A 141,911-nucleotide genomic window follows, 5' to 3' on the forward strand; every position below is an offset into this window, starting at 1 on the left:
AAGTCAACTGAAGTCAGAAAGAACCATCTCTAACTCCCTGCAGCCTTGACCAGGATCTGCAATTTAGTAAAAAATGATACATGATTAGCTTATTGTAGTCAACATACACTGCTACATACTGAGCTCGATGAAAAGGTCAATACAGTCACAAAAATAAACATGGCATTAGAATCTTATTGAAGGCAGACTTTCAGATGCACTGTTGGATCTCATTAGATTTGTGTCTGGTGACTGTATATCATGTAGGCCATGTTGTAGTCCATAAAACCTTCGCATCTAATAAATTACACACTCTGTCAGAAATGTGATGAATTGTGCTGTCCTATATGACCTTTAAACTGGTACTGTATGTTTGTGTTTCACCCAAAATAGAGATTGTTTTGCTGTTGTGGAATATCTTACACCTAATAGTTGGAGAAAATAGTAAAGTATGTACTCTCATCTTGAATAGCAGGCTTGCATAAGAACAAATCCATTAGAAGAGGCATGCTATACACTGTGGAAAGGTTATGTGATCAATATCCCATGATTGCCTTGTCATGCTCTTATTGGTCTCACAGAGCTGAATGAGCCCGGCATGTGAGAAGTAAAAACATTCAGATGATTCCCATTGGTTGTTGGTGGCTTTAATAGCCAGCAGGTTGGGTTCGAGTACAAGTGGGCCTGCAACGACTATAAAACCCAATTATTCATCAGGTAAGCACAGGTGCCTTTTTATCATATGAACAATAGATTTCGTAGGACTGCCATTATTCTTAGGAGGTGGATATAAGGACAAGCACTGAAGCAAACGGATTTATGGATGGATGGATGGCTGGATGGATGGCTGGATGGATGGCTGGATGGATGGATGGATGGATGGATGGATGGATGGATGGATGGATGGATGGATGGATGGATGGATGGATGGATGGATGGATGGATGGATGGATGGATGGATGGATGGATGGATGGATGGATGGATGGATGGATGGATGGATGGATGGATGGATGGATGGATGGATGGATGGATGGATGGATGGATGGACGAACAGACGAATGGATGAAGGCGGAGGAGGAGCCTGGAGGGTGAGGTGCCACAGCCAAGATGGATGGAGAATAGAAAAAAGGCGACAGACGTGGGCCAAGCAGAGGCGGCTCAAGCTGTCGGGGAGCAAATGACAGCGGCAGATGCATTACCTGCCGGCCTTAACATTACGTCTCCATCCCCGCTGAGGACACCCCCCCCCCCCCCCCCTCTCTCTCTCTCACTTGCTGTCCCATGCACATTTATACTTTTACTCCATCTCAGTTGATTGAAGCCAGCAGTGGGCACGGCCCATAATAACTCACCATCAGCTCTCATGCCTTAATCGATGCACACTTATGTTTACACACTGATGCACATAAATGGTGGTGGGAAGTAGCGAAGCTCAAATACTTCATCACTCAGTATTTCATTATGTAATGACTTCTGACATTTACTCCCTACATCTCCAAATTACCTTTACTTTAAAGTCTTTGATTTGACAAAAGAAGATCATTTCTTTTTTTCAACCTACTTGGATGCCAAACCAAAACAAAAAGTCAGATAGAGAGAGGTGAAGTCGTGGTTGAGATCTTGATTAATTGGAAAAGGAATAGCAATAGCAGCAACACGGAGGAACATGAACCAGGGAGCATTAATGAACGTGACGCAAAAAAAATTCAGAGTAGCAAGATAATCCCCATCCATGGTCTTATTTAGGAGGTTTTTTTGATGTGGTGCTGGATCCAAAAAGGATTTATGGTAAATACTTTGAGGCCTGTGTCAGCTTAAAAATCATCTACCTCTGGTGTTAAAAATTCAGTCAAATCTGAAAACTCACACGCAAGTGTTGTGTTTTCCTGTTGCTGCTATTAGATGATTCTGCTTTTAGTTTGTTTTCATAACAGAATACTCAAGTCAACTGTAGATCTTGAAAAATGTGCAACGTACCAAGATTTGGTATATCAATTCTGTATAAGGTGAATGTTTGTATCTCCTTTCCTTTCGGTTTGTCTCTCCCCCTCTGAAAATGTCAGACTGGCAAAGCGCTGTATGAGTTCCTCAGGAGAGCAATAAAAGCTGATTGGAGTTAAAACAGTTGGTCAGGCCTGCCCGCCCCGGCATCTGTTGGACTAAACAGTGAGCCAACCTGTCATCTGAAAGCGAGAATGGGAGAAGAGGGGAAAGGCCGCATGGGGGGTACAAACAGCCAAGAGCTGGACAGACATAGTGAGGAGGATGAGGAATCAGAAATCAATCAAATTCCAAAGAAAAAAAACATGTAAACAAACATACAAAACAGTGCTGATGGATGAAGGGATGGACACACCTGACCTTTAGATGAATCATTCTCCCTGCCATCCTCATGTGTCACTGCCTCCCAGCAGTAGGGGGAAAGGGGCAGTTCTCTTACCTCCTCTTCCTCCCCTTTCGGTTTTCCGCACTACCTCATCCCTCTCTTCTGGTCACCCACTGCTGAACCCACCCACCGCCTCCACCTTCTATCCTCCCAGAGGGAATCATTTTCACTCTAACAACTTCAATTAACCTTACCCCTTCATGCGCGCACACGCACGCACACGCACACACACACACACACACACACACGCACACACACACACACACACACACACACACACACACACACACACACAGACACACACACACACACACTCATACCACTCGCCTTTATATCAATCACAGGTGTTAAGCTCTCTGGACACACAGTTTCTTCTGCATTATGTAAAGGAATGTAAGGCCAACCACTTTTTATGCACTGGAAACCCAAACGTTTTTTGCAATCATAAGCAAAAATACAAAAGATAACCGTTTTGCAAACATTATGACCTCCAACTATTTATGACTTAGTGATATTGTACGTATTAGGCCTGTATCTCTGGCTATCGAGGGTCTGTTGATTTTTTGTCAGGGTTCGTTCAAGGTCACAAAAATTCGTAAAGACGTTCATCCTGTCATCCTTTGTTACGTATTGTCATAATACAAACATACTATGCTGTCTATATTATTTGTATCAGTGATAAAAACAAGAATTAATATATCATAATAAAGGAGAATTCAAAAATCTCCATTGTGAAGAAAAGTGTGCATAAAAAGCAACTCAATGGAAACTGCTCCAACACAAAGGCTGATTTAGATAATTGTGTTCTAAACCCGAGATCTTGGTGGCACAATGAGATTATACTGAATTCTCTGATCCTATTGCGTGTTTTCTGCTTGTGTAAGCACGTGTATGCAGGCTAGCTAATACAGGTATTTTCAATTGGTGTTCATATGTGTGGCTAAAAACAGGATGGGATGGAGGCTGCGTGGGGGTCGGCTGTAGGGCTTGTTGCACAACAAAACCACACAGATGTTCCTGAAATCCAACATGGCTGTTGAGCGTGAATGCCTGCAGGCTGGAAGTTCATATCAATGCTTCCACCTGTTTTCATCATCATGTACTCTGAAACAATACCAGCCAGCTGTTAAGTCTGACACTAACAAACGTGGTCACCAACGTGTTTTAGCAACATAGAACCATGAAAGAAAGTCAGCCTTTTTGTTGCAAGAATTGAGGAGGATTTAGCAGCAAGGTGAGACACTAAAATGAAAATTTATGTTTTACTTGTTGTTATACATTAGTTTTCTATACGCTGTGCCCTCATTAGAATCATTGCTGACCTGGACTCTACAGCTCACTTGACTTGGGGCAAGAGTTGGACTGCACCGTGCACTGCTTGTTAGTCAATCATCGGGCACATTGTAGAGACAAATAACTATTTATTAGCCTAACATCCATGTGTTTGGAATGTGAGAGGAAGCTTGTGTACCTGCAAAAAAAAATCTTAACCATACAAGTACCATGCAAACACCACAAAGGAAAGCCAGAGCCCAGTTTTAAACACTCAACCTCAGAACTGTGACTCAGACGTGTTACAAGACGATCAATTATTTATCACAGTAAAGGTAGTTAAAGTGGGTTCTTAATCAACTTGTTAACACTCTATTAAAACCACTGGCTATTAACCACTGTGCTATTTTTCCTTTGGTGGCCAATTTTACAACACCCCCAAGAATTCTTGAGTAAAAGCTGATAAAGATTGTTTATTGGGTAGAAATGTTGAAAAAAAAAAGGAAAATACCCAAAGGTCAATTATTTGGTGCCAAACTTGTGTGTGTGTATGTGGGGGGTGGGGGAGGGGGGATTTCTTCTAGCTCCACCGGTGGTTGAGATTTAAAAGAACTGCTCCAAGTTACTGCACAGAACATAATAGTGATGGTAGAATTTTTCTGTAACCAGGATCAGGACCTAGCACAAGATTGTATTGTAGTGTATATGTTTGTTAAACACTCACATAATGCATACTTTTTGTCATTACTAAAGTTTTTTTCAAAGTATTTAAAGAAAATAGTATCAACTAATAAAGTGTCACACAGGAGAATCACTGAATGAATACATTTTGTTTGAATCGGAATATTGCATTTTCAGCACGTTTGTGAAAAGTCGTGATGACGCAATGTATAGTTCAAAACATCAACTTTGACATCTTGCACCAGCGGCGTCTGTCCAATAGAGGTTGAGGCACTGCCCCACTGTATTCTCCGAGGTGATTATTAAACACTACACATGTAACTCCACCAGTGACAATTAAGATCACAGGACTGGATATGTTTCATCATTCAGCTGCTCTGATGTACGTCATTGCTGTTCATATTTTTCAATAATAATTTCACAGATGTGCATACAACCTGCCCAATCGGGGCTTTAATTAGCACTTGATTATGAACTGCAGGGAGCCTGGGCTTTATCTAAGTAGTGATAATAAGGGATTGGCACTGCAGGCAAAACAAGGTACAATGAATTTGCCCTACTTGCCTAACACATGCAAATATATGTACAGTCACACACCCTTTCATCCTGCATTAAAACACTTCCAATTTGTGTAAAAGTGTCACTTTTGCTGCTGTACACAGCAGAGTTCTCCCTGGGCTTAACGGTGTGTAATTGCTGTTGATTACTATATTATTACCCCGCTTAATCTGGCTGTGGGTGGCTAATAAAAGAAACTCCAGCAGGGATGTTATCAATTGCAAGCAGAGTGTTAGGACCCAGAAAGGAAGTCAGAGGGAGTGAGGAAGGTGGAGGAGATGGGAAAGAAGGTGAGATAAGGAGACGTGCAAGAGGAGTGAGACAAATTCATCAAGAAACCGCAAACAGTATGCATCGTGAGTTGAGCGTCATATGATTGATGGCTCTGTGTTCATTGGCCCCATTTCTAAACAGAAGAGGCAGGTGCGCGGAGGCGATTAGATTGCTCTGCGGCATACAGCAACCTGCGAGGGGTGTATACTATCACCTTCAAGCAGACACACCGTGTTCCCAATGCTCTGTGCAATAGCAAACTGTTGACCCTGTGGAGCGAACGGAGGCGCTAATGTGACAAACTAGCATTTGTTTCTCCACAAGGCTGATAGGAATACAACTGCCTGATCACATTCCAAATGGAGGCAGATGCAAATTAGGGCATGTAGCAAGGGGAAGGTTCACACACACTGCAGGTAAATGCAACCCAGATTGGATTTCTAACTGTCCTTGGAAAATTGTAATTTGCCATCACTCGTGAGATATTACTACAACAGGCTTGAGTGCTACTCATAGGGTCCATAGAGGTCACCATGTTAGCGACCCCTGTTCTATATTTTCCATATGTGTCCACGGAAGTGTGAATGGTTGTTTTTCCATATCACTGATGTCAGCTCACTATAATATTTTTTCATTAATCTATACTATTGATCAGTCCTCACGTGGGACTTTTTTTTTTATACATACGTTATTGAGCAATCTAGGTGGCGGCACGGTGGAGCACTGCTCAGCATTTTGGCCTCGCAGTTCAGAAGTGCAGTGATCGATTCTGGCTCTGACCTTCCTGTGTGTTCCAAATTACCCGTGGGTGTGGTTTGGCTGGTGATTAGTTCAGGCAGGGTGAACCACACCTTCCGCCCAAATAGTGCTGTGACACGTGCCCTCGATCCTTCCATCCATTTTCTATATCGCTTGTACCCACGGGGGTCGCGGGCGTGCTGGAGCCTATCCCAGCAGTCATCGGGGTGTAGGCGAGGGACACCCTGGACCGATTGCCAGCCAATCGTAGGGCACAAAGAGATGAACAACCATTCGCACTCGCACTCGCACTCGCACTCACACCTAAGGGCAATTTGTAGTGCTCAATCGGCCTACCAAGCATGCTTTTGGGATGTGGGAGGACACTGGACAAAACCCACGCGGGCATGGGGAGAACATGCAAACTCCACACAGGGAGGAATCGAACCCGAACCCTCCTAACTGTGAGGCAGACGTGCTCGCTTTGAATTATATATTAATCATAGTGGAGGAGAAGAAAACTTGGAAAACAAATGAGTAATCATAACTTTGACAAAGTTTTAGACAGATTCTTCTCTTTTCTGTTTATCATTTCATTCTCTCGGATGAATTAAAAAACCATAGTCTTAATTAATCGTGCTGTACATTTCAAGATTCACATTCTCTTTATGATAGCACCATCTGCTGGCGAACTGCGTTTAATGGACCACCGGTTCATATGCTCACATCTCGCTCCAGTATTTATCTCGAGAGTTCCTCCGGATAAAAAAGAAAAGATTAATTTCTGAGGGGAAAAAAATACGGACTAATTAAAAACAAAAAGGATAGAAGAACTCCAACATACCACGAGTACTCTGACTTGTATTCTCACAGCTCGCTGTCTCAGAGGCTTAATGAGTGATAAAACAGTACCATATGCTCATCAGTTTGGCTCCAACTTTCTGATTGCGTTTAAGAGATCCGATTTACAGGTTGGAGCCTTGTCATATACCATTTTTTTCAACGTCCACCAAAGATTTTCAATTGGACTCTGATCTGGAATCTTTGAAGGCCATAATATCCATGTATATCAAATGTCTTTCTTTGAATGTTTACAAGATTTCGCCTTATGGCTAGATGAATTATCAACTTGAAAAATGATTTAATGATCTCAAATGTCCTGATGGAAAAAGAAGAGTACTCAAAATGTCAAAGTAAACTCGTGCATTCATTGAAGATGTACTTTTAGACACAACTGACTGAATTTTGCAACATTGACGATTTATCTTTGATAAGAAGTTTGATAATGCTTTGGCATCACTCGTGTTCGAGCCCGCATCCATGTTAGTTAACTTGGCTCTTCATCGCGGAAGTTTAATAATCATGATTATTAAACCTGCAGGTTTTATTGCATACCAGTAGTTTTATAAGTGACTCATCGTGGGTTGGGTCACCCATTGTGAACTAATAAACAAAAAGAATGAATGACGGTGTTGTTGCTACTTGTAACAACGCATCAAATTCTCGTTGCATCAGCTTTGTGTATAGACCAGACAACAGTGTTGCGCAAGATATTCTTTTGTAATCATTACTAAAAGCTGACAGTTGAGGGCGCAAAAGCTGCACTGATCAATTATATGATGCAATTGAACCACAGAAAAATGTAAGTTGCGTTGCTGAATAATTTGCTAAATGTATACATTATGAAATTATAGCCATCCCTATGATAACGGTAGGTTTTATTTATTTTGTAATAACCAGAAAAGGTAATGGATGGATGGAAATGATCGGATATGTTAACATGAAGACCAATTTAACTTGTAACACATGAGGCAATGAAGCCTCGTCTTTGCGTAAAATGACAAAAGAAAGGTTGCTAAATGGCGGAGAGAAATCGGACGGGTGATGTACACAACTTGTGAATACCCCTAATGCAAAGTTAAACTGGTTAGTATCCAAAATTCTAGTTCTGGTACCGATGCTTGATCACTGCGGCGGGACAGGCTGCGATTCCGCTTTCTTCCGCATCCTGCCTGGGACGTGACATCCAGCACGCCGTCTGCCCAGTGGCCACGCCCTCATCTGATAGTTTTCATTCGTGTTTCGGAATACGTATTACGACGAAGGGGAGGAGGGAGCGAAGAGGAGGCGTTAGTACTGTTTAAATAACAAGCGAAGCCTTCCACCCAGCGGCACCTCTTCTGCGGGAAAACTGCAACAGCAATCAACGACAAGCATTCCAGCCTTTACATCGAATCTTAAACGGTAAGCTGAATTAAAATCTCTCGAAGGTAAAAGTGAAGATGATTTCCGGTTATATAAAATTTATTTGACCGGAAAGGGGCGTGATAAACTTGCCTGCATCATTTCGAGAATAAGCTTCAAATCAGTGGCCAAATAGGCGAGACATCCCATGCGTATTTATTTACAAAAAAACAACAACCTGTTTGAGACGATCGATACATACACATGATGTGGTAACACAAATTGGAGACGGTAGCTAGACACTTTTCGCAGGATTATAGCGATTTCAGCCAATCACATTCGCGCAGCTAGATTTCCTACTTGTTGCTGTCAGTGTAAAAATCTCAACCACTGTCGACGTTTACATTAAATGCGCTGACAGTCGAGAGGGTTTTAATAACTTCCATCGCCAACAGATCGAGGGTATTTGCATACGTGTCGCAGTGTAACGCAAGTGTGAAATGGTGGCGCCCTTCCTCCTCTCCACTGGTAGTGGTCTCCATCCTGCTTGACCAACAACGCCTGACGCAGAATAGAAATCTGTATAATCGATTCTAACGCTAAAACATGATATGATGAATTTATAGTTTGTTCCAAGAATGTAGCATCAAACTGAGTTTTGTGCGCTTTAGTAATCCACACGACGATTTTTATAGTCTGACGCAGGGCATTTCAACTCACAAGACAACTGTCATAATATTGTTAAATATCTTGTGAGGGGAAAAAAACAAAATGTTCTCTCCTAAACGTATGTGTAGTATAAGCATAGCCCCAGTGTATAAAAAAATAGCCTTAAAAATCGCACGTAATGAATGCAGAGTGGAAATTGTGTCTGTCCTGTTAGTGACGTTCCACTGCTGTGTGTCTATTTGTGCTTCTAATGTTGACTCTCTTCCTGCCTGTTGACCAGTGATAGGAAAGAATGCCAAAAACCCAGGGTTTTTCGATAACAGGCCGCCCTGGTTTATGTAACAATATCGTTCTGTTGTATGGATGTGTGTTTTCATAAAATGACTTGTATTGTCATCCACATTCAAACATATCTTAAAAATCTGCCATGGGATAGATTGCCTTATACATTTCAACTACGAAGTACTACAATAAAAGCTATCTATCAGTGGCAGTGTGAACCTGTGCAGAAAGTGACAGAAGGTCTTTTTTGTGTTAACAAAGCTCACTTTTCCAACACAAAAGGTCTTGCATCACACCTGCTCACTTTTCCAACACAAAAGGTCTTGCATCACACCTACCACAGTACATCCTGCTGATAAGTGTGACCTCTCCACATTAGTGTGTGACCTCCACATCACATTGACATGCAAAGGCTTGTAAGTAGTGAACTCTGAAGGAACCATAAATAGTATTGTGTGTGTGTTGGGGGATGGGCTGTGCTGCACGTACACTTGATCCCCCGCCCCTCAGTCCTGAGAAACTACGGGCGTCTCGCTAGGGACGTTTTGAAGCAGAGCGCACTTGTCCAGGCAGTGGTTGCTATGGTGATCTGGGGAAGTGAGACTCTGGGAATCAATGAGTTCAAATCAAGGCAGAATTCATCAGAGCAAGTGACAGGTGTTCCAGAGATATTCATAACAATGTCTTAGCAGTCATCCAGAGTGCGTTTCTAGTATTTTCCTTTTTGCTTCTCCTCTTGCAAAATGAGCCTTTCATTACAATACAAATAATTTAAACTCCCTTACTCATGTTTCAGCACCAAGTTGCACATCCATTGTGTCTATTTGGCTGATCCAGTCTCATTTTTCTTTCCACAGATGGCCACCAAAGACAAACTGATCACCCATGTGCTGAAGGAGGAGCCAGGGAGCAGCAGGAACAAGGTGACGGTGGTGGGCGTTGGCATGGTGGGCATGGCCACTGCCATGAGTGTTCTGCTCAAGGTAAGAGACAAGAAAAAAAAGCATAAAGTAATGTCTGGTGACTCTAACATTGGCCATACAATGCAGCTGTCATAATTCATATTGTATGATAATAATGGTATCAAATAAAGTGTATGTTTGCACTCGTGTATAGAAAGTATAAGGAAGAGAGGTTCGTGTTGCATGCATGTACTTTATGAATGATTGCTAGAATTGAATGGAAAATGCTACCTTTGCTTTATTAAAGCACATGCCTACCTTTTATTCTATGCACTTGACAATTGGCCTTTCGGAATAATGGAGGCACTGTAAAAGAGGGCCCCCCAAGACAAAAGCTGGGCAGCATGAAAACGCATGATGTGGCTCTCGGGCTTTACAATCCCTCTTGCGGAATTTAAGTGGGCCTCTCTGTAATTTTGGTAATAGCTAGAATGCCCTCTACGCCAGTCAAGCCTTTCTCGAGCCACAGTGCATAATATTGCCATGGCACGCTGCCATACGAAAATGCTACAAAAGTATATACACTCAAAAATGTATTAGGATAGCTAATTGTTCCGCTCGGCACTTTCCATTGCTGGCATGTAGTCAATAACTAATATATTTTTTTTTAGACTAGATCAGTAGAATTGGATTGATTTCCTGCAGCACAATTGATGGCCTCACACATGAATGTGTTCATTTTCTATTTGCTTGATCAGGATCTGTGTGATGAGCTGGCACTGGTGGACGTGATGGAGGACAAACTGAAGGGTGAAGCAATGGACCTGCAACATGGCTCCTTCTTCCTGAAGACGCACAAGATTGTGGCAGACAAAGGTGAGAAACAAATTGACGACCATCACAACTAGAATCTGGTAATCTACAATCAGGCTCGCATGTTTGAATTCTCCAGACTACAGCGTGACAGCTGGCTCCAGGGTGGTGGTGGTGACCGCTGGTGCACGCCAGCAGGAGGGAGAGAGTCGCCTCAATCTGGTGCAGCGCAATGTCAACATCTTCAAGTTTATCATCCCCAACATTGTCAAGTACAGCCCCAACTGCATCCTGATGGTTGTCTCTAACCCAGGTAAGCAAGGAGTCCGACTATTTTTCAATTTTCTTTCTTTCACTTTTTTGTGTTACTATACTGTTTAGTTTAGTGTAGAATTGTCCTTCTCTCCCCACATAGTGGACATCTTGACTTACGTTGCTTGGAAGCTTAGCGGTTTTCCACATCATCGCGTCATCGGCTCCGGAACCAACCTGGACACTGCCCGTTTCCGCCACCTCATGGGAGAGAAACTGAACCTCCACCCTTCGAGCTGCCATGGCTGGATCATCGGAGAGCACGGGGACTCCAGTGGTATGTGTCATCCCTATAAATAAAATGGGAGCTGATATGCAGGCGCAGTGCAAATATAGCATCATATTGGTTGCCAGTCATTGAATTTGCCTTATCTGAGCTATTTGACTTCTCATAGTGCCCGTGTGGAGTGGCGTGAACGTGGCTGGCGTCAGTCTTCAGGGCCTCAACCCTAAGATGGGCGCTGAAGGAGATAGCGAAGACTGGAAGGCGGTGCACAAAATGGTGGTTGATGGGTGAGTACATTTGCCACAAATCTGCAAAGCAAACCCATCATGTACTTGCATGCCCGCTGTTCCTCTGTGAGATAGCAGTAAAGTTTAATTGGCACAAAGTCTACAATTGAATTCAGGCGAGGTGACCATCCTGAGTGAGGAATTTCATCCTGGCGTTAGATGGTTCGGGTTAGGGCATAGCACTACAGTATGCGCTTAGACCAGGCTTGGGCAAACATTTCTACTTCATGGCCATATATTTTTTTTAAAACAGGGAGAAGGGCCAGGTCATTCAAATATAAGGTAAAATAAATGTTGAATATTTGTGACTTGCTTCGTAAATGATTGATGGACTGGATTAAAGAACAGAGCGGTGTGCATTTGCCTCACCCCCTTACATATCATGTTACTACTGTTAATTCACATGTGCACATCAAAAATCGGCTCCTCAATTGCATTTGAAGAGAAATTTCAACTGCAGTTGAAACAACATGCTGTGGATACATTAAAATGAAACATGACAAATAACATACTAAGCATAAAATAAAACTTTATAAACCATAAAATGAATAGGGAGTCTAATGATAGCATCAGGCTTTTTCATCTTTTTATTTGGAGTCTGGGGGCGTTGCCTAACGTGCAGCGAGAGTTTATTAGAATAGTAGAGACGGACAACATAAAAAGTTTTATCCCCTCTGAACTTCTGCTTCGACTTTAGTATCTCTAGGAGCAGCTGCCAACGGGCAGATTGCGGCAATAGGACACAATCGTAATAAATAAACATGACTTTTCTGCCGAGCAGTGTTCTTATTGCAAGACAATAGGCTTCCTGTTTGACATTAGGCGCAATAATACCTTATCATGTTAGCAATACGGCTCTTACGAAAAAAGGCATTTCGAAATGTATGTAATTGTGCCATATCCTGTGTTGGTGTGTGTGTTCTCTGCAGAGCTTATGAGGTGATCCGACTGAAGGGTTACACTTCATGGGCCATCGGGATGTCTGTGGCTGACCTGGTGGCGAGCATCACCAAGAACATGCACAAAGTTCATCCCGTGTCCACACTCGTCAAGGTAAGGGCACTTTATTGTCCAACGCAATCTAACAAACCAAACTCAAACAAACAAGAGCTGTTCATTAACGACTTTACTGTGCCATTAATTAAAAAAAGAATGTGGCTAAAGCCCCTATGTGGTTTCTTATAAGATTGTGCTAAGTGAGTGATGATATATTACAGCTAATGCATGTAACGTTCGGCAGGGGATGTACGGCGTGAAAGAGGAGGTTTTCCTTAGCGTCCCCTGCGTTCTGGGCAACAAGGGCCTGTCGGACATCATCAACATGAGCCTGAAGCCCGACGAGCAGCAGCATCTGGTGAAGAGCGCCGAGACACTGTGGGCTGTCCAAAAGGAGCTCACTCTGTGAAGAGTGTAGCGCCCCACGGTACAGTTCTTCAACCCCCAACTAAACAAACTAGCCCTAGCGCATCCATTCTGTGTTGTGTCCCTCTGTGGTAAAAGGCCTCCATTAAGACCTATGAAGTTGCAAAAAGTGGTAGCTACTTTCACATATTAACAAGCATTAAGTGTATTGTTCTTTTTGCTGTCCGCTCCTTTCACAATACATATAACAAGAATCACAACTATTTAGCTTTAGAGGTCACACTGTGTTTAGAGCTGGGAATTTGTGTCTAAAATGCTATGTATTGTTACTGTGCACTGTTCGGGCTTATTCTATACACTCCTTGTATGCTTTGTGTATAGTCTGTCAACACTGTAAAAGCTGTATGTCTGTTTTTTGTCCATTTGGTCCCCTTGTCTTTCTTTTTCTTGAGTCTGATGGAGACATTCCATTCTCAGTGGGGGCAGATTTCCTGTCCAACTGATGTAATCGTAATCTAAGGCCTTCTTCACACACAACGTGCACTGACAAGTCAGATAAGAGACATTGGAAATTCACACCACTCCTGTTTAGGGATGCTACTGAATAGAAATCATCAATATAGACAAAAAATATGTTGTTTGCACACCATAATGCCCTTAAAGACATTATTTTTTCTCCATCTAATTTCTAAAGGACATTAACGAAGTGTAATGATGTTATTTTCTGAATAGCAGATGATACATATTTATTGTTTCCAGTGTTATTTATCATGAAAATGATCAACTGTATCTGGAGATATTTTTACATCCTGTAGCATCAAATAAAGCCAGGATACAGAAACAAGAACTTACCTGTCTGCCTTTTCATTTCATCTATAACAGGACTACAGAGTAATTTATAAAAATCAGCGTTAAGATTTACTGCTTGTTTTCGCAGTATGACTTTCATAGGTCACGCTTATCTATGTAGTATGGGCAATAAATCATATTCAAGTCCTAAAGTTACAAGGCTCATCTTAATGTTTTTGATAAAGGAGGTAAAAAACAGTTCTAGTCTTGTCTATATGTGCCCCGCAAGACTAATGAGGCCAAGCGAATAGAAGAGTGATTCCAAACTAAGTTTGTTGTGACAAAACTGATGCCATATGCTTTTTTTTCCCCTTGGATTGTTCCAAACTGTCCGGAAATATCTCTGATGTGAATGTGTCCACGACCCTTATCTCAGCCTCTTTCATGCCCTCAATGGTCTCAAAACAACCGTCTATGAGGTTGGGGAACAATCAAATGATTTGATGCCCATCCTGGTCAAATAATTGGAAACACGAATAGAGTTGTTGATTGGTGCATTGTCCTGGTGGAAAAGTGACCCGACTCAATTTGAAGAGCACTGGTCTTTCCCACAAAATCTTATTGATTTGCCATCAAATCGGGTCTTTAATTTGAATGGATTTACATAAATTTACAGATACAAAAGATGATCTATGGTTTAACTGGAAACAAAAAATAACAGCAGATACGCTATGGTACATTTCAAAGTGCATTTAGTAGTGGGCTAAGTTAAACAAGAGGTGTCTTAACTTAACATTTGATTAGTAATAATCTTTTGTACCCTACAAAAAAGGTTTATACAGTGAACTAATTTCTTACCAGAAACAACAGAGGACACCAAAACATGTGGATATTCTTTGTAAAAATGTCCTCGAGAGAGACTGTACAGAGTAGAAGAGCTACTGTACATCATTAGTTGCTAATGCAGCCAAACAGTCAAATTTGAGGGCTAACCTGAGCAGCTGACACGTACAATGAAAATGGAAAGAGGAGAGGCAAAACAAGACAATACAAAAAATACAGGTTCATGGAGTAAAGCATATCCATAATAGGGGAGGGGGGGGGGGGGGGGTGCTTCTGAATGTGGCTTAGGCTGCATGCAGCACTATATCAAGGGTCTTCTTAATCACTTTGGGTGTTCATATCAGAGCTTAACCTTTTCGTGACAAGGGGTGTCTCAACAGCTAGCACCCGATATTTTGTGCTTACTCAACAAACAAGGCTGCCTGGCTAAAAATAGACATGGGTGTGAGTGTTGGGAAAATCTCTCAAGCATTTGGTTTAATCCAAGTCACAGACAAATCTTAGGAGTGTTTAAATAACCCAGTGGTCCATTAAAGATGGGACACAACACAGAGGGACAAGAAAGAGAACCAGAGGGCCCAAAGACTGTCTGTTTTCTGCTCGTGTCCCTCAGTAGAGGTCGCTGAGGCCGGCGGTCTTGCGGGCTTTCTGCATGAGGGCGCGGAGTTGGAACTGCTTTCTGGACAGAAGGCGTACGTGCTGGAAGAAAAGAAGGGATGAATCAATACTGATACACATAGATTATGTAGTATGTGTTTGTATCTAAAAGTTGTGTTGAAATGGCCACCTTGAGAAAAACCTCCAGGTCTATGACGCCCCTACGGAGGGCCTCTCCCAGGTAGAAGATGGTGTCCTCGATGGCATTTTCCTCAGCGTACAGGTTCAGGATCTGTTTGTACAGGGGGGCCGTCGGCACAATGATGTCATCGATGTCGTTGTTCTCCGACTGGTTCTCCATCTTCTCCAGGGCCTCGGTCAGCTCCTCATCCTTGCGGTTCAGCAACTCAATGTTCCTGTCGACGTCAGCCTGACCCAAAAGATGACAGTCCAGTGAACCCCGAGATGTAAACCTTTTCACAATGTCACATGCACTTCTTTGTGGTAAAACTGACTTTTCCAAAGGCACCTCTAGCTAACAAAACCTTCCATGACCAAGGCATGACTGCGTAAACAGGATAAACTGTTTAAACGCTAATTTGGGCATTCTTCTGCATAAAGCAATGTGTCCAGTGTCAGTCAAAAAGAGGGTGTAACACGAGATACATTGCTCCCAACACACTCCGTAATTTGAATTTTAAAAATAGATGAGGTAGAAATTCAGGTTGTTCCACTGAAACAAATAAAGCCATTACCACTTCCTGGTCCAATCTGGAGATCATGTCCTCCAGTTTCTGATGGCCCTTTTTGAGATCTTCTTCTGTTCGCTTGAGGGCATCCAACTCGGCCTGAGCCCTGTCCATTTCCTCCTTCATCCTCCAGCGAAGCTTGTCGCTAACAGCTGAGATCAGCGACGCACGGATCGTGTCTTCGCCTATGGTGCCGTCTCTGTTGGAGCCTAAACAAAGTGACACTCGTTTTAAGACTGTCATTGTTAATACAGATGCGTTCTTTAGCCTCCTTTTTCAATATGAGGTTCCACTTTCAGTAAACATTGGCCTTAAATGTCAACATACTGCTTGATATCAGTGCACCTCACTCGAGCTCATTTGAAACGATTAAAGGGGAAGTCAACACAAACTTCCTTTACAATAATGTGTTATATGTTCCCCCAATAGTCTGAATGTGGCATTCTGATTCATATCGCGTTGGTTGAATTTGATTTAAGCTGCAAAATTGAGCCGTTTTTATCCATTTCAGCGGGCAGCCATTTTGCCTCTTGCTGTCAACTGAAAATTAAATCACAGTTGCGAGGCCACTTTTTTTTAAAGTGACAAAACCTGATTTATGAAAGCATCTAAAAACGTGCATTCGGTACGTCTTCTTCAAGTCACCGCTACAGCATGTACAGGTCAGTTTTGACTCAGCACTACAAATGTCAGAGATGATCCCCCACCCCACTACTAAATATAGGAGACCACCAAAAGTCCTCCAAGTGGCAGACAGTCTACTGGTGTTTCAATACTGCTTCCAACCAGCTGATCACAGGTTCGTCTTTGTGTGCCGTTACTTTTACCTCCCCAAATATAGCACTAATAACCAGAGAGGACTCTCTTTCTTCCATACTGTAGGTCTTGTTGGCCTTTACTGCTCCCAACTCTAGTTACATCAGATGACCTTTCGCTTGTCGGTTCAGCATGCCACCAAAGTCAGGCCCAGGGTGAATAGGGTTTCAGTAAGAAGGTCACATGGCTGAATTTGCAGTTAACTCTACAGAAAGATGGGGAGGCTTCATTTGATCTGATCAGCTTCACTATAAATCATTTAAGCGGTACTCCAACATATAACACTGTAACCGAGCTTCTTTTTCCTTTACTGTACAGTGAACCATCAACTACTCAGTTTGCTACTCACAAAATCACAGTTTTCCTCCCCCTCCTTTTCACGTGAAACCTATTCCTAAATTATTTTACGCCATCATTGCACAAACTATTGTGCAATGTCAGCAACCTTGTAACATATGTGGCAAAGTAAAAAATAAAGTACCTGCTCCACGTTCAGGTAGAGCAAAAGTATTGTCACAATCAGAAACTATTGCTATGTTGTTGTATTTTACAAAACTATAGAATTTGAATCGAGTGTCATTGCACAGAGTGTGTCATGATGAGAGCTGTTAGACGTAATACACACCCACTGTGGACACGGGAGTCTGGGCGGGGTAGTGAGTGGGACCGGAAGTAGCCGGGTAAGAGCCTGGGTACTGGTAACCTGGGTAACCGCTGCAAAATAAGATTTGATAATCATGCTCAGACTCAACCTACAAGACTGAAGGAGTGAAGCAATTTAACAGCTCTTGCTACTGAGCATGCTTGTCACGCAAAACTAGCGTTTGCGCACGATTGTGAAACACCTTACCCTGCGTTAGGACTTGGGCCATAAGGTGAAACTGCGGGCATGCCGGGTACGTAGGAAGCTGATATAAGAGGAAGAGGACACACAATCACATCAGTGGCATTCAGACTGAAAAGCCCAAGAACTTTGTGTTCCTGGCAGAAGGAGTACCTGGTCGTAAGAACTTGTAGAACAGTAGGAGAGGTAACACAAACAACTAATTCATGTAGATATTAAGCGTCAATTAGTTGAATTAATTATGTTTTGTTTTAGATACGCCAATACTACCAATCAGGGCACATTCCCCGCAGGGTCTGTCTGGAGTCACATAAGAATGTCCGAATGGTGGGAAACAGTGTTTCACCCTACTTTGTAAGTTTTAAAAATCAATGGATAATCCTTCAAATAATCACAATCTTAATCAAAATAATTGTGTTTTTTTTTTAATTTTTCTATAATCGTCTAGCCTTAGTGGTCTCAAAGCCCATACTATCTGGGTTTTTAAAAATATTTCCTCATGGGGATTAGGCGCCACCTGGTGTTAGACTGGGTAATAGAGTCATTTAACCACACGCGGAAAGAAAGATAATAGTAACCTGTACCACTTACAATTAGGAGGTCCAGCAGCTTGGAAAGCCTGGTAAGGCGCTTGTGTAGTGGGGCGAGAAAACACTGGTGGCTCTTCTCCAAACACCAAAATCATCACCTGAACGAGACCAAAAAGGTCTGACTGGGGCTGGAAAACAAAGAGGAAAAGGTGAAAGATTCTCACAGAAAAAAATAATTGGTGTTTGGCAGAATTTAATAACAAGCACCCATGAAATAATATCAAGATACAATAACTTTGCTTACATGCTTCCACTCGTGTAGATAAGGTAGGTAGATTTTTCCATTGGCATCAATATGTTTACCAACTTTGATCATCATGGTGCTGGTTGGTTTAACAAAACAAATTGGTGGGTTGAAGGGATATGTGTCCAGCATCCAAAGACACACTGGGATGTTGTAGATGGTGCCTACAAGGAAACACACAGATTACAGAAAGCGGGAATATATCATCTCTAGCCCCATCTCCCTACAATGACAAGCATAAAGCCATTTATTTCATTTGTTAATGTGCAGTGCACCAGCATGAAACTGTATGTTTAAGTGACCTGGAGCATGTGAATCAAAATACTTAACAGAATAATTCATCAATATTTTTACAGTGACATCCAAAACAAAAATAAGAACACTGTATGTACCTCTAAAGGTTACAGGGACTGTTCCTGTTAAACTCATCAGGTCCCTAGTAGATCCATCGTTGAACACTGAAAAGCAAGTTGAGCCAGTGAGGAAATGCTAACTAGTTTCACATATCACTGTATATTCAGTCACGCAAGAATGAGGTAGCGTGGAATCTCTAATACAATTTGCACTTTGGACTCAGAGCAGATTGTGTTTGACCTATGACTATAGGAATGAATAAGAATTTTGGCTTACCATAGCCATCCATTACAGGCTTCAAGTCTTTGTAACGAGAGATGACGTTGGTGATTTCACGAACAGTCAGGTCCCTGTATTTATATTGCTGGAATATGATAAACAGGAAATGAGTGATGACATTTTTTTCCTATAGTTTAAAAACAACCTAAAGCAAAATGAAAGGTTTGACGTGATAGTCATTTTTTTATTGCAACAGGAAATCTGTAGTATTGGTGGGGAGCACGAAAATGTAACATATTTGAGTGCCTTTAGTAAACAATGTAGGGCTGTGACAACGCACTGGTTTCAGCCATTCTTTGTGCAATGATTATTGTATGATCACGCCACACAGTTATGTTTTGAACTCTTCTCTGAAAAAACAATTCTGCCAAGTTAAAAATGTGTTTGTCGCATATATGTTTAGAGATGCTGTACAGTGGAATCTCTTCTGTTGCCTTGCTTTAGGAATCTGTTGCCTCACTTTGGAAGTGTTCCGCCAAAATGCCCTACCTGTGAGAAACGTCCTACCGATGGCTAATTTGACAGCAGAAGTACAATATCCTGAGCTTTCAGTTGGCTTTATTAAGATGAATACAGGTTGAACCTTCTAAAGATCCCTTGAGAAAATACTACAAGCAGGTAGGACAATCCTGACAATTGAAATAACCTCCTAAGATTATACTCCTGAATACATATGAGCAGGTAGGGCGTTCTGACAGTTGAATTTACTCATTTATAATATAGTATGTAGAAAGATACGTATAAGCGGGTAGGACGTTCTGAGCGGAGGTTGTGAGCAAGAGCACGCAAGCGCACACGGCATTGGTAGGACGTCTCGACGGTTAAGAGGGAATTCCAGAGCACCGGTAACCAAGTAAACAACAGGCAGAAGGGGGTCGCACAACAAATATGGCTTTTAAGGCACACGTAGTCGTTTGCTACGCTTTTCTCAACTCTAAATGATTCTCTTACACGTCCCTAAACAGCGCCCACAGCTTCGCACAAAAACTCAGTCACAGGACATTCCATTGTTTTGACAGCACGACATTTTTGCCCGCTATTCGAAGCTTTTAAAATGACACAATTTCCTTTATTCTTAACATACTTCACAAAATGGTTTATTCCTTTGCTCAAGATCTTTCTGGTGGGGTAAAGTTGTTGTCACGTCCCTACACCATCGTGTAAACCCCACATATGTAGTTCCTTACTACTTGGTTTGGACGGAGCAAGCCGAATTGCGGGTTAATATGTTAAACTTTCCTTCAAGGTGTGAAATTGTTATCCTAATAAAAAAAGTTAGTGCATCAGAAAATACAGGTTTCGGTTAATCAATAACAAATATTGACGACACTGATCGGGTGAGGGAGTACAATAAACAGCTTAAACAATACAATGTTTAAACTAACACGTCATTTAACAAATCAGGAAATGGCCACTTTACTGTACTGTTATGTTACGTTGATGTTAACTAACATGCTAACAAGTTACGATACTCAGCAAGAGAAAGGTTTACCTTCAGCATTTTCTTCAAGGCTCCTTCGTTGACAACCGCCATTGTTTCCCTGTTAAGGTGTTTTTTTTATGATAACCGAATAAATAAGTCAGTAGCTAGCAGAACCTGAATCTCGCTAGCGAGAGTCCAGTAAATGCTATGCTAATATTAGCAAAGCCCCGGGACGGACTAAACGGAAAAAATCCGGCTATTTGAAATAAAACGTCCAATTGAACAGAGTGGATGTTTATCTTGTTAACTCAGATCGAAGCAGTACACGCAAGACTAATGGTACACTAACTGCTCGGTACAAACAACATTATATGTTCGTTTGAGACTAACAACACAACGTATTTCCGGTACTATGCCCGACATTTTCCGGGGAAATGATGACGTCTTATTTGTAAAAACTTTATTAGCAACGCCATTTGATACAGCATTAACCAGCAGATAGAGCACAGAAATAATTGAAACGGGAATTTAGTTTGTTCTCTTGTCTTAATAATTTAGTGACATTTCACCGAAAGAAAGCGCTTATACCATATTTCAAAACCTAACCATTTCAAATTGTCTGTGCGTGTGAATGGCTGTTTGTCTCTGTGTGCCCTGCGATTGGCTGGCGACCAGTTCAGGGTGTCCCCCGCCTACTGCTCAATGGATGGATGGATGGATGGATGGATGGATGGATGGATGGATGGATGGATGGATGGATGGATGGATGGATGGATGGATGGATGGATGGATGGATGGATGGACAGAAGGACGGACAGCTGGGTAATAATAAGTATGTGTAGTATATGTTAAATAAATACGTATATACACATACATGCATGATTTACAAAATTTATATACATATACACACACATAGGCTTAATGTACAATATGATAGTAAACAGTATATATGAGGCAATGCATCTTAAATCTTACAGACAATTACATTGCAAGTCATTTATATACATGTAATGATAAAATGCTAGTTCTTGACTGTCAAAAGAATGAAATGAATCAAACAACAACCAATTATCTTCATGTTATACTGTGCCCGAGATATTTTTCACAAGCAACAAGTTAATGTTGAAATCTTTTAACAGCTGGTTTCATTTCCTTGAACGACAGGTTGCCCATCTTCAGTTGATAAAGACAAATACAAACTGCCGTCTGTCCGGGAAAGCACCTGTGATTGTTTGTGGAACTGCAGCGAACCTATATTGAGGACAGGTAATGAATGACAAAGTATATCAATACAATATCTCAGACTTGATTAGATATGACCCAGTTATAACTTAGCTGATATCTTGGACACAGAATTTTTTTTTCTTTTCCTGATTTTTCTTATTCATTGCAAACTTAAATCAAAACACATTACTGCACATGGAATTATTCCTTGTTTTTGTCACTGGACACAGCACTTGAATTTGACTTTGGCATGTGCATGGGAACACATTGTATTTATATGGTTGGTTAGTGCACAAATTCTGTGCGAAAAGTTGCCTATCTGTTTTTTTCTTTCTGCATGTTACGCATTTTTTGCCAAAACACATGATTATATTTACTCACAGGATGTTTGTGCAGGGCGACGATGAGGCTGCATACAGATAGGAGGGAGGTCTCCAAACATGGCAACCATCACCTGCAGGAGGCTCACCAGGTCACACTTCCCCTGAGAGAGTGCCACGAAAAAGTCAGCTTATCCTATGCACATACTGCAAACCTCTCACGTGTGCTGCTCACCCGCTTCCACTCCTGCAAGTACGGAAACAAGACGTCACCATTGCTGGAGACGTAGTTTCCCCGCAGGATCATCATCTCCCTCGTGGGCCTGACGTAGCAGATGGGGGCTGACTTAGGGTAGGACTCCTCGAGCCACACACATATGGGGATGTTATAACTTCTCTCTAACAGAATGCCAGGAACAGTTAGAATATTTATCACCGATCGTACAATGCTTTATTGCACCTGATATAAAATGTGAAATTATTACCTTTATAAAGGATGGGGATAGTTCCTGTTAGACTCATCAAGACCTTGGTGGTTCCATCACTGTAAACTATAAAGAAGGAACACGAGTGTTTTAAAGCCCACGATTATCAAAGAAAAATGAATCTTTTTTTGTGTGTAAGCTCCTTACTGTATTCATCCACCACTGGAACAAGGCCTTTGAAATGGAGCAATGCAACATGTATTTCATCAGCCACATGTTTACAAAGATAAGTCTGTGCAACGGAAACAAGCATACACTCAAAAGAGAATAATAGGAATGATAGGAATAGGAATATTTTTCTCACCCTACACATACAATATTATGTTCCCTTACCTTTGGCAGCATTTTCTTTATGGTGTTTTTGCAGGTTGTCATGATTGTGTGTGTATCTAAAAACAAAAAATATGTCTTGCCTTGTCTGTAGCTCACCAACACTCACTAAGCTTTGATTTTTCTTTCCGTGTGCTTAAGGGCAAGAACACAACTTTATGGACCGCCTCAGAGCCAATAAGAGAACAGCATAATGATAGTACAAACACGTGACTTATCTTAACCATAATATAATAATTAGGTTTTATGGTTCAAAATAACACTGTTCTCTGTTCCGTGACCCATTAAATGAACATGTTTGTTACATAGAAGGTAATTTCTTTCAATAAATAAAGAGTATGTTTTACTACTGTTGTCTGCTATCGTACGTGAGTTTTAAGTCTTGATCAAAGTAATTCTTGTGTTTTTAACCAACTTACTAACAACTGTAGGTCAACTCCCAATTTTACACAAACTTACAATGACAAAGTTGAATTGTGGATATTAAATATAAGTTGTTGAAGAAAAAACAATAATCCATCTGTAATTTGGTAATGTGTTTAATTGTTTGTTGTTTTTTAATTTGCTGTTTTTAGTTATTTACAGTTGTGTTTAGTTAAATGTTGTGTTTTTTAAATGGCTGTTGTGTTGATCTATTTTTTGTCATGTTTTTTTAATTTGCTGTTGTAGTTTTTGATTTGCTTTTAGTTATTTTCTCTTGTGTTCTGCATATCAGGGACTCTGTACGACAACGTTATTTAGTACAACAATAATGTAACTGCAAACTTATCCTTTTGATGTGAGTTGATATTCCATCTCTCGCCTGTAGAAGGTAGCAAATTGAAGACAACAGAAAGGCATACACAAAAATGACAAGACTATCATAACATAACATGTTTATCATAACATCTTTATTCCTGCCCTGCAACACATTTGACATTTTTTAAAGAGTACATACATCTTAAATAGCTAAACAGCCAACATTTTTTATAAATTCCAAACACACTTTCATTCAATAGTGTTCAAGGGAGAGAGAAGCCCTTGATACAATTGTAAGTAGAGAAGTCCAAACCTCTACAGGTCTGTACAAGTCATTTTGTGACATGTATTCTCGGGGTTACTGGCTAAGTATCCATGCGGCAACGATATGAGACATTCTAAGACGATGAGAATTTATGCATAGATTTGTGGAGTTGTGGCATTATTATGGATTTGCTATACAGTATAAAGTTTGACAGGGCAACAACAAGCATTTAGGACGAGACAAAGGTTCCATCAAAATGTTTCAGAACAACAGTTTGAACCAAATTAATTTTAAACAGACTTTTAGCTGAAAACTTTCAGATGACACATTCACAGTTCATACCCTTCATTCGAGCAAAAATGAATGGTTAATAATTACTTAGCTTTCGCACTGCAGCATGGTTGTTCCTGCTATTTATGACTTGTCCTTTGTAGCGGGGAAAAAAACGTGACCTCACCTCCAATGTAAATTGAAAGCAGTTTTATGTTTACTCTGGGTATGAGTGGGATTCATAAACCAATAGAGCCACTAAATAAACTAACTAAATGTAATCAAGCAAGAGTGAGGCAATTTGGCTTTAATTGGCAATACACTACCAAAAAATTCATTCTTTTAGACACACTTCAAAATGTTGCAGTTTTACCTTCAGGATCTGTACAGCGCATGCCATGTCTTAACCCAATGCTTTTTCTGTAGTTGCACACAAAGTCCAAACTTCTCCTGTGCATATGGAATAAGCTACAAAGTAGAAACAGGTAAGCGCAGTCTTCTGAATAAAGAGGCAAATGAATGCAGCAGTCGAAAACACAAGCGAGTTAACACTTGAGAAACAGCGACGCACCTCATGATCCAGCATTCATTACACATATTAGTCACTCACATTCATGTACAGCACACATTTTGAGGTTTTTGAGGGTAGTGGAGTGTGTGGGAAGTTTAAGCATTCTAATGTGGGTGTTACACTCTGCAAAGGGTGACACTTTAAAAAAAACAACAACTCTGCATTGGGGTTAAGAAGCAGATTAAAAAGCATGTTAAAAGCGCATGAAACGATAATAGAAAGTTGTTTTCAAAAGAAAATTGTATCTCCACCTAAAACCTGTAACCGTGCAAGCATAGCATGTTGCTCTTATGATATAGGCAAATGTCTCCAGCTGTAGCACTGTGCAAAAGCACTGTACCCTCCCTTGCTTCCAGTGCAATGTGAATTTGACAGATATAAAATCCTACTATACCCACACCAATATACTGTACAGTAACCACTGCTGTTAATAAGCTATGATTATTATTATCATCATCGTCACCGTCACTATTATTCCACAAAAACAATTTTACCAAAGAATGTAAGGCAGTTGCATTCAGAACGAAAATGTAGTATTTCTCTCTCCAAAAAAAGGCAATTCAGTACGTATCTTGACACTTGGGGGGGTGATACAGTTCAAGATTTATATTGGAGTGGAATGTTTTTGATTTGTTTCAATTCAGTGTGATTACAATTCATTGTGGTACGGCTGAGTTTGAGAGGGTATGATGCAATGAGTTTCTTGTTGTCATATTACAATAGGAATTAACTTGTCAGTAGGTAAGTGTAAAAGCCGTCTTTCCTTCAAAGACAAATCTCTCCAATCAAAGATGATCCGATACGTATATCTATATACAGTATTTTGAAGTGGAACAATTCAATTCGGTTTGATTTAATGCACTCATCTTTTAAATCAAAACCAATTCTTTTTTTTTTTAATAACCCCTCAAAACCAATTTTTTTTAATAACCCCCTAGAATATATACAGGAGGGGTAGTATCACATCAATGAAATTAGTGTCAACATGATTGCATTTTTCTTTTTTTTATTACTGTAAATGTATGGGGAAGTCATGAAAAATGTTGAGCTCTTTTAACTCACTCAGTTGAGCTCAATATTTTTTGTTTAATTATCCACCCACTAAATATATTCCAGTTCAAAACCAAAATGCACATCTTTTACAACAAGGCTAACTGTTAAAACAACAGCAACACATTCTACAAATTCCCAAGTCAGCCTTCACCTTTAAAGGGAGGTAGTTGGATTTTTTTTTTTTTTTTTTTTTGAAGTGAGTTACACGAGTGGTTATAGAGCAAACAAATGTCCAATGCCTACCCAAGACCAGTGCAGTGGATTGAGTATTTCAGGGTGAGCTGAAAGGGGGTTGGGGATTCAAGGCTCTCCCTATAGGACCAGTGTAGAGACTGAAAACAATAAGTTACTAGTTACCCAGCAAGACCACGTTGGAGTTGATTATAGTGATTCGTGGTTTTGCTCACCTGTCGACATGAAGCGCAAAAAAAAAAACAAAAAAAAGGGAGAGGGCTGGCCAAGCTTGCTCAGGTAGCCACGCAGGCAATAGTCAGTCCAAATCCTTCTTTCCATAAAAACGGCTCTGGTTCAGGTTCTTCTCAAGAGACAAAAAAATTGCAACCATTTATTTAACTTTCATCATTCAGTTTGTTCATTCTATTTTCAAGTCCATGCTGCGACGTCTTGTGCTGTAGCATTTCTTTCCAAGCTGTGAAGGAGACCTGAGGGAAAAACATGGCACGATGCAAAAGTATGAATGTATTACACTCTAAATGGAAATACTAGCACAGTTGCGTCAACACTCTACAGGAGGTCCTAGTTTGTAGCCTGATGTATTTGTATTATAGACTTTAGGAGCACAAGCAGGTACACAACTTAAGTCAAATTAAAGAGACATCAAACTGCGGCTGTGGCTCAGGAGGTAGTCCCGCTCTGTCCGAGTTATTGTGTCCTTGTGGATAATACGTAGTTTACCCACACCAGAATGTGAATGCGCAAGTACTTGAATAACTATTGCAGGCGCTTTGCTCGTGTGACAGAAAAGCGTCTTATAAATTGGATGCAATCACATTATTATTTTTATAAAAAAACTGGTGTGAACTGCAAAAATACAATAACACAGTTGTCCTACTGTCAGGTAATTTAATCCAAAAAACAGTTATATTCTGTTAAAGTACTACATAACAATGTAAAATTACCACCCCACCCACTGTTATCCTAAGGTAGTATACTGTAATTTACAATTCAGTACTATACTGTTAAACTGCAGTGGGTGAATTGTAAAATAACAGTAAACTACTAGTGTCGTGCTGCCAGACAGTTGGTGTTTTTTCCAGAGAAATCCTTTACAGAGAAGAAAAGCACTTTGCCACTCTTTGCAATCTTTTGGAATATTTCTGACAAAAAACAGATATTGGCTACTTTCACAAGCATTTGCAAGCATTTATCGCTCAGTGAGGTGTGGGCTTCAAAATTAAAATCAAAAGTAGTCTCACCTTCATCACGATACCACACAGCGACAGCTCATACAGTCCTGACCACTTTCATCTGGCGGATTCAGCTTCCTCAGCTTGTGTTGCCTAATTTCCCTGACCAGTGTGTAGAAAGCATCCTCTACTCCCTGTAATTACAAATATTGAGACAGAAATGAGCTGTTTTTGTTGTATGTTTATGTCAACCTGTTCAAGTTTCCATGATTAATCAACGGGTCAAAATATAGAGCTGCTGAATTCTTTAACTATGATCAATCAGAAGAGAGTTGCACAACAAACACTCCCCCAGGGAGAGCAAAGCCTTCAGGAGAGCACATCGTGGAGACGTGTGACAACGTTACCATGGCAATCATCTCAACTGTTCTTCATCAAGATAGCAATGAAAAAATGTCCCATTTAATTCTTTGTACTGCCTCCATTTGAATGGCAGACTTGCTGCCAGTCCATTGATGAATAGCTTAATTTGTATGAAGATGCATATAATGTTTTATCGCGACCTTTGAGTCCTTTCAAATGGGTTTCTGCTCTCCAGTCAAGGTAACTTGGTTATGAGTCACTGACCCCAGCACAACACAGCAATAAAATCTCAACAGTTTTAACAGTAGTCAATGCATGACATGAACATATTTTTTGCACAATTAATTTCAAAGCTGAGAGAACGTTTTAAAATCTTCCAAAACAATGAAACAGATAAACGTGGGTTTTTTTTGACGGCATGTCTATTATTTGAGCTCAAGCATCACATGATGTACCTGTCGTGTCTTAGCAGAGGTTTCAATGTAAGGGATGCCATAGGAACGTGCGAGTTCCTGGGCTTGCCTTGTGTCCACCGTACGTGCAGGGAGGTCACATTTGTTGCCCACAAGCACCATGGGAACATCATCCGAGTCCTTTACGCGTTTAATCTGTTCTCTGTAGGTCGCAAACAAAACAAAATGGAGACATCATTAAACATGAGCAGTCTTAAGTTGTTTCTCGACTTGCCCCAACAATGCAATGTTAAATCAAAGTGCCACACCCCTCATCAGAGAATTCCCTGGCTTATACTGTAAACAGCAGCTGTTTCACCACTGTAAAATCAAACATCCAGAGAGCACTAGGACCTTGAGGAAGATCCAGTTCCCTGGTGGTGCAGGGGACTGCTGAACTACTGAAGGAGGGAGCATGCTGGGGGGTGGGGGGTGGAGATGGACGACAGGCAGGCGGCAAAGAGCATTACCTCATTGCTACAGCAGCCAGCAGTGAAAGGAAACTGACAGAGAGGAGGGTGTCTGATCAATCTATGTACTCCTTCCCCCCCAGTTACAGTGCAGCAGGACACATCCACATGAATCAAAGCTAGACCATCTGCCATCAACACCACTAATGCTGTTTACCTTGTTATAAGTCAAATGACGTAGGTGTTTGACACACACACAACATAAACCTATTTCATATACAATATTCAAATAGTACAGTCCTGACCAGTGTTGTGTTGGAACAATGGGAGCATTACTAAAATCATCTGTCAAAAACGATTCACTTTGAATTTTCTTTTTTTTTTTTTTTTGCACTTTGACTAATTGAATGAAGGGAGAGCTATCAAAGATATATATCGCCTTGTTTACTTGGCATGTCGCAAATTCAAAGAAGATACAGGAAACTCCTCTCATCCTTCCTCTCGCTTCCTCTTTTTCATTCTCCATCCTTGGGAGTCCCATGGCCAGCTTCCCTATGAGTCAGGGTCGATGTCATTGGCATGGTGCTGTAATCCTACAGTTGGGGGCTAAGCATTCTTTAGCCGTGTTAAATGCCTGCCATCTCCTAACCACTGCAGAGAGCTGGCACACACATGCCGCTTGGACTGTCAAGCGCAGTGCCCATAGACATGCCATAATCCAAGGCCACCATTTTGCCATACCTGTATTGATGAATGTCTTCAAAGGATTTTGTGTTGTTGATTGCGAACACGCAGAGGAATCCCTCTCCCGTCCTCATGTACTGGTCCCTCATTGCGCTGTATTCCTCCTGACCTGCAGTATCCAGGATGTCCAGCAAGCAGGTCTCTCCGTCAATCACAACTTGTTTCCTGTACGAGTCCTGCAACGCAAATATAAGAGATACTGTTTCATAAAGCAAGGCCTTTTCTGGCCCCTAAATAGACCTGATCTCTAAAGTAGCACGAAAGTTTGCAGATGGTACACAAGTCCCCAGCATTTTTTGTTACACCTCATATCTGTAAATCAGTTTTGTCTCTTTTTGCAACAGGTATTCCAAAATGTGGGCCAGGTGTTTATCGAAAATGATTGAGATACTAAGTGAAGTATTATACGCATCATCAATAAAACCTCTTCCACAGCTGCCACCTAAAATGACATTTTCCCAGATTATTTCCATCTTGCTGCCCTGTGTACTGATTCAAGATGAGGATTTGATGTTGTCCCGGGAAATCGTTGGCCTCCATAAAAAAATCAGCACCATAACAGTTGGAATGCCACCAGTTGGGTCCAGAGTATTTTTACACTCAAAACTCAAAGCCCATGACATTTTCCATTGAAAACCATTGTCGCTGACATGCTGATGTCGTAACACATCTAAGTATTATTCTATGGCCTGCACCGATCCATGCAGCCGAAAGCAACTGAAGTGAACCATCACAAAAACTGATGCAAGTCTTAGTAGCACACAAAGTGACAGAGCACCAAAAATGGGCCAATGCGTTGCAAACTGCAAAGATGTACTAGATTTTGCAGCTCCGCATAAAATATAACTGTACTGTAGTTCAATTCTTTTATTGAACTATGGAAACAGCACGATTAACAAAGAAGAAGCAAATAGCCACAAAGAAGAGGAATCAAGAGTAAGTGTGGACATTTCGAGAGGCTGTTGATATCTATCAAGCGCCCGTTTGACTGGATCTGTCCATTTCGGCAACACAGACTCAATACACTTTTGATTTCTATCTACAGGTGCATCTGAATGTATTTCTTGTGAAACACAATAAATATAAAATATGTACGTACAGTATATAACAGGGATGGGCGGCTACCGATAAGAGGTATCCTGTCGGGTCGATACCTGCTTCATTTTAAAATATCGGGTACTCGTAGAAGCTGCCGATACCAGCCACCGATACTTAAGGCAAAAAGAAAAATCAGAGAAGATCAAGAAGTCATTCTTGGGAGTAGTTGGCACTCTGCTGCGGCAGACAGACGTATCCGCAAATCATCATCTGCGTGAGAAAGGTCTTGGGTCACATTTTTTGGTCGTTGTGTTAAATGGAATTCTATATACCCAAACGACTAGCGGTCTCCACACTCAGTATTGGTATTCAAAGAGTGAAAACTCCCACTGGTATCGGTGGGATAAAAGTGGTATCAAAGTAGTAAACGAAACTGTATACATAACAGCTTGCATAATGTATATGCTTGATCTTAAAGAAACAGTTCTTTTGGGGGGGGCTTGCAATGTTGTGTACAGGCCATCTTTGCGTTTCTCGATGTGCGCAAGTTTAAGGGGTAAGCCACAACTCCTGTGTGAATGCCCACTTTGTACATGGCAATTTCACACTTTGGCGAGTTCGAGCTGAGATGCACAGGCAAGTAAGTCCCAACTCTATACTCTACTGTTACTCCTCTGTTGCGCCAATTAGCCGGGAATGCAGTGCGAAAACAGCTGTGGTAAGGTACAGTGTCGTGTTTTAAGATTGTGATATCAACGGTAGGTCATTTTTTTTTCTTTTACTCTTGCATTAGTTAAAAAAAAAAAGTTCAAATTTTAACTTATTAACTTAACTTATAACCTATTATATCTTCAAATGGACTAGTTATACGGGTGTTTTATGGAGAGTTTGAGGTTTGCTTTTGAATTCGAACAAATTGTCAGTGGTTCCAGAACAGATTGTGATGAGTATCGTATTTTAAAGCTCTTTTAAAGACACAGTGTCGAACTTTTTAAATTGATGTAGCGACGTAAAAAGCTCCGTAGTTTCCCATTGACTTAACCAGTCACCGATAATTTCTCTGTCTAATATCATCTCATACAAACACCACAATCAAAGAACCAAGTCCGTATTTAGCCCTCCAATGTGCAGCCACAAAAACATGGGAGTGCCTTCCCTTTGTTTATTAGAGCATAGGAGCCAGGAATGCAAATACACAAAAAGGACATTGTCTGGCCAGAGGCAGGCGTGGTGAGAAAAGAGAACAAAAATGGGAGAGAACGAGGGTGGGGGGAACCAAAACCTTACAAGCAAGCATGGAAATTACTTTTCAAATATGTCTGATACCTATGTAAGTGGGTTGTACTCACGCTAACATTGGCCAGTTCATAATTTCAGAAACAATCCGCGAGTCTACACAATTTTTATGAATTCATAAGAAAAGTAAATGTTGAAGAACAGCAGGGACATGATAGTGACTTCATATTAAATGGTTTTGCGTGTTCACTTTTTACCCGAGATTCCAATAGGGCTGGAGTGGGAATACATATATACAATGTAGTGGGAAATAAAAGAAAGATTGTTGTACCTCTATGGTGGGGTCATATTCATCCACAAAGTGGTTCTGGATGAGTTGGATGGTGAGTGCACTCTTGCCCACGCCTCCAGCGCCCACCACCACCAGCTTGTACTCTGTCATCTTCCCCGATGTGGCTCACACACACATACACACACATACACACATGCACACACGCACACACACACTGCTGCTGCAGCTGTAGAGAAGAAAAGCAAGCAGAGACAGGCTGCCATTTAGAAAACTGACAAACCTAAAGCACATTAGCATTCAAAATGTTTAAACACACTTTTAGATATGCTCTATGATCAGGGACAGAAAGAAAGCAGATGTTACTATTAGAATTCAATGATGAGAGAGAGAATAGAGAGGGCCTGTGTTCGGATCCTCACAGGGGAATGTAAAAAATGTGCTGAAGGTACTCAGCTCACTCTGAGAGGACAGAAAAAGAAACGCGACATAGGGAGATGTCTAGGCTACACGTTCCCGAGGGGCAGCTTTGCCAAAACCTGGGATCATGTCTGAATGTTTGTTGTCATTTACTACACAGCATGTAAATGTTCTGACTTTTACCTCTAGTTTCTAATTTGTGACATTTTAAACGGTGACAGTGAAGGGCTAACTCATTTATGAAGCTAGCAAAAAAATACATTTGTCTAGTGTTGAAAAAAAAAAAATCTTCTCCTAATCACAAATTTTGATATCCCCAAACCATATGATGTACTATCAAATGCAATATACTTCAGGAAATATTTAATGTGTATGTTTTTTAGCTCAATTTATTAAAAAATGAAAATATATGTGGTTGTTTTAACTATTATCGAATTCATTAAGATGGTGAGAATGAAACAAATTAACAAATGTTTTGGAACATAATTTATCACCTTCAAAGACTGAATCACAAGGCTGTTTGTTTAAAAATAGCCAGACATGTAAAGTACAGACGAACCTCCAAGCACAGATAAATTTAAAGAAGTTTGTAAAAATTTACAACCTGACTTTGGTGTATTCACTGTATTTCGACTGTGATAATCAAAATATGCACTGCCGTTGGGCTAACTTTTTCTAATTTAACAATGTGGCTAGACAAGACACATTTCTTGCTGTTGTGATGATATCAAAGGATAAACAAAGCAGTCATAGGGGCGTAGCTGTCACATGCAGTGCAAACATGGACCGTAATTTCCGGACTATAAAACGCACCTGAATATACGTAAACCACATCAGCTAAAATTAGGGAAAATCCTGCTTTGTTCATACAATATAAGACACACCAAACTATAAGTCCTAGGTGTTTTAAATGAAATGTCCTCATTTCCAATTCTTGTATTACTAAAACACAAACTTACTAAGTCTGTACCCTACAAATGACCTGAAAACAGACCAGTGGCAGGCATGATGGTACATGATGAGTCAGCGCCACGGTGACGCTTCCATGGAGGTTTAGCAAGATTACATCAGATGCAAGTTGGGGCTAGTAATCCATGGCCAACCGCACGTTCATTCTGCCAGAGGCTCCTAGCAACCCTATGGTTACAATCACAATTTCACATACTGAGCATAATGATGATAATAAGTGACAAGGCAATATCGTCATGGGGATAATGTCTCACTAAAATTTACAAGAGGAAAATCACTGTGAATCCCTGCAACATTTAGGGTGTAGCTTCCTTCTTTTTTTTTTTTAATGACAGCCTCAGATCCCATCTTGATAAGCAGTTCGATAAAAAAGTACAAGCCCTTTTAGAGAATTTTTATTGTATTGCATAGTATCCCTTCTAGAATGTTTAAGATCATCAAGCAAGTACAAAGATCAGAAAATGACAACTCAATCACTGATAAATTGTAGTATTGAATATATATAATATATTGTAATTAATAAAGAATACAACTTTTCAAAACTACCTGACCCAGTGTTTTGCTACATTATTGGATATATTATTATTATTATGCTTTAATCAGAACTTTGAATGTTATCAGATTTATGAATATGACGTTAACCCAACGTCAACTCCATAATTATCATGTCGCTAATTATTGAGCAACCCTAAGAATATGTATGGAGCAGCTCTGGTCAAGTAGCTAAAGTGCCTCAGGTTGGACATTTGATTTCACAACAAATGAATAATTGCATAATTTTACATGTGTATAAAACAAAAATACATTCATAATCTTAATGTTGCTATGTTACACAGCAACTTGATTTCCAATAATTTACAGTGCGAGGGCACATGGATAAATCCATACATGCTGTGTTGAATATATCTACCTTTTTATAAATTATAATACTATATGTATGTGCCTTTGAGTGGTGTGTCTTTAATAACCTCTTTGTTAAGCACGCTAAGATTAGCCATGCCTTGCTCAGTGATGTTAATGATTGACTGAAAGGCAGACTCCATAACTAAGGACATAGCCATTAGCTGCAGCAATAGATCCTGACATGACTAAACTGTTGCTGAGCCTTGCAGGAACAGGTGGCTCTGAGCATTGTAACCAATGTTAGCGAAGGCCTCCTTCATGTAACAGCCATCTATTGGCTGCTTGCGGAAAGACCGCACACGTACAGTTAAACGTAAATGTTATTTCGATGGTAAATAAAACACGATCGTATAGGATTGCATTGTCAAAGGAAGCCAACGTGTCATTTTGAAAGTCTAGAGTCAAGAATTGAGATCAGAGAAAACATGCACCAGAAGGGTGGGAAAGGAAGGCAACATGTCAGGAATCAAGGCATTGTAGATTGCATGCCAAATATGCTGGAGGCACCGTTACGGCATGGGACCGTCTGGCTGCCAATGGAACTGGATCGTCACTAATGTTTATTGATGAGGCGTCTGCTGATAGAAGCAGGAGTTGTGTCAAGGTGATAGTTGTGTGGAGAAATGTAGCTGCTGGAACACCTGTAGGCTCAGGTGAACATACCTTAAGATGGGTACACTACTGTAGTCACAAAGATTTGCTTTCTTTTATCTAAGACTAAAACTATGTAGAAACTGTGTAACTGCGGCGAGGTGGCACAATATGCACAAACGGTGAGACCTCCACAAACAGAATTGACACAAATGGTTATGCATACGTGCCACACAGGATCGAAAGTGCACACCTGCCTCATGGATGTAACTGACAGTTGAAATTGAAAAATTCAACAGTGCCGTGAATGCTGCTGGCACATTGGAGGCAGGAAACCAGACAGCCTTGCCATTGCCTCTCAAACTAGGCCATGTCAGCCGCTGATAAATAATCCACACATGAAGATGAATAGAAAACTTCATCATGCCTAAAGATGCTATTGCTTTCTTTAAGTCACTTGTCAGTATTGGGCTTACACTGAGCTGCTGCTTGGGCTGATGTATCAATAGATTGATGATCAGCACATCAATTCCACAATATAGTGGCACAGGACTTGAATCGGAGAGAATCATCACCATGCATTCTAACATGTACACAATCATGACTTAATGTTAAATAAACATCTCATCAATAGCTTTAGCTAGCGTACTAGCATAAAGCAAACACGAGCACAAGGGCTCTCTAACGTGGTGCCCGTGAGCGATTTTAAAAGCTCACCAGTGATGGGACATTTTGATTTGTAGGAATGTTGCAGAAGTGATCACATGAAAATGTAAATGTGTTAAAAGTGTTACATAATGATATTTACTGTTTCAATTATCTGAGGAAATCATTAACATTATCAGTGTCTTCACATAAATATCATTATTATTGTTAAGTTTTTTGAGCAAATCCAGAATCAATTCAGAATCAAATAAAGAATATCTGCTATTTCAGAAGTATAAAAGTAGTCTGGCATTAATCAGTTGAAGTGTTTAATTCTATATTTTGACACGTGCAGCTCACAAAATCTTTGCATGGCTCGGCCGGAGGAAGGATAACTAGTATGTCTGTGTTTGGAGTTTTTTGTATAACTTGCCACCTCCAGCCTGGGAAATTAACAGTTGGTTTGGAAACCCTAGACCCCTGCCTGAGCCGAGAGGATAATCTTACATGACAGTTTAAGGTGGGCGCAAATGAAGGGAACTGACGGGCAGTCTTGCACGTGAATTCAGGATTATTGCAAAACAAAAGAGACACCGCAATAGAAAAAAAAATGTGTTTCCCAACTTTTAAACCAACTTTCTGCTAAGCTTTTTCTAGGACCTCCGTAAATATAGACAGTATAGTATTTCAGCACTAGTCAAGACACAACTTGTGTAAAAAGTATAGTGCAAGGAGGGTAATCTTTCCTAGTATAATTTCTACTGTCAATTTAAGTGCTTAATTGGTCAAAGAATCCATACTGGCAGAGCCACAAGTCTACTGCCGAGATAATAGATATTTAGTGGAGCGTGATGGTAAGGAGACCCTCCCAAGGGAGGTATCACAATCCAATACAAGGCTCCAGGACAGCTCGCTACACCCACCCACTACAATGACATCATCCTCCTAAACGGCATCCAAACAAGTGTTGACTGGCAGATGACCCAGTCAACTATCTCAATTCTGCTTTCTGACGCTCTAAAACAAGTTGGACCATTCCAGAAGGACTAGGTATTCCAATGTAGCCTAAAGTACATTTTTAGAAAATGCACATGTAAAAGTATGCCTAACAATGCTGAATTATTCATTCTTCAGCCAAGTGGAAGCTCGACCAAAAACGCAGAGCACAGTAAAGGAAAAACCCTCCATTTTGCATTTTCAAACAAGTGCCATCTCAACAGTTTCTCTCCTAAAGATTTTGTGTGCAGGTGACCTTTTCCCGGTGGGGGTCATTCTCTGGGCAGCTGGAGCAGAGTGAGACCATGCAGGCAGCAGCAGAGATGAAAAGGCCAGCTGACCTCCACAAAGCACAATTGGCTATAGGAGCCAAGTGGCTTATCATCAGACACAGAATGCTGCTAAATTCACTGCTTGGTAATTCTTGCAAGCAGGGGACTGGGTCACCATTAGAGAAACACAGAAGGTCCCTCCTTTGATACAGATAAAATAATTAAAATCTGTCTAAGCTGATTTAAATGTATTGCATCGACGAATAGGAAAAGGGAAGGGAGGGAGGGATTGTACTCGTAGTAAAAGAAGAGGCAGTCAGTAGTATGAGGTAGCAAAGGGTAGAAGTCAGGTTTCCTCGTCATTTTAGGGCTTTGCAATTAATTTAAATAAAATGATAATTACGGTTATTACACGCCACAATTACCAAGTTGGCATGATTATTAAAAAAACTATTAATACTGTAATATGCATTAACAACCAATGAACTACTGTATGTTTATTTATACAAGGGAATCATATTTGAATTCAAATATTGAATAATTTATACATTTCTTTATTTTAAAATGACCAATTTTATCAATGTTGCTTGGTCCAAAACAAACTTAGATAACTATTGCGTTCCAAAGAAATGTATTTCTTTCGATATTTTTTACATTTAAACATTGTCTTGTTTTGTACCAAAAAATAACAGATCGTTTCAACAACTGTGAATTCAATTAAATTATTACCAAAATAATCATGAATAATATATTTTCATTTAAATCAAGCATGAGCCCAAATTTGTACTCTGGTGAATTACTGCAGGGACATGTTATAACAACACTCAACACAATTAGTTAAGTCAAATAGCAAAATAGTTGTTTGTGGCAAGTCTACTCTATAGTGCATTCTATTTCGCCATAAACCTGCAACTGGCTGGCAAACAGTTCAGGGTGCAGTCTGCTCCAGCACCTCCCTGCGACCCTGACCAGGATAAGCGATGTTGAAAATGGATGGATGGATGGATGGATGGATGGATGGATGGATGGATGGATGGATGGATGGATGGATGGATGGATGGATGGATGGATGGATGGATGGGGTTGGTTGGATAGATAGATAGATAGATAGATAGATAGATAGATAGATAGATAGATAGATAGATAGATAGATAGATAGATAGATTTACCAAACAGCGATCAGAATGATGCAGTGCATCACTGCAAACGATAACGACAATAATCATTGTTATGAATACCAAAGTGACAGTGTCAATCAAATCAAATCTCGGCATTATGTACATCAGGGCGGATGTTTATGATGCAGCACTTGCTGTATATGAAACTTCCGCAGTGATACATTTGCAGTTTTCCCACGGTGGAGCAGGGTGTCTCCCTTCTGGTGGCCCCTGTTAGCGACGACAGTAGTCTCGTTTATTTGTATTTCTTTCACAATGCAATCAGTTAAGCTGTGCAGGCATTTGAATGACTCCGTGTTCTGTTTTATGGGCAACAGAGACATCCAGTCACCCCCTCCCAAGTTAAATACTGCTCAGGGGTCGTTGTTCGGAATGATAATGGCACATGTATTATTTATTAGGAACACACACGTCTCTCGAACTAAATTCACGCGTGTAAATGGAAAACGTCCTGGTTGTCAATTAAACCCACACCATTGCTAGCTAACGTGTAACTGTGGGCACCAAGACACAACACGGCGTGCAAAGGCGCACAAGATCGTAATTAACATCTTTCGGAGACTGGAACGTGTTTGCTTCATACTTACAACAAGCGGGCTGCAATTAGCGATTTTTCCGATGCCGGAGGAGAGGGGTTAAAAAAGGGGGAAAATAAAAAAAGATGCTCACACTCAAGTTCCTTCTTCAACTGAATATCTCCAAACAGTTTTCGCACCGTTTCCGGTCGTCTTCAAATCATCGAATTTTTATTATTTGCCACGAACGCTTCACTTTTCTTAAATAGCACCGAGCGACTTGGAGGCACTCATTGGTTAGACCGAAATGTGTCCTCATCGAACAATGTGGCTCCAGTGTGAGAGCAGGGGAGAGGATGAGGAGTGGGCAATGGGGAGTGCGTGTAGCCCACGCCCAGCGCAGACCCACGCAGAACCGCCCCGATGTGCACGCGCTGTGCCCGTCAGTCGCGCGCTCTTGGCGCGTTCACGCACAAATAACAGAAAAAAACAACACGTTGTTCTGAGCAAATTGTCGATTAGATTTCAGAGAAGAATTGATTGTCTTTGCATTCAAGTAAGCTCCTTGTCGGTTTCATGCAGCGAAGAGGCTTTATATATGATTACCCCCCCCCCCACACACACACACACACACATACACACAAAAACTTTGAATGAGTATGAATACGACTGTAACATTTGAAGGTTATTTTGCGTAGCCACACCTTTCTGGAGCGGGCATAAACTACAAAAACTACATTTCCCAAGAAGCCTTTGCCGTCCGTATCCAGGAAGATGAGAATGGTTGCCAAGCAAACATTGACCGCACAGCTGGCCATCATTGGGTGAATAACATGGCTGAATTAACTTTCCCACAAGACGAAGGTCAAAGTAAAGCCTGGCGCTTTTTTGAAATGCCACATTGTTAGTAGAGAAGAATGGATCGCACATTTAGAATACGGGAAGTTCGGCCTGGTTCTGGTCGGGTCCAGGTGACTATGATGGATGAATCAGGCCCCTTCAACCCAGCTCCTGCCATGAAACTCTGTGAGGAGGGTGAAGTGGAACTCTATCTGTCCCAGGAGAGGCTGGTAAGGTTGTAAAATGTGCTATATAAATAAAGTTGTATTGTATTGTATTGTATTGTATTGTATTGTATTGTATTGTATTGTATTGTATTGTATTGTATTGTATTGTATTGTATTGTATTGTACCTAATAACCTAGCTACCTAGCTACCTAGCTACCTACCTACCTACCTACCTACCTACCTACCTACCTACCTACCTACCTACCTACCTACCTACCTACCTACCTACCTACCTACCTACCTACCTACCTACCTACCTACCTACCCACCCACCTTTCTACCTATGTACATGTATTAGGGCTGTGCACAAATTAGTCGTATTTATTCAATGGGGCATGGCATATTGAATCCCCTCGTCATCTATCAACTTGTGCAGAAAATGGCTGTCACCAGCTTTTATATTTTTATGACGTACACATTTATGTTGTATCTTGATCAAAGTGAATGTCCTTTATAATAGATGGAAATCCTTGATATCAGCAATACATCTTGGGTAACTGTGCTGAGTTGAGCCTGTCCTTCACAGGAATTACTGTGTGGAACTAAAGATCTGACTCATGTGACCTCACTGGAAATCTGCGTGGACACTCGAGAAAACAGCCTTGGTAACTTTGGTGAGCGACATACTACATCAATGCATATGCAGTGTTGAATGTGGTGTCATTCTTGGAGAAAAAATACATTTGCAGTGTCTAGTATGTATGTTATTTTTATAAGAATACTCATCCTTGTGATAGATATTTGTATGTAATGTCAATATTTCAATATAAAGGTCACAGTCATATGCATAGGAATATGAAAGGTATTATTGCCATTTTAGGAAATGAACTATTTCAGTAAGAATCAAAAAATGGTTATCTGTCCTTCTGGAATTTAATTTAGGGGCTTCAAATGGTCATATTTTTCCTCTTTTAAATAGTTGATATCATTTTCTAGGCTCTTACTTGCCTCAGCTGGTGCTGCTCAAAATGAACAACAGTGTGCTCATGTCTGTAAGGTGAGTAAAACTGACACAATACTTGACCTTAACTTAGTCCTTATGTTGTCTACTTCATTTGGCGTTCGCATATTTGTTGACATCAGCTTCCACTGTGAGCATGCGTTTAAGTCATCCATCAATTTCTCAACCACTTGTGCTCAATACATATAGTGTAGGTAAATGATGTAAGGAAGTAAATATGCAATAGTGACACTAATGTTCCTCTTCAGAGTGTAGAAAATGTCATAAAACATGAAAAACGAGAAGTGTGTTCAAGCAAAAAGGGGAAGGTTCTTAGTTATTCAATAGGCAAAGAATTCCACCTACTAAGCAACTATTAGTGTTTTTATTTAAATTATACACTGTCTAACTCCCAATTTCATTGCAATTGTATATTTTTTCAAATCCCAAGGGCGTCCTCTGGAAGTACACTTCTGCTTAATCAAAGTTTTATTTCGCCCAGAGTTGTTTAAGTGTAGGACAGTTGTAAGGTGATCATTTTCATAACTTCTTACTAACAAATTTATTTTGGTGATGATTTTGAATTTTGAGTATTCAGAGCTATTTAAAAAATAAACTTAAAAATGAGCACCAATCTTACTACGCTATAAATACTGTAAGATGTAATATACCTTTGTCCTCTTTTATTTGCCATATAGAGACCTGGGAACCACCCTGTCCCACCTGCAGGTTCTATGGATGTCTTGTTGCCATCTACAAGGCTTGGATGGCATTTCGACTATTTCCTCGCTCAGGGTATCATTCACAAGTCATAGTTTCTTGTCAAGTACTTGTGTAGTTCAAATATATACAAGCTGTTGAGTTGTTTTTTTGGGGGGCATTTTATCTTCTCTTTTCAGGAATTGTACCTGGCCTTTAACCAAGTGTCCGACTTGAGTCAGGTTGGCATGCTGGAGAATCTACAGGTGTTAGATTTGGAAGGAAATGATGTGAATGACCTTGTCCAGGTTCAATATCTCAGGTTATGTGGCAAACTACACACACTCACCTTGGAGGGAAACCCGGTGTGCCTGCAGCCAAACTCCACTACCACACAAGTAGGTCAATATATGTTTTTATACAGACGCTCAGAGATTCTCAAATGTGGTACACATAATTCTAGTATGCTGGATCCTTCTAGTGTTATGCAAAATAATCACTGACATAAAATAAATACAACCAAACAATATTAGAATGAAGTCTTTTGCTATGCATACAGCCTGTTTAGAGGCACGGTTGTTAATTGGATGTGAATTTAAAAAAAAAAAAATTAAGATTTAAGCAATAATGCTCAAACTCTGCATATTGTAGCAGTAGTTTACAATAATGATAATTATACTTTTTAGGAGTAAAATCTTGGACTTGTTTTTTGAGTGTTAATTTAAATGTACTACGTATGTAAGTGCCCCAATGTAACGCACCCATGTGGTAAGACGGACGTCTGGTTTCTCAAAATCTTCCCCAAGACGTGTGGGTGGCCATTAAGGTGGCCAGTGAGCGGCTAATGTTGGCCATGGCTACCATTGACCACAATGGTTTGCGGCTTCTGCTGATTTACAACAGTTTGGAAAGTTGGGATCCACTGTAAGAGAGTTTACGGTCGCCAGCAGAGAATTAATTAGGAAACTAGAGCAATGAAGGGAGAGGCTGAGCTGAATATGTATTAGGCTTGCGCTTTGTAGCAGCTGTGGGTTTGACTTGGCAACTTGAGTTTGCCAAACTCTCTTTCAAACGCACAAACACAAACAACCGCTCACTTCCTCTCTCAGAAGTCTCACACTCTCTCATTGCTTTCTTTTCCCCTTATTAGTTAGTTATTTGTTCTCTTCTGCACGATGGAAGATGAGAAGTGTTCGGTTCAAACTTGATGAGATTTGATCTAGCCTTGTTGAAACTGGGCCATCTCTAAAATTGCAGTCACAGTAGTTTATTTGGCCTATTTTGCTCACCCCCCCAGATCGAGTACAATTATTACCATGCGGTGAGGGAGTTGGTTCCACAGCTGCGTTACCTTGACAACGCAAGAGTGGAGGATGGCAGGTTGGCCTCAAGCAGCAACTTGTGGGAAGACTGGGCTATTCTCCGAAACTACCTAAGGGACCCCACCCCGACATTGAATGGAGACCGTATGTTTTTGTTGTGGTCTCACCTATTGTTCCAAGATGTTTTAAGGACACACTCAATTTCTTTGTAGAAGCCGAAGGAAACAGTGCATATATCTGGTCCAGCTCAGCCAAGCGCCCTGCCTCCAGCCTCCGGCCTCGGTCATCAGCAAGCACACCTATATCCAGACCTCTATCAGCAAATTCATCTGGGTTTCTATCCAGTCCAGTGTCCACACCCGGTTCTGTGGATTCAGATTTAGCTGAAGTTGAAGAAGACAGCAGTGTCCTGACGCATGGTTACATATTCTGATATTTCTCATGAATGCTAACTTACTGTAGACTTTTTAGGAAATAGTATTTTCCTGTTATGGATGTATTTGATTCTGGGTCTCTTTTTAGTATTGGTTCACAAAGACAAACTCTTAACAAAAAAAGCAGGACTTAGGCTGCATCTTTATATCCTATATGCAGGAGCTGGTAAAATTCTGTTCTGTGGAAACCCTGTCAAGGCAATACGAGCAAGACGTGAAAAGTTGAGGGTAAGTGGCATAAAATAAAGATTTATTTCACTCTGTTGCGAAAGTACATTTTGCTCTGGGATCCAGCTGAAACACAACTACAATATTTTGGTTGGGCATTATTTTTGAAGGGAGACAATTTTATGTATACATTTTATTAACTTTTATTATGTTACATTTGTGCTTATGCGTCGCCTCTGCTGTCATGCTTACTTTTTTCCTTATTTTGGTGTCTGCTTACCTAGCCGTATTAGATTAATGCATTGATTTGTGTTTCCTCACAGACAGCACCCTGTACGTCTACTTTTACCCCCCTTAACCTGCCCATTTATGTGCCAGAGCACACGCTTACCCCTCAAGACCCTGATGGGAAAGAGAGTGGTGGCGACGTGCTTGCTGAACTGAGAACTTGGAGGGAGAAACACTGCAGGTAATTTACTCAGATTATTCTTTTTTGGATGAAAAACAACAACACACTTAAAAATCTGCCTGTTAATTAATGGGACTGTGAAATGGATATGAATACGCTTATCCTCCCAAGGGTTGCGGGTGCACTGGAGCCTATCCCAGCAGTCTTTGGGCAGTAGGCTGAACTTGCCAGTCAACCAATCACAGCTCACCAGTTTTCTGAAACTGAGCCATGACTGGTTTTGACCTGGCAACTGTAATGTCGTTTTCAGTCGACAGGAGATGCATAAAAATTAGAATTTTGCTGCTTAACTCATATCCCACAAAATAAATATTAATCAAAATGTTGTGTTTAGACTAGTGGGGGCACATACAACATATTATTGTAAAGAAAATGTTGGGGTTTACTTCCCCTTTAAGTGACGTCTCCATATACATGACTCACACATCCAGGTATCTCGAAGAAATAGAAAGAGATAGACTACCACAAGTACTGGTTGTTCGACATGGCAACGACGATGAAGAGGCTGATGATGAAGAGAAAGGATTTGATTGTATGAGCGACAGTTGTGATGAAGAACATTGTGAGGATATTCTAGATACAAGTCCATCTAATTCATCTTCCAAATCTATATGTACAGGTAAAAACGCACACTGAAGACACTTTAAAAAAATATATAGTTTTAATAATAAAAATGTTAAGCCGGAGGTGGAGGCTGAACTTAATGTGATGTCAAGTTGTAAAAGGTGACTTAGTGAGACCTGCTAATTCTGCCCATTTTTTTTTTGCATGTCATCTTCAGATGAGTTTGAATCCATGTCGACTGATGTGGATCCCTTTTTCTGTGACAACACACTTTCACCTTGTCCTCCACTAAGTTCCAAATCAGCCTCTTGTCGGAAGAAGCCCATAGGAATCCGTGCACATCGGATTCGAATCAACCTGGCCAATTCAGAACACAATCTTCATTCCTGCAGCGAAGGATGCAAAGTTTTAAAGGCCACAAGTACTGCACAGACTGACCTGCCTTTTAACCAGAAGTTGACAAGAATGAATAAGCTTTGTCCGTCCTTGCCTTTAAACATTAGCCGTCAATATAAATTAAGTAGCCTTGGAGGACAAAGCAAGGATTCCTGGTGAGAAATTATTGCATTCCATTGTAAAAAAAATGTTCTTTTTTTCCCACCAAATTCTTAGTAGTGCAATGTTACAGTCGTGCAATGTTACTTACATACCTCTATGTCCCGATAAAAGACAAGGATGTCTTGACATAATTTCGTCTTTGTTCAAATCTCTGTCCCAAATTCTGAACCACGATACATTGTGCAAGCATGTCTATTTCAATAACAAAAGAAGAAACACACTGAGGTTCAAAAATATAGAAAACAAGATGAAAAATGAGAAAAGCCCATCGCAAAGCTCCCAACCTGTACAAATCCACATCAGAACAATTTGTCCATATTTCCAAAATTTTAACATTTTGTCAGAGCAGCCCACTAGAGCTAACTCTCATGAATGGCAATGGAAAGGAAAACTTTGGCTTTGTTTGTTTGTTTGATTGATTGATTGATTGATTGATTGATTGATTGATTGATTGATTGATTGATTGATTGATTGATTGATTGATTGATTGATTGATTGATTGATTGATTGATTGATTGATTGATTGATTGAATTCATTATTCATCTATTCATTCATTTATTCATTCATGCCTTTATTTATTTACACTCACTCACTGACTCACTGACTCACTGACTCACTGACTCACTGACTCACTCACTCACTCACTCACTCACTCACTCACTCACTCACTCACTCACTCACTCACTCACTCACTCACTCACTCACTCACTCACTCACTCACTCACTCACTCACTCATAAATTGTACTTGAATTTAATTAGATTACATCTCCCTGTCTTTCAGTTTAGAGATGGACGTGTACAGCCTGGCAACAAAAGTGAACTGTCAAAGATCCTGGACAGAGCACCAGCTTCAAATGCCTTCAGAGTGAGCACAAATTAAACTGACACCAGAATTAGCAGAATTAGAAAGTCTCGACTAGGGCTATATTATTTTATGCTTTTATTTTTGGTTTTGATTTTTTTTTTATTTCTGCAAGTGCACAACACATTTGTTACAGTTCCATTTCACATTTGACATGGCTTGTCGAAAAGGGAAGCAGGTTGAAGCAATTTGCTTATCTAGTCCCTTTATTGAAACCGTTCCCAACAATTTTTTAAAATATACATATACTACGTAGTATATATGAGGCCCAACCATAAATTTCTAAAAACAGAGACCAATTACTTGACTAATGACTGTCATTGTATTTTACTCTGACTTATTACTTTTAAATCTCCTAACATGCCCTGTTAATAGGACTATATAACCATAAAACAGGACAAATGCTCTGCAACTGTGATAAAACAGTAGTTTTTGCAGTTATGAGAAGATAATTGCTACGTATTTCAGTTGAAATATTGATACTTTCACACAAACTATATTACAAATATGAATAAACATTGTGATAACTTTTAGGCTCAGGTTTAAGGTAAAAAAAATGTTTTTATTTTTTCTCTGTTGTACATACTGGTTATTCGTGGTGTGATAGCCCTACATGCCACATGAGGGCACTATGTCAAAAGGATGCATTACAGCAGACAAGTCTTGAAGTTATTAGATCTGGAGGTAGCCAGAATATCTTGATGGGTAAATGGCAAATTGGCAATGCAAATGATTTACAAGTTAAGCGCATGGGGAACATGTTATCCTTGGTCAATGAAAAGCAGCCATTTAAAACTCAATATTCTGCTGTCTGTAATGTGCCACTGCCTACCTCAGGGTGCTCTAAAAAATGGTTGTCATGTCAGTGTTGAGAATAAGAATATTTTCTCAGGCCCCATCAGTCACAGGCCAATCGGTTGTGTTGCACCAGGGAGAAATATAAAGCATGCAGCACACCAGACACCGAGGACCCAAATTGGTGAAACCTGATCTAGTTGAAGGGGTGGCCATCTCAAGTTCTGCCAGGCCTACAATGGGCCTTTAGCTTGACCTTACAGGTGGCAAATCTGCAAGGTCATGGGTTTGGGTAATAATTCTGCTTCCAACCCTGGTACGTAGGATTTAAAAGAGGAAAACTTCTTAGACTCAAGCACACCCCAGTTTTTGTTTTTTATTTCACTTCACTTATTTTCTTATCAAGTTCAGCTCACGCAGCTGTCAAAGTGATAATTCGCACAACACACTATAACAAAAGCAAAAAGGTTTAGCTAAAACAATTGCTGTAGTAGTCCTGGAGTCGTCTCTGCAAAGTGATTACAGCTCAACTGATCTTAAAGCCCCTACTTTATGTGTCTTTGTTGACCTGACGTTTGAAGATACAGTACTATAGATGAAATTCTGACAGAGTGCTATTTAGGGATTTGTATCTCTTGTACAGCCTCTTCCCCTCTTGAGACAGATTTAAAAACCTCTATGGTCCTTGACTGTAAAAAACAACGATGATCCCATTTGAAGTGCAGCCCACAGAGCTCTGATAAGAGCTCTCAGAATAAACCTCTGACCTGAGTGAAGTCCAGTGGAATCTTGTATGGTTCACGTAAAACTACAAGTCCACACGGTTGTTGTTGTTGGGAACCAGCGTGAACCTTTGCACAGAATAGTGGTGGCTTTGCTGTTGACGGTGATGGGTGCACCAAATTTATCCGGTTTCTGAACGGCCTCCATCAAATTGTAGTTTAATGAGTCAAGCATGTTTGTGAATTAGTGGGTAGATAGTGGAGACCGCGCTAGAGTGGGGTTATCTGAAGGCACATAGAAATGGGAGTTGTGTCAACTGGCCAAGTGTGCCCAGTCCCCTTGTGGACTTCATTACTGTTCTTATGATTAGGACAAAATTCCACCCGTGTGAAGTAAGAGCATGTGTCACAAGTTTTCTTTTGGACTGATGTGTGGACAAATTGATGATCCGTGCTGCGCTTGACTTCGGTTATCTGAATGCCCATGGTGACAGGTTCAGGAATATCTTGATGAGACACTTTTACCGGCTTGTCATTTGGTCGGCGGACACCATGTTGGACTCCCATCAGGGAGCTATTATGCAGTTGGCATATATCAGGGACTATGGTGATGGGTTGGGTAGCAGCTTGAATGTTTTTTTCATGCCTGTGGATTGGGTGCAAAGTCTGCCTACTTGGACATTCCAGTTGGGTTATCTGAAGACCCTTTGAGATTTCTTGATGACTGTGTTTACAATCCTTGCGGACTGGGGGACGGACGCGGTGTGGATTGTGCCTGCATTCCGGGTTGGTTTTCTTCTGATGCGGCCTAGACTGCAATTGTGTTACATAAGGGACCAAGGGAATTGATGGTAAAATATCTTGATCACCTTGTCTTGCATCACTGAGGATTGGTGGATAGATATGCTTAACTTCTGAATTACACTGGTAGTCAGTTTTCTGAGTGTGTGTCCTTGGTTGACGTGTAGTCTGCTGTTGGGTGGGTTGCTTCTTTTTAGATTTGTCAAAGTCCAGGGTGATGGTTTGAAATGGAACTTCCTGAGTGCCACTAGCATTCTTGTAAATTGGTGGGGGGGCTTTCTTTTGATTTACTTTAACATCCAGTTTGGTTATTTGAGGGCCAATAGCCATTGGTAGTGTGGCAGTATTCTTCGTGTGCTTGGGACACCGATGTATCAATGGGCGGGTCTTTTGTTGAAAGACTCTAGACTGCCGTCCACTACTCCTTAGTTTAGTTGCCCTTGGTGGACCACTGCTTTTTTCTGGGATGTTCCGCAGTTTGGTTATATAAGGAGCCACAGATATAGGTTTGAAGGGAGCTTGTCTTATAGGTTTGTTGTTAGGCTCACGCTTATGGCGGAAGACACTCTGCTGGCAAGGACGGCAACTGAGCTGTGTTTCCTGAAGGCCAAAGGTGATGGCTTGCAGAAAACTCTGCAACTTTTTTACGGTATTCCCAGAGAGATGTAAGCAAATCTTGTGAGTAGCAGCAGCCTTGGAGACAAAAATACGCAGAATGCAAGAATTAATGTTTCATTGACCTTTTTTTTTGTCGACAAAGAACATATTTAAGAATCTGTAATTTACTTACTACCTATTGTGACACAATAATGTGCTCCTATGCACATTTTTTTATCTGTTTGAACAGTAATTTTATTTGCTATCTACAATTGTGGTTGATGTTTGCAGTGGTGTTTAACTGTGTGTATGTATATATAGTATGCATTTATGAAGACTTTTCATCTTCCACTTAGTTGGCACTACATTTATGTGCGTATGAAATTTGCGACCTAACTTTTACAACAGTAATTTGACACTTGGAGAAAATCACAGCTTGTTTGTGGGTTTAGCTGCTCCGAATGTTTGTCCACAGCAAGTATAAAGTTGAGATCAGGTATTTGACTTTGTCATTGAAGAACATTCAATTATGTACTGTCAAATTGTCTCGTTTCATTTTTTTTCTGTCGCAATAAAACCACTGAAATCGGTGAAGGAAGACAATGCTTTGTCTGTGAGTGAAACATTAACAAAAGTCAAGAATACGCTGGTGAAAGTAGGGATGTGATTATCAATCTCGTTGCGAGACACCTTTCTGAAACAATAAGTGAGTGCAGGAAAGTCAGAAAACATTCATACAGCGTCACCTGTTCTGGAATTGGATTCTTTGGGCCAAACCAACGCCAACTTGTATCAGAATGAAGGAGAGAGAAAACTATGGACAAGAAAAGGAACAACTCGATAGCTGCTTAATGAACGGGCTCTCCAGGGTTTGACTGCTAGCAGATGTATCGACTGTAACTCAAGTCTTCTCACATTACCCAAAATTATTAAAAAATTGTGATATGGGCCTTTATAGTACAGATGTAGTACAATATACCACACAAAAAATTAAAGGCAAAGAAATTGAATATCTTTCAGTGACCAAATCAGTATCTTGATCTCAACCCGACAACATGCAACATGCTTGTCACTTACTGAAGGCAATGTAGGAAGACCCACAAACTGTCTAGCAAAGCATTTCCACCAACTCAGAGTTGAATGATGTCCAGGGCATCTAGACTTCAGGCAGTCAATGACTGCAAAGCATTTTCATCCAATTAGTTTTCAATTACAGTATGTCAAATGTCCAAATACTTGAGAAATTGTACATATTCTGTAGTCTACATTTGGGTGTCTTTTGTATTGTAAAATTCATGGTGTGGAGATTGTAATTGCCTAAATACTTTTGGGCATTGCTTTATCATAACCCTGCTGCTCTTTGCAGGGCTTCTTTTATTTATTTATTATCGATAGAATATAATTTAGTACCACTACTTGGAAATTCCACTTTTGCAGCTGCTCAGTGGACATATCAGCACACAAGAATAGGAATATTTAAAAACAAATCCTATAATATTTATGTGTATGTTTACAATATCTCTATCCACCTCAGTTTTAGATGGAGAGCACTTTAAATAACACAACGCAAAAAGTGCTCTATATATCTCGGAACATCAAATATCAAGCGATGAGAGTGAGCAGGAGTAGAGCGGCAATGTATATGGCAACTGTATATTAATAATAAATACCATACAGTATGTGGATGCAAATGGCAGACAAGGGCTGGGCAGTTATGGAAAAACTAGTAATCACGTGATTATTTTGAGGCATATTGAAATCACAATTCATAAAGCAAATTTTCATTGATTTTAAAATGTATCTATTAACCTACTAAAACCCTACTACTTAAAACTACATCATAGCCTCATGCCTATTCCTTTTGTCAGGTACACAATGAACTTTGCAATATCACAGAAAATTTACACCGCTTTTGCATTTTCATTCTGCTACATTTACACCTTTGCTGGCTTGCATGTCAGCACACATTTAAATTGAGAATAAGCATCTTCTTTTCATCTCTATGTCATATTTATTTTGATGCTATTTTGTTGTTCTACTTTTCTTTTCACAAGTTTGGGGACTTACTGGGTTAATGTGGGACCTCGAGGATCATATTTCTATTTTGCTTGATATCGTGGAAAACTTGAATACTCGATTTTGAATATAAATTCAAGGAATAACCACAAATTAAAACAGGAGCAAAGTAAAATAAGAATATACTAAAATAATTGTTATTAAAAGGAACAATAAATGAAATAAACTCGCTGATGTTTATGCTTTGGCCCCTTAGGGGTAGTGGGGTGCCGTGCATGCATGTATACACTTATGATAAGAGTGGAAGAAGAAAGTTACTCTCAAGCTCTCTGAATAAAACTCGTTTTACACGGATTGGGAATATGTGCCTTTGAGTATTATTGTTACCTGTGTGTGTGTGCGTGTGTATGATGTATGTTCCTACGGCATTTGGGCGTGAATATTTGTTATTTGAATGACTATCACTCCTGGAGGTCGATGCTAATTTTCTGTTACCATGTCAATGGGATTTTACATTAACGTTTGCATTAGCACTGGCGATGTTTTAAAAACAAAACATTATTGTATTTCAATATAGAATGTGTGTAATGCTTGTAAACTTCAATGCGATGTCATTAAACTGCTAAAAGCATGCTCAGCTACAGCGGATTCATATAATGGCAGACTGGAATGATTGTGAATAGTAGAGTAGAAATAATAGAAATAGACAGCAGCATTGTATGTAGCATGAAAAACTATAAACTATACTTGCATCAAGAATTTGTGTACAGCATAAATGGAGACTGAATTAAATACCAGCAATAATAACTGTAAATACAGTCAGAGCTGAATGGAGATAATAAGCAGAATACGCAAAAATAGTCAAGTGATATTGTATGTGATGAGTATACATGGATGGACAGTAGGCTACTATGCTGTACTTAGCAGTTGAGAATAAATCCAGCAAGAATGACTCTCAGTAGCTGAGTGACGGCTACAACATGTACAAACATATAGTTGAGAATGTGCTATTGAGAGCAGTAGTGTTTGTGAAATCCATTAAAACAATTTGCTAACCTAACCTTATCCGGTAACATGATTGGAAGTGTCTTCTTTCAGGGGAAAATGTCATTGGAATACATGAAGTCAATATGTGGGTGAACTACCTTTCTTATAAGGTCATGCATCTCAACAAAAGATAATCTCCCAAGATTATGTTTGATGGCATATCATAGGCATGATATCATTATATTATAACAATTCTGTGACATCATCAAAGCCATGTGATATGACGTAATGCTTCTAAATAAAACATTAGGTGTACTGTGTTTTGTAAGATTACGGGCAATGTATTGCCTTTCAGAGTTGAATATTTTTTAGTCAGCGAGCCGGCAACTGGCTTATCAGGATCCAATTGCAGAGTCAAAAACTTGTTGTTGGCTGTACATCCTTGAGGCACATTCTGCAGTGTTGATTTAGGCATGTAAACATGTCGTGAACAGGAATGTTTAAAGTACAGTGTGTGAGCATGATTTGGCTCATTGCCATTCAGCCATGAAACTTACATAACAGAGCTGAAACTCTTCATTTAGAAATGTAACTTTTTTATTTATATTTTTTTTGGAATACAAACATAGAAAGGATGAATGAGGAAAATCAAGAGAAAAGAAGGTAGGTCACCAAAACAATATGTATAAATAACACTTAAAGGCTGTATCATCCATATTAAAGGGTTTGTCGTGTTCAGATTTTACAAAACAGTATACATTTCTCCAGTAATTTGTCCCCTTAAACTGTTGTAAAACTTAAATGTCAATTCTATGAAGCAATATGCTTAAAGCAGGTGTAATCCCCAGGATGCAAATTCAGACTAACATGTCAATCAAGTTATCCAATTTATAGCTAACATATTGCCAAAATCTTGATTGTAAATTTATCAAACAAAGACTCAATGGAATACAGTAGTGTAGAGCAGGGGTTTTCAAATGGCTTTGTCCAAGGGACCACCAAGAAGCAACTCGGGGACGACTGCTTCGGCGAAATATTTTATTTTGCACCGAAGGAGGATAGACCTATACAGGCTATTTATTTGCATCTCTGTCTATTTTGGGAATCTCAGCTACGTTTGACATAATTTGGATGAATAAATGATTCACAAAATTAGCTGGAAAATAAATCTTCTAAATAATAAATCAATTTTATTTTTAAAATGTTACAATTATTTCCCATTTCAGCAGCACGTTGTAGCACTGGTTTGCATGTCCGCCTCACAGTTAAGAGGATGTGGGTTCGATTCCACCTCCGGCCCTCTCTGTGTGGAGTTTGCATGTTCTCCCCGTGCCTGCGTGGGTTTTCTGCGGGCACTCCAGTTTCCTCCCAGTTCCCAAAAAACATGCATGATATGCAGATTGAGCACTCCAAATTCGCCGTAGGTGTGAGTGCGAGCGCGGATGATTTTCCATTTCCAGTTTTGCGGCCCACCTGCAATGCCGCCACGTACCACTCTGCTGTGGAGGGAAACTTTTGAAGAAGTAATGTACACTTCCCTCATTCCAAGAAAACTGCTGGAATGTGTTTTCGCCTTAGGAAACCACTTTGTTTTGACTTCAGATGAGTCATTTTTATTCAGGAACGCTACCTTGGAATACCTGGAAATACGGATAGTACGAGTTGAGACAGGTTTGGGACATGCTGTTTGTAAAGTACTGCCAACGTAAAGTTCTCTTCACGAGGAACATTCGATAGTCAGCAAGACAAACTTATTTTCTGTTAACACATTCATAGCTAAGTGGGAAAAAAAATGAATTTTACAACTGCAATAATTTAGAATTGAAATATTCTGTTTTTTGGATGTTGCAAGTAAGTTGTCTTATTTGTATTTGTATTTCCTGGATGTTGCAAGTATCTTATTTGTATCAGTCCATCCGTCCATCCAGCCATTTTCCATACCGCCTGTGCCCACGGATGTTGCGGGCGTGCTGGAGCCTATCCCAGCAGTCATCGAGCAGTAGGTGGGGGACACCCTGAACCGGTTGCCAGCCAATTGCAGGGCATAAGGAGACAAATAACATCACACCTAGGGGCAATTTAGAGTGCTCAATCAACCTACCATGCATGTTTTTGGGATGTGGGAAGAAACCAGAGTGCCCGGAGAAAACCCACGCAGGCACAGGGAGAACATGCAAACTCCACACAGGACCAGACCTGGAATCGAAACCACACCCTCCTAACTGAGGCGGACGTGTTAACTGATATTTGTATCAGTAATTTGTAAAATTATTAAAATTATATATTATATACACATTGTAAAATTGTATTGGTGCAAATACGACAGGTTTTCAAGATTCTCATTTGCTTCCTTTTAACTCACGAAAACAAAGATGTGGTCTAATGAAATTCTTAATAGGCTCCAGCACACCCGTGACCCTTGAGAGGATAAAGCGGTTCGGGGAAAAAATCATTTCGCTTTAATTTGAAATGACAACCGGAAATGTTAAAATATCTTTTCCGGAATGGCGTAACAAAGACTAGAGTCGGCTCTGTATCGTATCGATTAAACGTCTATTGCCGCTGCACCGCTCACTGTAAGTTGTGTTCAGTTGTCTTCCATCTGCTGAGTTGCTGTGTGTCGCTTATGTGGAATACAGCACTATATAAGAGACTCGCTCGGTGATGCAACAAGTGGTGCACCTGCAGATTTCATTCTCGGTAGAAAGTTGCAGTACGGTCTGTGCGAACTCGTTAAAAAAGCTGCAGTTGCACGTCTCGTTGTCGAGTACTTGTGCGTAAACACGTATTGGCCAAAACACGACGTGTTTTGCTACTTTTTAGTATCTTTAAATAAGTTCACCAAAATTGTTACATAGGCCTAACAACACTAGTTGGATACATAATAATAATAATAATTATATATATATATATATATATATATATATATATATATATATATATATATATATATATATATATATATATATATAATTAAATTATAATTATAATTTTTTATAATTATATATAAAAATCAGCAAATAGAGTACATTTTTACATTATTTTTCATATTAACTTTGACTAACATTTTTGTTGCAACGCTTAATATGACTGTTTTGGCTTTCATTAGACTACCTAATATTGTGGCCTCTATGATACCATTTGAAAACCAACAAATATGCCAAGAACAGTTTCTCATCGATGGGGTGCAATCATAGTGAAATAGTGGTTTTAGCACATCTTCCTCATGTTCTGAGTTTCAGGGATTTGAATTTCAACTGGTAAACTATCTTAATCCCACGTTCCAAAAACTCACAATTGTCCATATGTGGGATGGTTGTTTGTCTTGGAATAGACTCCATCTCACCCTTGATTCTAATGAAGACAAGCACTATAATGACTAGATGATTGCATCTTGAGGGGTTCTTCATCCTCATTGGTCTTGCACATCAACTTCAGACACCTTTAATAACTCATGTAAATTTGTGACATTGGTGATTTACTAGCATGTCAAGACACACATCTAAGCAGTAGTATGTTTTTATGATCATGAGAATCTAAAATCAAAAACACAAATTTTGATTACTTGCCGAGCCCTTTTGCCACACAATAGGTTGTCTATTGCTCCCATCCTGTCTGTTCATGTCCTGTACTGTTTGCTATTTATTATGCTGCTGTTAAAGTATATTCCTTCTTAAACCTCATTCTGTTTGACTGCATTCGCAAAAAAATATGCATGTATTAGGATGAGATGAGTGCTACAGACAGCAAAGCAGTTTCGGTATGGTAAGGTATACAGAGCCACTATTTTGTATGATTAAATGGCCAAACATGACAGGTTTAAAAAAAATATCTCATGCTCTGCATAGATTATTTTTTTCTTTATCTCAATCAACCAGTTTGAGTTGGTTGGAATTTGAAATGCCACACAGATACATGAGAATAGTGATCTATCATTTTTAGGTCACAAAGGTAGTACGTTTAGATAAATATCCAACTTTAATGAATTTAGAGTACACGCATGCACACAAGCGCATGCATATATATATACACAATCACGCACACAGATTTCTGCACTCAATTTTGGAGCTCTTAATATATTTTGGGGTTGCAAATTAAGGTCAATATATTCTAAAACCGCTCTATTTTTCTTGTGCTAGCAAGCATTGGTAAGTTCTCAACAATCATCTTTTTTGTTTGTTCCCCCCCCCCCCCCCTCCCTTTTTTCCCTCCTCTGCTCTCCTTGTCTTCACATGCCACCCACAAGCACCACGCTTGTCTCCCCCTCCCGACTCAACTCTGCCATTTGGGAGTGGTGTTGGAGCAGTCATGTGACTTTTTGTCTGAACAATTGCTTATGTTTGCCATTGGATGATTTCTTTCAAAGAGCGTCGGTTGCGTAGGCAACGGGGAATGGCGGCACCACTTCACATTGCTCTTCAGCTGCCCCCTCCCCTCTGCACTGCTCTAAGCATGTATGTGTCTCTCCCATAGGCAGCGGTGGATCAGGTAGCGCAAACTGTCAGAAGCAGGCTTGTCTCACTCTTCCTCTGCTCCCTCTTCTCCTTTTTCATAAGACAGACACTCACAGAGACAGGCTGGCTGCAAGAGGTGAGTGACAAAAATGACCACATTGTCTCCGTAATTGTAAAACATGATGCAGAAGAAAGTTGAGTTCTTCTCGGGTTTTGTTTTATTTTTTTCTTATTTAATTGTGCCTTTATATTATTAAGGTTATATTGTGGATTGGAAACTGGATCGATGAGGTGTGTTTTATTAAACTGTGTTTTTTGAAAAGAGTCATACAACAAATTTCAACCCCTGTGGGTGAAAATTGTAAATTTAGAAATTTACATAGTTAATTTTTGGGATAATTCATTTGTTATGCTAAGGCACATGAACTTCAATTGGCTTAAAGTAATGGTAATGTTTCTTCTGTGGTCCATTTTCCACTTTACTTGCCCGAAAATATTGCCCATCAGAATACAAATAAACACATGAATCAAAACGTGACTATCCTGAAATGATACCTTCTCTGCTCCCCTTCTTGGGCTCCACCAACCAGGTGGTTGTGTCTGTGTTTAGTTTCTATGGAAACGCAAGACGCCCATTCCCTGCCCCTCCCTTTTCATGCACTCTATCTGATGACCTGAAGGACCTTCTGCTATTCACATACGCAGCATCTGTTTGGGAAAAACTTCACCCTTTCATCAAAAGGCACATTGAAAGGAGGGTTTGCTACTGGCAGTAGTCACCAGGACAAATCTGGCACTAATGCTCTGTTGAAGCATTTGACCAAAACCATTATGTCACCACTGTTGTGCAGAGAATACAAACACATCAGCATATTTGTGATATGTCGGCATGGCATCTGACAGCAAGCGGCACAAACCTTCACACATGGCCATTGTCTAGGAGCTGATGAGTAAGATAGCATATCTGATAACAGACAATCATTAATTCAGACTCATGTGCGGCCAGTCTTAGCTCACACTCCAACCCTGAAGAGGATGGTGATGGGACTCTTTAAAATTCAACAGGTCATTACGCTTGCAATTGGGGGGAATCCGTTTTGCATATGTACTCTGCTTGAAAATACAGCATCTGTTGTTGCGGTTGTATGAAAAGAGTCTTAATATGCAATTTTGTCAACATGTTTGTGTGCAAGTGGGAATATTGTCGAAGAAGCGACTTTTGTTTTCTTTTTTTGCTTCTTGTGTGCATAATGCATGATCCAAGCTACAAAGGACTTCGAACTTTGACAGCTACCGCTTGGTTTTGACCTGGAAAACCACAGAGGGGAAAGGCTGGCAAGGCTGGTCTAGTGAAAGTGTTGTTCCTGCAGGTGTTTGCATAGTTCTTTTCAACCATATGATAAACAATGTTGGAAGTAAATGCACAGATGACTGATCTGTTAAGGGACCAATTGGAAGACTCTTTGGACTTGACAAATTGATCCAGTACCTTAAAAGTCAAACAAACGCTGTGAGGTAAACCGAGACAAACACTGAGCGAGAATGTCCGGTGGCCTCAGCCTTGGTCTGTGTGGGGCTTATGAAGCTTTTGTTCAACTCCGACCCCTGACCTGTTACCACCTGACAGCTCCCAGGCCACAAACCCACATTTCCTGTCCCTTTAGATACCCAACCCTGCCTTTGGCTTTGGTTTTTGTTTAGATAAAGGTAAAATCAGCAGTTCTAACCCTAACACTGGCCACCATCTTGTTTTACAATAAATAATGACTGTCTCAGATGACTGGCTTGCTATTGGTGTGCATTTGTTAAAAGGTTGGTGGGAATGAAAAATGTCATCCAAGAGGAATGAGAAAAATGCATTGAGAGTTTTATAGATGCAACTAAACCATGGTCACTATCTGAGTTTTTAACACTGGATGGATGGTTGTCTGAAATGGGCCTTTAAACACCTAGTATGTAGATATTGCATTAATAACCAGATATTTGCAGCTAGAATAGTCATTTACCTTATTAACAATGTATAGAATGTATTCTTGATTAGTTTATTGTTATCCTCATTGAAAAATAGCCATTTTATTTAAAAAAAAAAAAAGGATATTTCTATGTGACCACAAACTTTTGAACGGTAGTGTAGGTCAAATGTTTAAGTTAAAAGCATTTTGTCTACAGGTTCCCAAAAATGTGACACATGTTGTAAAGCCAGCCTGAACTGGTTGAAAGAAGAAAAATAGGGAAAAAATGGCAATGAAGAAATTGCCTTGGAAGGATTGATTTATTACCCAAGACTGCTTTCAATAGAAAATTTGCAATCGTGTGAAAATATGCAACATGAATCTTGAAAATCCTCAGAAAAAGCTAAAACAAGTATGTGAGATTAAAAAACATGAAAACATAAAATAAAACCATAATTAGACAGCCATACTATATTAAGGCATTTTTCACATGAAGGGCATGCGTACCACCTCGCCTATTTTGCTTTAAGACAGATTTAAACAATGGCTTTGGAGAGTTTTTGGTAGTATGATGCTACTTTATTCACTGTCCAGGCTACTTTATTCACTGTCCAGGCTTGGTCGACTGTAAGAAGTTTACTCGATGAGAAGATGGTGTCAACTAGGACGAGGGGAGGATGCAAAGCGCATTTGGACCTTAATGCTATTCATTCATGGTGCATAAAAGCCAACAAAGACATAATCAGCATGCATTCCCCTTTGCCCTCTACTACTCTGAACCTTTTTGAACCCCTGGCAAACCCACTTGGTCTATTGCCATCATAACCTTCTTCTCCCCTCTTAGTGGATTTATGGATTAATCACCACTCTTTGGGTGGATGAGAATATATCACTTGGTTTGAGATTAATTTAATTTTTTTGTGGTGATAAATAATGCAATTGAATCTTATGAAAGAACTGTTTGTAATACGTTTTAGGGCTCGGTTGTCTGTTTTCTTTGGCTTCTTTGTTGAATGAAGAGGGGCAGGCAAGTGGGAGCAAAGAAAGGGGGGGGGGGTTCAAGAATGTTTGAGTCACAGAAAATGAGGGATGATATATGTGGGGTTGGACAGAGACGGGTGGACTGAAGAAGGCACAGCAGTAGGAGGTGCCCCGAAGAATGCCTGGAAGGTGTCAGGAAACTTTGGGAGGCTTTGGACTGCTAATCCTCCTCGCAGGCCTGTTGTGTTTCTATCTTCAGCTCTATAAAACATTTGTGCATGATTTTGGAAATCTCACAAAAAGCCCTTGAAAAAATTCTGTGTAGATTTCATGATGGACACACACATTATCCTCTTAAGCTTTATACCCTGCCAAGGTACTGGATGTGCTTACTTTTCTGCTCCTTCAAAATGTCACCCCTCAGCGGCACCTTAACCTTTTCTCACTTTGGCCGTTGGTACAGTAAGTCCTCCAGAGACTTTTACTTGACTGTTCTTTAAGTGATTTGTCTGACAGTACAACTTAGATGTGCCAAAAGCATTGCTTCATAGACCGAACACTAAAGCCCTCAGAAGTGAAAAGAATTCCTCATGGGGGCGAGCCTGGCGAAAGGGTTTGCGTGTGTGTGTGTGTGCATGCGTGCGTGCATGTATGTGTGTGCTTTTATTTGCATAATGTACCTTACTGCAGTTTCTCGTATGCACACATATTTTACATGACTTAACATATTCATAGCAGCATTATGTTTGTTGTTTATGTGTTCATTTGGAATATTGTACACCAGATGCCATATAAAAAAAACTTATGAAGCCGGTTTTAACTTTGGCCCGAATTTGATTTACATCAGATTTGCCTTGAATTTGAAAGAACTTTATTGTATGAAATAACATTTCTCATCTGGTTTAAAAAAGGGATGTAAGTTTGGCAAGTATTGAAAAACAGCGAAACAAAATAATATATCATATCATACTATATCTAATGCGTCATGTAGTGGTGTACCTAGAAATGCAACTCGGTGCTTGGAGTTAACACGTGTCTAAATGGGACAGGGGAACTAAAGCGTCCTCTCTCAGCCTCTCTATTTGCCGATTTGCTAATTATTTACTTATCAAACTTATCTTGTAGTAGATATTTACTTATCAAACTTATCTTTGATAAGCAGACATGTGATGTCATGCACGCTAAGATCATGACACCTCTGATCCGCTGGTGAAAGAGGACTTGTCAATTAATCTTTGAAAGATTAAAAAAAAAAACATTCTATCCACATTTCCATCCCTTAATTCCTACAAAAAACATGACTTTATTTCAAATTGACAGTGCAGAACATTCACAAACATCTGATTGGTCTAATTCACAATTACTGTATGTGATTTTTTTTTTTTTTTTGTCACCACTGCTCTCTGAGGGAGACCATAAATCTGATCCGCAATGAAAATTAGCTTGACAGCCCTGCCATAAAGGGTTATATTAACCTTGTCAAATACAGTACAGCATGTCTCAGCAAATACAATAATAAACATTTGACCCAATATACTGCTGTACACTTCCTCTTAGTATACTAACCTAACCCAGACAATTCTTCGGGTCAGACATTGCTGTATTTATTTTCACGATGAACAGCAGTCTTTTTGTTCCACACAAAGACCTGTTGGTATCAGGTGCAGTATCAGTTTTAAGTTTCATGTACGTATGGGTGGTGGTCAAGCCCTAAAGTGAAGAGAGACACCAGTTTTAAGGTGCTTTGGAAACAAAAGAGTTAAGTTTAATGTTGTTTTATGTTGGCTCTTTGCTTAAACAATTTTTTTTCTGCAGTGTAGGTGCACCTGGTCTCCTGTTCTATGATGTCATTCCTGAGCAAAGCAAGCAAAAACAAACAAACCTGACATTCACTTGCGTAATCAGCTGTTCATTTCACACAAGGTCAGGGGTGGGTGGGTTATAAATTGTGCAAACAGTTCTAACTGCATACTAAGATGCAGTATATTTGTCAGATAAAAAAGGAGACAGTATGAGGAAACGGATATAGAGAGAGCATGACGTTATAAACACTTACCTGAAAAAGGAGGAGGTACCTGATCTGTCAGCACAGCAGGAAAGGGTGGGGAGAAAGAGTGACAGAAGGAGGAGTGACTGATAGGGTGTGCTTCTCTGTGGGTGAGAGAGGAGGAGGGGAATAGTCAGCCACAGAGAGAGGAAGAGAGACAAATAGAGAGGGGGAAAAAAAGCAAACTCTTCCAGGCTTTCAGATCTTGACTGTGGTGGAGACACCCAGGAGCAGTGCATTCCTGAGGCAGCCAGCCAGACGGAGCGAGAAGAAAGAAGCCACATCCTTGATATCGCTTGGGCACCACGTCCGACTGACTCTCACTGTCGTTGTCGTCCACATCGTCCACACACACTCATACGTACATCCTTGCATATGCTCACACACCAGAAGGATTCTGCTGCCAGTTTTATAGGAATTTTGCTCAGCAAGGCAGAGAAGGAGTGTGATCTAAGGAGGCTAAAGACAGAAACAAATATTCTTCCTGGTGAGTGGAAAGTTTTTTTGTTGTTTTTATTTGTTTGAATGTGTCCTTTGAATGTCAGTGCGGGGAAGTTTCTCTAAAGTCGGCTGTTTGTTGTGGAGCATACGCTCTAGCCTTTGCATATTGAATAATGGCACACTTGCAGAGAGGAATGACTATGGTATAGGCTCTATATATTTCTAAGCAGATGATTAGACGTCTAATTAAGTACTCTGTGTTTCAACAACTGTGACTTTACGGCTGTCTATACTACAACAAACTCGCTGTAGGATAGACTCAAACCTGTTTGGCGAAACTTCTTTGTACTCTTGTGATTTTTTTTTTTTTTTTACTTCTCCATGTGTGTTTTTTTTTATAATTTCTCCATGGTTAGGAGCAGTGTCCGTATTTTTCCGTTGAAAGGGAGCATTCGGTATTAGAACTATGAGACAAGTGCATGCTTCTTGTAGTCAGCTGCTGCTTTTATCACTGGAGGATTAAAGATTAATTCATTGGCAGCCCGAGCAGAGTTCAGTGCTGCATTCCCCAGCCTCATTTAACTGTTAGGGTGCTACATATTTCAAATAATATCATGTGTCAAAGCCTTTTTAATTATTGACTCTCACATGACAAGCTTCTTGTTAACATTCCTCAGTATACATTCTTTCTAAACAATTTTGGGTATCAATTGGAATCTCCCCCACCATAATTATATCTTGTGTTGATGATTGCTAACTAGGTTTGTTATTGTTGAAACAGCTTTTTAGTTTTTTTTCATTCATTTATAAGTTGCCACTAACACGCCCGAGTGCCTTTAAATGTAAAGGCTGACGTAATAATATCATTGATTACTAGTACGAATGTTTTGTGTTTCCCGGAATCAGTATAAGGAAGTAGACTTTTTGCATTGTTTACCAGATTATCTCTTCCAAAGCCATATTACCGCTTAAAATATAAAACAGTCTTTAAACTTGGACTGTAATGGAATGTTTTGTGTTTCCCAGAATCAGTAAAAGGAAGCAGACTTTTTGCATTGTTTACCAGATTATCTGTTCCAAAGTGAAATTTCAAAACAATTACCGCCCAAAATATAAAATGGCCTTTAAACTTGGACTGTAAGGTTGTTACACCTTGTGTACCACTATTATCATAGTGTCCATATCCCAAATTGGATATGAGCACTTAAAAAAAGTCCCAAATCTTACAAAAAAGTGGAAGCTATTGCAAAGGAGAGAACCAACATTTGAGTTCCTGAAAGTGTACCAGTGCTATTGTCTCTGATAACACTGAAGGGCAGTGGTATGTTTTACTGTAGTGTGATCTCAACTTTTTATACATGTTATAAATGCTTATTTCTTATTTCTTCCTACTAAGTGTTCAGCTCCCTCAGTCTAAGTGACTTTTCTTATTGTCCTTCCATGGGCCAGTTAAGGATACTGAGAGTGGAGCATCCTCTGATAGTCATGTTCTCCACTCCCTTATTGTACTGCTCTTTCTCTGCATTATTTCATAGATGGCTTTCCATCTTTCTGTCGCTTCTGTCAAAGTGCCTGTCTGTGATTTAGCTCACGTGGAAAGGAAAGCGGGCTCGGCCATGCACAGCACGATTGTTGGGAATTCTTGATGGAAATTTACAAAGTAATTTTTCATGCTGTGAAGTGACTTCATTTCTCGGGTCCTTATCAGGCATGTTTACCGGCTCCCGCAGATGCACTCAGGGCCGGGGGTAATTGGATGACGCTAGGACATGAAATAATATGTCTGCATAGTTTCAGGCTATGATTATTTTGGGAATGTGGTTCAGACCACTTTCTTTGCCTCTGTAAATGTCTTTTTTCCTAAGTGTAGCTCCGTCTAAGTCTCACACTCCTTGTTCCACGTGTCCTTGTGCAATGGGACGGAAGGCTCATGTCAGATCCATTAGGGATGAAAGTACACTGCAGTGATAAAAGATTGATCCAGTCCTCCTTGCATCACATCTCACACCCAGCCCCATCATCCTGCCTGGCACCCCTTTTCCAATCCAAAGTCAACCCAGTTTATGATTTTTCAACTCTTTTCTACTCATTTAAATAAATCATCCTCACAGAGTTAACTTCCCATGGTTTGATGAACGAGGAGCATACCGTTTTTTTTTTTTTTTGGGAGGGTGGCGCCCGTTCAAAAATTATGCAAGCTGGCAGTGACAGATATACACAGTGACAGTATTTCTGTCCCATTATTTTTTGAGGGATTTGGCAGCTACGGGAGGCTTCTCATAACTTAGGTGTTTCTGTGGAGCTACGATGGGAAAAAAATATTTGGCTCACAGAACTAGTCATAAAAGAATGGCATACAGCCTAGTGAGCCCCACTTCACCTGTTGTATCTGAAGAGACAAAGACAACAGACCTATGCTTTGTCAGCTGAGAGACTATAATTACTGAGAGGAATGAGGGGATTTAAAAAAAGAATTTCACTGTGGTTCTGCTTTTAGACCTCAAGATGTTTTAAGTGCCATTGCAAACACGTTATTGTTGGAAACCAGCATACGTTTTGAAAAACCCTTTCCTTAACCGATGCCATGTTGGCATTTGCCATGTATTTTTGTGTGCAACTAAATTTTTAAAAAATCAACAATTTTGGGAGAATGATAATGTTAGTCTGGGTTACAATTAATTGTCAACATTCTACGCCCTGCCCTACTTGACACACAGCCATCACCACACTGAAACAAATAAAAAGTTACGTTTAAAAAAAAAAAAACACTCCACAAATGGTCTTGCTTAGTCAATAGGGTAAAGTTTCTTTGAGCTCCCTTCTCTAAATCCCTTTTCATTGAACCAACATATCCTGCTTCGTAGTTGCGCTGCATCAATGATTCTCAGGATTAACTTTCAGAGCTTTGTCCACCTAAGGTCATGTTCCCAAGTCAGTCCAACTGGCCATAAAGTTTCACTTTGAGAATGCTGCCATGGCCTGTCATGGGAAACTTGTTGTTGGCTCAATGGGTTTAGGGCTCTTTGTTCTGTCACGTCACTAAAAACCCATTGCCACATATCTACGCTTGTATTTCCTCAACAGGAGAGACAGCTTTTAGTTGAAGGGGTTATGGAGTCCAAGTCTATTTGCCTCCCTGTCCATTGTGAATGTATTGTAGTAAACATCTCTGCCGCCCTTTGGGATGGCCACGTATCTTCTTTGTGTGAGTGAGCAGCAGCAGGTTGCTCCCCTTGCTCAACCAGCCATGCTGTTTTGACGCACAGAATTCTCTTGGTGGTAAATAAAAGGGTGCCTCTGCCAAAAGCCCCTGACGGTGTGGAGGGGGAGGGTTGGAGGTCAAACACCCAGAAGAGAGAAATGTCTGCCTTGGGACGTGGATGTACTAAATTAGCCAAGTGGACAAAGGGCAGGCAGGTGCATTTGACAGACTGGTCGTCCATTTTGCAAAACTTTGTGGCCACATTGAGCATAGATGTAGAGGTGCAGTCTAACTCGTTACTACAGGTGATTGAAACATTGGGGTTCATGGTGTCTGTGTGTGTATTACATATGTTCCTTGTGATAGAAAATACGGCTCTGAGGTCCAGTTGGGAACTTTTATCTTTGCCACACATCCATGCAAGCACACAAAATCTTCGACTCTTGCAGTATTGGCAGGCTTGATACTCTGCCTCCCCTTCGAGTAATGACAGGGCATTGAATCCAGTTGTGTATGATACAACCTCATCAAACTATACAAACTATAAATTTGGGTCCAATCTAGCCGCTTGTGATCCTCACCCAGCATATGATATTCATTGGTTTCTGTGAATTTAAAATAGATACATGTGTTTTAAAGACCCACGTTTTTCACCGTATTGCACGTTTTTTCAAGGGAAACTTCATTTGTCTAAAATACATGCCTTAACTACCTTTTAAAGGTTGAAATCACTCACTATTTAGCTGTCAGCATGATTATTAAACCATTTTGTGCCTTCAACGGTAATCTTACATATTCAATTGAATTGATGAATGGAAGATGGCTGTCTGGCAGTATGATTAAAGGCCAATGAAAAAAACAATTCTTTGGACTGTGCCGATATGAGTACTTTTAAGGAAGAGGATTAGAGCAGATATTATCAGGATCAGTTGGCTTAGTACCTTTGAAAGTATTATCACCAGTGGCTGCTCAAAAAAAAAAAAGCAAACAATCCAAGTGCTGCTTTAGTCCTTGAATTAGGATTGAATGAATTTAGCAAAACTTCCTGTTTAAAAATGTTGCAAAAAGTTATGTTGTCTTGCAAAAAACATAATTTTAAGATCTTTTATTGTGCAAATCTGAAAAAATCTTACAGGTGCATGCTTTTTTTTTACAGCTTGGCTTCTAAGGTACTTTTAGAAGTCAGCACATACATCTTGAAGACTGAAGTCTATCCAATATAAATCTAAATGGATTAATAATAATCACTTTTGTCATTTTTTTTATGGTAAATGCAAATCATTTCTTTCTAATATCCTAAAAATATTTTCTTGAGCAATATTAGAAACGGATTTTAAATAGTATTTGATAAGAGAAAAGAAGAAAGGTAAATGAAAAAAAAACAGCAGTGAATAATTCATATGAGAAGACGTGGAGGAATGTTTTAAATTACCAATGAGTTTGAGCTTCAAACCTGTGACACTGGACGCTGCGGCAAACGTGAATCCCCTGTGGCAGATGCAAGCACGCATACAGCAACTGAGTGCTACACGCATTCGTTCACCTGCAAAAAAACTCAATATTTTGGGAAATTAAAAGTTGACTCGACAGAAGTTACTTTTGTCCTCCATAAAGCATTAACAACAACTGAGTATCATTTCATTTTTGGCTTTGTGTTTATACTTCACACACACTATGCTTGTCAATTTGTGTGTTTAAGCTTGATTGGGAAAGGAGCAGTGTCCTCGTTCCCTGACCAGCATTGCTGACTCATATTGGCGGTGTATAATTACACATGGGTGCTCATCAGCAGTCTGAGAACCTTTTTTTTTTTTGGCTCATCTGACAATATGAACTGCGCTTGGAGGGCTAAGCCCGCGGCTGGCCAACCCACTCATCCTGAGCCCAGCTCTCTGTGGATGCTTGAGCTGCCTGTGCAAGCTACCGTTATCATTCTCACCATTTGCTGCTTGCTGCTGGCTGTGCATGTGTGCGTGCGTGTGTGTGCGTGTGTGTGTACCCATGAGTCAGCGCAAACAAAGTCCCTGTCTCTGATATTCTCTGCTCTGCTTGGTTTCTCAGCTGATACAAATAACTAAGTGACAAGCCAGGTATTAGTAAGTCTCTTGGACAAGCCAGGTATTAGTAAGTCTCTTGGTCAGATGAATTATGCAGCAATAATGAAGTGGCAATGCTTTAAAGTATTTTGGTCACATTCTCTGGAGAGTCCCGTTATTATCTTTGAAAAGAACAAAAAGTTACATTTTTCCATCCAACAATGAAATTCCTCATTGCATCTTGTCCCTTGCTTGCTTCCTGCTCAGGCCAGTTAAACCATCTTTGTGAAAATGGCTTGTTATGATTCACAGCGACTGAGGTGTTTTCCAGAGTTAGACTTGGCCAAGACTGTCAGTGACAGGTGATACACTCTCACTGACCATGTCCAATTCTGCTTCAGCTTGTCGACGTTAGCAGTAAACCCACCTCAGTCATCAATTTCATACGGTATGGTTTCATGGTCCTGTTCATTTTCACCAGATGTTGACAGACCTCACAATGTTTGTAACAGTAAATAATCATTGCTCTTGCTGGCTTGCAATGCATTAATAGTTATGTTTGTGTCACTGGTGATGGACATATGGATGGATTTTGAATAATTGTTCTTTTCTCTCTACTAGGGCCGCCACAGATGATTATTGTGCTATTCGGCTAATCACTAATTGTAATTGCGATTAGTCGACTAATTAGGTCATATCTGAATCGTAAAGCATCTCACCAAAAATCAGCCACTCTTATATAACCATGATTAGCTTACATATTTAATATATATGCAAATGATGGTGGGACAACTAAAATTAAAAGCAATACTGTGGCCTTAACATTAATGGTCGTAAATATTAAATTTGAATTAAAATGCAAGCAAAAAGTTCATATTTGGTCAAGCCAGTCATTATAGTCAGCAGGTTAAATAAAGCGTGCAGTGCTTGATAGTGGGCCTCAATGCAACTATAATGACTAAATCTTATTTGTGTTGTTTTTACTTCCCTTATTGTAAGTCCAATTTCATAACCAATAAAAAGGAAGGCTAAGGCAAACTGGGGACAGACAATTTTAAGCACATTAAGTAAGCACAATTTTAAAAGAAATGTGCTGTGGGAAGAATGTATTTATCACGTGTTTCTTAACAGTGAGCTGATATCAATTGGTATTTTAGGAATTCCGAGCCTCCATTCTAAGAAGGATTGGATCTTAAAATATACAACATACATATCATGTTCTAGTGTTTTGCATGATTCTTTAAAGCACAAATAAAAACACAATTGCTAAACTATTCAGCTGTTATTTTCCCACCATTTATTACTGTCACATTAAATGTCAGTGATTGAGTGACTCATTGAGAGCCTCAGATCTCTGATTTAGTTTCCTGACTCAGTGGTCCACTTCCTGCTGTCTGACCTACACACTGCAAATCTCTGGTTAAGATTTATTGATTTGTGTTTGTGGAACATTGTGCTATTTTGAAGCCAAGGGTCGTTCTTTGCTTTCTCAAAGCATCACTGGAAGACAGCTGGCATTCTAGTGTTTTGAGTTGAATCTCTAATTATATTCATTTTAAATAGGCCCAGAGTGAAAATACACATTACACAAAAGCAACTACTGCGTCTCATCGAAATCTATGGAAGGGTGACATCTGTAAAAGACTTTTGATAAAGATTTTGATAAAAATGGCGAGTCAAAAGAAAACGTTCCCCTCATTCCCTTAAATGCAAATTGGATCTTCCTATCCATCCATTCCTAATGTCTTTCATCAATGTTTTATGAAGCAGACAAGAGCAGGCACTGATGTTATTTTTTTAAATTTTTTGGGGAAGGAGTGTTTTCTTTGTCATTTGAGTCATCACAAAACTATTCTTTCCCTATGATGAAAAATGGTGAGGTCTCATCGTCAAGAAGGGAACTACTGACATTGTGACAAAATCAAGTGCAATACAATGTACTGTTTTTCTTCCACTTTCATCAGTTCTTGTTTGTTTTTATATGTGCCAAGTACAGCCCCTGTACGGACAATTGTGTTTCCGAGTGTTTTCGAAGGCATCGAGTGTTGCGTTTTCGTCAGAGTTTGTCGAGGTTCGTTCAAGGTTGCAAATGTTTGCAAAACATTTGACATAAGTTCACCAACAATTTTAGTGTTTTTTTTTTGTTGTAAGGAATTTTGAACAGGTTAAAAAGAAATTCCCTTGCGACAAATAAAGTACAGGCGAAAATCTGCCGAGCATCTGGTGAACATTTGCGACCTTGAACGAACCTCGATGAATTCGGACGAGAAAGTAACATTGGATGCCTTTGAAAACAAAGGGATATCTTTTTAATTCTTGAATTGCCATATAAAAGGAGGATTGAGCAAGGAAAGAATAATATGTATGGACTCCTCCTGTTGAGCATTAGAAAAGGTACACGTTCAACTCATTGGACTCATCTTACCAAGAGGTTGTTACTGCTTTAGTACTGCCTCATAAATACTCAAGGAAAACACAGCTGGCTCAGGAGAAAGCCAAATGGGTGAAATGAAAGTGAAAATGCTTGGTCATTAAAGTGGTTAAACGGGATTTTCCCTTTGGGCTCTGAAAAAAAAAGCTACCTCATTATTCTAGGTTGTCTCTTCCACTACCGCACAGATGCAGAGGTGAAAAGATCTGCTTTAAAATGAAACTCTAAAGCAAGCATTATTCACTGAAAATATAAATTGATATGCATGGGGGAAAACATGTATGACTCATTCTCTCTGCAATTTCTCAACCAAAACGGTTTAGTGGATGATAATGACTGCCGCTCTTGACGACGGGCATGTTGTGGACTTAAACGGTTTGTTTTTGTCCTCATGGGTATTTGAACACAGCAACTGTGCTCTCCCAGCAGGCTGAAACTTGGGATGACAAAGAAGGAGTGGCTGAATAAAGAATGCAAATCGGGCGTCAGGGAGCACAAAGGCAAGCACTTTATTAGTTTTATCAGTCATAACATGTGGACGCAGCAGAATGGCCACAATAATTGGCACTGCACACAACCCAGTGATACCAAAGGCCACAAAAGAGGCAACTGCCTGCTTAGAGCCAAAGCAGAACAACAATAGTATGTCTGCGCTTGTGAGAGAGCGGGCCGCTCAATGCCAGCGTAGTAAAGTCTTTGAGTGTTGTCTGTGCCAATCTCGAGCAGAGCGACACGGAGGTTCTTCCACCACTGTACATTGTCATCAAGTAACAATGTCTAACCTACGACATAGTTTTTAACCAGGCAGGGCCATCGTTAGGGATTTTAAGCAAAAACAAGTGCAGTGTGTTTTGACACTGCCGCTTTGTGTTGTAGGACCGAGTGCCCAGATGCGTAGTGTGATGCGCACTCTGCATTGTCTCTTGTCCTCCTGTTGCTGCAGCGATAGCACTGTGATGAGCGTTAATGGCCTTTCTGCTTACACATGAATACAGGCGTGTCCAACCTGTGACCAAAGCGATGGTATTGCACTTGTCTGCAGAATATCAGCCTTGTACAGAATTTTCCGATACTTTTTGGTTGATGGAGAGCAGAAATTTAAACGCAAAACTTTTGTTTTTGCTTCCAAACTCAAAGCTGTAAGTTCATTTTTTACAAATATTTTTAACTACCGTATTTTCCGGACTATAAGGCGCACCGGACTATAAGGCGCACCTTCAATGAATGACCCATTTGAGAACTTTGTCATTATAAGGCGCACCAAACTATAAGGCGCACCATTAATGTATCATGTCAGATTTTTAATCCAAATCAAATCGTTCTCCGTTTTATCTTTTTTATTTCAACTTCAGACGCAACAAATTACTTTATAATCACAAAATAATGATCCATAGTCTTTTTGATTTATGATTCATAGTCTTCAGCCGGCCACTTATGATTGATTTCATGACACAATGCTTCGGGCCAGTTTAAATTTAGGAATTTGGTCCATATATAAGGCGCACCAGACTATAAGGCTTTTGAGAAAATTCTAGGTTTTTAGGTGCGCCTTACAGTCCGGAAAATACGGTAATCTGTTCAAATTCGTGTTAGCGAGCACTTCTACCGTCCATCTAACAGTTGGGTAGGGAGGAAAAATTGCGCAAATAAGCATTGTTCCCCACTCAGATGGGCTGAAACACGCCCTGGGCTCTGAGCGGTGGTCACCACTTGTGCCTTCAGTGGAATTCACAGAGGATCCTCTGACTGTTTTTGAAGAGAGACAGAATGAGGCGCAGACGGGGTGATAAAAGGCGCTAGGCGTTTTTTTTAGATGACTGATGAGAGAGGAGAGAATGGCAAGCACATGGCTCCAATCATAGCTATTTTCTTTGCCACTCTTCCGCTTCTTTTATCTATTTTTCACATGTATCTCCCAAACCGCCTTGCTCATTGTCTGTCGTCTAGTCTCCCTTTTTCTTTCCCTGTCTTTCATCATACATTCAACAGACAACGTCCTCAAGTAGTTTTATCGCTAAAATGGAGATTTGATCGAGGTTGCTGATTAGGGAGAGCATTTTCTTCATTCCTTGCACTGAGTCAACATGTGACATGTAAGGAGGACATGGTTTCAGGTGAAACTAGGTGTCAGGTTGTTTTAGTGGGTTGGGCAATGACGTATAGAGCAGCGGAAGTGATTTTTTATTTTTTCATGCAGTGCAGTATACAGGATTGCCAGGAGGATACAACTCATGTTGGAATGGGTGGTTTGGTGGAAGGCTGTGTGTAGAACTAGTTACACGCAAATCTGAGCTAGTACTAATTGCAGAGATTAGACAGCATCAGGTTGTTGTCCGGTTCTCACTCTTGTTGCTTACAACAGAGGGAACTGATCGCAACCTGAAACTCACAGGTCTGTCTGATTCTTGTTCGTACAGCTTATCATGTTCGCTAACCAGTGAGAACTAGATCTAAATAACATGGGAGAGTGGCATTCTCGTGTTCCCTTTTTCATTGTTTTTGGTACATAGAAACCTTAAACTGGAATAAAGACTAGAGAATGTTTGCATAATTGCATTTAAAACCTAATTTACTGGTAAATGAAGGGCAAAGTTCATCCTCCATTTCAGCTTCACTTTTTACACGTCATTTTAGGCTGTGGAAGTGTTTTGAATTTCATTCAAGTGAGGCAGGTGTTCCGGTATTTCCTGTGACGTGGCTTGCAAAGTGTCATTCCACTGTTGATGGCCCCAAGATTTGAAATGTTGCTTCCTGTATATCAAATAGAGAGAGGAAAAAAAGCCTCTCTGCCGAAGTAGATGATTCTTCACTCCATGGCTCAACCGCACAGGTTTAATTAATGTCTTGCAACACTGTTTGTCGTTCCAAGGAAAAATATTGACATCACTGCAGTGTTGCTTAGTTTTGATAAGCAGATTCATTTGCCTACATTGTACTGACTTATTACTATTTGCCATCGAGCTTGCTGGTCCAGTCTTATTGCGGTGACGACAGACCTGCTTTGTGTGATGTAATGTTGCTGCCCAGTGGGTTTGCTGTCTAAACAAGTGGAGAAATAATGGTGGTGTACGGTGGTGAGGTCACGAGGGTAGGCTGGGCAAGGCTGATAGTAGGAATTCTTCCGGCTGGTTGATGAAGTCAGTGCATTCCTCAGAGGCAACTTCTTATTGGCAGCCAACAGAGCACGGCCAGGCACTGAAAGAAGGCCAAGATAAGGTGTGTGTGTGTTTGTGTGTATGGGGCGAGGGGGGGGCTTGAGTTAAAACACCTCTCAATGAGAATTAGAAAGTCAGACGGAAAGAGAACGCCATCTGTTTGAGTTTTGTGTTTTACCCACCGAGATGACATAGTTTCTTTCTTGGTGCCAACTTTTGTAGATAAACCTTAACTGCGTGAGGCTTTGCTCTTTTTATGAGCATTGCAGTATTTTATTACCTTGTTTTGAAGCTTGGCTGTGAAAGTACATACTGACGGAGACAGAAGTCAACATAATGATATTAATTTAGAGTTTAACCTGCCTGGAGAGAGGTTGTTGATTTTACCCTCTCAAGTCACCTTTGATCCTGCTGACACTGGGAGGACACTTCAAAACACACCATTCCCTTTTTTCTCAATGTTTTTTTCCACCCACACAAACACCCTCCACCAGATGCACGCAAGCTTGAGTTGCTCCACTTCTCCTGTCCATTCCCTTTGGCAGTAAGCTATCATAACGGCTTTGAAGGAGGGTAGCGGAGCGTTTAATTGGGTTACAAATTGCCGGTTATGCTCCTAGGTCCTCAAGATCCTGGCCGAGCTCTTAACAGACCACTAGGATTGCTGCTACACCCTTTATATTCTGGTGTGGTCATAAATGAATTACTCAGCATGAATAAGTAATCACCTGAAGTGGAACGTGAACTCACTGTCAACACACTCTGTTGTGTGTAAGATAGACACAATTTGTCAACAACTTTTAACACCTGTGTGTCTCTGTGGTCCATCCCATTCAGATTTGAGGACATGCATTGCTGAGCTGAGCCCAACTGAACTATAGAGATCACTTTGGAAGACCATCTTACCAATCGGCTCACTTCGTTCGGTCTCGGATGGAACTCAAAGTGTGGGTGGACGGAGTGGTGCGGGTGGTATGCGGACTATCAGAAGAGACATCTTGCCAGGATGTGGTCATCGCTCTGGCCCAGGCAATAGGTGAGTGACCCCAGCTCTTCATATGGCAGTCACCTGTTTCCATCTAGCCGTACCTTTAAATGCATTTTTAGGGTTTCACGAGCAGTGCTGAATCAGTTGTTGTGTAAAAAGAAAGGAATCACAATTTAGTGGTTCAACTGTGCTAACGTGTATGATGGAGAGATGATTGTTAGTTTGTCTTTGTCTCTCCTCTCTAACTAATGTGAGGTCCCAATAATGATGTAGCTGATGAACTCATCTTCATTGGCCACCATTGAAACATGACTGGATGTTAAAAAAAAAAAATCATGCGGACAAAACAGAGGGCATAATGTTTAATCCTGAAGTTGCAGCTTTGCACAAAGTTAAGAGCTCCGCTGGATTGCCATGAGGTCATTTTGGATTTGAGTCTGCTCATGTATTCTCTGGCTTTATTCAAGCCATACACTGCGGCTGCATTAAACAATATAAGACCAGATTTAGCACTAGCTACTTTCCACCAGTGATGCCTGCTGAGCCATAAGGGAGGATTTGTCCTAATTTCAAGGTCCTAGTGGAAACTTTAGTTTAGCGTTTTTTTCATGTTTGCATTTTTTTGTTCTCAGAGGCATATATCAGAAACATCATAAATTAGCTACAGCCATTCCTTGTTTTACGTTGGTAAAGTACGTTTTTTAGGAAAGTAACAGTTGTTTATGTGCTTTGAACTTGTTTCACTTTGTTCCCAGGTCAGACAGGCCGCTATGTTCTAATCCAACGTCTGCGGGATACAGAGAGACAGTTGCTGGCCACAGAAAGACCTCTTGAGTCTCTGGCCAAGTTAGGCCAACACGGCAATGAGGTTCAGTTCTTCCTGCGTCGCACTGGTCCAAGCAGCAGTGACGGTCCTGGCTCAAAACAAGACAAAGTAACCCCCCTGCCCAAGTATACCGAGCCAGACCTTTTAAAACGCAGCCAACCCAAAAAGTCACTCACATTCAACCTGGGACCATCAACATCTCCCAGAGCCAAGCAATTGCAGAGGTCTCCTCAGGATTCCCCAGACCAGAGAGCTTCACCTTCGTCTTCTCCCATCCCTGCATCTCCTCATGCTCCATATCCCTCGCCGCCAATCGGCCCATCCAAAGAGGAGGTCTTTAAGGCTGTTCTTCAGCAACAAGAGAGACTACGGGCCATTGAAGCACAGCTGGAAACCCTAGAAAGGGAGTCTGATACATGGGAGCACCACTATCCATCTCTGTCTCCTTCACCCATCACCGATGCTCACTTCCAAGAGGAGTTGGACACTCTGGAGCAAACAATGCGGATGAACCAGGCTGAGCTCGCCCACGAGCAATATTGGGAGGAGGAGTTTCAAGCGGAGACGGAGCGAGAGCGAGGAATGAGGAGAAAGCTGGGCGACCTCCATGTTCAGCTGGATGACTGCGGAAGGCGGCTCCATGAGTTCTCGGTGCGCTCCTCTCAGCTAGAGCAAGAGATTCAACGAGAAAGTCAGATGGAAGCCAAAAGCAAAGGTCCAGAGGATTCCCTTGATGCAGTAAAAGCAGAGCTCCAGAGCCAGGAGAAGCATGGAACCGAGTTGGAGGAGCACCTCTCTGAGACTGATAAAGCTCTGGGGAAGACAGAGTCTCTGCTGCAGGTAAGGAGAGAGGCTCTAGTTTTGGAAAAGGGACTGTGAAGCCGTGATAGGCCACGATGTTTTTTATTTGACCGTGTAGATCAGACCCTTTTCTACCAGACAGTATCCCTCTCCTCCGCGTACACACTGCAGCAGACAGCACAAAGACAGTTACCAAATACAAACGCGTTTTCAAGTGAAATTAAAACTTTTGGAATTCATCTTGTGTATTGAACTAACAATATTCAACCACTACTCCACTAACCTAAGAAATTTTTATTACATGTTATTACAGGAACATTAGGTGTTTTGCTTAGCCATCTTGGCATGTCTCATTTTGTATACATTTTCTAAACACACACACATTGTCTATTGAATTATTTCTGTACGATATAGAAATGAGATTAAAGGGACTTGTTTTCTAGCACAAGAGCTTCACTTTATTGGATCAACAGAGACTTATCTTGGTTATTTATTTAGTGATGAATGTTGTCTTGGGTGCGGCTATGTCAATAAACGCTTAACCAAGTTGAAAACTTTCCATGTAGGCCACGTGAAACCAAAGAGTTTAATATCCGTGTCGTGAGCTCTTGGAGGTTACATCACTGATGATGTGTTCAGGAGCATCCTGGAGATGTATTCCAGCCCAAAAAAAAGTCAACGACAACTTTTAGTCAGGAGGTTTGACCATTGTGTCCTGTTCCAAGTCATCGTTAAGTAGTTGCAAAAGTGATTAAAGAATAATTAAGAGCTCATTTGCCTTTCAGCAAGTCATTCCCTTGGCGGGCCTCTGATTGATGCTCTGAGACTGGGTCGTTGTCATAGTCATCAGTGCAACTACATACAGTAGGCTTGCGTACCAAAACCAACTTCTGGTCTTTTTTTTTTTCCACATGCAGGTTACGAATATTTAAATTTTCATCTTCCAAAATGCCCTAATATGCACACAGTATTTTAAGTGTAGCAATTATAGTGGAGATTTATCACTGAAGAAATATGCTTATTATTACCATGCAAAAAAAAAAAAAAAAAAAAGAAGAAGGCACTGTCAACCATCACGGCCTCTAGACTATTTATTGCTATAGGTGTGATGAGTTTAACTTTACTGCCATTAGGTTAATGGAGACAGACCTGCAGGTGTGAAATAGAGCAGGCTGGCACAGTAAAATTACCCCCTCACACACACACCTACACGCAGTTGTTTTGCATGCAGCATTTGCATACAGTAATTAAACAAAGAGAATCAGTTCATTGATCTGTGAGCGTTTTCATTTTCAATAAGTGAATCATTTCCCAGCATTTCCCCCATAAGTCAAATGAATACATGACACGGTCTCCCTGGCCTCTCAGATCAGTAAATGAATCACGCAACTGAGTTTAACTGTTCCTGTTATTTGATGACATGACAAAAGCTAATTGAAGATTGTAACGTCGCTGAAACGATTCACTGCGGATGTGTCTGCTAATGGTGACCCTGCAGGCTCAGTAGTATCGACTTCCTCACTCTGATGCCCCCCTATGGCAGGAAATACCACTAGCATCAGTAATGAGGTGATGAGTCCTCTAATTATATATTTAATAACACACTTAGAAATGAAAACTTCCGCATTCTCAACACATTTGTTATTTGCCACTAGTGTTTGGCAGGATTTGCCATCTTCTCTTATGTTACCCTCTATTTTTTTCTTTTGTTTTTTAATCTCAGGCCAAACAGGACGAGCTGGAGGAGTTGAATAAGGAGCTGCGGCAGTGTAACCTGCAGCAATTTATCCAACAAGCCGGCGTCCTGCCTGCACACAGCCACTCACGTACAGACCTCCAAGAGCAACTGGAGCAGTTAGAACTTGCACATCTTCTCCAGGATGGATACACAAATGGCAGTAAGGGCATAAATCCGAAATATTAACCTGTTTCCTGTAGATTTATTCTTGACGCATGTTTTTTTTGTATGTCCTTATAACTCTAGCTGATTCGCCACCTCGTCCTACTGCCAAGCAATTTCTGGGACACCCACGCAACCTACAGAACCCCCTCGTGTCCAGCCTCAACCCTGAGGGTGTGTATGTGTGAGACCCTGCCGCCTTCCACGTCCATCCCGCTCTGCCCCTCTCCTGCCCTGCCCGCACCTCCCCCCCCTCCCCTGGTTCCTGGGACTATTGCCCCCCACCCATACTTTTCTCCATCCTGGCTTCTTTTGGGTTTGAGGCTGCTGTTTTTGGCGTTGGGTTGTGGAAGCATTTGTAAGGTGGAGGTTCCTGCAACTTCTCAACTGCCTTCCTCGTGCTCTACTTTTCAAAGCTCCACTAAACAATCCTCTCTGATTCCCCTTTGATTTTGTTTGATGAAATTTCACATTCCTTCTTCCAATGGTATTTTCTTTATTTTTCTTCATTTATTGCCCTAATCTGTTATCTTTCCTTCTGTTTTTTCTTCTGGACTATCTGCTTTCTGTCTTATGTTTACTTTTGTGCATTGGCACACTTAACACTAACATAAAAGATTTGTATCCTGGCCAAATTTTCACTGACTGAAGTTTTACTGAGTGTGTCTGTCTGTCTCTGAGTGTGTGTGAGTCTCAAAATTTGGCCAGGGACAGCGTTCTTACAATGTCGCCAATTCTCATTATCTCCTGATCGCTGCCTTTTCCACTGTATTGCCACAATGATAGCACATGCATAATGTACATTTGTTTTATTATATGTAAAGATGTGATTCAGTTTATATGTGAATGCTATTTATGTCTAAGGGGCTAGGTGTATCCCTACTCCACTGCCTTGTACTTTGGTGACCATCAACATCCAAAGAGCAAGAGCCTTTCACAGAGGGCTCTGCATGTTTTGCACTGTCCCATTCTCTTCCTGTGTAAAGCCTTGGCCTATTTGCAAATCAGTCAAAATGTATTTCTGCTGTATTTAACTGGAGCAACTACAACAATTATCAGCTTGTAAGCTCCACACTAAAAGAAGGGAATAGGTCTTCACAATGTGCAAAAAGGCCAAGGTATAAGATACTTATTTTTTTCTGCTTGAGCTGAATGTGCCTGGTTGTTCGACATTGTTGCACTTAACATTTTACCTGACAAAACTTACACTGTTCCTCAGTGTACTGTAGCTTTAGGGTGTGTTCATCTGAAGTGATCAAGAGTTGAAATATGAAATTTAAATCCCTCACGCCAGTGTTGATTGTATACTAAGCACTTCTAATGTGGTGACAGCTCAAAATGAAGTCTGTGTTTTGGGAGTCCTTTCCTTTCTTCTCTGCCAGTTGAATTTGTTTTTAACGATGTGTTTTACTCCTGCTTTGTTTCATGGTGGAAGAATCAATCCACCCCATCTTGTGTAAATATACTGATGGCATAGGTTTCGCCTAAAGTTTTTTTTTTTTTGTAAACAAAGGGATCATTATCCCTGCTTGTTTTTGTGTCTTGCAGTCCTGACCTCCCAAGAGTCGTCGTGGCGATAAAACATGGACCACAGAGCCAAGAGAAACTTGTTCACTTTTTAATGTCACCATCACCTCCTATTTAACCTCTTCCTTTGCAATTCTCATTCCATGATAGACGTAAATACTGTAAATACTTAAGACAAATATATTTACAGAGTTTTGCTACTGTAAGCGCTACAAAATATCTGACAAATGTAAAACCTTTTACTTAGAGTAATTATTACAATGTATTTAAATGTAATAAAAATGTCTGAATGTTTTAGAGAATCTTTTGTGCTTTCATTGTACTTTATTACATACATTATGAATCATTGTAATTATATAACGTAAACTCATGTATTGCTAACCTCTAGCAGTAAATAATCAACACAGTATTCCCAAAAACTGAAATGAAATATAAATATATTATAAGTTTTGAATTATTCATGCTCCTTTCTGTTCCTCATGGCACAATGGGCCCAGTGATGCATTGTGATTATTTCTTCGCTTTTTACTGGAAGCAGTCGATTGAAAAGTACACCCTTGTATTCAGCTGCTGCAAATGTAGCAGGCATCTTGGCCTCACATCTGCTGGCGTTCCAGGTGATGGAACATGGTAGATTGACAAGATGTGACGATGAAGACACTACACGTGTGGGCCTCGTGGAGACCAAAAGCAGTTTATTACCTCAGCCAAATGGGTAATATTTTGATGAGTGAGTGAGTGAGTGAGTGAGTGAGTGAGTGAGTGAGTGAGTGAGTGAGTGAGTGAGTGAGTGAGTGAGTGAGTGAGTGAGTGAGTGAGTGAGTGAGTGAGTTATACATAAAATTTACTGTATATAAGCAACTTACATGACGTTTTGTGGTGGGGGCATGCCTTGATAAGAAATTGCTATATTTTAGTGCAGGTCTGTTTATGTGTAGATATTTACAGTAGTTAAGAATTGTGGCAACAAAATTATAGAATATAAAAGTTTTATTTCAGAATAGTGACTCACACAACATTAATATTCATTATTAGGCCAATGAGTTGTTTTGGATTTATTCAAAGAAATAAATCAACATCCAAAACCATCGCAACAATGTTTTTAAATTGAAGCGACTAATACATAAATGAAAACATGAAAACTGTCATAGTCCAAAAGTTTGCACCGTAAGTAGGCCCTACTGTTGTTGTATTACCTACCTACCTACCTACCTACCTACCTACCTACCTACCTACCTACCTACCTACCTACCTACCTACCTACCTACCTACCTCCCTCCCTCCCTCCCTCCCTCCCTCCCTACCTACCTACCTACCTACCTACCTACCTACCTACCTACCTACCTACCTACCTACCTACCTACCTACCTACCTACCTACCTACCTACCTACCTACCTACCTACCTACCTACCTACCACCACAGCTCTTTATTGCCACCCAAGGAGCTGCTTTACATTGTTTGTCCCTTAAAGTGGATCTGACTGCTAGCTGACCTCAGTGATGTTGAGCATCGACAAATATTCTCAAGGAATACACAAGCATGATCCGGACTTGCTAAATGTACTTGTATTAGATTGCTAAAAATCACAAATGTGTGATCACCACTACATAAAACTCCAGTAACTTCCTCATGTTTACCCGTAATGTGCAAATATGCGGAATGTTGTACATACAACATTCCGCATATTTGATGTGGCTTTTAGGCTGTGGGCCACCTTTGGACTGGAAAGCATGACCTCGACTAATTGGCACTCTCATCGCTCAGTCAACTTTTTTTACCTTCATTTTTTACCTTCAACTCCATGTACTTGTATAAATGGGATAATAAAGCTTCACAAAATGGCCACTTTCGATATGATGATTACTTAAGAAGAATTGGATTACAGTGAGATCTGTCTGGAAGGGTTATATAATCTCCCAAATCCATGTGTTTTTTGCTCTACTGGCTGGACAGACCTGACACGGTGGACTTCTTACGCCCACTTGTGGACATAAATAGTCCTGCATGCCGTCCAAAGGTTTCCATTCAAATGTCTAACCAGCTGCTTTTTTAGTTACATAGAAAGCAATGCAGTGTGTCCTCCTTGAAACAATAATGGCTAAATTGGTTCAAGACTTTCGATTAAATATGTTATTCTTTTAAATGTATGGTAAACTCACCCACTTGCCAGGAACATGTAATGTAAAGCTGCTTGACTTGATATAGCCCATAAATTCAAAGACTTCTTACAAAAAAGGAATTAAATCACCCTCACTTATTCAAATAGTCTCTTTATAAAACACATATGTCACACAAAGGCATTTCTGTAATGAGATGTCCTGATTTAGTTTGCAGCTAAATTGCTGCAATCGTTTTATTATTAGTATGAATGTTACTAAAGTTGTATTTGAGAGAGCAGGTCACAGAGGTCAACAAGTACGTGCACTTGCTATGCAGGCCATAAATAAAGTACAGTAGGTGCGCAAAGGGAGGGGCAGGACCTCCAACGTAGGCCTGACTGAACAGCAATACAGTACTGGGACATGGTGAAGGCGTGCTTGTTGTATGATGGCTTGTCTGCTCCAAGACGCATTCCCAAAACCAGGTTAGCCGCTGTCACACGCACAGTGGAACTGGCATTGGGCGCAATGTGCGTTAGTCAGTGGCTTACCTGCTTTTAGAGCTTTTCAATCACTGCCCTGGCAGCAAAAACACACATACAATTTTATTATATATACATGAGGTCACTACATGTATAAGAAATGTAATAGAAATAATTATAAAGTCGTTTAAATGGCCCATTGCAAACGGTGTAGTGCACATAGCGATTGGAGTTTTATTTTTCATTCAAATCATCAAAATATGTAATAAACATTACAGGAATTGTAGTCCAAAGACAGATGGGATGTAGTCCATTTCATTCACTTCAGCTAGATAGAGTGTTCATCCATGCGTCAATTTTCTATACCTTATAACAGTGGTGTATAAATAAAGCTGCACTTACCGGTCCCAAGTTTTTCTTGTTGTACAGTATTCCTAAATGCACACCAAAAATAATTGAATGTGATTTCTTGCATATCTCGCCTACTTCTAATCACATTTTTTTTTCTCTTTACAGAAATCACAGATCTTAATAAAACTTGGGGTCATTTCCATTTTTCGATTATAGTAAACCCAACGCAGCTGAAGTTGACTTCACTTGCACTGCCTCTACCCAGCCCATTCCCGTGCGACGACAACCTGACCTGGATATGTAAATTAACAAGTCAACAGGCACAGCGTCCAGCCAACGAACTTTCTGTTAAGCAAAACATGCCACGCCTATAATTCATTATCGACCAATGAAATTCTCAAAAAGGTGGCCATGCCACAACCAGCAGTTACTTTACAGTTCACGCTCTAGTTGGGGTGCGGTGCGTTCATTTTCGCACGTCTTACATTAGGAACAAACCATTCCACTTTTAATCCAATTTCTATCATATCATTATTTACTCAAAATTTTACCCTGAATGGCCGTATTTATATTTATATAAACGCGTCGAGTGTTTTTAACTGCTGTTATTCACTTAATACGTGTAGTTTGAACTTCTTTGAACAAATGACACCCCTATGCGTGCAATGCAAATTGGTTGGACTCGACTCGCTTGTGTACAGTGTTGCCATGAGCAGAGGGAGATTGTGCACGTAGCAAGGATGCTGCATGACAATCTGATCACACGATGGCGACGAGGAGAGCATTTTAATATTTACGACGTGACATTCGGGAAGATTCTGAGCCCATCAAAAATACTTATTAATTATTCATATACTAACAGTATCATATGTTCTAAATTCTGGAACTATATTGTACATGGTGTGTAGTTTTATTTTACAATGGCCTGGAAAATATAATAAAGGAAATATTTTTTTTATAGTAAAACAATAAAATCAAGTATGTGAAAAGGAAACACTGGGGTTGCACTTCACTTTACCATCTTTTCACCAAGAACATTGTGAACTGTATATTGCCAGACATGCATCCGGTCTGAGACCTTTATTTGAACCTTTCTATCTAAACAACATTTGGCTATGAACCAAAGACTGGATTATTCCTATCCAGGATACACATAACCCCCATGGCATAGAGTACTAAATAAGGATTACCCTGCATTATGTAACAGATTACAGGAGTTGGTGTGGTGGGACATGAAGGGGCGTGAGAGACAGAGAAACTATGCAATGGACTTTGCACAAAGTGCCATGACGTCATGCACTAGTGTACCCTCAGGGATGTGCAGAGGGTCGTGTCAGGCTGACACCTGTCAGCGGTGTGGTGACCCGGGCCCAGCCCTCACCTCTGGCGACCCCCGTTAACATTTTTTTGTGCTTTGCCTGACCTTGATTACCCTTTTGTGGGCACATCAAGAAGAGAAGGAGATTGGTGGAATAGTGAGGCAGGAGGAGAAACAAATGTAGAAATGAGACAATCGTTCCGTGATGATATCAGTTAACAGAGACGGCAATTAAAAATTATATCACATCATTTATGTGCGTCATAAATCAATTATCTAATTGATTAATTAATTATAAGATGCCCTTTTACAAGATTTTACATCTTGTTTTATCAAAAAAAGCTTAATAACCCTCCAAATGTTTATGGAGGATATTTTTGTACATATTATGTTGATATTCAAGTTAGTTTTATTTCTAGAAAAAAAATTAGATATTTTTCTCAAGGAATGCATTTTACCATGCTCTTCGCACACCTCAAAACAGAAAAAGCAAGGTAATTTGGAAATATCATTGTTGTAGACATGAAGAAACGATTGAACATGTCAAAAATATGGTCTGGAAATAGGACAAATGACAAAATGAAAATAATGTATGTAAAAGATATACTGTACTGTAAAATACTGTAAACGTCTTATACACGCCATACCAGTAGACGGCGGTAATGTAAACCAACGATATTTACCATTCGCTATTAACAGCAAAGAACATCTACTCGGCGATTTCCGTCGAAACAGCCGGCCGTGTCACTCAACACCTTTCCCATAGAAACATCATTTTCTCTCAGCGTAGCTATCAATTTGCTACCAAATATGGTAAGTCTTTTTATTTTATTATTATTATTTTTTTTAGCCTTTTATATACGATTGCAACTTTGAGTTTGGTGCATGTAGTGTACTATCCGCGTGCGCGGAACGATGAAGAGGAAATTTCAACTGTGTAGTGGAAGCTCAATGCTAAATTTAGCTTGTGCTACTCGAAGGTTAGCTAACTACACGGATTCATGCTCCTGCAAATTTAACTTGCTTGTCGTTGTTTTTAAACTAAACAATCTTTATTTGATGTTATGATCTTATTAGTGCACATATTTGTAATACAATATCTCTGTTTGCCCTTCGTTAATACTTCCTGCAGTACACGACGTATGTATCGTTCGTTTGCTTCTTTGTTTACATAAGTAGCCCCTGTCTTGATTACATGCATGCGTCTTTCACCATGTAAATAATCTTTAGAAAACAATCTTACTCGTTTCTTAGTCCATAAATAATCACCCTTTAGTTTGGATCACATGATGTCATAAAGTATTTTTTTTTCACAACACTGATTTATATTAGTAGCGACCTGTATTTGCATTCTTCACGCTCACTTTTATATTAATTTGACACAGGCAACATCGTAGAAATGAACTTTTCTGTTTGATCATACCAACTTGCCCTCTCTTCCAATCAGTGAGTAATCTGACTCGCAATTAATCCAGTTAAACCATCACATTCATAATACAATTTATAGTTTGAACAGTGGTTTTTAAAATTGTTTTTCATCTTTATTATAGACGTGCTTTGGAGTGAAAATCCTCTTAATAATCAGTCATGGATGATGATGACAGTCCAGAAGAGCTGATAAGGCGCGGCGTCCACAAAAAAAGAGATGTGCCGTGGGACATTTCAGGTCGTGTTTGTGATCTGTGTTTAACACAAACTCATGGCATTTCATACATGAATAACTTGTACCCCAAAATAGTCTTGTCATATATATATATATACTTACACTAATGTTGTTTTAGATTCTGATGATGACATTGATGGGTCTGAAGAGGGAGAATCCGAGAGCAGCAATGAAGATGATGTTGACGACAATGGTTTCGAGGGAGAGGAGGGAGAAGACAATGAAGTGGAGGATGGTAATAGTAATGTCATTTTTGTTAGAGGCATTTAAACGATCCATCCATCACGTTGGTATCTCCACATCATGTTACAGTCTGGTGTCAAATGTATAATTTTTATTACTGCAATTAAAATAAGCCCTCAACAAATAAATATTTCATAATGCACAACAACTTACTATGATGGACAGATTTTAAACTTGTGTAGAAATTGACCAAACTATGATAATTATGTGCTTAACTGTGTGCGTGTAATAGTCTTCCTACGTCGCGGTGTCGTATAGTTTCCTCTCAGTTTATAAGCATAGTAAATAAATGTGTTTAGTGTTCGTAACATGGTTAAGTTTGCCTGCCATAAAGGCTATCGTGTTAAGGGAATACAGATATGACAGTTAATTGATAAATCCTCTTGACTACGTCTTATTTTCTATTTGTGTTAAAGCTCCTCTATATAACTATACTGTGTATTATCTACATAAGACGAGGATGAAGAAGAAGACGCTAAGGCGGAGGATGGAGTTTTAGGGGAGACCTCTGCAACCATTCCAGCCATGAGCTCAGACGAGGATGCAGATAAATGTCCCATCTGCCTGAACACCTTCAGCAATCAACCTGTGGCCACACCAGAGAACTGTGAGCACTACTTTTGCCTCGACTGCATCCTTGCTTGGTCTAAGGTAAGACGTGTTTATTTTGTTCGCAACGTCAACATAGTGGAGAAAGTGGGGGTAATGGGGGGCTTGCACCACCGTTGTGCCAAATGTTTACAAGATCACTGAGTACAATAAATGCGATACGTGTAAAAGGATGTTACTATTTAAATTGTTGGCTATTGTATGAAAATGGGTGAATAGATGCTATTCATTTGACGGTTACTGTACTTTTATTTTAATAGGCCAATTGTGGCTCGAGGGCCATACTTTGCTAAGTTTGTTTTATCATGTTTGGATGAGTGGACTTGACTTACTTCATAAAAGTTGTTTTTAAAGTCTTTACAAGTAGAAGAGAGAAGGTTAGCATCTAATTTATGATGTTTTTATCCCTCTTTTTAGAATGCAAACTCATGCCCTGTGGACCGTATTACATTCAACAGCATATACCTACGGATATCTTATGGAGGCAAAGTGCAGAAAATGGCAAGTGCATATTCCATCATATTTAACAGACTAATGAAAAATTTAACAAGTGTATGTTTGCTATAATATGACCTTATTCCTTTAATATCTTAAGTCACTCGTACAAATGTGGTGTACAAAAGTGCACACCAGACATGACTTTGCTGTTTCCAGATGTACAGTACAGTGTTTGATGTACTTACTGTATGCTCAATGCAGATTACGGTACAAAAACCAGTGAAGAAAGTTGATGAGGTGACGGTGGATTTGGACTTGGAACAGACAAACTGTGAGGTGTGTCAGGGCAGTGATCGAGAGGACCGTCTTCTGCTCTGCGATGGCTGTGACGCTGGGTGAGACATTCATTCTATGACACGTTACACCTTTTCACATCAAACGGGCCATTTAGACGGACATTTTGCAGGCTACTTGCTGTCTTGTACATGAAACGCAGCCAGTTGCTGCCCGTGCCACACACCTAATTATCTTAATGCACAAAGCCGCGACAGTTGTGGAAATGCAAACTTTGTGGCAATGTCCTATCTCTGTCCGAAAGGGACAGGTGAAAACCTCTGGCTCTACTCTTATACTGTTAGGTTAAAAACACACGCAGCAAAAAGCTCAAGCTAAACTTGTTAATATTCAAATCTTTCATAACTCCAGCCGATTGATTTTTGTTGAGAATTACTAACCTGGCATCTGTCCTGAGTGAAGTTGTAGCTACATACATATGAAAAGCAACAGCATTTTGATTTTTTTTCTCCTTTTTGTGTTGTTCCAATGCAAATAAAATAAATAAAGTTACATGGTGAATAATTGGTAATTGATAGTTTTCTGGAAGTGGTGCATGATCTAACAGTAGCACAGGGGTGCCAATGTTTTTTTGTGTCATTACTGAATCATCATGTAATAACATAGCCTTCATCATTGATTATGAAATAAAAATTTAAAAAATTAAAAATTAAAGTTTTGTGGTAGGTCTTCACTAACTTTTTCCAAAACAAATATTCTCGCACACTAGCAAAGCACTAGAGTTATTGGCCAACTTCCCTTTGTTGACAGCTACCACATGGAATGTCTGACACCACCCCTGGACACTGTTCCTGTTGAGGAATGGTTCTGTCCTGAATGTGTTGCTAATAACAACAACTCAGGTAAGTTAGACTGTTAGACATCATTTGGTTTTGGAGATACAATCTGCTTAAATGTATTTGATTCGTCCTGTATTATTTAGTTTATTCAGTTGTTGTTATTTTCACTTGTCGAGGCAGCGATTCATATGCTACACTTCACACATGTATCGGTTAAAAAAAATCATTTCTTGTGATGTAACAATTCAGCCAATTCCCCAAGTTTTTTTTTCAGAGATACATTTTCAGAAGTATCGTAGTCAAATTACAAAAGACTTGGTTGTTAACAGAGAGGAGATCCAACAATTTCTATAGAAGCAAATGGTACATTTTGTCAAGTGTCAAAGCTTATACATGCTTTCACTCAAGAGTATTCTTTTTTTGAAGGATCAGTAGAAGAACAGAATCAAACCCAAAGGCGCCTCTCTACTGGCCAGCCAACTACCAGTCGTTCCCAGTCTCGAGCTGTGGGTCCAATACGAGCCATCGCTCGCACTCAGCACAGTGAGCGGGTTCGGGCCAATGTGAATCGACATCGTATCTCACAGGCACGCACATCGCAGGTTTGGCATGATGGCGTGTTGCTTCTTTTATGCGCATGTATGGCTCTGGATCAGTATGTCCTTATTTGCAGCAGCATTTAGTGTATAGAAAATGCACCTCCCTTTAAGGTGCCATTGAAACAGGAGTGTGATGCATGTCATATAATAAATACTACATATGCATGTGTTTGGCCCTTGTACCAGAATGGACTGATAAAATAAACCTGGACACTCGTTCATATGCCACTATTGTTTTCCAGCTTGCTCAAACATACCAGAACCACTCTAATTGGCTGGATGAGACCATCAATGCAGTGGTTGCTGGGCTGAACACAGCAATATATGTAAGGGACCTTACACCTCATCCTCCAACTAGACGCAGGCGTAAGACTGGTAAGTAGGATTAAGACAATACAAGAGTGGGGCACAAGTGAACCAGAAAGAAAAGTAGCACACACTATCTTAGTATGTGTCTCCTATATGTTTTGTTTTAGTACCGTATTTTCCGCACCATAGGCACTTCGGATTAAAAGGCGGAGACTCAATTGCAGGCGCTATTCTGTACTTATGCCACGCATAGGGTGCACTGCATTATAGGGCGCATGCATGCCATGATTTACAGCAAACAAAAAAACATCGCAGGAGCAAGACAGTTCTCTCGTCATTGTCTCGTCGTTGTCACGTTGCTCTTCGGCAATAATCCCGTCTTTCCAGAAAGCTTGAATTGTGCCTCGTAAGATTGACCCTTTGTCTGTCGTTTTAGATGTCATTTTACTCCTAACGCTGTTTGCTTTGCACAAGCTGATAGTATTTATTTATCAACGTATTACGTACAGTTCTCCGTTTGGTTTACTGCCCCGGTCTACGTATTTTACGTACAACGTAATGTCCTCTGATTGGTTCATTGGGTCTACATATTACTCCTACATATTACGTCCTTGCATGTAGCGGCAGCCACACAAAAACATTTACAGATTTTAGAATTTGGTCCACACAATTATTAAAATGTGCACCTTTGTTTTTGGGAGAAAATTAAACGCTTTTAAGTGTGTCTATTGGTGCTTTTCTTTAAAATGTTTAACCGTTCGGTAAATCAATCAATCAATCAATCAAACAGGAATTCGCAGAAAGACCACAAAAAAAGTGCTCTCCAACAAGGGTAAAAAAGGCCGTTCAACAAAACCGAGGAAGAAACGTAAAGGGAGGAAGACTAAATCCAAAAGAACAATGGTGAGTCTCTCATCAGTAATTGTGAGCCTTTCACAATAGTCAGTGCATTGTAAAATAACTTTCTTGTCTTTGTTTATGCTTTATCATAGGTGGGAAAAAAGGTAGCGACTCCTCAGAGCCGCATTGCCAATAGTCTCGGACTATCAAAGGACAAGAACAACTGTTCACTTCCTACAATATGTCGACCCTCAGAGCATACACTAAGCAGCATGCGAGTCGACATAGGGGCTGCATCCCTTTCAATCTATGGGGATCCTTTCGACCTGGATCCATTTGCTGATCGGTATGATCGTTAGTCTTTGTACTGTGATAACTTACCCCAATAGTGGTTGAGCAATTTGATCTTACTGTTTTTTGTTTTTCAGTGATGAGGCTGAGCAAGAAGAAACAGTTTCATCCTTGCTGGAGGCAAAGAGAAGAGGAATCTCTCACTCTGCTTTTCGCTCTCACCAGCCTGTTGCCCGACCTGTCGGTATGGGTATGTCAAGGTAAAATTCCATCCTGATCTCTAGGGGTTTTGTGATAAATGTACTGTGGCTATTTGAGTTTATCAGTTGCAAAATATAGAATCTTAAATTTAAAAAAAAAAGCTGCTGTGCCAGGGTAAAATTTCAAGATGTTCTTTTCAAAATGAAGAGTCAACTTAATACCTTTTGTGTGATGCCAGGCGGGGTATGGATACTCCCCAAACTGGAGTTGTTGTGGAGGCAGCGCCGGTGCCCGATCTGCTGGGGAGCATCCTTTCAGGCCAAAGCCTGCTCTTAATGGACAGCTCTGATGTCGTTATTAGTCGGGATGGTTCTCTTAAAGCCTCACAATCAGGTACGTTTAGAAATTCTAATCACAGCCCCACAATCATACCTTAGACCTTTTTTATTTAATTCACCTTATGGGGATAGAACGTTTTTCAACCCAACAACTCACTTTTCGCTGATGACCAACGATCAGGATTAGAGAAGTTGGCTCCTTTTCAAAGGAGGTGAATCTTACCTTATATTTAGTTTATCCAGATAATAACCCACCAACCATTAATCATTCACATGACTTTTAATGCTCAAAGATAAGATATTTTCCATTGTATGACAAGGGGGAAAGTCCCTTATTCATTTTAACATGCTACGATAATACAGGATAGCTGATATACACTTGTGCACAACAACAAACCCTGTAGACTTGGCCTCAATTGTAATGGTTTATTAACAGACGCACTGACTGCAGAGATTCACACACTCTCAAAAGTAGAGTTAGCAATCACTATTGGCTACTTTTCGTCACTTCAATTTGCATGAATATGAATACCTGCAACGATTAGCATTTTGTGTCTTACATTGTGCTTTAATTTCCGCAGCCAGTTTGTCAACGCTGGAGCCAGGTTTAGAAAAGCGGAATAGCTCAGAGGAATCCAGTGGTCTCCCCCAGCCAGTGATTTCAGCCAGCCTAGCAGAAAGTTCTTCATCCAGTTATGACAACAGACATCTACCAGGAGCCTCCCACACCAACTTGAACAGACCTCTCTCTCAGTGTTCGTCAGCACCTTCAGATGTCAACAATAGCCAGCCTCCTCACTTTCCTGATTTGTCATCCAGAGGCCGTTTGTGTTTACAGCCGCCTCTTAAAAAACCCTCACCATCGTTTGGTGTCCAGAGAACCAATGGGTCCTCCATGTGCGGCGCCCTCACTTCATGTCGGGACTCGAACCTGAGCTCTTATAGCAAAACAACACTTCAATCACAATGTCAACCTAATAAAGCGCCTACAAAGCCCATGTGGATGGATGTGGATAACGTCCCAAGGATACCAAAAATAAAACGAGATGCCGCAAATTATGGCAATAGTGGCGCTAATAAAAGCAATAGTAATTCTTCCTCCAGTATTAATAATTCTGGCATGCCTGAGACTGCCGTGGTCAGCTTTGCCGGAGACAAAAACAGACAAAAACATGTTGGCCAACAAAGCAACACTGACCGCCAGCCTCCAAATCAAGGAGCTGGCTCCTCTCAAGCCTTCTCCAACTCATTCTCTATTTGCTCCTCCAGTGTCTCGCCTTCTGCATCACTATCCAATTCCTCTGCATCATCCTCAACTTCTTCATCCATAAGCTTCCGCATTAACGCCAGCGGGAACTCGTTGCATTCGCGACGTCTGGTCCTCCCATCATTTTCTGCTAGCGGAAGCAGCACACAAGGTGAAAGGAGAGAGAAGTTGGATGAGGCAAAGAAGAGACAAGAGCACAGAGATCAACAGAAAATGTTGGCATCACGCTCAGCTGCTGCTCACAAAAAAGACATAAATGTCTACGACCCCTCGAACCCAACTATATCAGATTCAAGCAGTTCTGACAGTGAAAGTGAGAGCTCAGACAGAAACAATTGTCGGTTCAATTCACTTCCCAGGTCAGCGTTCACCTACGACGTAGCACAAAGTAAGCAGAAGCTGCTTCAAACAAAAAACAAAACACCCGAGAGTGAAGTTGCACAAGAAGAATCGAGGAGTGCTCATTTGCAAACTCCTTCACGGTTGGGCAGTTGCACTTCAAGAGTTGTCAAAGTTGAAAAGGACTCAATATTGGTGGACATAAAAATGGACAACCGAACCCCATTTGGTGGCTTCAAGAGGCAGACAGGACTTGCTGATTTAGGAATAGACATGTTTGGACACGGTGTGAAAAGTTGTTCTGGTTCAAAGACAACAGTCACGTTTTCACCTGTTCAACACAGCTTGGACCACTTGAAGACAGAGGAGGAAAGTGGACGTCATGCTCTTAGTTCCAAAAACGCCATTGACAGAAAGATTGATTCTTCGGGCTCTGGATCATCTTATATCAATATAAGACTAAAGCAAGAAAAATCTGATTCCAGGTCTCCTCCAAAGGATTTGAGTCATGAAAAGAAAACGTCCAGCCAAGTGGTTCCATCTAATCAACACACTGCTTCACGCATCTCACAATCTGACAGAGACAAGACTAAGGACCATCTTGTCTCAAAGCAGGAAGACCAGCAGAAGAAAACGGACAAAGACAGAGAAAGGCGGTCAAGGTCGCGAGACAGAAGAACACATTCATCGTCGGGAAGCTCTCTGTCTAGTTCTCCCAAGCGCTCTCGTAAAAACAAGAGACGACATAGATCAAGGTACGGTGAAAGTTTTTTTTTTTTTTTATATACAAAGTACCAAATACGCTTGTCCTGTTAATTGTTCCTTTATGATTTCCAATCTGAAGGTCTAGCTCCACGTCAAGCAGCAGAGAGCGTTCAAGGAGAAAAAGACATGAAGAAAGCAGCCAGGAAAAAAGTGATGACAGCAGAAGTGGCCCTGAGACAAGTAGGGTGTCAAAGAATAGGACACGTCGCTGTTCTCGGTCCAGATCACGATCCAGAGGTAAAGCCAAGGCCCAGAAACATGGACGCTCCCGCTCTAAATCCCCATCGAAATCATCATACAAGTCCAGATCCAAAGAACGATGGAAAGAGCGCACACACTCGCGCAATGAAGACGCGAAGGCACGACCAAAATACAAAAGGAGATCCCGGTCCAGATCAAGCTCAAGAGAGAAAAGCAAGGAGCGTGGTTCATCTAAAAGCTTTAGAAAAGCTTCAGTGACTGGTTTTCCACCCTCAAAATGTAACAAGGACACTCAAAACGAAAACAAAGTCTCACTAAGTTCTGTAAAAGATGAAAAAAATCCAGAAGTCAAAAAAGATTTGCCCGATTCTCCCTTTGTTCCAAAAATTAAAAAGGAAAATAACAGTGCGGACACCACGGCCATATCTGTAGAAAGTAAGAAAGAAGTACAAATCGTTACGAAGGTAAAGAAAAATGAGCAACCATCTTTCGATATGTTTGAAAGTGCTCCCACCCCCCAACACACCGAGAAAGAAGATGCACCTTTATCCATCCAAGGATTAAAAAAAGAGCCCATTGAGATTCAAGTGTCTGAAACAATCACGACGGAAGAAACTGCTGAAATCACTCCGATTAAAGCGGAGTCACTGTCCTCAAAATTGCCAGTTACCTCGGCTCACACCTCAGGCAGTCACCAGGAGGCACCCAAACACTTACAGCCCGACGTGAAGGCCGCAGTGGACCAGGCAAACGCAATTGAGTTGAACGTCCCAACGAAGCACATCTCAGAATACGACGAGGACATCTCTGTGGATATGTTGCTTGACATTCTGGACTGTGTAAAGCAAGAGCACACTGTGGACAATGGTGCCAATATCAAACAGCAAAATATCAGACAAGAAGGTAACACTGAGGCACAACAGCTCCTGACGGCATCTAGAATGAAGATTCAAAGCAAAAGGGTGACGTGGAATGTACAAGATACCGATGGAGCCCAACCAGAAAAATATGCTGACAGTAAGTGTCGCTATTCTAATTTCCACATTTGGCTGTCCAGTAATTGTATCTGCATCTCTTTGATTTCATTCACTATGTTTTCCCTCAGAGCTGGCTTTGTTTAAAGAAAAGCGGAAGCAGGAAGCAACTCATAAACCCTCACCTATTAACATTAGCCAGGTAAGACCTATGACACTGAGACGGTTAAAAGAAGCCTCTGAATGGATTCGAATCATGAAAAAAAAAAGAAAATCATAAAATTCGAGTGACGAGTTGACTGAGCCCATAGACATCACAAAATATGTCCCCTTTAAATACGTGTGTGTGTGTGTGTGTGTGCGTGCAATTTTTGGGAGGTCCAAGACATCGTTGGCTTGTTTTATTTTATTTTTTAGTGTTGCAAGCCAGACGCGCTAAGAAAGTTGTTGATGCACTTCCAGCCGTTAATTAAACAAAGTCAAATGCAAAAATACAAATACTTGCGAGGCGTGACTCTAGCCCCCGCTGTCAATCAATAGGTTGAATGCCCACATCCAACCATTACTACTACTACTACTACAGCAACATTTACATTCATTTTTTAAAAATACTATTTTTATGCAATTCAGTGTTATTTTATTTTTATATATGACCTATATGGCATGGGTCTTAAACAGAATCTAAACCTTTCAGTTGGTTTATATGGAGGAAATTGATGTAGTAATTTGCGCTGGTAAATTGAGTTATTAATTGAACTTCTAAGTCACTGTAGTTAAGGTTATGTGACTGAAGCCAAATATTTCTGAGCTCTTGTAAATTGAAATTTAAAATGACTTTGGCTTTTCTTAATGCTTATTTTTGTCTACATCAACACTTGAGTCAGTTATATTTTTGTAAGTGCAGTTATGCGCCCATCAATAACATGTCTGTTAATCGAATCACAATAAGTGGCAGTGTTTATCCAACAAACATTGATGGAGCAACCTTTTATGGTGACGTCAATCAAACTAAAACCGACAAGTGGTGTCATTTCAGATTATATAAAATTGAACCCCACATCATGAAATATAGTGCATTATATTACTTATGGAATAATAACAATAACAACATCTATAATTTGAGATGCTGTGTCCAGCCCTTAAATAGTAATGACTTAAAGTTTGGTAAAAAATCTGGTTCATGATACTATTCTGCAACTTTGCTATGATCAGTGTCTTTCTAATTCAAATATTTCTCACTTACATTCTTCACAACTCAAGAAAACAAACTTCCACCAAAACTTTATGGCTATGTTGTGATCGGCTTTAAGTTAGGTCACTTTGCATTTTGTAACAGGACACAAGTGGACCTGCTTCAGTCGGTGATTCGGCCAAGGGAGATGACGGTACTCTGCCAAGTGGCAGCGGCTGTCAGGAGTATTTGAAGAAGCTTCACATGCAGGAGCGAGCCGTTGAAGAGGTGAAACTGGCCATCAAACCCTTCTACCAGAAGAGGGACATCAACAAAGAGGAATATAAGGACATTCTACGCAAAGCTGTGCGGAAGGTGGGTTCTAGGATAAGTAAGATGAAATTGCTTGTTTTCAGTTCAGACCAAAAAATTGTTGAAGTCACCATTTGTTCCACTAGGTTTGCCACAGCAAGAGTGGGGAAATTAACCCAGTGAAAGTCGGCAATCTGGTAAAGGCTTATGTGGACAAATACAAGCACGCTCGGAAACACCAGAAAACTGAGACTAAGCCCAAGAAGACGTCTGTCTGACGGCCACTGATCGAAATCCCATCAACACTCATGCACAGTTTTTGCAGGAGAGAAATTTGCAATATTGTATATTTCTTTTCTTCATCACGGTGGACAAGCATGGATTTTGATCTTTTGCAGGGTCAAAACCTTTTCTTTTTGTGCTCAGCCAAAGTTGTGCTGTTAAGAGACTGTTCTCTAAGTACTTCCATTCTCGGCAGGCGTAACGTTTTGTCAATAGAATATTCATCAGTGGCCAAAACTTCTGTTTTGGTTCAAAGGCAGTTTTTTGCAGTTATTTAAATGTATCATTAAGGAAAGTCACTGTTATTGAATATTTGGCAAAAATGTCAATAGTCTTATTAGGAAATTTCAATATTGTAAATAATTTTGATTTCATTAGTACCACTTAACTGTTTATTTCAGTCATTTCTGCCTGTTTCTGTCGTCTCAATTTAATAAATGGAGCAAGATTTTGTTAATTGAACGTCTTTATCACGAATTGGTACGTAGCAGCATCCAAAATAACACTGCCAAATATAGCCAAGAACTTCCTCCTGAAGAACACAACTATGAACATGTAGACAGAGAGAAAGGAGAGGACAACATTATGTTTAGGTCAGCTAAGGTAGCGCTGCAGCATTAAAAGCACATTTTAGTGAAGCAAATCGTTTTTTTCTGCTTTGACTTGGAGATTAGGACATTTTCGCTCATTTTTACTGTTTGACTTCGGGAAGTAAAGTTAAAAAAAAACACAAGATTAAATGTGTCTGTTGGAACCTTTTTAAGTCACATAGGCTCAGCAGTGTATAAAACAATTGGGTTTACTAAGACTTTATTGGTAAATGGAACAATTAGGGACAAAAATCTCCACAGAACTATTGGCTGAACTCAGTTGTCGGTGGGCTTAGTTGAGAAGAAATAAACTCATATAAACTGTTGTGTGACAATTGGAGGCTGATGTTGGCGCTGTTGAGAGAAGAAGCTCCCTCACTCAGGGCCATCTCATGAAAGTTTTGGAAGATCAGCGGGACCACCTTGTATTAGCAACAGGGAAAAACTTTTTACAGCACTTGTGTGTTTGAAAGACGAATGATATAACCTAATGTTAGCCTCACCTGGACTACTATGAGCTTCTTCTCTAGTGGTTTGCCATCCGGGAATATCTCTCCAAAACATATTGTGATGGTATAGTTAGGTGAGCCTCCCTTGTTCTCCTTAAACTGCTTTAGTTCTGAAACAGATGTAAATAAAAAAGATTACATTTCATTTAACCATTCTACAATATTAATTGGTTTTAGATAATTATGCCCACCATAACAAAACTTTTGAAAATTAAAGAGCTCCATTTTAGTGTTTTGGGGTAATTTTTTCGGGTGCGCTTGAGCCATGCTGGGTTTCTCAATGCTAGCAAACATGCGGCAAGTGTCCTGCCTGATTCCATAAATGCCAGACTCATGGACTTCAAGAAGTAGACCTCTCTGGATGCTGTTGAGGATGCGGTTGGTGTACTCAATCTGGTGGAAAGACAAAATCCATTCCCTATTATCATCTCGAAACGTTCATCCCATTTGTTTTTAAATTGGACAAAAAACAGACTATCAAACTAGTTATGCTCATACGAGTCAAGTTCTTGAACCATTCAACATAAAATGGTTGATGGTTTCTTGCAAAAATGCTAACGGCTGTTTCCCTGATTCAAGGTGGAATCAAGACAGTCAAATACGAGTCTTAAATCACATTGATTGTCACATTGTGTCTGTTGAATGTTACAAGGCACCTGTTTGCAGTCCCTCAGGCCTTCAGTGGTGGGAAAGCAGAGAGGGTAGGAGTTGTTCTCACAAGCTTCTTGGAAGTAGTGGAGTTGGAGACGGGCTGTGTTCACTAGAGTCTTTAACATTTGTCTATTTTTGTAATGGATGGAGACCTCTAAGTCAATGTTCCTATAAGATAGGTATGGATTTACTGGGAAGAGAAAAGTAAACAAAGTTTTAGTCATGACTGAAAGAACAAGTTCATTGAACAAGGATGTACGATAGTGTCCAGGCTCTCCATGATAGATAGGAGAATCCCTAATCTCAGTCAATAGGGAGGGGTTAAAAAGAAAGCCCCCTCTATATATGGTAAGAATGCTTCATGGACGGACACCTCACTAGTCGGACAAAGTCGCTGGAGTGAGGACTTTCCTGCCATGCTACCCCCTCAACTGACCCATCTAAGAAGAAGGTTAGGTCGACGAAAGGAAAAGTATTATGCAGGTTTCGACGAGGAAATTTTTGATTGTCAGAATGGGAGGTGAACAATTCCATTCAATGCATTTTCTGCACAGGGATCTTTCGGTATCTATTGTAGGGCAATGATGTTTATCCACACAGAATGAAAGAAATGCTCACCTTGTAAAGGAGGAACAGCATTCTTAACAATTGCATCACTGAAATTGTTTCTCTGGACGGTTGGACATTGGAAATATTCTGTTAAACACCCGCCTGAGAGAGAGTAAATGATATTTCAATGACCAACATTATAAGCGGGAGAAATGTTATCTTTCTTTAAACAAATGGGATGTACCAAACAGATGATAACCAGGCTTTAAGGCTATAGAGTTATTCGCAAATTGTTGCTGTTTGGAGACAAAAACAGCATTGAAGTGTTTATTTTCTTCTATGCCTACAAATGAATGAAAAATAAAATCAATACATTCGCTTTGACGAGAGATCTAGGTTAAATCAATAGCAACTTACTCTTAGTGTTGATAATCTCATAGATTTTATGAGGGTCTTCAGTCTTGGAGTTATCTTCAATCAATTTGAAGTGCTGCTCGTGGTTGTTCAGGTTACAACGAAAGTTGGTTTTCCATTTGGCCTTATTATTCGGGTAAACACTGATTTTACCACTGACAACTGCCCATTCCTGTGAACCATACAGGAACATCTCAGTAGGTGGAACTGTTTACTAGATTATCCAACAAATTAAGATTTTTTAGATTAGTGCAAACTAATTCATTGTTTTGACAGTATTTAGAATAAATTCCATGAAAAAATACGAACAAAAATGCTAAATATTGAACACAATTTTCGTCTCATTCTAATGACATTTCCAACTTATAACTTAATTCAGCTTTTGAAATTGTCCTTAGGTGTGTTTGTGAGTGTGACTAGTTGTTTGTGCCCTGCGATTGACTGGCAAAAAATTCAAAAGCATTATTATTACAAAATTGAAAGCTCATTAAATATTGAACCAGATATGGCAAACGTGTGCCAGCAGTGTTACAGTTCACTGAAGGAACTCAGACCTACACGAAAGATTTTAGTGTCGACATCACTGCAGTCACTTTTGGAGTTGTGCTTCCAGGGAATTCGGATTCTGTTTGGAGCGACGTAGCGCAGACCCTCATACTGGCCTGATTTCACTTGCTCTATGAGCCAGCTGGCAAATGGTGGTTTATGAGGGCTGAGAAGAAACATGTTGGATTAAATCATCACCTGTTGTTTTGCTTACAAGTATTCTATTAACAACTCGACCAGGTAAACAGGAGCAGAATTAACCAATTAACATTTGACATCTTTAATTGGTACTATACAATCACAAACTGTCCAAGAAGAAAATGAGATAAAGACAGAGAATATCTTACCGTTCCATATCTTGTCTGTTGTTGCTTCTTAAGCGGGGGTGGATCTGGTTCTTTCCAGCCCTGTGTGAGATTTTATACACGCTCACACACAGCGTGACGTACCGCCTCCTAAAGGAGGAGAGAGAGGGGGGGGGGGGGGGGGGGGGGGCTTTCCTGTGCTCTTCCCTGCTTGAGACGGTTTCATCAATGCAGGAAATGTGTATCTGCACTACAATCTGCTTTAGGTACATAAATTAAGCAAACCGGTATACTTTCGGTCCATCCATCCACCTGTACCGGGGGATATCCCCACAGGGGTCATGGGTGTGCTGGAGCCTAATCTAGCCGTCATCGGGCAGTAGGCGGGGAACACTTTTAACTGGTTGCCAGCAATGGCGTGTACTTTCGGTTTTGGGAGAAAATGAAAGTTGTCAAGGAAGCGTGACGTCATCTTTTTTCTTGTATGATTACATTGGTATTTCATCAGCTCTTTCAATCAACAGAACTTTGAGGTCAAAATCCCTTCAGTGGATCATTATTGTCACTTAGTGCCCACTTATGATTTATTGCACTATTTACCACAGTGAACTCAAAAACTTGTTGAAGCCGCCTTGCTCGCTTCATGTTAAAACATGACAGGTTATCACGGTATCTATGAAAATCTAAGCTAATAATAGATCTTAGATATGTGCATGTAATTTCTATCTGAAAGAGTTATTGCAACCCATTATGTGGCATGGACTCTTGTCCACCTGCCCTGATTTTTAGTTGGTTTTAGTGAATAAGAAACTACTCATGGATTTAGAGTTAAATATATCTTCTCTAAATGAGGTGTCATAATCTATACTGAGGGGCTTTTGGCATCACGACACTGCAGGTGTGCTACCATGTGTATTAAGAACCTGTGGAGGTGCACACCGGTTTCATGACGTACTTAGTCTTTCACAGCCAAGTGGAGCGCAAAACTGGAAAATCGAGTTGGTTTCCACCTTCTATTAGTGGCTTGTCAATTTTCTTAGCCAGCAGTCCAATGGATTTTGGTCATAGTATATTTTGCTTAAGCTCCCCCCTACCCCAGCTTTGTTCTTTAGAAACATGCACAGTTGAGATCTCAGTAATACAGAAGTGATACATACCTAATGTGGACACTTCCCCATTACGGCGAGTATGTGGACTCTGTATCAGGCAGGATGAGAGAGAGGATATCTTGGTGAGCTGCAAACCAGCCTTTTTTTTTTTTTTTTTTTTACAACCCTCCTCCCCAAGATTTTCAGAAAACACTGCTAAACATTCAATAAATGTTTCGTAGGAGGCGTGGGGAGGGGGGTGCCTGTGGCCCCCCCATCTAGCTCCGCCATTGGGCTCAGGGATGCATTACAGGATTGTAGATTGACACGTGACAGCTTTTGGAATTTGTTGTGTGTTGATTTTCTCTAATGCCTTGACTGCATTTCTTTGAGTTTCACTTCTCATGGCTGTTCGTTTCATGTGACCACATTTTTTCCCCCATGAAGAACCTGACAAGATGCTTGGCTGAATTGAGATGTGAAAGACTATTTTTCAAGATTAGCAGAAATGGTTTGCAATGGTTTCTCCTCCTTTTGGTAGGTTAGCTAGCCTGCTGAAGGAGATGTGATGCTCGTGTTCACCAGCATTCTTCTGGGATTTAGAAGACTTCAATATTTACTTCCAGCCTTGAACTTCCTAAATGCATAAATTATTTTGGAATAATTATTTTGATGATTTCCTCATTTGCTGTCATAACTGTTGCCTCATCCAAACTTGATGATGACATTTTATTTTGTACCATTGGAACCTGTAATATGATGCAACCATTTTAAGGGGATTTTTTAATTGTGTTGTTGTCCCTCCTCCTTCTAGTGACACTGTTTTTCACAATGGCTTGCATACTGTACACCCACGCTCTCACACACCTTTCTCTTATTCTCCCTCCCCCGTGAACAGAATACAGCATGTCACGACACTTTGAGCAATGCTGTTGCTAACTTGTTCCTTATAAAATATGTTTGTCAAGCTTATTATAACTGTGATATGTGTGTTATGTTAGGATATAAAAGGCCACTCCTTCTACTATGGCAAGACTGTCATATTCCAACAGGAAATGTAATAAAAACTTTTCATAAGATGTCACTGTGAGTGTAAAGTGTGTGGCTGTTGACACTGTCAGCCATTAAAGCATTGTGGCATGAATGACCTTTGGCACTTTTCATGGGACAGCACCATCAAAAATAAATGTATGTAAATCTACTCAAATTCTTAATAGACTGAAGATTTTTCCCCCCTACTGTTTTATGCATCATGGCGCTACTGGATAACCCCCCCCCCCCCCTACTGTTTTATGCATCATGGTGCTACTATGAAACTATACCATGCATAGAATACATACTGTATTTCTTTTTTCAATTACTATTGAGTTTTGTAGACATTCATTTATATCAATATATATCAATAAAATGTGCAATAATCATGTTTTCTGTTTAGAAAAATAAAAAGTGTTCATTTAAGTAATGCTCCATACCAAAATAACTTACATAAAAACAGTAGCCTACTTGGGCAAAAAGTAATCATAATGAAATTAAATGAGAATAATAGTTCATTGGGAGCACATAGACATGTTTTGATGTTGTATATGTAAATCTCAGCATAGGCCTTACACCAAACAAAAATGTCACCAAAAATATATACAGTGCTGTACACTGAGGATAACTCGTGTGAACTCATAGCCTTCAACGAAAAAGAATTATTGTCTTGTCAGATTCTAACAGGTTGGCACGCAGGTGAATGTACCTTCTGCCACCTAGTGGAATAACATGTCATTGCCATGTCATCTGCCTCGGTTTACGTTAACGTCATTGATGAATGAAACATAATTTGCATTGATTCCCCCCCCCCCCACACACACACACACATGCACACAAACGTCAAGCCTCCAACCGCAGGAGAGGGAGGAAAACAAATCTTGGCGGAAGGTGAATTTGTTGCAATTACTAATTCATACCACAAGGTGGCAAAATTATCTTGTTTTCCCCCGACACATGGATTGCAACCGTGTTTCTCCTACAAAGACCGACAGTGCATGGATGTTAGTCAACTGAACCCAAAGAAACCAGTGCTTTTCTCCTTGACTTTTTCTAAGCATTTTGAACATTGATACTGGCATGTTTATTTCTCTTAGCACGATGAATGAGTGATCACTCTAAGGTGTTGCTGAAATGCTTCTGCGCATCTGCAGTTGGATTTGGGATTATGAACTCCCTCTGCTAGCATTTGAATACAACAGCAATGTCTTAAAATTCCTACAGGGGCGAACACATAACCTGCATGTCATAAACGCAATATTTACTTTGGAGTGAATCGCGCACTCGCGCCACTTGTCTAATTGCCAATTACTGTGCTCAGAGACACGCTTCGCATCCATTTGGCTGCGTAAAGCTGTAACCTGGATACAGCAGCGAGCGTCTTGGTATTTGTGATCGTAAAGAGCCAGAGGAGAACGGCAGTGGGGGCGAGGACTTATAATTTGAAGACTTGCCAGGGGTACATTGTCAAATTCAAAAGGCATTTCAAAGAGTCCAACCATTCACTTTTTTAATTCTCTCCTTTTTTTCCAGTCTTTTTTTGTATCACCCCCCGCCCGCCCCTCAAGCTTCCTGCTTTCTTCTCGCACGGTTGCAGGCCGTTTGAATGGACCAATGGGCCTTCAAGTTGGAGACATTGGAATGCAAATGAGGCCAGCGCGTGCTCGGGGCCCAGTGAAAGCTCAGATTGTTTATTGAGCTCCCGGAGCCACGCGCCTGGCCCGAGGGAGCCGGCCCGCGGAAGAATCACACAGCAGGGGCGGGGCCTCGCCACGGAGCGTGCGAGGAGAGGGTGGGGTGTGCGTCAGGGCGCGTGTAGAAAAAGAAGAGTGCTGCCAAAGTTTGGGTCACATCGGCTCGTGCTGAAGAGCAGTCAAGAGAGACTTGGACGACAGTCGGCCGCCGCACGGTCCCCCCACGCGAAGGACACGAGAGCCAAGCGTCAACGCATCCATCACGGGAGCTGTCACAGACATGGCAACCATCACCACCACGCAGACCGCCTTCTCCTTCGCGCTCACTGAGAGACGATCCGGCTTGAGCGTGCACGCCGGGGCTCAGGATTGCTCGCTCCCGACCGCGCACGAGCAGAACCGTAGCAAGGTGCTGAAAAGACAGCGCTCCAACTCGCCGGAGCTTCTGCGCTGCAAACGGCGCCTGAGCTTCAACGGCCTGGGCTACTCCATCCCGCAGCAGCAGCCCGTGGCCGTGGCTCGGCGAAACGAACGGGAGCGGAACCGGGTTAAGCAGGTCAACATGGGCTTCCAAACGCTGCGCCAGCACGTGCCCAACGGGGCCGCCAACAAGAAGATGAGCAAGGTGGAGACCCTGCGCTCCGCGGTGGAGTACATCCGAGCTTTACAGCAGCTTTTAGACGAGCACGACGCGGTGTCGGCGGCGTTCCAGTGCGGGCTGCCCTCGCCGACGCTTTCCAACACCTACTCGGCCGACCCGGAGTCGCCCCACTCCACGTACTCGTCCGACGAGCCTCTGAGCTCCGAAGAGCAGGAGTTGTTGGACTTCACCACCTGGTTCGACCGCTACTGACGCAGCACCACACGGCGGCGCCCGTGCGTAAAAGCGAGCCGGTGCCTGAACGAGGGTTCCAAGAGTGTTGTGACGTCCCGCCCTCACCTGACTCTGCGAACAAAGCAGCCAAGCAATAATAACAGAAGTTGAAGGAGTAAAGGAGTTGGACTGTGTCATGTTGACGCGCTGAAGTAAACACTGTTGAAGAAGTGCAATTATTAGGAGACGCTCACACACGCGCGCAGGCAGCCACGGCCACAACTGTCCTCAAATGACTGAAGACGGACAGACTTTCTTGTCATTCATTGTAACACGAAGACCTATTTTTGTACACTGAAAATTGTCACTGACTGATGGACTAAGTTTTATCAGCAATATCAAGGCTACTACCTGGGACGAATTGTAGTTTATTTCCCCTTTTTATATAAATATATGTAATAGGAGGTGATAAGGAGATCTCTTTTGATGTATGCACTTGTTCTCCACTTCCTGCAGCCTCCAATTGTACATACTTGATTTTAACAGATATATTTGTGTAAAACGAGTTTTATAAATAAAATAATCTATTTATATTACATGTTTGCGTGGATGTGTTGGTTTCCTTCCATCTTTATGACCTTATGTTCACGCGTTTGTGGCGGTAATTGAGCAAACTATGGAGCATTTGTATTCAAGTTCACTCCCCGCCCCCCCTCTTCAATGACCTCACCCCGACTTGATTAGGCGCATGGGGCTAAAATTGCGCAGCTGGGTGTGTAAGCATTAGAGACGCGCACCTTCCACTACTCTTTGTGTGCATTCAGGCAGGGGAGATTAATATTACTTTTCTTGCATTGCATTGTTTCATGCGTGCTCTATTTCGCCTGCAGGGAGAGTGTTTGGGGGGAGGAGGACGAGGCAATTCACCCTTCTCAAAGCCCATTTGAAATACGGCCCAGGGAAAGTCAGCCAGACAATACGTCAGGTCAAAATTCGTATTGGCCTGACTAAAATCAATCTAAATAAAAACCTGGCCTTGTAGACTAGTTGTATCCCCGACTGTGTTTTTCAAGCAGGGCTCAATCACTAGCACACCTCTCTCAAAATAGGGAGCACAACACCCCACTGTGGGCGCCATTGTGCTTCCTTTGCGCCTCATTATTTAAATTTGGGGCCTTTATTGTAAATGATTAAACTCAATTATTGCCTTTATGATTATAGCCATCAAAGTCTGATGGAAAAAACAGCCCATCGCTCAAAATGTCTTTTTTCCTCCTGATGTCATGTGTAGGACTTCATAATAATTACTTATTGTGTACATATCTTTTATTTGTTTCAAATAATTTATATTTTATATATAAAATAAATATTGACTAATCTTATATATAAATATAAAGTGGATTAAAATTGTTATTATGATATAATAATAATAACAATATAATAATAATATATTTTTTTAAGTCTTAATGTACGACAACACAATTAAAAGCACAATAATGATCATATTTATAATAGCGTAAACCCTCTGACAGCAAACACAATCCAATTTAATTTCAAAACAAATACCCTATAACAAGCAATGTAAATTATTCTTTCCCCGTACTGAACTCTCATGCCAGTATAAAAATAAGTTCATAATTGTACTGTTGCATCCCTAAACAACTAACAATATACTTATCTGAAACTTTGATAGCAAGTAGTGCAATTGTGGCACAGTAACAAGTGTGATGTTAACCCACTTTCTCCATGTGCCCCTTTCTGACATTACAATTTCTCTTTCAGGTTCTATGGTTATCATTCCAAATTCCTCTCACTTTCTCACTGTTACAATTAATACTGTGTTGGCATGACCCAAAATGTTTTCAAGTCAGAACATTTTCATTTCATTGTGACTACATTTATTCTCTGATTGGTTCTGTGGAATATTATGGTTCTTACGTCTCATTGGGAGTCGTAGGGCGTGAGTTCTATTCAGCTGGAGTTTAAGTTACAGGTCCTTGAATGCTCTGTAAGAAGGCTATGCACACGCGCACGCGCACACATGCACGCACGCACACGCACGCACGCACACGCATGCACGCATGCACACACACACACACACACAAACACACACACACATGACTTGCAGGTGTTAGCCACGTGCCTGCACTTGGGTGGGGGCTGACAAAAGCTTTGGTGCATCTACTGGTCAGTGGCACAGTCAGGATCAAACAAGTGATAAATGACTTAAAGGACATAATGTGTCGTATAAAACCCTCCTACGTCTCCAGGACTGCAAAAGACAAATCAAATTTGGGCGTGCAACACCCCGCTGCCCCATTATGACACGCTTGATGATGTCTGTGATGTCCTTTAGTGTCAACCAGAGGCCAACTCCCTCAATGAATGAAAACGTTTGTCCACTGACGGATTGATTGATACACAATTTTCCCCTCAGCTATAGCGTAACAAGATGAATTTATTCATGCGACTTTGTCTTGTAGGGTCATTTTCATGTTGCAAATATAAGGGCCATGTTCACTTCAATTCATCATGAAATAATCCATCATGTGCAGCCCATTTGGGTGTGCAGCCCAATGTGACAGGAGTCAAGAGTAGCGCGCGTGTGTGCTCGTGCCAAAATGTCTTGTTGAATAAGTGGCAAGCAAGTGTAAACCTAAAATATGTTTACCAGTGTGTGTGTGTGAAACACATTTGAGATGAGTTAGAATTCACAATGTATTTTTCTTTCTACTCAGTTGTATTCATACAGTACAGAACAAAAGTCAAGAACACACATTCACACACATACTACATACACAGACAAAGATTTTGCCACAGCAAGAAAGGACAATTAAATTGGAATTTATATGTGATGAATTTAGTTGAACATGATTTGGAAAGGCACACCCTTAAAATAGCTGGACCAACCCAAGAAGTTGGGTGAAATTTACGGGGCTTTCTGAATTTTGTTAACGGAAATTGGGTTGTTGCTCCAGCAGTTACTGGAGGTCCCTCAATGTCAGAGCTCAAACCAGTCAAAAGAACCGTGAAGATGCCTGAGACAGGATCAACAGATCTAAGAATAGATACAGAAACATTTCTGTTGCTTTTAAAATCCCCCACCTCCCATCATCCATAAGTGGAAGAACTTTGGAACCCTCCAGGACTCTTGCTGGTGATGGAAAAAGAACCTCCGTCAGAGCTCCAGTGTTCCACTGTAGGAGGAAGAGAATCTTCCAAAAGAACAACCATCTTTCCAACAATTTACCAATCACACCTGTATCAAAGAAGCCACTTTGTGTATACAGAAAATGGCTAATACCATCGCTACAGTAATGCATGGCGGTGGAGGCAACATGCTGTGGGGATGCTTTTCAGTGGCAGGAACTGATTGAGGGACAGATGACAGCAGTAAGGTAAAGAGACATCCTGGATGCAAGCCTCCTCCATCGTGCTCTTGACCTCAGACGGAGGTGATGGTTCATCTGTCAGCAGGACAATGAGCCTAAGCACAGAGCCAAGATAATAAAGGAGTGGCTTCAGGCCAACTCAGTGAGTGTGCTTAAGAGGTCCAAGCGTCACCATTTGAACATCTATGGAGAAGTCTGAAAATGGCTGTTCACCACCGTTCCCCATCCAACCTGATGGAGCTTGTGAAACACGTCTGAGTCGTTTCAAAATGAATTATAGTGTGTCGAGCTTTGTCATTTGGGTTTGTTTCGAAACTCACAGCTACAGTTTACACGGAGTGCATCGAGTCAATGAATGAATGACTAAAGATTTAATTGCGAATTTGTTGTTCCTCTTGATGGGGCTATGTATGTGTGCAGAAAATACACACTCAAGCAAAAGTCTTATATAGATGTCTTCTGCTGACAACCACAAAGTCACTTGTGCTTAGTGAAGGAAAAAAAAAGTCAGTCTTCAGTCTACGGAATGAAAGGAGCGTGGACGTGAATCCCTGACACCCCTGCGTGTAAGGACCTAAGCTCAGGCTGGGGTGGTGGGGGGACAGGGGTTTGTGTAGTAGTGTGTTGTGTGGAGGTGGCGGGGGCTGCGATTTGCATGGGCTATTGTGCTGCCCAAGTTTGGGTGTTTTTTTTCTGTCCCGGGCCCTTTTGGCCATTTACTTCCACTCTGGCTGGCTGTGGTGGGCTGTGAATAGTCTCTGCTTGGAGGAGACACAAAGGCGCTTTTGTGCTCCGGCCGCACCATATTCATCATGTAATGCCTGTAAGACAAATCTGATTGGACGTCTGTGTCACTTTGATGTGGGTCCAGAATGCAAGTTGCCCTGAGATTGCTAACTTCACCCTCTATTGCCTATTCTGCAGCATTGATACGGGGGTGGAAGCAAGGCAGAGTGAGAAGAGGTGGCTTGGGGGAGAAGGAAAGAGCAGGCAGGGGGTACCACTCATTATTTGCAGGGGGAAATTCATAATATATTTGCCCAGTCTACAAAACCGGGTCGAGATGATTGACACTACTTTACACCAGGCTCAACAAAAGCGCTGATTTGAGCAGAATACCAAATGAATGGGGCGAGCGTGGACCTAATTCAAACAATTTTAATCCTTGCTGTCCACTCTCATTTTTCTTTTCCCCGTTCACTCACAGCTCCAAATTTCTTTCTCTTTGGTCTCATTTTATAGGTTAAGTCTACTCTAATGGATGTGCTAATTATTGATGGACTCCTGTTATTCGATGCTTTTCATTTGGGCCGTATGGGGAAGTGTTATATTCCCTGGACTTGTCACCAGTAGAAGACAGGGCACATGCCATGGCCAGGGGGGTGATGCAAAAAATCATCCTCTACCTTAAATAATGGCCCAACTCAGTTTTTAATTTTCTGAAAACACTAAAATGCAGAAACAAATACTACGCATTATATCATCTTTATTAGTGATTTTATTCCAGGGTTAGAATCAAATGAATTATTTCATTTAAAGATGAAGCCAATATTAGCAGAGGTGGTCAGCATCCTGAGAAGATGTTTAATGCAAAATATATATTTTTAATCAAAATATGACTTGAAGAAGACGATGGAATACTTTGAATATTAAAGATCGAAATGATAATAATAATCTCTTGATTTATAGTCTTCTTTCCTAACTCAGTAACGAACGCTTCAAACGGTCTGAATATGTCTCATGTGTAGACATGTCCTTTCTAGGTACAGTTTAAAAGGCTTGTCTCCTTTCTTTTGCCACCATCAGGTGTTTTCTTTCACTCAGCAAAACGTTGTAACGTCTTAAAGATGGGCCGCTGTGCAAATTTGCTGTCTGTCTAAAGGTCTCAGTTTTACACAAACATGCACAAAACACACACACACACACACACACACACAGGCACACGCGCATGCACCCACATATGTATTCACAAAGTTCTACGCCTGAGTTCTTAGCAGGTTGGAGCATGCTCCTGCAGAACCTGATCAGTGACACACCGCAACACACGCACTATCCTCAATAAGGCACATGTGTCTATTGGTCATCTCAGACAGAGGTATTTTTTTGTCTCGTGTATTGTTGCATGATATAAGCTTACTGCTGCACACCTAGACATTCAACCTTTGAGTTTGTCAAATTAAATCCAGGTTAGGATGAAAATGTCGCCTCTGAATTCACAGTAGAAGCTCTAAAGTTGAAAACTGTAAAATGAAAAACATCCATCAATCCGTCTGTTCGTTCTTCCATCCATCCATCCATCCATCCATCCATCCATCCATCCATCCATCCATCCATCCATCCATCCATCCATCCATCCATCCATCCATCCATCCATCCATCCATCCATCCATCCATCCATCCATCCATCCATCCATCCATCCATCCATCCATCCATCCGAACCGCTTTTCCACATTAGGGTCAGACGGGGTCACCTTATGTATTTCTACATAAATACTTGCATTTGTTTACATATGCGTAATACAAAGTGAGGTTCCAATTCTAAAAGCACATATAGGTATATGCTCACACCCAGGATCAAACCAAGTTCTTACCGAGCAAGAGCTCGTGACACTAACCAGTCAGTTATTTCGATCTGGCAGTCCTGGCCGTCTGCACTCTTTTGTACTAATGATGAATCTTTAGAATCGGTTCACTCAAAAGATTTGTTCAAAATAATCGTTCACCGAATCGTTCGTTACACTTTCTTATTCATTTATTTATTTATTCATTTGTTTTTACCTCGTGTAGTGTACCTATTGAAGTGTCCATGGGGTGTCCATAATCACAGGCCACTTCATTAGATCATTTGTTTTAAGTGAAAAGTGCCACACCCGCCCTCACCCCCACCTCCTGATTGGCTGTTTGATCAGTGACGTCATTTGGACACTCCATTTTCAGGTGTACCTAATCACAGGCCACTTCATTAGGGAAAAATCATGGCCAAAGCTGAACTGAAAGTAAAAAGTGCCACACCTGCCTTCACCCCCACTCTCTGATTGGCTGTTTGATCTGTGACGTCATTCGGACACTCAATTAGGTACACCGGCATTTTCAGGTTCGTTCGCGAAGATTCACGAGTGACAGTCGCATTGCTGCTATGCCAGCCGACACACGTTATGCCAATATTGATGTTTTAATTTTGTATTTGTTGGATTGTAGTTGATGGTGTTATTATACTGAATGTGTTTGAATAAAAGGTTGAAAAAAAATCCGTTATGCCGACATGTTATTTTGGGGGACACCAACTTAAAACAACATAAAATGTGTGGCGGCTGTGGCTCAGGCAGTAGAGTGGGTCGTTTAGTAATTGGAGGCTTGGCGGTGCGATTCCAGCTCTGTCACATGTCGTTGTGTCCTTGGGCATGACACTTCACACACGTTTAGGTATACACTGAGTGCCAAAAGTCCCAATGATCGTGAGCAGCAGGGGGGGCCCCATTTCAACCCCTTACACTGAGTGCCAAGCAGGGAAGAAATGGGTACCATTGTTATAGTCACTGGTATGACTCGGCAGGGGTTTGAACCCACAACCTCCCAATCTCAGGGCGGACACTCTCCTCTTAGGCAACTGAGCTGGTAAACACTTGTATCATAGTATAACACTTATAGTCGTTTTTAAATAACCTATATACGCCTAAATATTGTTATCCAATATATCCAATGTAATTTCACATTAGATTGCTGGTTTGAAATTTGCTTTTAATATTTTTTTTAATAAACATTTGTTGCAACTTGTCTGGCGTCTTATTCCTTGTTTTTATATTGGCCATGGCTTGAGCGCAAGGCTTGCATAGGGTAGTGGTTAGTGCTCTGGGCTGACACCCCAGCGACCCGGGTTCGAATCTCAGTGGGACCAAAAAAATTTTCACTGATCTAGTCTTCTTGTGAGCTGCTCCATAAAACCATACATGTTCCATGTACTGAGAGCAAGGCTTCCATAGGTTAGTGGTTAGTCCTCTGGGCTTTCACCCCAGCGACCTGGGTTCGAATCTCAGTGGGACCAGAAATTTTTCACTGATCTAGTCGCTTGTGAGCTGCTCCATAAAACCATACATGTTCCATGGCCTGAGAGCAAGGCTTCTATAGGGTAGTGGTTAGTGCTCTGGGCTTTCACCCCAGCGACCCGGGTTCGAATCTCAGTGGGACCAAAAAATTTTTCACTGATCTAGTCTTCTTGTGAGCTGCTCCATAAAACCATACATGTTCCATGTACTGAGAGCAAGGCTTCCATAGGTTAGTGGTTAGTCCTCTGGGCTTTCACCCCAGCGACCTGGGTTCGAATCTCAGTGGGACCAGAAATTTTTCACTGATCTAGTCGCTTGTGAGCTGCTCCATAAAACCATACATGTTCCATGGCCTAAGAGCAAGGCTTCTATAGGGTAGTGGTTAGTGCTCTGGGCTTTCACCCCAGCGACCCGGGTTCGAATCTCAGTGGGACCAAAAAATTTTTCACTGATCTAGTCTTCTTGTGAGCTGCTCCATAAAACCATACATGTTCCATGTACTGAGAGCAAGGCTTCCATAGGTTAGGGGTTAGTCCTCTGGGCTTTCACCCCAGCGACCTGGGTTCAAATCTCAGTGGGACCAGAAATTTTTCACTGATCTAGTCGCTTGTGAGCTGCTCCATAAAACCATACATGTTCCATGGGTTAGGGTTAGAGCCAGGGTTAGGGTTAGAGCTCGGGTTAGGGTTAGAGGTAGGGTTAGGGTTAGAGCTTGGGTTAGGGTTAGAGCTAGAGTTAGGTTTGGGGTTAGAGCTAGGGTTAGATTTAGTGCGAGGGTTACGGTTAGAGCTAGGGTTAGAGCTAGGCTTAGGGTTAGAGTTAGAGCTAGGTTTAGGGTTAGAGCTAGGGTTAGGGTTAGAGCTTGGGTTAGGGTTAGAGCTAGGGTTAGGGTTAGAGCTAGGGTTAGGGTTTGAGCTAGGGTTAGAGCTAGGGTTAGAGTTAGAGCTAGCGTTAGAGTTAGAGCTAGGGTTAGGGTTAGAGCTAGGGTTAGGATTTGGGTTCGTTTTTTTTAAAAAAAAACTACCGTGTATGGTAGTTTTTTTTAAATGGTAACGCTTTTTTTTTAAAAAAAATGGTAACCCTTTTTTTTTTTAAACTACCATGTATGGTGGGGTTTTTTTTGAAAAAAAACTACCATGTATGGTAGTTTTTAAAACAAAAAAGTGGTAACGCTTTTTTTTAAAATGAAAACGCTTTACCATGTATGGTAGTTTTTTTGGTTGGGTTTTTTTAGGTTACCCCCCCCCCCCCCCCCCCCCCCCCCCCCCCCCAAAAAAAAACGCTTTTTTTTTTAAACTACTAAAAAAAAAAAACTACCATACATGGTAGTTTAAAAAAAACTACCGTGTATGGTAGTTTTTTTTGGGGAAAAAACAAAACAAAAAAAGCGAGCTCTAACCCTAACCCTAGATCTTAACCCTAACCCTCACTCTAATTCTAACCCCAACCCTAGCTCTAACCCTAGCCCTAACCCTAGCTCTAACCCTAGCCCTAGCTCTAACCCTAACCCTAGCTCTAACCCTAGCTCTAACCCTAACCTTAGCTCTAACCCTAGCTCTAACCCTAGCTCTAACTCTAACCCTAGCTCTAACCCTAACCCTAACCCTACCTCTAACCCTAGCCCTAACCCTAGCTCTAACCCTAACCCTAGCTCTAACCCTAACCCTAGCTCTAACCCTAACCCTAGCTCTAACCCTAACCCAAGCTCTAATCCTAACCCTAGCTCTAACCCTAGCCCTAACCCTACCTCTATCCCTAACCCAAGCTCTAACCCTAACCCTAGCTCTAACCCTAGCTCTAACCCTAACCCTACCTCTAACCCTAGCCCTAACCCTAGCTCTAACCCTAACCCTAGCTCTAACCCTAACCCTAACCCTAGCTCTAACCCTAACCCTAGCTCTAACCCTAACCCTAACCCTAGCTCTAACCCTAGCCCTAACCCTACCTCTATCCCTAACCCAAGCTCTAACCCTAACCCGAGCCCTAACCCTAACCCTAGCTTTAACCCCAACCCTAGCTCTAACCCTAACCCCAACCCTAGCTCTAACCCTAACCCTAACCCCAACCCTGGCTCTAAGCCGAACCCTAACCCTAGCTTTAAGCCGAACCCTAGCCCTAGCTCTAACCCAAACCCTAACCCTACCCTAACCTTAGCTCTAACCCTAGCTCTAACTCTAACCCTAGCTCTAACCCTAACCCTACCTCTAACCCTAGCCCTAACCCTAGCTCTAACCCTAACCCTAGCTCTAACCCTAACCCTAACCCTAGCTCTAACCCTAACCCTAGCTCTAACCCTAACCCTAGCTCTAACCCTAGCCCTAGCTTTAACCCCAACCCTAGCTCTAACCCTAACCCCAACCCTAGCTCTAACCCTAACCCTAACCCCAACCCTGGCTCTAAGCTGAACCCTAACCCTAGCTTTAAGCCGAACCCTAGCCCTAGCTCTAACCCTACCCTAACCCTAACTTAAAACCTAAGTTATATGGTTACACTAGCAACTGTGTTGCAAATTTTCTATGATAAATTGTTTTGGTCCCACTGAGATTCGATCCCGCGTCGCTGGGGTGACAGCCCAGAGCACTAACCACTACCCTATGGAAGCCTTGCTCTCAGTACATGGAACATGTATGGTTTTATGGAGCAGCTCACAAGCGACTAGATCAGTGAAAATTATTTGGGTCCCACTGAGATTCGAACCCAGGTCGCTGGGGTGACAGCCCAGAGCACTAACCACTACCCTATGAAAGCCTTGCTCTCAGGCCACGGAACATGTATGGTTTTACGGAGCAGCTCACAAGAAGACTAGATCAGTGAACATTTTTTGGGTCCCAATGAGATTCGAACCCGGGTTGCTGGGGTGACAGCCCAGAGCACTAACCACTACCCCATGTAAGCCTTGCTCTCAGGCCATGGAACATGTATGGTTTTATGGAGCAGCTCACAAGCGACTAGCTGAAGACTCCACAGCAGATGTCATCACAACACGTTGTGTACACGAACACCTTGCAAAGTACAATTAAAATGACACTTTCGAAGTACCCAAAGTTAAACTTACAAAAGAAAACTCATAATAAATAAAACTTACACAAGAAGAGCCCTAACGTGGCACTTGACAGCTGTCAGTGTCAAATGCAAAATGTAAACAAGGACCATGTGAAAATTAGGTCAATGCAATCTCCGGTTAGAATATGTAAAAAATAATAAAATAAATTAATAAGAAAGTGTAGCGAACGATTTGGTGAACGATTCTTTTGAACAAATATTTTGAGTGAACCGATTCTAAAGATTCAGTTCACTTAAAAGAACTGGAATACACATCGCTCGTACAAAACAGTGCAAGCTATTGGAGAATGCCGGTCGAAATAGCCCACTGGTTAGTGACTCGGGCTCTTGCTCGGCAAGATCTTGGTTCGATCCCAGGTGCGAGGAAATGCTTTTGTTGTGCAATTAACCCTTTATTTATTCTCTCTTTTTTTAAAACCTCGTGTAGTGTACCTACACATATTGTCATATTAAGCAGTTAACCAAATGTCTGATTTTTATGTTTTAATTGGCCTATATAAAAACAAGGAATAAGACGCCAGACAAGTTTGAACATAAATGTTTATTAAAAATAATCATATTAAAAGCAAATTTCAAACCAGCAATCTAATGTGAAATTGCAGTAGATATATTGGATAACAATATTTAGGCATATCTAGGTATACACGTTATTTAAAAACGACTATAAGTGTTATACTACGATACAAGTGTTTACCAGCTCAGTGGCCTAAGAGGAGAGTGTCCGCCCTGAGATTGGGAGGTTGTGGGTTCAAACCCCTGCCGAGTCATACCAGTGACTATAACAATGGTACCCATTTCTTCCCTGCTTGGCACTCAGTGTAAGGGGTTGAAATGGGGCCCCCCCTGCTGCTCACGATCATTGGGACTTTTGGCACCCAGTGTAAGTGTCCAAGTCCAGTCCTTGAGGGCCGCATTCCTACATGCTAGTTCCTCCTCACGTTCTGCAGGAGCCAGGTGTGTTTAACGAGGGAAACTTGGAAAACATGGAGGATTGCGGCCCTCGAGGACTGGACTTGGACACCCCTGGCATACACGTTATGTAAAAACTACTACAAGTGTTATAAAATCAAGATTACCCAAAGAGAAGTATCATCTCCCCGTTGTTGCATAACGGCGCATCCCTTCATGCAATAAAGTTAGCCGTTAGCTTGGAGAAAACGTGCATAAAAGAAGTGGTGTTTCAGTGAGTGGTTCTTTCTTTCCTTGGCAAATCGTAAATCGACATTCTGGCTTACATAGTTCACGCCAGGAGGGAGACGCAACACATTCACTGACTGATCCGTTCACAGGAAGGCAGTTCTCCCATTAACTCGTTCGCGAACGGGAAAGTCAGGATTCGTTCCCTCACTGATCCGTTCACGCGATGAACTGGAAATGCAAATCACTCACTGACTGGTTCACTTACAGATCCGAACGGGAAATGCAATTCACGACTCGTTTGTGAACGGGAAATTACATCATTTTCTTCTTCGTCTTGATTTACGGCGTGGTGGCACCAGCTTCAATGCGCATTAGCGACACCTACTGGTTGAAGTCATATGAACTGAAAAAAGAACGAATCACTTTTTGGATATTTGTGAATCGTTCTCAATTCTTCCACGGCCGAATCGCGATTAATCTAAGAATCGGAAATTTCCCCCACCTCTCATGCTCACTAAGTTTGTCTTCAGTCAATGACAAGTTTGATATCAGCCAAGGTCAGATATCAGCCAAGAGAGGGCAGCAGAGGGAAGTTGCTGGGAGGAGGAGGGGGGGGTGTAGCGTCGTCGGAATTTTTCGGAATTATGGGTATTGCTTAGCAGTTTAATCTATAGGTCTACTAGTTTTTCGATTTCTAAAAGTTCAAAAAATTAGTGACATTATCGGTTTTGGCGCTCCCTGGATTCCGTGGCAAACACATTTTTTCTTGTCATGTATGGGGGTCACATAAGAAAACTAATTGTGTACACAAGTTTATTGTTACAGTGTACAAACATGTGAAAAAGACGAACAATATATCACATGAATGACATTTCTAGAAAATGTAATCAGTGGTCAAAAGTGCTTGAGCATGCAAAGACGCATCCAGACGAGCATGCATTTGCATGCGCACGCCACAAGTCCCCTCTTTTTTCAACAGAGATGCCCTGCCTTATAAAGTCCTGCCCCCTCCCTAAAACAAGGTAAAGGGGGATTAGTGAGCACCCTTTAGGGCCTCCTTTCAGTCCCTCGTTTCATTTCATTAGCTTGTGACCTCTCCAGTTAATTATTTTGATCTGGCCACAGGCCTGGCCTACGTTTAATGATGCTGACTTACTCACCGCCCCCATCAGTGCACAATACTTAACACACCCATTGAGGCCAAGGAATAGGAGGAGTAAAATGGGATGAGGAGAGAAAGGAGAAAGATTGGGAGTGGCATTTACCAGTCACCAGGAGCGGCTGTATGGAAAGGAGCAGTGATGGCAGGGTGGCGTAAAGCCTTCAGACTTTTTGTCAGTATATGCTATTGTCCCCCATTGATGGAGTGGCTCTCGTTTTTAAAAGGGTGAAATTGTTGCAAAGCTTAAAGCTGACTCCGGTCAAAGGGAGGAAAGAATATAGGAAAACGGTAAACCAGTCCACATTCTTACAACTCTTAGGATGGACAGAGTACAAAAAATCAGCTCAGGCTTGATTCGCTATAGGGGCCATTCAAAAGAACAAAACATTGCCCATACTTTTAAATTCCATATACTGCTAAGTTCCATGCTGCTGTTTCCTGTGCTCCATGTATGTATGCTCCATGACATTATTCATTCATTACTGGTATGAGCAAAAGAATAATGATTATTCATGGACACAGAGCACAACATGCTATTGAAGGCAAATGTTGTCAATTCTAATCAGGTTCAGCACCTTTTCAGTTAGCTAAACACAAAGCTATTTTTCTATTTTCTCAATGTTTTCCAACGTGGTATTTGCCTGTCAGTGCCGCAGGTCAGTTTACTCTGTCTGGATGTGCATGTAAAAAGCCTCGCCTCTTTGTTATGGCCCTGGGGCCCACAGCCAAGCTCCTCCTCTAAAACTTGAGCCACACACACGGACACACACGTCTCTCAAACAACTCTCTCCATCTCCCCTGTGTTACCCTCAAATTGCACACGACAAAAAAGGAGGATAGAAGCGCAGAGACAAGCATCACTTTAAAAAGCAGGTGTCCAGAACTTTTCAGTGCTTGTCGATTTCAAATGGAGACCCTTTGACCTGTGCGCTTTTCTGGCTGGTGGCTGAGGTAGCCAGTCAGAGGCCTAATCAGTCTCGTCAAACAATACGGGGAGGTTGAGGGCTGTCAGTCCCTCTTTCAGACTGGGCCTTCAATGAAGCCATGGCAGGGGAACCTCTGATTGATTAGTGCCTTTTTATTGAAGTGCATTGCAGTGTGTGTGTGTGTGTGCGTGCGTGCGCATATAGGGCCCCCGACTAGGAAGCTTTATTCAAATCCAGTCAGAGAGAGCACTATAATTATGACTTTTTCTTTCTACTGGCTGGTTCAAGCTGACAGAGAGGGTTCTTATTGCTCACTCCACCCTCTCAGCCTTCTGAGAGGCTAAAGAGAGATTACTGCTGGCCTAAGAGTTCAGACCAATTGGGCTCATCAACGTGGCTTTCTAGAGCCCAGGGAAGGGTTAACTGTGTCCAGAGCAAAGAAAAGGGTGCAGGACAGAGATGAAGACAAGTCACCATGTAATCCCATTTCAGATGTATTCAAGGGCACAAGCAGTCAATCTACTGTATTTCAAATGTAACACAGTAGACAAAAGTGTGCTAGAGTGATTCAGTGATGGGCTCCCACAAGCCAGAAAACACACTTATTTGTATACTACTGGTGATCTTGTGTGGTCTCATTGGTAATACTCTCACTTTTTTTATGACCATGATGATCTCTATCAGTGTGTGTTTACGTTCACACTGCTGAAACCTCCCAAAGGTGTCTGGCCTTCTATTGTTCAGTGACACCTACAGTTTGCTCACAGTGTGTTTTCACCTGCTCTCTAGGTGGTATCTCTAATAATTTGTGTACTTTCCCTTCACTTTCTTTGTACATTCTTGTAGGGTCTGTGTTATTACATAAACTCCTGATAGTAAGCAAACTCATACCGGTGTGGTCTGTTAAAAAATGAGCTTCAATGGTGTGAATCAATGGATAAAGAAATGTACTCAAACATAGTAAAGCTGTCATTTGAGGGAAAGTGGTTTGTTTTAGGTTGGACTATGATTAATGATTACGGGATTATACTCAGTGCCTGGATGCCATTCAATGCAGATGTATTTGTGAAGGAATTATTTAGGGAGACATAACTATATGATGTAGTTTTGAGCAGATCACATACAGCACTCTGAGCATAAAATCCATTGAAACCATCTATCTGCCCGTTCATTTTCTATGCAGTTTATTCAGTTCAGGGTCGCAGGAGAAACGGGGGGCTCTCCTGGTAGACAACGGGTTAATGGCAGACTATGATCTGGAATGGTCTTCAGTCATTGACAGGGCATTTATAAATACAAACAACATTTCATAGTCAAGTTCGCACAATCACTGAATGGGAACTAAACCCACATTGCCTGCAGAGAAATGAGACAAGTGACCCCTACACTGCCATTGACTCATTGAAATCAGACTTTAGAGTAGGTCTAGTCCAGGGAGTAGTCTGCCTTTTGTTGGAAGTCAGCTGGGAAAGCCCTCGACTGCCTGACAATCTGAACATGTTATCATATTTGTTTTGTTGTCCAGATTATATTTAGTTTTGCTTTTAGGTATTTTATTTCCAACCTAGTCCCTTATGTCTTCAAATCAGCTTCTTCAGCCACTCGTGTTTTGTCCAGATCTTCCAGTTGTCGTGACAGTTTGCTTTTATTTAGTTCCTTGTCTTCTTTCTTGCATCCAGAATCGGATATGCTTAAATGCAAATTTTATTGATTACACTTGTTTTCAGACTGTGTGAGTTTAGACTTCTTGAATGACATCTATGCTAACTGTTTTGCAAAAAAAGGGTAGGAAAACTGTGTCAATCGAATGAGAATGGGTTAATACATTTGCATGAGGTTTCTTCTGCTCTGCTGAGATGGTGATGATGAAGACTGAGAGGTTCCCAGTTTCTTCAAACAGTTCAAAGCAACCGATTAAAACTATAAGAACATCCTGCACTCCTGCCTTGCTTCTCCTACTTCCATGTCCTAACTCCTCTACGCAAATCCATAAAATAACACGACAGGTTTATCAGTTACAGAAAATAGATTTCTTACAGCGGATGCTGGAAACATTACTAACCACTGTTGCATGCGTGCACGTGTTTAGGATTTCGTCCATTCACATTAGGTCATTTCTAAAATCTACCTCTGGGTGTTGTGGGACTTGAGTTCTCCTGACAGTGTGTGTGACAGTGTGTCTGTTCCATTCCACAGACAGGCAAGTGAATGACCTTCTAAATATGTACTAAGACTTGAACCAAATTGTGTCCACCCGTGAGTTACCTGAACAACCCTACAGATGTTTATATTGAATACAGCGCATTGATTCATGTCTGCATTTGTAAAAATACAGACATTAGCTATTTGAATTGTTTAATAATAATTTGGTCACCCATCAATCGCCGGGCGCAGACAACCACTCCATCACACATTCATACCATCACTGAGTCAGACTCGAACCTACACTGCTTGCACACAAGTCAAGTAAAGCCCTTATCTCACCGATCCGCGAGTGCTTGAGCACATATTGTAATTTTTCAGGGTTCGTAAAATGTTGCAAAAAGTAGCAAACTGTTGCCAACAGTTTTTCTTGTCCCAAAGATATATCTATATATCTATATATATATAGATATATATATAACAAAAAATCTCAAACTATTATAAATCCCTGGTACATTATTTGTAAAGCTTTCCAGTAAACACATTCACTTTCATCTTGACTCACCTTGTTCTTGTGTGAATGGCAGCAATAAAGTCAATATTTAGATACTCTTGAGGTTTCCCCCCAATATGTTTTTGCTCCTACTACTCAAACCTAAGGCTAAACCGTCATTATGTGGGAGCTGCTGTCATACGACTTCTGAGATTAACAGGACCAAAGGAGTGTAATCCAGACACTTTGAAGTGTGCCACTATCGCCCATCACACAGCGCACCAAAGAGAACTATCATTGTTGTTGATCCAAGGGAGCCGCTCAGCTGCATTCAGCTTTTCGCTGCACTTCATTCTCTTTTCTGCTTATTAGTCATCACAAGGAATGTCAGAACTTCATTTTGCATGCTAAAAGAGAAAGAAAACTCTATGAATCATCACATGCATTCATTTTTAAGAACCACATAGTAATAATAAAGCAGCTTTCTGTTCAAACGTTGTCAATGGTGTTCGGTTTCGGTCATTTTAATGGCGTGTGGCTGCAAGTCGGCACAGTTCACCATTAATGACAGTGTGTTAGATAACAGCCTTCTCTTAGCGACCCGCCCAGGTTCATGGCCCCCATATGTATGCACCATCCAGTGGTAAATGCCCACACACACACATGCACACGCACACACAGACACACACACCACAACCTGCTTAAGCATTAACTATGGTCACCAGTGACCAAATGCTCACATTTCCTTTCTATCTGATTCCGTCCGCCATACGCTCACACCTGTGTTTAGCATGTCTTCGTTGGAGGAGGAGGATTCCAACATGAGACTATTTATCAGCGAGTGGTGGAGGTGTGAGGCCAAGCGATTAGGTATTGGTGATAAAGATTTTAAGTCAACATCCAGGCAGGTGTTAAGCGTTTTTTTCTTTCTTCCTTTTTTTTTCATGAACTCACAAGTCTTTAAGAGCAATAAAGGATGAAAAGCAACCTTACCTCTTTGCTCCTCCTCTGCACAGATGCTTTGTTGAGCACAAACACTTTATTCCAAATAGTTTGACGACCAGTGCCTTTTGAAAATGAGTGAACTGTTCTACATAGTCTATCATCAAATGTCTTCTAACACCAAGAAACAACACACACTAAAAAGACAGAATCATCTTGATTTATTAGAAAAACAGCAAAAAACACATAACCAGTAAGTAATAGCTGGTGTACTTCCATAATTAATGTTCTGTTGGTGATCATCGGGTATGCAGTGGGTAATTATCCAACTTCACTTAACTGGTCTTATTTGGAGTAAGACCAGTTAAGTGAAGTTGGATCGTTGTTCGTCTAACTATACCAGCAACATACACTGATAGAACAAATGAAAGCTCTTCCACTAGATGGCGGAACAGATGACAGTTAACCTGTACATCCACCTTTACCGTCCATATATATATATATATATATATATATATATATATATATATATATATATATATATATATATATATATATATATATATATATATATATATATATATATATTGTTGCACATATACTGGAGGCGGTATATATTCACTTACCTCAAAAACCAGCAGACCTACAGCAGCAGTAGCTTTTTAGAATTAACCCCCAGCCCCTCTACTGGAGGGAGCCACTCTGTCAGCTTTTGACAGGGATAAGGCCATAGGCCACAGAAATTAACCGAATTAGCCATTCACTTGCAAGTCTGGACACAGAAAAGCAGGCGGCAAGAATCTGCTCCATTTGGTTCCTGATCAATCAAAGTCGATTTTCCGTTTGGGATCACAGAACTGGTTTGGCTTGTCTTCGTAATGATTCATTCCAGTGATAGTTTTAGCACAATAGACAACCGAGGAACGCCAATTGGGTTTCCTGCAGGGATTCTTTACTGTATTGGACAAATGCAGATGGACGTTGAGCGCAGCCTGAAAGCTATTGTTGCATAGTGGGGAGGTTGTCGTGCATCTGCTGCCCATTGGGACTAATGATCCAAAAACTCATTCTATTCGCTGCATGCCATTCTTTTTTTTTCCAAATAAACCAATTGAGGATTATGAGCACTAAAGGACTAAAATTATTTGATCTCCTAGTTTCTATAGTTAATACCCAACTTCATTTGATTGACCCCTTGACCTACTTTTTGTAATCGTACCTCAACAGTCATTGGACACACACATACACACGTTCTTGGTGTGTTTGCAAAGAGAGATGCAACTTTAATGGGTCCCTTCAAGATAGCTGCTGTAAAGGAGTGCAAACAGAAATATGATAAAGGTGACAAGTCAGCGACTCGTGGTCTGGTGTGCTGCCACAGTTTGCTCAATGCTAAACCAACAAGATAATGCAGACACTGTGTAGTCTAGACTCGCTCCATCTACAGATAGCATTTGATTTGGGTTCTGTAAGGCTTGTAGTCTAAGCCTTTTATCAGTCACGTTGATTTTCAGTTAGATAGCGGGGTCAAATTGTGGCTGTGTATATGTGGGCAAAGCTAAAGATAGCGTTTACTGGCTTGCTAATTGGCAAGCGTGCTGCTGCCTTATGAACTTTGCCCTTCACCATTCATAAGTACAGGTGAGATACGGCTTAGATCAGGATGACAAAATAACAGGGAGATAACAGGGAGAACATATGTGGTTGGTTGAGAAATTAAAATGAATATTGGATTGATTCAAGTTGGTTTTATACTAATTACTAAAATGAATTTGTTCCACACATTTCAAAGAGAACTGTGTCCTCTGTGTTGCACTGACAAAACCCTTCCTCGGGCCAAACTGTATGTTGTGAGATTTGTGGATGCTACTTTAACATGCACTAATTCAAACATTTATATCAAAAACATTATTTATAGTTAAAGTTAAAGTTAAAGTCCCAATGATGATCGTCACACACACCTCTGGGTGTGGTGAAATTTGTCCTCTGCATTTAACCCATCCCCATGTGATTTAACATAAACATGTTGTAAACAAAACCAAATTCCAAAGAAGTAAAATACAATGATGTGCAAATCTTTTTCGATCTATGTATATTCAATTAAATACACTGCAGTATATTTTATGTTCAAACTAATAAACTTTATTGTTGATGGGCCTTGCTTCCCCAAATATCATTCATCTTGAATTTGACACAAATCCAGGAAATTCTGCCTTTTTTTAGAATAGCATTATCAAGTAAAGATACCCTAAGAGGACAATCATTGTTGCACACAACAGCAAAGAGATGCTGTCTCTTTAGTTCAAAATAGAAACATTCATCCATAAACCTGTTTGCGATTTTATTCTGTATCCCAGGGGGATATACTATCCTATTGTTACTAGGAAAGCAGAGTAGTTCACTAGTTGGATAATTGTTTTACTAGAGTGCTTAATTATTTTGAGGACAGAGAGTTTCACCATAGGATGATTTTGAACAAATACCCAATGGACTTTCCAATGGGAGAAAAGTGGACAACAAATGAGTGGCAGCGTGTGCATATTGTTGGCATCAATATTTATGATGATTTAATGATGTCAACAAAATGCACTTGAGCAAATTGTGCACTTTGCTTGTTTGCCATGTAGTTAAAACATTCCATAAAAAGAGAAATTATCAGCCTGCTGTCTTCTTGAGGCACGAGTGTACACACAGAAGGTAAGACAACCGATGTGTATTGCCGTGATGGCAGATTTATATTCCCGAGGACAAAATACATTTTTCTTTAGGAACGTGCATCACGGCTCTTTGTTTATTCATTTTCTCCATTCGATTAGCCTCTCTTGTTTGTTAAACATTTCATACTCATGATCTAATTTCTTGTTTGGTTGCACCACAGATCTGTAAATTAATGTCCCGATCTGCTGAGCATGCTGGATGTGCTGTAGAATTCATTAAGCCTGCTTGTCCCTCGCAAGTGTTTGAACGACAAAGAGTGACAACATCCCTGAACGTGTGTGTGTGTATGTTTGTAAGTTTGTGTACGAGTGATGTGATGGTGAAAGGCACCATCTGTTCCATGTGACAGTAATGAAGTGAGGATCATTGTGGAATAAAGGCCTCCACCCATTCATCACAGCTGTAGGCGGGCCTAAGCATATTCCCCCAGTCTTAAAAGAATACCTACACACACACACACGCACACACGCACACACACGCACACACGCACACACACACACACACGCACACACGCACGCACGCACACACACACACACACACACACACACACACACAAAACTCAGCCTCTGCCCGTTGATGAAACAATCGGTGTGTTGCGTCAGGAAAGGAATCCATTACAAAAAATAAAACTATGCCAAACAAATCATGTGAGTGACTTGTTGGGGCAACCCCTGATGGGATAAACCAAAGTTGCAACATGTGATATTTGAACCAACACGTTGGTTTACATGTTGAAGGAGTAACACAAGCCAACGTTGATAGAAACCTGCAAACAGTAAAATTCCTAAATACGTATTTTGGTGAAAGTGATATATGGACATAAAAATGTCGTAAGGACCCAAACTAGGAAGGATGGGAAGTCAGCTAATTATGAACCACTTTGTCTTTTCTTTTGTTGTTGCAGATTTTAATTCTGAGTTGATGAACCACTGTTCGTGTTTTAGCTTGAGCTTTATGGGGATGTCATTTGGGTGCAAATTTTTTCACATCATGATAAAATGCTCTCAGTAAATTGTTTCTTTAATGATTATTACCCATCCATAGAAGATGCATTTTGTTGTTGTTGTTGTTTAATAGGGCCCGAAATAAAATACTCCCACAGATGGATGAATTTACCTGCTTCATGTAGTCTTTAGCACATCTGCCTTACTATAAAGTTGGATTCGGATGGAACTCAGGCCACCCTGTATGGCCTTTGCATGAAATCCCTGCGTTTGCAGATTTTCTGCAGGTACTCTTCTTCCTATCTTATTGAAGACTCAAAATTGTCTATAGCTGCAAATGTGACAGATTCTTTGTTTATATGTGCATTGCAATTGGCTGATGATGTCAAGCTGAATCAATATATTATAAATGAGCTTGAACGCCATGTCATGTGAAGAATGAAACGACCTAGGAAGTGACTTCTCCTCAGTTAACATTAGTAAATGCTTTGCATATATAGGCTTCTGTAATTCTGTTAGGCTGTTTTACAGATAACACACAAGATATAAAGATCAACATCTCTTTAACTTAACAATCTATTGTGTATATATTCAAACGGATACTTGCATCAGTTAACCGTCGCAGGTCGACTGTGCATACATGTGTATAAGGGTTTAAGATAAACAGACTTAGAGACATGAATCTGTCAATACAAATCACCTGTTTTAATAGAGTAACTGTGAAATAAATCTACATGTTTGTGCCTTTTCATGTGGTCTTTAAGATTGGCATGACACAATAGCTGGTAAGTGGCTATCAGGACCAGCAGGCCTACAACTATTTTCCCACCATTATGAGAAATGCCATCATTAAACAACATCCTACAAATGCACCTCCTTTACTAGGAAAAACATTTCGAATTTTGGTTTTTTTTGTGGTTTGTCTTGGAGACATTTACTGTAAAAGAGTGAAGAGTGAAGGTAAACGAAGTTAGCCCGGTGCCGTTTCCTGTCACGAGTTATCAAGTGTTCACACATGTGGAGGAGACGTGTGCGCACCTGGCTGTCACCCCCCCTCCTCCCCCCCAGGTTACCTGTCAATCCCAACATGCCACAGCTCACAGGCCTTAACTTCAATAAACATCAAAACCGCATGGACAAGTAGATAGATATAATGTATTACTACTATTGACGGAATAACAGACTGTGAATGTACAATGGATGGTAAATAATTGTCATGCATAATTGGTATAATAATTTGCTGTAATTAAAGTGGGCTTAACTTTTTATATTTTATTTATATTATTGATAAATTCTTACGTATATTTGATTTCCATGTATACACTTATGTTAGAATGGTGCTGTAAATATGAAAGTTAATATCATATATTAGTTTCATGAATACCAATATAATAAAATACAACATTGTTAATACTGTGAAAGTAGTACTTGCACTACTTGTGTCATTATAAAATTTTATTAGTTAACATCAGTGATCTCTAAGTCTGGCCCCATCCACCCTGTTTTATATTATTTCTTTCTGCCACACATTTTGAAAAAGAATATGGTTATGAGTGCTCTGGCCCATCGTTGTTTTGTTTAGTTGACTACATTGACGTCTTAATGCGCATACTCATGTTTTGTTTTCACAGGAACGATGATGGTGCCATTTGAAAAAAATCCCATTTACTCATCGTTTGTCAAGTGTGACAAAACATTGTTGTCATGTAAACGTCCCGTCTTACAGCAAATATTTTTGTAACCTACATTTAGTTGAAAATAATATTGTGCATGTATTTTTACATTGTTTCCTACTACGACTACAACTTTAAATACAATAAAGTTTGCTTCCACTTTTGCTGGTGCTTAAATGTTGTGTATTATATGTGATGTACTGACTTTTGCTTTATTTTAAACTCCACTTTTACACGACAACTACAGAGTAAAAGTGTGAATTTGATTTGTTCTGTGCATTTTGCACCTTTTTCTCATCTTTTACATCAACTTTTTATATACCAAAATTTAAAAGGCGAGATAAACACAACAAAATAAATAGAATAGACTGTTGGGAGGCCTTCTAACCAGTGGTATAATCCCACCATCAAACTATAATACATACACAAGAGTGTAGTTTGTATTACAGAACGAATGTGAAATAATAAAAAATTTGTTGACATCTTGCTTGGTGGCTAGAGCAAGATGTGGCAGCAATGGCAGCGACAGCCAGCAGTCATTTCTTGTGCTTGACAGAGCTGTCAGAATACATTGGCCTGGGTGCTGCCTGTCAGGAGTTCAGGGCATGCATTCTTCTATTCAAGAATGGGAGGACATGACCTGGGAGGTGTCTTTGTCCATAAGGACGGACACATCTGCACAAAAGCAGTAGCAGACTTTCAAACATACAGAAAGTGACATTGCCAGTCAGTGGAGTAGGACACGGTCTGATGGGCCCTGTGAGCCATGCGTCCTGTTAGTCACGCTCCTGTACTGCTCACCATCCAGGACGCACGGTCCTCCATACAGTGGAGTGTATCACTTGGCGACTTAAGCAAATGTAAGCATAATTAACTCTGAAATATGTCTACAAACAATGATTTATTGATGTTAATCTTTGCTTACAGAGATCTGCTGACACTCACACTGTTAGACAATGTTATCTAATCTTGCTTCAAGCCACGTTCATTTTCGACAGTAAAACGTGAACAGGCCTGCCTTTTACCTGACGAGCAGCCCCTCTAACTGCCAAATGACTTGTTTGTGTGCAAACATATGAAACACCTTGTACAATATACAATTTGATTAAGTTTGTTTTTGGCTCTACAAATCTGCAAGCAAAACAACAACAACTATGAATTAGTCTGTTGGCAAAATGCATAAATCATACCTGCCTCTGTTCTCAACCAAATTTAGCTCTTTTTCTCGATTATTGCATGATTATATTAAGAATTAATAATCATCACCCTGATCAAAATGGGTTAAAGCAAAAAATACAGTTAACATAATGTATGGATAACATAAAGACAGTAAATAACTCTTATGACGATTTGGTGATCCAGGATGAAGCCTACTGCAGCGTGAACTACAAATACAAAGTTAAAGTTAAAATCACACGCCATCATCACAATAGAATAGTGTAAATAAAACACTAGCAGGGCCTCCAGTATGTTGCGTGTGTGTGTGTCACATGGAATGATGGATTGGCGGTTGGCCTACACTTTGATGTCTGTAGCCAACGTTGCGTGTTTGTATTTTGCACAGTGAGATAAGGCTAACCCAAAACATTGTAAACGCTCAACATGGAACGCTTCCTGACGGCATGCCTTCAAATTGAACTTTATGGAAAAAAAAGAGCTTTATCTTGTTTATTAAAGGTCATCTGGAGTGGTGCAAAAAGTATGGAGAAAATGCCTTGGGTTGTGGCGGAGAATTAGTTTTGAGGTATTACTGGCAGTGAGGCATTTCTCTGCTGGTTAAAACGCTGGCAGATTCACCTTATTCCGTTTTTTTTTTTTAAATATGACTATTACATGTTTTCATTACCGTAGATCTTCATTTCATAAGTCTTGAGTGCTGAATTTGTGCATGGTAGAGCTCTTATCCTATCAGATCTCAGTGTTGTCAGGTAGAACACACACACACACACACAAACTGCCTGAATCCATTATTTTTGGAAGCTATCGCAGCAGACTTTGGGCGACAGGCATGATACAACCTGGGTTGGCCACCAGCCAATTACAGAACTCCCTGCCTTACAAACATTAATATCAACGGTAAAATTAATTGTGGGTTTAGAGTATAAACGTGACATGAAAGTTTGTTATACAAATGAAAACGATTTTAAAACGACCACACAGAGTCTCCACTTTATTCACATGGAATGAGGAAGTAACCTTACTAACATACCTATTTGGGCATTTATATGGGACTACGTCAAGGTGGAAAATGGAAGAGTCCAAGATTGTTATGTTAATGCCAACTCACTTCATTGCATGTCTGTTTCGTCACCTCGTTCTACACCGGTTTTGTCATCACGTTGTTCTGCACTGGTCACGTCACGGACATGCAGTTAATATTTCGGTTAAGGTCAAAATTCCCATTTTTGAAATATTCGGAATAACCCGTTTACATGAATGAGCAGAGTCCCATATTTTAATAACCCGATTTGGAACTTGATGCACAGATGTTGTTACACAACCAGATGTCATTTCCGCATGTTACTTTCCACCGTTAATAAAACACAATATATTGATGTCGCTCACCGCAGAAATAAAACAGTCTTGGTTTGACCGTCATTCCAAAAATTTACTTTTCTGTCTCGTCTCTAAGCTTCGCCAAGATTGTTTAGGCCAGTTCTACAAATTTAAGCACACACATATGAGCATGGTTGTACACGTTGTGCCGTTTTTGCCATAGAGACAGATATAATGTGAATATGCTGCATAGAAAACAATCTATTAAAGTTTGTCTTGTGAGGATGACGCCCTTAAAAGTACCTACTGTACTACAAAGACCAAGATTCCTTGCAGGTAGAGCAAGACTGTGCGCAGAACACAAACCAACGCCTTGTTCATTTGGAGATAACTTGATCTCATTATGCTTATAAAAGGGTTAACTCTTATTTTATCTTATTCGGGTTTCTAAAATACAATAAAAACTGAGGTGACAACGAGGGACACCTAGACATGACACAAGTGGCTGAGAGAGCTGAGTGGTTGACACAAGAAACCAGGTTGACAAGCAGAGGTGGAAACAAAAACAAATGAACGAGCAAGACGTACAAGACAAGACATTTTAAAGGATAACTACAGCTAAAATGAAAATAAATTAACTGTAGACTCTAACAAATGTAAGAAGTATTAACATCACATATTGTCACATTCAAGGAAATAATTGAAAATAACTGAAATAGTGATTCCCACTTGAAGTCATAGACTAATAGCCTTTTCATTTACCACCACATCTAAATCTGCATAGAACAACACGTAAGGAGTTGAGGGGCTGAGGGCCCCATCTAAATCATCCTACTATCAACATAACACACAAATGTATGCCCAAAGCCTCACTTTAATGCAAAGCCCCACCCCGTATCTTCTTTTTGTTTTCATCGGCCCCTTTCTCCATCTAACCAATGTATTTACAGCTGGCGTAGCTGGACTATAGAGGCCAATTATACAAAGAGCGGTCTACCAACATATCATCCAGGCGGTGGAATCACAGAAATATTTATCCTGTTTAAAAGTTTAGGAAGAAGAGAAAGAACCTTGCCACTAAACCCTTTAGTGAGGCAAGGGGAATGAAAACCTCCAGTGTAAAAGGCCCTATTAGTCTCAGGACATGGACATTAGCATGATAGTAGACTTATCCTCCGGCTGAAGGAGTGGGACGCTGTCTCTATGTTTTCAGCTAGTGATGGGGTGGGGGAGTCATGGCGGCTCCTACACACACTCACACAGATGCATGCACACACACGCACGCTCACACACATATGCAGGAAAATGCAAAGTGGGGCCCTATAAGGAGCATGAGGCACACCACTGCCCCTGTAAATAAGGAGGAAAAGGAGGAGGCGGAGGACTGAGAGCAGTTCAGAGGGAGCAAAGGACTGAACTGTCTAACCACACACCCAGAGGAGGAGAACCATTAAAAGATGTAAAGCACAATTTGTAAAACTGTGCATAACTAACGGGTTTTATTCTTCCTTTTTGTGTATAACTCATTTTGCTACAGGTGAATTGGGTCTTGTAAACCTACCTGATTTGTGCAACACAAAAGACGTTCGTGAAAACAATACCATGACTTCACTCAGAAAGTTTGACCGTGCACATCAGCAATGCAAATGTGCACTCAGTTGTAGAAGCACACGAATAGACACAAACTGACCCGGGGTGATTTGTTGCTACTTGGGGAGGGAACCGTTTGGGGTCATGGAGGGCAATTATTCACAATGCATGTGTGGACGTAATGTAAAGATAGACAACATACGCGCAAGTCAAACAGGGGGAGTACAACAAGTAGAGAGAATGAAGCTCATTGTAAATCCGTTAGGGAGCATAGCAAAAGTGGGAGGGGTGACAAAAACCAAACAACAAAACTGAAAGTGCGGACAGGCATTGAACTCTGCATTAGCCAAGCAATCAGTAGGCAAAGAAAGTGTGAGTGGGGACAGGACAGGTTACGGGGGCAACCATTTGGACTGGGTCTCTGAAATATGATAAATCGCTTGTTTGATGTGAGCATTCAGACTTTTGAGGCCTGACAAGACAGTGAGGGATTAGCCACTATGAGTCAATATTAGTGTAGCACCAGGAAAGCCTTGTCTGGTTAAAGAGAGCAAGGAATAAGGCGCTTCCAGCTGATGTCAATGTTTGAACAATGATCTAATCATTTGCTCAGACATGAGGTTTGCTTTGGTTTTACGAATGGAGCGGGCTCTGGTCTGAGCTGATAGAAAGGCATATTGGAGGGAGAAAAGTCTCTCGCAAATTTTCTGCAAAGATACTATGGTAATTTAGTAGACTTGGAGACAGTAGAAGCAACAAATATTAGCAATAAGGCTGTATGTGTATATCTGTGTAAACAAACAACCATTCACATGAACACCGTCAGGAAGTACTAGTCCCTAGCGGAAATGAGGATGCTGGCAATGGAATACACACATAGGGTGTTTTCCATAACACGGCCTAGTACTGATTTTATCCAGCTCACTTACTTACTAGCTTACTTACTTACTAAATATAGTGGTTAGGGTTAGGGTTAACCAATATAGTGGTTACTCTGGTTTACTCGAGAGATAAAAGCGATAGAGATAAAACGGATAAAAAAGACATGACTATTGTTAGAATGTTTAGGTCAGTCTCTTTTCGTTATAAATCATTGACTTGTACACATGCCGACCATCATTTCTTTTAGGGACTACAAATACTGACGATTCAGCTTTTATTTTCATTGCATTAACCATTGAATAGCATGCCCTATGCAATGCGCAATGCAATACAATACTAACCCTATTTCCAGCAGAGGTACGTAACACTGGCTGACCTCTGGCCATTCACTTGTTTACTTTGCAAACTTGGTAGACCATTGCACTTGAGCATGGTTTTCCCCTAAGTGTAGACTTAGATATTTGGCCAACTTCACTTGGCTTTTAACTGTTACAATACAGCCTTTCCCCAGAAACAAACACAGTACTTCTTGGTACTAGGCAAATGAGATGACTAGAAGCATAAGGCACACCTTTAATGTTGAACATTTGTTTTGTGTCAAGAAAGAATGAGCCACTTTGATCAGGGCAGAGCGTAAACGACACCAGAGACGTGTAACATCCAGTTGAAGACACATGCACATTGCCCAGGTTATATATCAGTGATCCATCTTTTCCAAGCTTTCATACTCAAACTTGTACACTCCCCCTAGTGCAGCGACATGCTATTAAAATCACATATGCGGCCATGATGTCAACTTGTTGGCCATTCAAGGGTTCATTTACTCTCTCTTCAATGCTATTTTATGTCTCTTTCTCTGTGTGTTCGACAAAGGTGATGTGAACATAGACAGATGGGACTGGCAGCCCCACAACAGGCTGTAGTCCACCACGGTGGTCACTGGGCTCTTTACCGTCACCCATCATGTGTGCTCTCTTATCCACCTCAACTCACAATGTCACCCTTTGAGCTCTCGGGCTTCCTAAATATTTTTCCATCAACTATTCACTCTTTTTGTCAGTCTCACATGCAAGAAGGGGGAGAAATCTAATCTTCATATGTTATATATGTTCACTTTGAAGAAACGTGTCACTCGACTGTCAAACACTGAATTAAATCTATGACCAACCCCCTTTTGGTGCGATGATTTCAAAACACGGGCATCACGTTACACATCACTATCGATAGCCAGCTCCCAACAGTCATACAACACGTCTGATGAAATTTTCATTGTATTACATGATTCACTACTAGTGATAAAAAGTTATGGGCTGCAGAAAAAGGAAACAAAAAGGGGTGATCCATATGCGCCCAAGCATGGGAATATTTTCATCCTACATCTGTGCATGCTCTCATGGTGCAGAAAGGACCAGGCCAGATGGTGAGTTTTGGTAAGGGGTGGGGGCGCTACACGGCCTAAGTTTCCATTCAGACAAGCTGTGCAATGTGGAGTCTTTCAGCTCCTGAAACCTGTGGCAGCAACCAGGGTAGTATCAGGGGACAACAGACATTAGGTAGGTGGTCGTTATTTCCCAGGAATCAATCAAAACATATTCAATCTGGTTTTGTACATACATTATACTGTCCTTTGCCCTGCATTTCTTAGTTTGTAAAAAAAAAAAAAAAAAGGAAGATAGAACTGCATGGGCAATTACTTGAAATTGAATTGTGATGTCGATGATTTTGTCTTCTCTTAAAAGTTGTGGCTTCTCTTAAATTACTACAATCAAAGTAAAATGATTAATGTGCGGGATGGCGCGATGTGTTTTAAAGTACCCAATGTTGTGAAAATACCCTAAATGCCCCATCACTACCTAAAAGCACATATTCTTCCTAATCTGTAAAAAATTAAACGGAGCTCAGGTGCAACTTTCTTCTTTGACTCTTTTTATCTATTTGTGTATATTCCATCTATGCGCGGCAATACTCAGCTCCCAAGAGGACATGTGCAAAGAAGGAACAGCGGGTATTTATGTTGATTTATGGTTTTGTTGCATTTATCTTACTATATCCCTGTTTTACTTTATTTTCAAAATTGTTCTTTAAGTTATATTTGAAGTTGAGATTTCAAGGATTCAAGGAATTTTTATTGTCATACCATAATAACACAGTTCGACATGGTCTACCATGAAAATACGATCACTCGAGATCCCAGGTTAGCCCAGTAAGTCCCAACATCTTGTTAAAACTAAAATATAACAACAAAATATATAGAATGAGACAGAAAGAGAGTAGGATGTTTGAGTATATAGTGTTCAACATACAAGGATGCGGCTATGATGGTAAGTTTGAGAAGTTGAGTTTTGATAGCGGAATAAATACTATGTTCTGAAATCAATGAATAATTATTTCATTAAATTTGATTTCAATATCAATCCAAATATTTGTGATTATCATTTTTCCCATGATCGCCCAGCCCTCATTGGAGACAGTCCTATGAACTTGTGTCAAACTAAAGAGTAAAGGAAGCTTCAATCGAAATCTAGATTATTTTAGATATGCACAGAAATGGAATAAAATACAGATTACAACATCCCTTTTCAATGAGAACCTGCATGTGATATTTCAGTTCATATTCTTCACAAATGATACAAATTGATTTCATTTCCATAACAGCACTCCCCAAATAACTTAGGCATCCAGAGTTAATTTATCTTTCCACAATCATATGCATACATTTAATGTTTACACGTGGTGGAGTTACCCAAAATGCACAGAATGGCTATGTGATAACATTGAAATCAACGTATTCTAAAGATTCAGACCGGTTAGCTCCCAAACTCAGATCAGTGGAGTGCTGTGACATTTGGTGTGAAATTCAAATAAGGTCAGCACGCCCGATAAGACTGAATGGAGCTAGCTGACCTTGAGCTTCAACACAGATGTCACTGTATCGCTTTTGCCACCGTTTCCCACCCAACTTCAAAGGTAGGATCGCCGCATCGCAGATTTGTTTGCTGAGCTAACTGGTTTAACACTTCTTACTAGAGTAGGAAAAGAAGTGACAGGAAGATTCTCCAGGGATATTGATGGTTAAGTTCAGCTGGCTCATTGACCCTCATCCACCCTCTCTATCTGTGTCTCTGTCCCTTTTGGTGCCCCTGCGTGACCCCTGGTCACCACCTTTGGCTCTCAGGCGCCTGATGTCCGCCCCCAGTGCCCACTCAAAGAAGTGAGGGGTCAAAGGTGCAGCAGTGAAGGTGAAAATGCATCTCTGACCTCTTCTGTTTGTTCAAGGTGGCCTCTATGCAGATCAAGGCACCAAGTTCAGCTCTAAGACTCCCCTCTTCTTCCAAGAGAAAGTTGTCTCTTTCATTTTCACTGGCACAAGACCAGCTTCATTCTTTTTCAATGGCCTCTTTTATTTCTTTCCGTCTTTGCCTGCCTCGATCTTGCCATTTTCTCATAACCTCTCTTTTAAATCTGCATCATGTGCGTTTCTCTTCGAGTTATCTTTTCTCTTTATCTTAGCTCTCTTTCATTTTTAAATCTTCTGTGGTACCAACCATCCCTGATCCTTGTTCTACACTTCTATGACTCTCTCAGTGTGGCCTAGACACCCTGTAGTCTGGAAACGGACCCGTCGCAGCCCTGCCCTTGTGGTCCTCTGCACAGCCCCGTGGGTAATGGGCATTGTGTATTCCCACTGATCCCTGACGGAGCCATATTGTGCCTCGGTGGGATGTCAGGCGCACAAAGCCAACCAGCCTGCCACATTGTCTCACACTCCAAATGAAGAAGTTCCTCCTCTGGCTCCCAACACGGCCTTGAAATGTCAAAAGGGGAAGGAGCAGGCGAAGAGTGTTGGTGTGTTTTGAATGCATGTGTGTTTTGTTTGGGGTGGGAGGGGCTTTTGTTGAAAATGAGGGATGTGTGTTACTCATTAATGCACCAACACTCCACTCATTTGGATCCAAATCCCAGAGGCAAGCCCTCGAGACACACACTTTCACCAGTGGGTGCTTGCGCACACAGAGACAAGCTCAGACAAACACACATGTTGGGCTTCAAATCTGATGGGAAACCAATTGTGGATTTATGAATAATATTTCGATGTCAATGTTCACATTGACCATCTGTACAGACATCAGTTAGGTCTTACTGACTAATAAGGGGACTTTTGTGTCCGTTTTTTTATTAACTTAAAAGGAATATAAAACACATGGCTTTTGGCATTCATTTAGATCAGCGATGGTGAACAGGTGGTCGGGGTTCATTATGGGCTGCATTCACTGTCATCGGGCCTTTACTTCTGCGTTACTGTAGGCTACTGAAAGACTACATGGCTTGACTTGTGTAAAACATTTTAGGAGTGGAATGTCATTAGCCGGGGACCCCGGGGAAAATAAAATATGTTACTTGTCGTTCATTTGGAGAATAATATTTTATCATTCATCCGAAAGGCAATAGTTACTTGTATTCATACATGGATCACATTATGTATCAGATTTTTCTTGAAAGAGTTAAATAATAGGTGATATTTTGAGGCCATATATTGTCTAGTTGTGATATTTCATAAGTTCATTTCACAAATGAGGGTACATGCAGAGGTGAGCACTTTACCTAATTTTGGGGGTCCGGCCCCTCCTTTGTCTGCGACCTGGCCACCCTTCCGTCATCGTCTGTCTGTCCCCATTCATAATACAATCGTCCCTGTCCGCTCTTGTCATTGAAAAGGGCTTCTGTCGGTTTCATACATGCCTCCGTTCATCTCTGTGTGGAAAAGAAAAAAAGTTAACATGGCTTTCTTCACCCAGAATCCTGCTTTGCGTTTCGCCAAGCGTAGAAGCAAATCTGAGGTTTCATAATACATAATAACAAACATTTTAACCTCAGTAGCTGGCTAATTTACTACTCACGTCCACTTAACTTAACCCACTCTTGGGATTTTTGGTGTAATGAAAACTTTATTTGAAGATAACGTCACATAAAAAGACCACCAGATGTTACAAAATATGGTTATGAGTGTATTTCCGTCAATGTTATCTCTCATAAATAGGATTTCAGAAATAATCACGTTACTTCACTTGAGTGTCCTTTTGTCACCCCCTGCCTTTTTCTCTTTTTAACTTCACATTCGGTCTGCACGGAAGGATTACACACATCTTTGGAAGACTTCCATGTTAGTGTGTCAAAACGGTCCGTCAGACGTGCAGAGAGTTTAGTCGGTACGCCCATCCATCTTTAATCTGTCCCATTTTTTGTTTTTTTGTTTTTCATCTCTTGTTCTTCATCCACAAAATAGGCATCCATCCGGGAAAGATGCATGAACCGCACTCCACGGGGTATGTGAGATTTCAAAATATGTTTATAAAATACAATCCATGCAAAAAGCCTTTAAAAAAAAATCTAAATTACCGAATGTCAATATTTCAGGAAAATACAAGTTTATTAACATTTCTAGATTACGATACTTTGGAAACCGAAAATGCAAACATTTGAAAACACATCACCACCTGAGCATTTCTGACATGATTATTAATATGTAAACGTCTGTGAAATCCTTTGCCAGTTTAGTGTTCATTCTCACAAAGTGCAACCTAAACAACAATGGTGGAACGTAGTGCAGGTTTATAACTGAGCTGCTTTGTGTGGCCCAAATGATTATGACAATCACGAATCAGATGATGAAGGCCTGCAGCTAGATAAACAGAGATAAGCATAATGTTCCCAGGAAGGGAGCTCGCTCTGCTGCTATCACCAAACAGGAGTGATTGGGAAGAGACGTGCCGACTGTGTCCATGTCTACGAGTCGGTTTAATATTGATCGATAATAACTAACTACTCCTTTAGCTGCGGTTCAACCTCCATTCTTTTTGGTGGACATCTATAAAGAAATGCCCTTTTTTATCCTACTATCAATTAGATTTTAGGATAATTGATTTACGGTAAGAACAATATGTCAAGTGAATGTATGCTATAATTTCATACATATACTAAATCTCCTCTATCCATAGTTGGATGAGGTATATAGTAAAGGTTGAACTGATCAGTCAACTTATTGAAGAGTCTACTTTACTGCTCTGCATCCATGTGTAATGTTTGGTGTTGTCATAACTAACATTTTTTTCCCCCATATCATCTTCCAATCAAATAACAGAGGTTTTACGATTCAGCAGCAAAAGGTAACACATACATTTGTGGGAGTCCCAGTGCATGAAAACATAATATATTTTTTGTATTATAAATCAGAATTTCTTTAGAACTTACAAAGATGACCGTTATTTGTCAAAACCATTTAGAAAACAGTTATCTCTACAGCAGACAGATTCCATATACTGTGTCTCAAATGTTCCACTTTCCAGAGCGACATTTGAAAATTTTCTCGATGAGGATAACGTGAACCTGCTGAGGAGATCACTTTAATCCCTGTTGATTGTTCCATGTTGAGGCCTCCGCCATTTACATTCCATCTATTACTGAAGTGGGGTATTAACTTGTGAATGGAGCAGTATTTATTTTACTTGACTAGTACGAGCAGAAACAGCAAAGAAGCCACTTAATCAAATTATCCCCGCTTGTTGATTGTACTTTGTCTGCACAAGAATGTTGATCTCACTCAAACATAATTGGCTACACTGCCATCACATTTCAATTCCTAAATTAGTTAACAAGTTGTGTTTGTGTAACACTTGTACCTACCAGATTAAAAACATGCTTCCTTTGTGTATGTTTGCTAAATCCAGTAATGCCTCCTTATTTGTTTTGAGTTGTGCTAGTCTTTTTTATTTAACTCCGTCTGCAGTGCTTTGGGAAGCCTAATGAAGTGTTGTTTGTAAAAGTGTGAATTTGCCAGCCGGAGTGGTGGTGTCAACAGGATGTATGCTGCTACAGGCTGAGGTTGAGCAAACTGCCCCCTGTGAGTCCACTGTGTGAGGGGTTGACCCTGAGCACAGTTGGATTGGCTGTGGCTATAAAGCGAACAGGGTCGAGGCTCAGAGGGCTCGAACTCTGAGCTGCCGAGTCACTCAGACATCCTGGAAAGAGTTTGTCTGCATGTTGGACCTGAAGAGCGCTAATCTTAGTTCTACCGGCCAAATCAGAGAACGCTCTTCATCAAGTTGGAAAACAGCGGTATCGATCACAAATCTTCTGTTCCTTTTTTTGCAAATTAACCCTATTGAGGTCGTACGTGGTGGTAAATGTTGCCAATCCGTCATTCGCCAGTCCGTCATCAACAGTTCGTCATTATTTCTAGCCAGCTCAGTCCTTTAGTCCATCACTTATCTCTAAATCACAATTTGTCGCCACTATTTTAGGATCGTCAGTAACAAAAAAAAAAAAAAAAAAACATTTTACAAGGGCAAAACGTTTCTTGCAGAAGTCAACCTCCATCCATCCATTCTCAACACCGCTTATCCTAGAAACTTATTGAATCCATATTTCACACAATGTTACAACAAATTGTTGTTTATTGGGATTCTTTGTTGGGATTTAAAAAGCATGCTCAGTGGCTTGTCTTTAGCTGCTGGCCATGTCTTTTCCAATTACAGGTGTACCGTCAGGATGGCGGTGAGGGGCACAAAGCTTTCAACTCAGACGAGTCAAATCATTTGCCGATGGACTTGATGAAGTTGAACAGTTTGGACTTGTTTTAATAATGTTCCTTCATTACATACAGAAAAGCTTGAGTGACACCTCAAAGGAGGATTGCATTCAGACAAAATTAAGTATTGCGGAATAGACAAGTACTGTTCTTCGATCAAATTATCAGAGGAGTACATGGTATACAACACTTAAGACTGAGGAATGTGCCCGAGGCATCTATGAGTAAGTCATCTGATAATGTCTGAAACACACTAATCATGTCATTCTATTTTAACTTCTCAAATATGCATTTTGTTTATGTAAATCCTCAACTCAATGGAAATAATATATCCAAGCGCTCATCTTACCATCAAAAAAGAAATTCAATTCATACACTATCATACATACTTCAGTTAAAAAAACATTCATTTTTCTGACGATACATTTATTCCAATTGTTTAAGATAATTTTTGGAGACACAAATATGTATTTTTTGTGGCACGATCATTGAACAAAAATACAATCAGTGCAGTACGTATATATATATATATATATATATATATATATAGATAGATATAGATAGATATAGATAGATATTAACGGATGAGACCGGTCTTGTATTGCCAATAAGATGGTGCATAGGAACACACAACAGTATTTCCCCCTCACTGCGAGTGTGCGTGTGTTATCTTCTCTGGACAAACAGAGGCCCTCATTCATACTCAGGTCTTTATAACTCGCCAAAGAAAGACTAATTTGGGTGGAGGCTTTCTTTTTTTTGGTGGGGTAGGGGGACGACAGAATAGGGGTAGCTGTATTGTTTGCCTAATCCATAGTGACTGGGAAGTTGTATGCTGTGCAAATAACGCATTTTTGAGTAGCTCTGTCCAAAGTAAAGCCCCTTCTGGCCCAAACGTTGAGATAAGCATTCGGTTAGTTTTTTTTTTTTTTTTTTTATGCAGAGAAATGTTTTAACGGTCTTTTATTTTTGGTTCTCTCCCATACCCGGTGAATATGCTAACACTGGGAATTATTTAAACATGGATGCTCGATTGTCTTAAAACAACTACATTGAAACAGACTTTGGAGTTATGATTATTTCACTTCCTTGAAGACATGATTATGAAAGAATACAAGAAAATGAAGAATGCTGAATGAGATTTGTTTTTTTCTTAAAAACATTTATCTCGAGCAAGGGTCACCAACTAAACATTGGGTGATGTGTTAACTTTACCATATTTTTGTAGCAATAATTAAACAAATAACAGGTGGGATTGGTTTTGTGTGTGACTAGAATCATTCAAAATGTCATTCTTCTTTCCTCCAGGCTAATTCCCATTCCCTGTTTATCTTTTACACCACACCGTTTATAGCATCATGGCAAACAAGCCTCGACGGTGAAAAGATCTAATATGTGTGATGATGCAGTAAGTCTGCATCTGCAAACTCTATAGAAGCAGTTATGTGATAAATGTATTGCCTTTGATCATAAGTTAGTTTCAAGGGCTTTGCAAATTTCTCCACCATCTGCATAGAGCACCATCAAACCGCTGCTCATAATGCACACATCAACACCAACAAGGCTAACTTGTCCGACAAAGTGCTTCTTTATTTCAGCGACCCTTTTAAACACACAAGACCTAATCTATTTGGGGGGGACGGACGGTTAGATTGAAGGTTTGAATAACTGAAAAGCAAAACTCTCCTTTTTTCCTTTTTGGTGTATTGAGAAATTCCCTTATCTTTCCTCACCAGTGTCACTGCACAGAACAGAGCAAGGCGCTCTATTGTGGAGCCCTCAGAGTTCTAGTTTTGTTTGATAGTATTTTCTGCGGGTCACTTGACACCCCCTCACACACCGGCATTGTTGCCTTGCCTATTCTTTCTCTCAACAGATTCACAGCGTTTGGGGATTGGGGGGGGGGGGGGGGGGGAGAGGATTGGTTGTTGGCGTGGTGCTATTGAGAAATGGACGCGCGGAGGATAAGGAAGTTTGTCATTAGCTTGAAACAAGAAAGGCCTCAGCCAGTCAGGGTGAAGCAAAATGCCACAGAACCATATGGACCCTCTGACAATCAAATTACTTCTTCTCCTCTCCCCCATTCTCTGTTCGTTCTTTCAGGTTGTCTAAAGAAATTATTGCATGCCTTTTGCCACTCCAAGGCAGGAAAGGCAAAAGTGCAGGATGACCTCTGCTAATAAGTTAATGAAATAATGACGTCAGCTTTTGTCCACCGACTTCTTTGCTTCAAAGCTGAGGGCCTTCATGGATGTGACTACTGAAAAAGCAGATTTTTTTGGGACGGTAGAAATACATACACATATTACTGAGCAATATTATCTTTCTAAAGGCAGAATTTATCATCCACTCTTGTATTGGATTGCATTCGATTGTGTAAGGCAAAACTTACAAAAGAAAAGTACTTTTTGCCACCATCTTCACTGGTTGTTTTCATTCACCATGGCAACAAGGATATCAGAGACATTAAATGGCAAGGTGAGTGCCGAATAGCCAGTGGGTGGGAGCTAGAATGTGTTTTGGCAGAGAACTGATGCCAGAGTCAATGCCTGGGTGGCCAATTAGCAAAAAGCACAGAAAAGACCTTGTGCCATCTACCAATGAGGGCAGGGAGAGCAGTAAAGGGGATTTTTTTTTTGTCTGATTCACCCCCTCCCTTTACACCCTTTCTCTGTTTCTCTCTTACTCTGTCTGTCAACTTGGTGTCCAAAGCAAAACTCTGTCAGAATACCTAATGAAGATTACGAGCCCAGAAGCAGTACGATTTCTAGAGTTGTGCCTGTGTGTGCATTTATGTGTGTATTTGTGTGCGTCCCTTGTTTGTGGAACAAAACTGTCCTCATGTGTCCCTGGACAGACATCGGGCTGTCTTGCAAGCCACAGAGGATTACAAACCCTCTTTTTGCTTCTTCACACTGGCCCACAGTGCTCTGCTGCTTCTGGCTAATGAAGCACCAAGAAAGCCATACTTATTGCTTGTGATGCACTCGTCCCAAATTATCCTGACCCTCAAGATAGTAGTTTATTTAATATGCACATTGTAAGACCATCCATCCACTTTCTATAATGTATCCGGTTCAGTGTCACAAGGTAAAAATAGAAAACCGACACAACTCAAGACTCCAAGCCACGCCTAAATGGTCACATTTTGCATCTAACAGCTAATTAGACTTTTTCAACAATATGGGACATGCAGTTTTAGCAAACATTCTAATTGCTGACCTCCAGTGGACGCTCTGGAGTCCTGTCCCCTCCTCTGTCTCTGCAGGCATTTGCCCATCTGAACCTTCAATGTGTTTTTATGTGTCCGTCTTAAAGCAGCATTGCCTTTAAGACGCCCGGTAAAATAACTAGGAGTGCAATCTGACAAAATTTCTTTGCGGCCTTCTTCTTGTACTTCTATGGTTGTTCTTGAGATATTCTGGCTTTCTTCTATTGTCCAAAAATATATACAGTATTTTGGCACAGGTGGTACAGGACTCAAGGTTTCCGGGTTCCGATCGGATTCATTAAAACAACTCTAAATTGAGACACATGATGGTATCTAAATTTTATACAATTGGTGAGAATCTAAGGCCTGAAGACAGCTACAGACTTATTTTTTATCGTAGTGTTAGCGTCACCTGTTGGCTACAGCAAATAAATGTTTTATTCTTTCAAGCCGGTTAACCAGATCTACTTATTTGCTTGGAAGAGTGTTTAGACCTTCATGATGTTAAAACAAGTTTTTGCAAAAGACTGTTGCTGTGGCAACACGCAGTTCGCCAATATGCATTTGAACGTTTAAACATGCATGTTCTCACGTGTTTTTTTTTTTTTAAAGAAAATGTCTCAGTAGTGCACAAATGTTTGACAAAACCATAGTTTCCGCAAAAACTACCCACTTTTGTTTTTATGTAACAACCCAAGACCTACAAAAATCAAATCAAACAAGAATTCGACCATTTTTAACTTATTTGAAAAAGCTTTCAAATTGAAACAGATTTACAGTTTTTTTCTCAAATATGTTCACTGCGCTTCGCAATAAGGACCAGTAATGATGGCAATTTTTACTTCGGGAAGCATGAATGTTGTACAGTATGTCTTGGCTTCCTCGTCTAAAAACTAGTGACATTTTCCTGCATGTGTAGCGTATAAGAGGATGTGTGTCCGTGCTTGGAAACAAGCCGCTCCTTTTAATGACTCGAGACTACTGAAATTGAGAATAACTAATGAGTGTGAGCATGCATTTGAGAGCGGGCGTGCTTTTTGTGGATGTCTGCGTGCAGGCGTGCACGCGCCTAGAGTGGGGTGCTGCTGCTGCTTTTGGCTCTTTGTGGTTCTCTGTGAAGCGGGGTCGACCTTGTGGGGCTCTCCTCTGGGGCCTGCACAAAGCCGGCGCAGGATTATCCACCCAGGGACAAAGTGTGCGATTAGCATAAGAAAGCAGGCAGCCCCAGCCTCGTAGCTGAGGACTGC

General features: G+C 40.7%; 9 protein-coding genes and 3 long non-coding RNA genes across 21 annotated transcripts; 6 read left to right on the forward strand and 6 right to left on the reverse strand.

Moving 5' to 3' along the window:
- The first annotated feature begins 7,965 nt into the window (after positions 1 to 7,965).
- Positions 7,966 to 13,772, forward strand: ldha (lactate dehydrogenase A4). 2 transcript variants are annotated; one of them, XM_049723185.1, is made up of 8 exons: positions 7,966 to 8,132; positions 9,881 to 10,006; positions 10,684 to 10,801; positions 10,878 to 11,051; positions 11,130 to 11,327; positions 11,446 to 11,563; positions 12,493 to 12,616; positions 12,804 to 13,772. In XM_049723185.1, exons 2-8 carry the CDS (start codon positions 9,881 to 9,883, stop codon positions 12,966 to 12,968), a joined length of 1,023 nt encoding a protein of 340 aa, XP_049579142.1. In that variant the 5' UTR covers positions 7,966 to 8,132; the 3' UTR covers positions 12,969 to 13,772. The 2 variants fall into 2 exon arrangements, with proteins under 2 accessions (XP_049579142.1, XP_049579143.1); XM_049723186.1 differs by having other exon boundaries at positions 11,154 to 11,327.
- Positions 13,773 to 14,332: 560 nt separating this feature from the next.
- tsg101a (tumor susceptibility 101a) lies at positions 14,333 to 20,887 on the reverse strand. Its single transcript, XM_049723184.2, has 10 exons — positions 20,523 to 20,887; positions 19,028 to 19,115; positions 18,790 to 18,855; positions 18,398 to 18,561; positions 18,155 to 18,281; positions 17,570 to 17,627; positions 17,345 to 17,433; positions 15,910 to 16,112; positions 15,345 to 15,584; positions 14,333 to 15,256 (listed from the first exon to the last, which is right to left on the reverse strand). Exons 1-10 carry the CDS (start codon positions 20,562 to 20,564, stop codon positions 15,167 to 15,169), a joined length of 1,167 nt encoding a protein of 388 aa, XP_049579141.1. The 5' UTR covers positions 20,565 to 20,887; the 3' UTR covers positions 14,333 to 15,166.
- LOC125970652 (uncharacterized) lies at positions 19,452 to 23,163 on the forward strand. Of its 2 annotated transcripts, none has more exons than XR_007482172.2 (3): positions 19,452 to 19,648; positions 21,618 to 21,719; positions 22,074 to 23,163. It is a non-coding gene; the product is annotated as an uncharacterized lncRNA (long non-coding RNA). The 2 variants fall into 2 exon arrangements; XR_007482173.2 differs by lacking the exon at positions 19,452 to 19,648 and adding an exon at positions 19,834 to 19,936.
- zgc:123278 (uncharacterized protein LOC641569 homolog) lies at positions 21,331 to 22,937 on the reverse strand. Of its 2 annotated transcripts, XM_049723190.1 has the most exons (6): positions 22,816 to 22,937; positions 22,630 to 22,714; positions 22,483 to 22,548; positions 22,233 to 22,396; positions 22,059 to 22,161; positions 21,331 to 21,704 (listed from the first exon to the last, which is right to left on the reverse strand). In XM_049723190.1, exons 1-6 carry the CDS (start codon positions 22,855 to 22,857, stop codon positions 21,586 to 21,588), a joined length of 579 nt encoding a protein of 192 aa, XP_049579147.1. In that variant the 5' UTR covers positions 22,858 to 22,937; the 3' UTR covers positions 21,331 to 21,585. The 2 variants fall into 2 exon arrangements, with proteins under 2 accessions (XP_049579147.1, XP_049579146.1); XM_049723189.1 differs by lacking the exon at positions 22,816 to 22,937 and having other exon boundaries at positions 22,630 to 22,795.
- Positions 23,164 to 23,680: 517 nt separating the features above from the next.
- On the reverse strand, positions 23,681 to 38,521 carry LOC125970651 (GTPase HRas). 2 transcript variants are annotated; one of them, XM_049723193.2, is made up of 6 exons: positions 38,252 to 38,521; positions 31,651 to 31,837; positions 29,043 to 29,221; positions 27,895 to 28,054; positions 27,146 to 27,270; positions 23,681 to 26,371 (listed from the first exon to the last, which is right to left on the reverse strand). In XM_049723193.2, exons 2-5 carry the CDS (start codon positions 31,759 to 31,761, stop codon positions 27,151 to 27,153), a joined length of 570 nt encoding a protein of 189 aa, XP_049579150.1. In that variant the 5' UTR covers positions 31,762 to 31,837; positions 38,252 to 38,521; the 3' UTR covers positions 23,681 to 26,371; positions 27,146 to 27,150. The 2 variants fall into 2 exon arrangements, with proteins under 2 accessions (XP_049579150.1, XP_049579148.1); XM_049723191.2 differs by having other exon boundaries at positions 38,170 to 38,521.
- Positions 38,522 to 38,696: 175 nt separating this feature from the next.
- On the forward strand, positions 38,697 to 60,408 carry lrrc56 (leucine rich repeat containing 56). 3 transcript variants are annotated; one of them, XR_007482170.2, is made up of 14 exons: positions 38,697 to 39,167; positions 39,692 to 39,779; positions 40,102 to 40,162; positions 40,804 to 40,900; positions 41,005 to 41,202; positions 42,102 to 42,270; positions 42,339 to 42,545; positions 42,721 to 42,788; positions 43,052 to 43,197; positions 43,629 to 43,816; positions 43,979 to 44,312; positions 45,103 to 45,186; positions 55,575 to 55,691; positions 60,309 to 60,408. XR_007482170.2 is itself a non-coding variant. In XM_049723180.2 (12 exons), the coding sequence occupies exons 1-12, from the start codon at positions 39,015 to 39,017 to the stop codon at positions 45,188 to 45,190; spliced, it is 1,797 nt and encodes a 598-aa protein (XP_049579137.1). In that variant the 5' UTR covers positions 38,697 to 39,014. The 3 variants fall into 3 exon arrangements, 1 of the variants encoding a protein (XP_049579137.1); XR_007482169.2 differs by having other exon boundaries at positions 60,304 to 60,406; XM_049723180.2 differs by lacking the exons at positions 55,575 to 55,691; positions 60,309 to 60,408 and having other exon boundaries at positions 45,103 to 45,190.
- LOC137840400 (uncharacterized) lies at positions 45,725 to 51,298 on the reverse strand. The gene is made up of 4 exons (XR_011087019.1): positions 51,176 to 51,298; positions 49,176 to 49,276; positions 48,845 to 48,912; positions 45,725 to 48,194 (listed from the first exon to the last, which is right to left on the reverse strand). It is a non-coding gene; the product is annotated as an uncharacterized lncRNA (long non-coding RNA).
- A 264-nt stretch (positions 60,409 to 60,672) lies between the features above and the next one.
- Positions 60,673 to 78,144, forward strand: rassf7a (Ras association domain family member 7a). The gene is made up of 6 exons (XM_049723182.2): positions 60,673 to 61,022; positions 72,638 to 72,836; positions 73,544 to 74,454; positions 76,139 to 76,313; positions 76,400 to 76,489; positions 77,864 to 78,144. The coding sequence occupies exons 2-6, from the start codon at positions 72,734 to 72,736 to the stop codon at positions 77,893 to 77,895; spliced, it is 1,311 nt and encodes a 436-aa protein (XP_049579139.1). The 5' UTR covers positions 60,673 to 61,022; positions 72,638 to 72,733; the 3' UTR covers positions 77,896 to 78,144.
- Positions 78,145 to 78,814: 670 nt separating this feature from the next.
- Positions 78,815 to 81,037, reverse strand: LOC125970653 (uncharacterized). The gene is made up of 2 exons (XR_007482174.1): positions 80,828 to 81,037; positions 78,815 to 80,522 (listed from the first exon to the last, which is right to left on the reverse strand). It is a non-coding gene; the product is annotated as an uncharacterized lncRNA (long non-coding RNA).
- A 1,745-nt stretch (positions 81,038 to 82,782) lies between these two features.
- On the forward strand, positions 82,783 to 94,526 carry phrf1 (PHD and ring finger domains 1). Of its 2 annotated transcripts, none has more exons than XM_049722678.1 (19): positions 82,783 to 82,907; positions 83,480 to 83,540; positions 83,645 to 83,760; positions 83,876 to 83,992; positions 84,455 to 84,651; positions 85,027 to 85,110; positions 85,309 to 85,442; positions 86,152 to 86,243; positions 86,607 to 86,782; positions 87,022 to 87,154; positions 87,879 to 87,991; positions 88,081 to 88,274; positions 88,357 to 88,479; positions 88,659 to 88,813; positions 89,340 to 91,119; positions 91,209 to 92,347; positions 92,436 to 92,506; positions 93,641 to 93,850; positions 93,934 to 94,526. In XM_049722678.1, the coding sequence occupies exons 3-19, from the start codon at positions 83,682 to 83,684 to the stop codon at positions 94,063 to 94,065; spliced, it is 4,929 nt and encodes a 1,642-aa protein (XP_049578635.1). In that variant the 5' UTR covers positions 82,783 to 82,907; positions 83,480 to 83,540; positions 83,645 to 83,681; the 3' UTR covers positions 94,066 to 94,526. The 2 variants fall into 2 exon arrangements, with proteins under 2 accessions (XP_049578635.1, XP_049578637.1); XM_049722680.1 differs by having other exon boundaries at positions 86,607 to 86,767.
- A 278-nt stretch (positions 94,527 to 94,804) lies between these two features.
- Positions 94,805 to 97,831, reverse strand: irf7 (interferon regulatory factor 7). 3 transcript variants are annotated; one of them, XM_049722681.2, is made up of 9 exons: positions 97,676 to 97,831; positions 97,341 to 97,494; positions 96,786 to 96,954; positions 96,613 to 96,711; positions 96,438 to 96,530; positions 95,825 to 96,009; positions 95,360 to 95,561; positions 95,163 to 95,278; positions 94,805 to 95,081 (listed from the first exon to the last, which is right to left on the reverse strand). In XM_049722681.2, exons 1-9 carry the CDS (start codon positions 97,681 to 97,683, stop codon positions 94,923 to 94,925), a joined length of 1,185 nt encoding a protein of 394 aa, XP_049578638.1. In that variant the 5' UTR covers positions 97,684 to 97,831; the 3' UTR covers positions 94,805 to 94,922. The 3 variants fall into 3 exon arrangements, with proteins under 3 accessions (XP_049578638.1, XP_049578639.1, XP_068507160.1); XM_049722682.2 differs by lacking the exon at positions 96,613 to 96,711; XM_068651059.1 differs by lacking the exon at positions 97,676 to 97,831 and having other exon boundaries at positions 97,341 to 97,523.
- A 3,704-nt stretch (positions 97,832 to 101,535) lies between these two features.
- ascl1b (achaete-scute family bHLH transcription factor 1b) lies at positions 101,536 to 102,857 on the forward strand. The gene has a single exon (XM_049723779.2). It carries the CDS (start codon positions 101,728 to 101,730, stop codon positions 102,298 to 102,300), a length of 573 nt encoding a protein of 190 aa, XP_049579736.1. The 5' UTR covers positions 101,536 to 101,727; the 3' UTR covers positions 102,301 to 102,857.
- The last annotated feature ends 39,054 nt before the right edge of the window (positions 102,858 to 141,911 follow it).

This window comes from Syngnathus scovelli, chromosome 6 (assembly GCF_024217435.2).
Source record: "Syngnathus scovelli strain Florida chromosome 6, RoL_Ssco_1.2, whole genome shotgun sequence".
Taxonomy (NCBI): Eukaryota; Metazoa; Chordata; class Actinopteri; order Syngnathiformes; family Syngnathidae; genus Syngnathus; species Syngnathus scovelli.

What these genes read in the sequence shown, in the direction of transcription:
- ldha (XM_049723185.1), top strand. Translation starts at nt 9,881, where the DNA reads ATGGCCACCAAAGACAAACTGATCACCCATGTGCTGAAGGAGGAGCCA. An exon ending in GATGGTTGTCTCTAACCCAG is followed by an intron (nt 11,052 to 11,129) that starts GTAAGCAAGGAG and finishes AGTTTAGTGTAG; the next exon opens with AATTGTCCTTCTCTCCCCAC. An exon ending in AGAGCACGGGGACTCCAGTG is followed by an intron (nt 11,328 to 11,445) that starts GTATGTGTCATC and finishes GACTTCTCATAG; the next exon opens with TGCCCGTGTGGAGTGGCGTG.
- tsg101a (XM_049723184.2), bottom strand. Translation starts at nt 20,564, where the DNA reads ATGGCGGTTGTCAACGAAGGAGCCTTGAAGAAAATGCTGAAG. An exon ending in GACTCCCGTGTCCACAGTGG is followed by an intron (nt 16,113 to 17,344) that starts GTGTGTATTACG and finishes CACTTTGTTTAG; the next exon opens with GCTCCAACAGAGACGGCACC. An exon ending in ACCTGGAGGTTTTTCTCAAG is followed by an intron (nt 15,257 to 15,344) that starts GTGGCCATTTCA and finishes CTTTTCTTCCAG; the next exon opens with CACGTACGCCTTCTGTCCAG.
- zgc:123278 (XM_049723189.1), bottom strand. Translation starts at nt 22,795, where the DNA reads ATGTGTAGGGTGAGAAAAATATTCCTATTCCTATCATTCCTATTATTC. An exon ending in TATCCCCATCCTTTATAAAG is followed by an intron (nt 22,397 to 22,482) that starts GTAATAATTTCA and finishes GCATTCTGTTAG; the next exon opens with AGAGAAGTTATAACATCCCC. An exon ending in TCGCCCTGCACAAACATCCT is followed by an intron (nt 21,705 to 22,058) that starts GTGAGTAAATAT and finishes TCCTCAATATAG; the next exon opens with GTTCGCTGCAGTTCCACAAA.
- LOC125970651 (XM_049723193.2), bottom strand. Translation starts at nt 31,761, where the DNA reads ATGACAGAGTACAAGCTGGTGGTGGTGGGCGCTGGAGGCGTGGGCAAG. An exon ending in AATATGACCCCACCATAGAG is followed by an intron (nt 29,222 to 31,650) that starts GTACAACAATCT and finishes TTTGCGTTGCAG; the next exon opens with GACTCGTACAGGAAACAAGT. An exon ending in GAAGACATTCATCAATACAG is followed by an intron (nt 28,055 to 29,042) that starts GTATGGCAAAAT and finishes TGCGACCTACAG; the next exon opens with AGAACAGATTAAACGCGTAA.
- lrrc56 (XM_049723180.2), top strand. Translation starts at nt 39,015, where the DNA reads ATGGATCGCACATTTAGAATACGGGAAGTTCGGCCTGGTTCTGGTCGG. An exon ending in AAACAGCCTTGGTAACTTTG is followed by an intron (nt 39,780 to 40,101) that starts GTGAGCGACATA and finishes ATCATTTTCTAG; the next exon opens with GCTCTTACTTGCCTCAGCTG. An exon ending in CCCGACATTGAATGGAGACC is followed by an intron (nt 42,271 to 42,338) that starts GTATGTTTTTGT and finishes ATTTCTTTGTAG; the next exon opens with AAGCCGAAGGAAACAGTGCA.
- rassf7a (XM_049723182.2), top strand. Translation starts at nt 72,734, where the DNA reads ATGGAACTCAAAGTGTGGGTGGACGGAGTGGTGCGGGTGGTATGCGGA. An exon ending in AGACAGAGTCTCTGCTGCAG is followed by an intron (nt 74,455 to 76,138) that starts GTAAGGAGAGAG and finishes TTTTAATCTCAG; the next exon opens with GCCAAACAGGACGAGCTGGA. An exon ending in GTCCAGCCTCAACCCTGAGG is followed by an intron (nt 76,490 to 77,863) that starts GTGTGTATGTGT and finishes TGTGTCTTGCAG; the next exon opens with TCCTGACCTCCCAAGAGTCG.
- phrf1 (XM_049722678.1), top strand. Translation starts at nt 83,682, where the DNA reads ATGGATGATGATGACAGTCCAGAAGAGCTGATAAGGCGCGGCGTCCAC. An exon ending in GCATCCTTGCTTGGTCTAAG is followed by an intron (nt 84,652 to 85,026) that starts GTAAGACGTGTT and finishes CCCTCTTTTTAG; the next exon opens with AATGCAAACTCATGCCCTGT. An exon ending in CACCTATTAACATTAGCCAG is followed by an intron (nt 92,507 to 93,640) that starts GTAAGACCTATG and finishes ATTTTGTAACAG; the next exon opens with GACACAAGTGGACCTGCTTC.
- irf7 (XM_068651059.1), bottom strand. Translation starts at nt 97,508, where the DNA reads ATGTTTCTTCTCAGCCCTCATAAACCACCATTTGCCAGCTGGCTCATA. An exon ending in TGAGATTATCAACACTAAGA is followed by an intron (nt 96,712 to 96,785) that starts GTAAGTTGCTAT and finishes ATTCATTTGTAG; the next exon opens with GCATAGAAGAAAATAAACAC. An exon ending in GCCTGAGGGACTGCAAACAG is followed by an intron (nt 95,562 to 95,824) that starts GTGCCTTGTAAC and finishes TCTTTCCACCAG; the next exon opens with ATTGAGTACACCAACCGCAT.
- ascl1b (XM_049723779.2), top strand. Translation starts at nt 101,728, where the DNA reads ATGGCAACCATCACCACCACGCAGACCGCCTTCTCCTTCGCGCTCACT.